This window comes from Haematobia irritans, chromosome 1, assembly GCF_050003625.1.
Source record: "Haematobia irritans isolate KBUSLIRL chromosome 1, ASM5000362v1, whole genome shotgun sequence".
NCBI lineage: Eukaryota > Metazoa > Arthropoda > Insecta > Diptera > Muscidae > Haematobia > Haematobia irritans.
The window spans coordinates 270,524,915-270,669,093 of NC_134397.1; the positions used below are offsets into that span (position 1 = coordinate 270,524,915).

At 33.7% G+C, this 144,179-nt stretch overlaps 1 protein-coding gene and 1 long non-coding RNA gene across 2 annotated transcripts; both read left to right on the forward strand.

Moving 5' to 3' along the window:
* Positions 1-22,540: 22,540 nt before the first annotated feature.
* Positions 22,541-24,105, forward strand: LOC142219749 (uncharacterized). The gene is made up of 2 exons (XR_012717741.1): positions 22,541-23,878; positions 23,959-24,105. It is a non-coding gene; the product is annotated as an uncharacterized LOC142219749 (long non-coding RNA).
* A 31,929-nt stretch (positions 24,106-56,034) lies between these two features.
* On the forward strand, positions 56,035-113,597 carry LOC142223949 (uncharacterized). The gene is made up of 6 exons (XM_075293757.1): positions 56,035-56,712; positions 63,757-63,922; positions 82,144-82,276; positions 87,221-87,419; positions 111,276-111,490; positions 111,907-113,597. The coding sequence occupies exons 1-6, from the start codon at positions 56,202-56,204 to the stop codon at positions 113,095-113,097; spliced, it is 2,415 nt and encodes an 804-aa protein (XP_075149872.1). The 5' UTR covers positions 56,035-56,201; the 3' UTR covers positions 113,098-113,597.
* The last annotated feature ends 30,582 nt before the right edge of the window (positions 113,598-144,179 follow it).

Below are 144,179 nucleotides of genomic sequence, written 5' to 3' on the forward strand. Positions count from 1 at the left end.
TAATGAAATTGTCTTTAAATTTGTTGTCTTTTTGCATCTTGACTACAAAGCAAAAAATCGTTCAAATATATGACATGTTTTTCAAAACTTTATTTTAAAGAAGTTTTTTACTTCAAACATAGCATAATTTCTACTGGAAGTCGAGTCCTAATTTGGAAAATAAAGTTGCCGTTAACTCGTTTATAAAGGACTTTTTTTATTAGCATATGAAGAAAAAAAGCTGAGAAAGCGAAAAATTAAAATTTGCTACCTAGAAGCAAGTACACAAAACCTAAATTTAAAATAGAATTGTGTCTTAAAAGTATCCTTACTTGTATTCTCCGCTTCTTTGGCTCGGAATCAATACCAAATTTTTTAAAGTAAAGACAAAATCTTTGGAACCGAGTATGCTTTTTTTCAGTGTACGGCCATTAAACCATATAAAAATTTTTGAGATATACTTAAAAAAAGGAAAATGTCATTAGAAATTTAAAAAAATAATAATAGAGATTAACTACAAACATATTTTTGTGGCAATAAAAATAAGTTCAATTTAGCATTAGTTTAAATAATGGTATAAACGGTTTGAAAAACATTTCTAATAGATAAAAAATATAACATATCAATAAAAATTTCTACATCTAATTTAGGACAATTTGCAATCGCGAAAATTAGTTCATTATAGTAACATTTTCTCTAATGATTTTAATTATTTTTCCATACTTTAATATATTGAATTCAAAATACCATTGAACTACATCATGTTACTAAATTTTCTTAAAAAATATTTCATTATTTTGTAAAATGATGATGATGATGAATGAATTAAATTTAAATTTAATTTAATTTAAAACATTTTAAATCAATTTTTTCCTTCGTTTTGTTTTGTTATTGTTGGTTTTGTTCTTTAATCATTGTTGTTGTCTTTTTGATTTCAGCTTAAAAACATGCATTGACTAAACTACAAGTGTAGCTTAACCAACAGAGGAAAATAATGTTTGTCAAATTTATTTGGGCAAAGCCCTGTAGACTGCAAGATGGTTGGATGGACGCACGTTTCGGAATTACCACATTCATCATAAGCATCCTCTACTTGCAGCAAAACTATCAACTAATTATCAGAATAAATTCAGGCAGTTCATTAAACCCAACAATGAACCACACTTGGACCTTCCGAAAAAAGGTTTTACATGATAGCCGGCTTATGCCGAAATAAATTTGTACAAACATATCTCTTTTCCTTTGCCACCGTCAAATCATGGGTAACTTCGCATAATATGACCCATATATACATTTATTCCTATCCTATGCAATCCATTCTATTTCTATAAAATTACATCGACAATATAATTGCAAATATGTTATTTTATTTTAATTTCAGTTACCTACATACACAATAAAAATGGATCCCTAAATAAAGATAGAAAGTAAGTAACATCATTTCATTTATTTTAAACAAGTGAAGAATTTCTATTTGTATCTTCTAAATGAGACACATGATACAGCTTTCATGCTGTGATGAAGAAGGCACGTTTGTGTGAATATATAATTATTTTTCAGATATTGATAGCTTACCATTTGGCAAATATTGTTATTATTTCTATACAAATTAACATAATATATGAAGAAATAAATTAGCAATGGCCTTTTGTATTTGTTTTGATTGTTGGTTGGATGTGAAAAACCGGAATTCAGAATTTGTCAACTGAACATTTTGAATATACCAGCACAAAAAAAATTGGTAAAATTAGTTGGTTGTATCATATGTAACATATGGAAATATTTGTATTAATATACAAAATATAAATGTATTGTTTATTTATTTAATAAATTTAATAAAGTAAATACTTTAAAAAATTTTAATATTCTATAATCACTAAATATGCAAAACAATTTTTTTTCTCCCATACTAAATCGTACTTATATATTTTCAAATTTTACCTTTCGGCTGGACGGAAAATAGAACCGGGGACCATTCAGTTTGTAAGCCAACACACTATCCATTGGACTGTAGCCATCAACGCACAAGCAACGCAAAGATTCAAACATTTATATTTATAAAGCATAGTTTTGGGCGCTCACAAGCCGGTTTAAAGGAACTTTACTTAACAGAAATATACATTTAGTTGGCGACCGTAGAGCAATGATTAGCATACCCGCTTTGAATACAAAGGTTAGTGGGTTCAATCCCTGTTTCAACCGAGCATCAAAAAGATTCTTTATGTTACATATATATTTACGTATATTCCATAAACATTCAGAAGATTCGGAAAATATGTTCGACTATATTAAATTTTTACTAACTTTAAAATGTGTCTTATTAAAGACTGAACTTAAGAAAACGAACAGTGCCTGCTATAAATGAAATAGACTGTGTTATTAGATCAAAAATTATTTTTTAATTGCAAAAATAAACATTTGTAAAAAAATTTGTTTGGTGATAAAAGTTTGAAATTTTTGAAGCAATTCAAAAAAGTCTAACAAAAGAAAAACGTTTTCGATGCAAACATTCCAAACATTCTTTTTTCTTTGCGTGCATGTACATGAATATATTTCTTGAAATATCGCAAAAAACTACAAAAATTCGATAAATGAAATCTATATCCTACTTTTAAAGATATAGAGCCTAGGTTTATACCCACACCCTCAAAAAAATCGCTTCTGTAACATATACCCCAAACTCATTTTGCTTCCAGCATATATATTTTCAGGATTGGTCCAAACAAAATATTTTTTGTATTGTTCAAACATATTATGTTTCACCTTAGGGCACACACTGGTAATAAAAAATTTTAATGAAATTTTCATTGTGTGTATATATTTTTAAGGCGCCAATTGGTTACTTCCATTATTTTACTTGCATCATACTCTCTAGGTCTCTATTTCTAAACACATATATGTTTAGAGCAGAGCTTCCCAAATGGGGGACGCGACCCCCCCCCCCTTGGGGGGCACCACGAGGTTCCACGGGGGGCGCCGCGTCATTTTTGGTTGAGCAGGTTTTGTATCATATATCAGAACCAGTACCCGCTTTTGTATTCACACATTTTAAAAATTTTGAAACCGTTTTCGTACCTTTTAGACATAAAGTCAAAATATCTGTCTTGCATTCATGGTGAAACTGATTTAAGGCGTACTTTATCAGTAATAGTACCAAATATTAAAAATCTAGCTAATGAAAGGAACAATAGCCAAATTTCCCACTAATTGATAAACTCCTTTATATTCCCAGCAAAAAAATTTGGAAGCTCTTCCAAAGGCACAACATTAAGAGCACTTCCAGAAAATGCACTCCCTATGATGTTCTTTATTTTAACTACCCAGGAAGTTCTTTTAATTAAATTTTTTATAACTTGTTTTTTTTTCATACTTTTAATGGGTAATTTTAACTTTTTTTCTTTCAAATAGGTTAAAAACAGAGTAAGAATTCATAAAATGTTACAAATCATTTAAATTTTGTCGAAAAAATGCTAAATCCAATCTGAAAAAAGTATGCATTTATGAAAATATTTGAGGTGAAACGTTTGCGTCAAGCGTTAGAATCCATTAAAAATTATAAAAAAATATAAAATTATTTATTTCACAAAATATCACAGAATTTTTTAATTTACATACAAAATATTGAATTCGGATCACACCTAAAGAAGTGATGAAAATTCAGTGCAACGGCTGTTGAAATGGAGGACTCCCATCCTATGACAAGCCCATGTTAAATTCATCGCTTCTGGGTCAACTTTGCACCACTTCCGGATCCAAAAAGAACATTTTCATTACTTTTTTGGCGATGCTTTTTTTACTGGGTTAATATTCATTAACATTTTTTTAATTATTTAATTAATTATTGTTAAACATATATTCAGCTTTTGTTAATATTTATTTCTGTTTGTTTGGGTAAACAAAATTTGTTTTAAGTTGAGGGGCTCAACGAAATTGATATATTTTTTGGGGGGCGCGAAGCAAATTAGGTTGGGAAGCTCTGGTTTAGAGGCTATTTCCAAATTAATATATGTTTGCATCTAAGCATACTATATTTACAAACATTTTATTTCCCAAACATAATATGTTCTAACATATTAACATCCCAGCAAAAAAAGGGTCGCCAAAAAAGTAATAAAAATGTACTTTTTGGATCCGGAAGGGGTGCAAAATTGACGCAGAAGCGATGAATTTAACATGGGCGTGTCATAGGACGGAAGTCCTCCATTTCAACAGCCGATGCACTGAATTTGCATCACTTCTTTAGGTGTGATTTTGTCAAATAAATAATTTATATAATTTTGTTATAATTTTTAATGGATTCTAACGCTTGTCGGAAACGTTTGACCTCAAATATTTTCAAAAATTCACAATTTTCTAAGATTGGATTTAGCATTTTTTTCGACAAAATTTGAATGATTTGTACTATTTTATGAATTCTTACTCTGTTTTTAACCTCTTTGAAACAAAAAAGTTAAAATTACCCATTAAAAGTATGAAAAAAAAACAAGTTATAAACAATTGAATTAAAAGAACTTCCTGGGTAGTTAAAATAAAGAACATCATTGGGAGTGCATCTTCTGGAAGTGCTTTTAAAGTTGTGCCTTTGGAAGAACTTCCAAATTTTTTTGGTGGGATATATGTCCCAAACATATTATGCTGTTTATGAACATTATATGGTTGCACTTAAAAATATTGTGTTAAAAAATTTGAGTTCCAAACATATAATTTTTACACCCAAACATATGAAAAACAGTCTTTTTTCGTCTGTGCAGATAGCTCCCTAAGAATTTTGGAATCAATACCAAAATTCTTAAAGGAATTTCAATATCTTTAAATTGAAGTATATTTTTTTGAGTGTAGAGCATGAATTAATCCTTAGTTTATTTTTAAGTGTTTATTACAATGAACTGCTAATTTGTTGTTGTTTTTTTATAAAATAAAAACATTTCACGATTTTTATTTTTTCCGCCATTTGACTGTTTTTAAATTTTTTCGTCTTTAACCAGTTAACCGATTTTTGGAAAAATAAAAAACCAAAAACCGATTCAGGGAAAAATAAAAAAACCGAATACCGGTTTATATAATAATTTAAATCTACGAATAACCCGATACCGTTTTTCCAAAAACCCGATTATATGGTCAACATATTTTTTTATCACTCGTATAAGGTATAACAAAGTTAACAATGCCCACTTAAATAAAACCTTGACTATTTTTAAACTCAATTTTAAAGTTATTTTTGTACAAAATATTTATGAATATTCTCATATTGCAATTTGTTTTATTCGAAAATATCGTACGATTATTCTACATTAAGATACAAGTGTCTGAGGAATTCCAATGCCTATAATCGCCGGTTATATAATTAATAAAAAAATATTTCTTATTGATTGGTAGTATTAATTGTTAGCTGTTTGAATGGTTTTGCTTTTTAATCTCATAAATTATGTGCATTTATGTTAATTTTATTAATTCCGGGCTATAGAATTCCTTGAAATCTACCAACCAAGTGCATTACGGAAAGAGTTAAATGCTGAAACATATGCAAAATGCACTCATGGCTGTCACGATTCAGTTTAGCTTTAATTCAATTTTTTTTCAGAGCGGATGATTTTGAAGTATTGACATTTGTAAGTAACGACGAATAAAAACAAAAAAAAAACAAAATGATGGCAATATGCAATAGTAATTGATAGGTAAAGTTTCATTGCCATTGACATTTTTTACAATTTATTGACAAAATTAATTCAAAGAGAATTGAGTTAACATAAAAAACATATCCCATCTTTGAGGCACAGTAGGGGACTTTTATTTTCATAAAATGCAAAAGAGCTGTATCGACAAGTGATTCGATTCTGATTTTTAAAAAGTAAATCTCGCAGCTAACTCTAAGACCGTTTTGAGTTACATCCAGTAACTGTGAAAAATATTCTGCCAGAAAACTCAAGTGAAGTGTGCACCCAGAGAAGGAATATGATCACCTCAAACATGTTTTAAGAGCAAAATGTTATTTTTTGGTGGTGACCATGTAATATGTTTTTTGCAACCATGTTATTTTCTCGGAAATCATGTATCTGATTTCGGCAAGTAGGTTATATTTGACGAGAAAATAACATTTTAGTAACAATCATGTTACATGGTCACCATACAAAAATAACATTTTGCTCTTGAAACATGTTTGAGGTGATCATATTCCTTCTCTGCGTGTGGGGTGTAAATTTAATAGTGGTGCGTGTCGAAAAATCGCTCTTACAGAAATTGTCTAAAGACATTTTCGTTTCCCAAAAAAAAAAATATCATTGTATTTTCGCCAAGATGGTACACCGAAAAAAAGTTTACTATTTTTTATGAAAAATGAAGTAACCCATGATTTGGCGCCAAAGATTTTTTTCATGATTTTCTTATAAATTAGTTCATGTATTGCATCGTATTTTAGTTCATTATTACTATGCTGTGGGAAAAATATAGTTAAACAAATTCAAAATATTCCTGCTATCCGGAAAAATTAACAATTTTTTGGGAAACCTGTATTAAGAAATTGGTTTGAAATAAACTGTTTGTCGGTATAATTTTCAAAAAAGTAGAGAAATTGAGGAATCAAATGTACAACAAGCCTGTATACAACTAAGAAATTTTTCGTACAAAACAAGTCAATTTTCTATAACCACCAGTATTTTATTCCAAAAAATTATTATTATATTACAAAAAACTATGGGTTATGATATACAATAAAGGAAATATTTTTATTAGTACGTTGGATGCAGTTACTTGTCGGTAGTTAGTAATTGCTTCTTCAAAAGAGTAATATTCCATGTTATTAGGACTAAACTAATTAATTTAAATTCCCATGTTTTCTAACCATATGAAAGATATACTCGTATGTTATGTGGCATAAGTTGCTATATTCATTGAATTGTTGTCTAACTTCATGGATTTGGGCAAACTTTTGTTGGGTTGGATTTGTCTTATAAGCATCTGAAATTGCAAAGTTAAAGAAAATTTAAGAAAATTTTTTTCAAATTCTATCGTTCATATTGATTTTTAACTTACGGTTTTCAAGAGTATTTCCTAGAGCCAATAAGGATATCAGCTAAGTTAGCATTAAACTGTAAGTATATTCAAAAAAATTACCATTGCAAGACCTGTCTACTTGAAATTGAAAATAATTATTTTTAATAAATTAAAATTTTGGTTTATTAAAAACGGACAAAATACCGTTTATAGAAAAACTTACCACATTAAAAAATCCATCCAGTAGGTACATTATTGGAATCATATCCATTGACTAATGGGACGTTTTTGAAATTATTCCCAGAATATATTTGAAATAAAAAATTAGACATAATTTCCACTTGTCAGTATAGCATCCCAGCAAAAAAAGCGTCGCCAAAAAAGTAATAAAAATGTTCTTTTTGGATCCGGAAGTGGTGCAAAATTGACGCAGAAGAGATGAATTTAACATGGGTTTGTCATAGGACGAAAGTCGTCCATTTCAACAGCCGTTGCACTGAATTTGCATCACTTCTTTAGGAGTGATCCGAATTCAATGTTTTAGATGTAAATTAAACAATTCTGTAATATTTTGTCAAATAAATAATTTTTATAATTTTTTACCTAGCGCTCGTCGGAAACGTTTGACCTCAAATATTTTAAAAAATGCTAAATTTGTTCAGATTGTTTTTAACCTATTTAAAACAAAAAAGTTAAAATTATCCATTAAAAGTATGAAAAAACCAAGTTCTAAAAAATTGAATAAAAAGAACTTCTTGTGTAGTTAAAATAAAGAACATCATTAGGAGTGCATCTTCTGGAAGTGCTTTTAAAGTTATGCCTTTGGACGAACTTCCAAATTTTTTTGCTGGGATTTAGTATGTCAGGTTGATATTAAGTTCGAGTTTAGAGGCTAAAATTGCAATTTTCATGATAAGTTTCCTTTAATAATCCATTATAAAACATATAAGGAAAGTCTGAAGTCGGCCGGGGCCAACTATATAATACCCTGCACCACTTTGTAGATCTAAATGTTCGATACCATATCATATCCGTCAAATGTGTTGGGGGCTATATAAAGGTTTGTACCAAATACATACATTTAAATATTACTCGATCTGGACAGAATTTGATAGACTTCTACAAAACTATAGACTCAAAATTTAAGTCAACTAATGCACTAGGGTAGAACACAATGTTAGTAAAAAAAATATGGGAAACATTTAAATCTGAAGCAATTTTAAGGAAACTTCGCAAAAGTTTATTTATGATTTATCGCTCGATATATATGTATTAGAAGTTTAGGAAAATTAGAGTCATTTTTACAACTTTTAGACTAAGCAGTGGCGATTTTACAAGGAAAATGTTGGTATTTTGACCATTTTTGTCGAAATCAGAAAAACATATATATGGGAGCTATATCTAAATCTAAACCGATTTCAACCAAATTTGGCACGCATAGCTACAATGCTAATTCTACTCCCTGGGCAAAATTTCAACTAAATAGGAGCAAAAAATTGGCCTCTGTGGTCATATGAAAGTAAATCGGGCGAAAGCTATATATGAGAGATATATCTAAATCTGAACCGATTTCAACCAAATTTGGCACGCATAGCTACAATGCAAATTCTACTCCCTGTGCATAATTTCAACTAAATAGGAGTAAAAAATTGGCCTCTGTAGTCATAAGAATGTAAATCGGGCGAAAGCTATATATGGGAGCTATATCTAAATCTGAACCGATGCTAATTCTACTCCCTGTACAAAATTTCAATTAAATCAGACGATATATATGGGGCGAACGATATATATGGGGCCAAATCTAAATCTGAACCGATTTCAATAAAATTTGGCACACTTGACTACACTACTAATTGTACTCCAAGTGCAAAATTTCAACCAAATTGGCTTCTGGGACCGTATTAGTCCATATCGGGCGAAATATATATATGGGAGCTATATCTAATTCTGAACCGATTTCAATAAAATTTGGCACACTTGACTATAGTACTAATTGTTCTTCTTGTGCAAAATTTTAAGCAAATTAGGGTAAAAACTCTGGCTTCTGGGGCCATATAAGTCCATATCGGGCGATATATATATATATATATATGTATATATATATATATATATATATATATATATATATATATATATATATATATATATATATATATATATATATATATATATATGTATATATATATATATATATATATATATATATATATATATATATATATATATATATATAATATATATATATATATATATATATATATATATATATATATATATATATATATATATATATATATATATATATATATATATATATATATATATATATATATATATATATATATATATATATATATATATATATATATATATATATATATATATATATATATATATATATGGGAGCTATATCTAAATCTAAAACCGATTTCTTCCAAAATCAATAGGGATCTATTCTGAGCCAAAACACATACTTGTGTCAAATTTAAAGTCGATTGGACTAAAACTGCGACCTAGACTTTGATTACAAAAATGTGTTCACGGACAGACGGATATCGCTATATCGACTCAGGAGCCCACCCTGAGCATTTTTGCCAAAGACACCACGTGTCTATCTCGTCTACTTCTGGGTGTTGCAAACATATGCACTAACTTATAATACCCTGTTCCACAATGTGGCGCAGGGTATAAAAAGGGAAATAATCTGTTGGTAGCCATCATACGAATCGGTAATGTCGTTAAGTTAATTTTTACTACAAAAATTTTTTTTTCAATAAAAATTTTTTTCTTAGTAAATTGTCCACATTTCGTAGTAAAATGTTTATATTGTCCATGTATATTTATAATAGAATCAACGATGCATTAACTACTGTGTTGGAAATTTATTTAAGGAAAAATCCTTCCCATTTCGTAGTTAGTGAACTAAAAAATATTTACTGAATTTTTATAAGTTTTCCTTTAGCTAAGTTAATTTTAGTTGTGGTTACGAAAAATGAACTATATTAAAGGGTGATACGGTCAAAATTTGGTCAAGGGAAAACGCGTGTAAATTGGTGAAATCGTTTATTTAAAAAATCAAATTAAATTTCTTTTTCAAGTGCAATTAGTATAAAATTCAGGAAAAATATTCAGTTAGGCTTTCGCTTTTCCAAATCCGAATTGCCGGGCCTCACGCTTGACACCTGCCATCAGATTTTGTACAGCCACCTTGTCCACTTTCTTCGCCGCAGAAAGCCAGTTTGCCTTGAACTGCTGCTCGTCCTTAGCAGTTTTTTTGGTCTTCTTTAGGTTCCGCTTGACAATAGCCCAGTATTTCTCAATTGGGCGGAGCTCTGGCGTGTTGGGAGGATTCTTGTCCTTGGGAACCACCTGCACGTTGTTGGCGGCGTACCACTCCATGGCCTTTTTACCGTAATGGCAAGATGCCAAATCCGGCAGGAAAGGCAGCAGACGTTTATTCAAACACTCTTTCACGTAAATTTCTTGGTTGACAGTCCCGGAAGCTATGAAATGCTGCTTTTCAAGCCACAGGTACAGATGGCTTGCCAAACCAGATATTTCTATGCGAACTTTGACAGTTTTATGTGCTTGAAAATATCTGCTACCTTTCCTCTTCCTTTTGCCGTATAAAACTCCTGTCCCGGAAGCTGCTTGTAGTCGGCTTTGGACGTAGGTTTCGTCGTCCATTACCACGCAGTCAAACTTCGTCAGCATCGTCGTGTACAGCCTCCGGGATCGCGCTTTGACCGTCGTATTTTGTTTATCATCGCGATTTGGAGTCACTACCTTCTTGTAAGTCGATAGTCCGGCTCGTTTTTTTGGCTCGATGCACGGTTGTAGACGATACACCCAGCTTATTTGCGGCATCTCGGAGAGAGAGGTTAGGGTTTCGCTTGTAACTACTGGCAACTCTCTTTGTCGTCTCAGCGGCTTCCGGTTTTCAATTTCCCCCCAATCCAGACTTCCTGGCTGTCGACAAACGTTCTCCAAACACTTTAATTACATTTGTAACGGTTGATTTGGCAACTTTTAGCGATTTTGCCAGCTTTGCGTGGGAGTAGCTCGGATTTTCGCGATGCGCGAGCAAAATTTTGATACGCTGCTCGTCTTGCTTGGACGGAATTTTGACAACTGAAGAGTGAATTCCAAAATCAAAATAGGAGCAACATTCTACACACACACCTTCAAAATGAGGGGTGTTCAGGTTTTTTAAATGCAAAATTGAAAGAAATACGTCAAGTTTGTATTGACAAAACTTTGACCGTATCACCCTTTACAGTAAATTTGTTTAACTATGTGAAAGTTAAAATGGTCCTCAAATTTACAAGACACTTTTTTCTGTGTAGTGTCATTACAAAGTCATTGTTAATTATGCGTAACGAGTTATAACAAATTCTAAACCTTGGTTATTAAGTGAGTTATACAAAAACTTAAATAATTAATAAAATACGAATAATATTTAAATCCCGCCAATCATGAGAAATAAAAACCCAATATAATTGCTAAATGTCAATAAATGTCAAATCTTTGAAAAAATCACCAAATGACAACTGCTAAACTTATTCCAAATCAATTATTACGTTAGCGTCGTTTTGTAACCTGCAACCGCTAACCTAAAAGTCGATGTGATGCAAGAAGATAATGGGTACAATTGTGTGCATTTAATTGCAACAATGATAAAATGCAAAATATTTACCCAACTCTTTATTCGTAAACGTTTTGTATTGCCCAATAAATTGAGAGCTTGGATAAATATAGAAGATCTACACTGAAAAAACAGTGAACCCACCAGGAAGAAAACATTGGGTTAATTTTAGAAAATTTTTAATATTTTTAGAAAATTTTAACTAATTAGTATTACAAAATGCTTTCACCCTGCCGATATCGCAAAAATAAGTAAATATTTTTCGAAAAATTTAAGAAAATTTATTAGACATAAATAAATTTTTTTCAATTGTGAAAGAAAATTTAGTACACTAACGGCCATTTTCATGTAGCTCCGTTAGGCTTTAACTGCCAGTTAACAGAAATTAAATTGCAAATATTTTCTCTCCGGTCAACTTTAACTGAAAAAATTTTCAGCAGTTAAGCTCCTAACTGGCATACGGAATATATACGGAAGATGACAGATATATTCATAATGCGATTCAAAAGTTCGTTAGCTAACGTAGCACTAACGGAGCTTCATGAAAATGGGGGTAAAAAAAAAAGCATGCCCGGTTCCAAAGAGTTTGCCTTTACTTTAAAAAAATTGGTATTGCTTCTCAGCCAAAGAAGCGGAGAATACAAGTAAGGCTGCTTTTAAGACACAATTCTCTTTTAAATTTGGGTTTTGTGTACTTGCTTCCAGGAAGCAAATCTTGCCTGGGAAAATATCTGTCACCAAACCCTACTGAAATTTTCATGGGAGACTATTATATTTGCTTCATGGTGGTGGGCATTTAAGATTCGGCCCGACCGAACTTACTGCTGTATATATATGTTTTTTATAATAAAGTATGTATATGCAATGTACTTTACAATATTAAGAAGTACGATAACATCTCACTACATTATTTTCGTGGTTTTGCAATCCCAATTCATGCTCAATGTAATTTATAACTAATACCTTTTAATTAACACTCAAATATAACATTAGCTTATAACAAGTAAGGAAAGTCTAAAGTCGGGCGGGGCCGACTATATTATACCCTGCACCACTTTGTAGATCTAAATATTGGATACCATATCACATCCGTCAAATGTGTTGGGGGCTATATAAAGGGTGATTCTTTTGAGGTTAGGATTTTCATGCATTAGTATTTGACAGATCACGTGGGATTTCAGACATGGTGTCAAAGAGAAAGATGCTCAGTATGCTTTGACATTTCATCATGAATAGACTTACTAACGAGCCACAACGTCGAATTTTCAGTGAATGGGCCCTAGAAAAGTTGGCAGAAAATCCGCTTTTTTATCGACAAATTTTGTTCAGCGATGAGGCTCATTTCTGGTTGAATGGCTACGTAAATAAGCAAAATTGCCGCATTTGGAGTGAAGAGCAACCAGAAGCCGTTCAAGAACTGCCCATGCATCCCGAAAAATGCACTGTTTGGTGTGGTTTGTACGCTGGTGGAATCATTGGACCGTATTTTTTCAAAGATGCTGTTGGACGCAACGTTACGGTGAATAGCGATCGCTATCGTTCGATGCTAACAAACTTTTTGTTGCCAAAAATGGAAGAACTGAACTTGGTTGACATGTGGTTTCAACAAGATGGCGCTACATGCCACACAGCTCGCGATTCTATGGCCATTTTGAGGGAAAACTTCGGAGAACAATTCATCTCAAGAAATGGACCGGTAAGTTGGCCACCAAGATCATGCGATTTGACGCCTTTAGACTATTTTTTGTGGGGCTACGTCAAGTCTAAAGTCTACAGAAATAAGCCAGCAACTATTCCAGCTTTGGAAGACAACATTTCCGAAGAAATTCGGGCTATTCCGGCCGAAATGCTCGAAAAAGTTGCCCAAAATTGGACTTTCCGAATGGACCACCTAAGACGCAGCCGCGGTCAACATTTAAATGAAATTATCATCAAAAAGTAAATGTCATGGACCAATCTAACGTTTCACATAAAGAACCGATGAGATTTTGCAAATTTTATGCGTTTTTTTTTAAAAAAAGTTATCAAGCTCTTAACAAATCACCCTTTACAAAGGTTTGTCCCAAATAAATATCACTCGATCTGGACAGAATTTGATAGACTTCTACAAAATCTATAGACTCAAAATTTAAGGAAACTTCGCAAAAGTTTATTTATGATTTATCGCTCGATATATATATATTAGAATTTTAGGAAAATTAGAGTCATTTTTACAACTTTTCGACTAAGCAGTGACGATTTTACAAGGAAAATGTTGGTATTTTGACCATTTTTGTCCAAATCAGAAAAACTATATCTATGGGAACTATATCTAAATCTGAACCGATTTCAACCAAATTTGGCACGCATAGCTACAATGCTAATTCTACTCCCTGTGCAAAATTTCAACTAAATCGGAGTTAAAAATTGGCCTCTGTGGTCATATGAGTGTAAATCGGGCGAAAGCTATATATGGGAGCTATATCTAAATCTGAACCGATTTCAATAAAATTTGGCACACTTGACTATAGTACTAATTGTTCTTCTTGTGCAAAATTTTAAGCAAATTAGGGTAAAACTCTGGCTTCTGGGGCCATTTAAGTCCATATCGGGCGAAATATATATGTATATGGGAGCTATATCTAAATCTGAACCGATTTCTTCCAAAATCAATAGGGATCTATTCTGAGCCAAAACACATACTTGTGCCAAATTTGAAGTCGATTGGACTAAAACTGCGACCTAGACTTTGATTACAAAAATGTGTTCACGGACAGACGGACATGGCTATATCGACTCAGGAGCCCACCCTGAGCATTTTTGCCAAAGACACCATGTGTCTATCTCGTCTCCTTCTGGGTGTTGCAAACATATGCACTAACTTATAATACCCTGTTCCACAGTGTGGAGCAGGGTATAAAAAGGATGTATGCATGAAATATATAATCGTTAGAAACCACAATACCATTACTCACAATACAAGTTACAACTGAAATCTCCATGTACTGATATCGAGGAAACAAAGCGAAAAAAAAACAGAGAAAAGGATTTTTAATTAAATCTCGAAATTGAACGTTCATTTATTAAAACTGGGTAGTCATTTGGCGAATTGATTTTGTGGTTGCCGAATTTACAAAATGCCACAGCTATGCAAACAATATTCATTTTATAAATATTATTATTATGATATTTACAAATTTAGCAGAGTCAATGAATATTAGATTTAAATAATGATACTACTTTTATTAAATTGTGGATAATATGGCTTTTGGGGGATAATACGATGAAAGCTAATAATTAGTCTGTTGTCATCTATAAATTGTATTTTTTTCATTTAAAGTAAATTAAATATTTCGTTGTAGGTAGGCAATTAAATGGTAACTAGAACACATTGTCACATTGGAATTTGCAAACAGGATATAATAAATAACTTCTATAACATAATGAATTTGCTAAAATATTTAATAGAGAAAACATAAATATTTACATTATAAAAAAAAAGTATTTATATATGGATTATTTAATAGAAATGTTCATTTCACTAAACAAATAAAGTAATTACCCATAATCCTTCCTCCATACTCAATATGAGGATTTAATTAAAAGTAAATCAAACTGTCTTATATACAACAATAAAAACAAAAACTCAACTTACCTTACTATGACAAAGGATTCCAATAAAAAAATTTAATCTTTAAAATAATGCAAATGAAAAAAAAGCACATACCTTAATACATTTAATTACATAGCCAAACGATGTCACATTATTGCGGTCTCGAGGATATAGAGTTGCAAGTATTAATTGACAACAACGGTGGATTAAATACCCACTGTTTCTTTTTCCCATTTTATGCTAATGAAAAACAATTACACTTTTTATTGGTTTGCAATAACACCAAGAAAAAGCCATTTAATAGAAAAAGTGTACATTGAAACAAAAATTAAAATTAAATGAGGTAATGAAACAGTAATGAGGCACAAATCACTTAATTGTTTTAAAACTTGGATAAATGAAATTAAATGGCTTCAACTTAAAATAAGTCCATGAAATTAAGATTTTTTAACAAAAAGTTTTTAAATTTTGCTGCCATTATTTTTCCAAGGGTATACTAAAAAAAATCCAAATTCAGTATTCTGACTGGAATGTAGGTGGATTTGAACAAGTCTTAACTGATATTATCCATGCAATTAATTTGTGGTAAATAAATGAAAATATATACAGTAATGAGAAGAAATACTCAAACAAAAACGTCATAAATAAAATAAAGATATTGACTATAACTTTGCAAGGCGTCTGGAGGAAGCCACCGTGGTGCAACGGTTAGCTTGTCCGTGGCTTCGAGTCCTGCTTCGATCGATATTATATTTATACCCACCACCATAAAATGGTGACGGGGGTATAATAAGTTTGTCATTCCGTTTGCAACACATCGAAATATCGATTTCCGACTATATAAAGTATATATATTCTTGATCAGGGAGACATTCTAAGACGATATAAGCATGTCCGTCTGTCCGTCTGTCTGTCTGTCTGTCTGTTGTAATCACGCTACAGCCTTCAATAATGGCGCTATCGTCCCGAAATTTGGCACAGATTGGTTTTTTATTTGCAGGCAGGTCAAGTTCGAAGATGGGCTATATCGGTCCAAGTTTTGATATAGTCCCCATATAAAGCGACCTCCCGATTTGGGGTCTTGGGCCTATAAAAACCGTAGTTTTTATCAGATTTGCCTGAAATTGGAAATCTAGAGGTATTTTGGGACCATAAAGAGGTGTGTCGAAAATGGTCCGTATCGGTCCATGTTTTGGTATAGCCCCCATATAGACCGATCTCCCGATTTTGCTTCTTATGCGTCTAGAAACAGTATTTTCTATCCGAATTGTCTGAAATTGAAAATCTAGAGGTATTTTAGGACCACACGGAGGTGTGTCGAAAATCGTTCGTATCGGTCCATGTTTTGGTATAGCCCCCATATAAACCGATCTCCCGATTTTGCTTCTTATGCGTCTAGAAACAGTATTTTCTATCCTATTTGTATGAAATTGAAAATCTAAAGGTATTTTGGGACCATAAAGAGGTGTGTCGAAAATGGTCCGCATCGGTCCATGTTTTGATATAGCCCCCATATAAACCAATCTCCCGATTTGGAGTCTTGGGCCTATAAAAACCGTAGTTTTTATCCAATTTGCCTGAAATTGGAAATATAGAGGTATTTGAGGACCATAAAAAGGTGTGCCGAAAATGGTGCTAATCGGTCCATGTTTTATTATAGCCCCCATATAGACCGATATCTCGAGTTTGCTTTTACGGCTTCTAGAAACTATATTTACCATCCGATTTGCCTGAAATTGGAAATCTAGAGGTATTTGAGAACCATAAAAAGGTGTGCCGAAAATGGTGCTCATCGGTCCATGTTTTGATAGAGACTGATTTCCCGATTTCGCTTCTTGGGCTTCTAGAAACTATATTTTCTATCCGATTTTCCTGAAATTGAAAATCTAGAGTTCTTTTGGGACCATAAAAAGGTGTGACGAAAATGGTGCCCATCGGTCCATTTTTTGGAATAGCCCCCATATAGACCGATCTCCCATTTTGCTTCTTGGGCTTCTAGAAACTATATTTACCAGCCGCTTTGCCTGAAATTCTTGAGCTACAATAAACTGTATTTATTACATGATTTGCCTGAAATTCGAAATCTAGAGGTATTTTTAGACCACGAATAAGAGTGCCGAAATTGAGTATATCGGTCCATTTTTTGGTATAAACCCCATATAGACTGATCTCTCGATTTTTACTTCTTGGGCGTCTAGGACTATATTTTTTGGCCGATTTGTTTGAAATTGAAAATCTGGAGGTATTTTAAGATCACAAATATGTGAGTAGCAAATTGTTCCTATCGGTCTATGTTTTGGTATAGCCCCCATATACACCGATCTCCCGGCTTTATTTCTTGGGCTTCTAGAATCCGTAGTTTTTATCCGATTTGCTGGAAATTAGTAATCTATAATAAAATTTTAGACAAATGAAATTTCTTTTTCTTATAAAGTGTTTTCGTTTATTCAACGATTGTCTCTAAAATTTGTGTCAAAAGAAAACTTTGCTTGTCCAAAATTACGTTTCTCAAAAAAGAAAAAAAAAATTGGTTCAAACTGAAAGTAAAAGTTCCAGATTTTTCTCATCGTATTTAAATAAACGCGGAAAAATCTACAGATTTAAGATTTTAAATTAAGGCGTAATTTCAACATATACACGATATGTTTATATTTTCTCTAAAACTCAAACAAAATTGGTTCTCATATATCCAGAATCGTATCTGGTCTTCATAGGTGGAATCTTTAAAGTTTGTCTTCGGGAGCTGGCTCGTTTGGGAAAAGATTTGTCATCAAACTCCCTACAATTCTATATATTATCAAGTAACCCACTACGAGGAAGAGTTTTCATAGTAAACTATTATACTTGATTCATGGTGGTGGGTATTTAAAATTCGGCCCGGCCGAATTTACTGCTGTATATACTTGTTGTTATTCCGTTTGTAACACATCGAAGTATTGCCCTAAGACCCCATAAATTATATACATTCTGGGTCGTGGTGAAATTCTGAGTCGATCTGGCAATGTATGTCCGTCTGTTGAAATCACGCCAACTTCCGAACGAAACAAGCTATCGAATTTAAGCCTCTTGGAACAGCAAATTTCATCTGATTCGGTTGAAATTTGGTACTTGATGTTAGCACACGGTCTTTAATATTTTTATCATTTTAATCATTTATTTGCAACCTATTTTCAACAAAACAATAAGCAAACATTTATGCACAAATTGGTTGTAACGTGACAAAAGTAATTTAGTTATTTTGCCGTACATTATCAATCCAACCCAACAGTCAACTGACCAACACACACTCATATGCGACCCACCACTAGGTATTATGATGAACAGCTTATTGGATGTGTTTTGCTGAATATGAATAATTTTTGGTGGCAAAAACTAATTAAATACTTCATGCAAGGAGCGATAATTCTCACTCACCTCACTTATATGGCGGACGTTTTTCCAATCAAAGGCAGACTCGGATAGGCGACTGAATGAGACTTTGGGCAAACACCTGCATCTACTGTATACGGTAAAGTGCTAATCGTGTTACGAGTGGCTCATTGCACATCGTTCCGCTCGGGAGCCACCGTGGTGCAATGGTTTGCATGTCCGCCTTGCATACACAAGGTCGTGAGTTCGATTCCTACTTCGACCAAACACCAAAAAAGTTTTTCAGCGGTGGATTATTTCTGAGGGTTTTTAAAGCTTTTCTAAGTGGTTTCACTGCAATGTGGAACGCCGTTCGGACTCGGCTATAATAAGGAGGTCCCTTGTCATTGAGCTTAACATGGAATCGGGCAGCCCTCAGTGATAAGAGAGCAGTTCACCAATGTGGTATCACACTGGACTGAATAGTCTAAGTGAGCCTGAAACATCGGGCTGCCACCTAACCTAACCTAACCTATCAATCCAACCTACTTTACCCAACAGTCAACCGACCAACACACACTCATATACAAACCACCACTAGGTATTATGATGAACAGCTTAGTGGATGTGTTCTGACGAAAATGAATGATTTTTGGTGACAATAATTAATTAAATACTTCATGCAAGGAATGATAATTCTCAGTCACCTCATTGCATGGATTACTTATATGGTGGACGTTTTGCCAACCAAAGGCAGACTCGGATAGGCGGCTGACTGAGACTTTGGGCAAATACGGGCTTCTACTGTACAGTTAGGTGTTAGGTTAGGTTAGGTTAGGTTATGTGGCAGCCCGATGTATCAGGCTCACTTAGACTATTCAGTCCATTGTGATACCACAGTGGTGAACTTCTCTCTTATCACTGAGTGCTGCCCGATTCCATGTTAAGCTCAATGACAAGGGACCTCCTTTTTATAGCCGAGTCCGAACGGCGTTCCACATTCCAGTGAAACCACTTAGAGAAGCTTTGAAACCCTCAGAAATGTCACCAGCATTACTGAGGTGGGATAATCCACCGCCGAAAAACTTTTTGGTGTTCGGTCGTAGCAGGAATCGAACCCACGACCTTGTGTATGCAAGGCGGGCATGCTAACCATTGCACCACGGTGCCGGTGGTTAGGTATTAATCGAGTGGCTCAAGCACATCGTTCCGCTCGAAGTTCGGTGATAGTTTCTTTGCGCCGTCTGAGGAATTTAATCCCAGACGCGAAATAAATATTACACAGAGACCTTCGGGCCTACTGTTCCCTCATAGAGACATTGGGGCCTACTACCGCGAAGATCTCAGCAGCAGCTCCCGATCATCTACAAATCGACAAACAAAGAAGTTCCCAATCAATTACAAATCGACAAATACAAAACTTCCTAATCGCCAACGAGCCGAACTACTCAGCAACGACCAAACATCCACGTTTCAACGAATTCAGTAGCCTCCGATTGTCAACATATCATCAACTACCCATCATAGACGAACCGATATTCTCCTCCATTACCGATGTTCTCATCATTCACGAACCCAATTTATCGCCGACAACGAATTATATGTCGTCCCCATACATTATCGTTTATCACCAAGCCGAATAATCAACAAGCACCGACCATCAACGAACCGAATCTCTCATCAAATCCCGATCAACTGAAGTATCGAAGTACTTACAATTATCTACGAATTGAATTCCTTCTTCATTTGACGTAGACATCCCGAATGTCTTCTCCCATCAGATCCTAATCATATTAGAGAGTGAATAAATTGGGATGAGAAGAGGATTGGGGAGCACCAAGAGGGACGACTGGTCAAGACTCCAAAGACTCTCTTTGTTGTTGTGGACTGTATGTAGGTATCACAGAGAAGACTATGTCCCACAAGTGTAACGTCAGCAGAACGAGCTGGTGGATACAGATGATAAACGAAACCGCTTTGTTATGATGGTTGGAAATGAGGTCTCAAGCAAGGAGATATCATAACCCATCACAATAAGTCAAACCCAGAAGAAAAAAGGAGCAACATACGTGGGTTAGAATTCAAGTGGATGGTTTTATTAACGATGTTAATTCTCATCAAGTGTTTGAGTATGCAGCTGCCGGAAAAGTGGCAGATTGATTGTTTCCTACGAGATAGGAAACCTAATATTTTTATTTTAGAACAATTTGAAGTTTGATTATGATTTGACGTTTCTTTTTATGCTTATTTTATAACATGGTTTATACTAAAATTCAAGTGATTTTCAAACTAATTTCAGTTAAAATTCAATAGATTTCAAATATTATAAAAATTCATAACATAATATTAAAATTTAATAATAAGTCTAAACAGTCATGTTTAGACAGAGAGATTGTCAAATATCACACAAGTAGATTGTATTTTCTTGTTGAGCTTTATCTGATCCTGCTAGAACTTGGTACTAATCGCGCAAAAATTGGTCCATTTCGGTTTATAATTGTAAGAGGCTCCCAATCCCCAAATTTTAGTTCTGGTTCTTTAATTACCGGCCAAAATATGGTTCATATCAGTTCGTGATTATTTATAGACTCCCCTAAATATATACCGGCCAAGACCTGAATTGTATAGGTATTTAATCTGTCTTTTTTGTTTTAATGATAAGAAGGTTTAAGATACCTTGCCATCGGCAAGTGTTACCACAATCCAAGTAATTCGATTGTGGATCACAACCTTTAGTACATTTTTTTACGCAATCCATAGTGGAGGGTACATAAGATTTTGCCTCGCCGAACTTACCGCCGTATATACTTGTTATAGATTGTATTTATCATCTTTCTACTCCTTGGGAGCCACCGTGGTGCAATGGTTAGCATGCCCGCCTTGCATACACAAGGTCGTGGGTTCGATTCCTGCTTCAACCGAACACCAAAAAGTTTTTCAGCGGTGGATTATCCCACCTCAGTAATGCTGGTGACATTTCTGAGGTTTTCAAAACTTCTCTAAGTGGTTTCACTGCAACGTGGTACGCCGTTCGGACTCGGCTAGAAAAAGGAGGTCGCTTGTCATTGAGCTTAACATGGAATCAGGCAGCACTCAGTGATAAGAGAGAAGTTCACCAATGTGGTATCACAATGGACTGAATAGTCTAAGTGAGCCTGATACATCGGGCTGCCACCTAACCTAACCTTCTACTCCTCCGAAATTAGGCCGTCTCGACTATTGGCGAAATCTGTTCATTGGATAGCAATGACATTTCATTGATTATTTGGTCCTTCTTTGAACGTTATTGGCATTCGATAAAAATATTTATAAAAAATTTCTAGTGCGAAAACTAGCAAAATAATGTGGACAAGCCGTAAACAATGCAGAGCCATAACATTGTAACGTTTAGATGAATCACAACATGGTCATAAAATGAATAGTGGGTCTTAGGATTGTTCACTTGCACCATGAAACTATAAGAAGACCAAAATTGAACTTTGCAAATAATTGTCTTTAGCCAGACCAGGCTACATACAAGTGGGGTCAAGATGTCCTTGTGTGTAACGTTGATGGGGGGAGGTTTTATGAATTTGTTCAACTTTCATTGAAAATGTGTACAAAGGTCATTCAATTCTTTTTCTCAACGAAAGATGATTTCATGTCAATCATAAGAAACTTGAAAACACACACATACAATCTATTGCTAGTCGTTGATCCTTTGACCATTGAATAAAGTTTTGTCTTACCGATGTTGAGAGTTTTTTTTATTCAAGGGCATATTTTAACCCCCAAATTGATTATGAATTCTTTGGATTGACAAAACTTCTAAGACTTATTATTGATTGCAGTGCTTTGCGGTAATCCATGTACGAGAATTAGTTTTAGTATTATCCTCAAGGATAATAAACACATTTCATTAAAAGATATATCTTCGAAGAATAAGAGACATTAATCACTTTTCAAATGTATGTATAAAATGATCAAAGAGGCATATAGACATATACATTAGGTAGGGTCACGGCCTAAGGCAAAAAAAAAAGTTGATGCAGTCACCCCCCAGTTTTGTACCATATTTGAAGACAATTTCAGAACACGAAAACTTTTGTTTTTCCGTGCACCCTACGACCCCCCGAAATACAATTTACTGTGCTGTGTCGTCATTTGAAGTCCGATCGAAAAGAAACGCATATCGTTGTTCATGGTTGATCAGGGGCTATATTTCGTGCATTGGTCATTTTTGACTCCGACGTCAAATTTGATTTTTAATTTTTTTATTTCGCTTCGTATACCCCTATTATGCCCATTTCTTATAACCATTATAAAGATCTTATCAAAATATGAAACTTTTGCTTTGGAAGTATTTAATTATATTCATAAACAAAAAAGTTACAGAGATTTTAAAAAGTCAATAGGTCACCCTACACCATCAAATAGCTTTTGCTGTGTTGTCATGATATCCGATCGAAAGCACATGCACATCGTTATTCATATCTACGAAATTAATTTGAAAGGTATTTAATACACACAAACTGTTTATCTGTAAATTTCTAACCGTATCATTGTATACATACTCGTTGTGTGCACTATGGCATTTTCAGCGTTATGCAAAGTGCATGTGTTTTTGCTAGAACAATTTGAGAACAGTAGGCTCTCAAATTGTTCTAGCAAAAAATCTAACAAACACTTTCGCTACATGATTTCTTAAGTCTGTCCATATTTTTGTGAGAGAAGGCTGTTGATAGTATTTGAAAAAAGTGAAAACAAAATGAAATTCGAAGCTCGGGTTATCGACAAAACTAAATTACCAACAAATCATCAAGTTATTGAATTCCTTTTATATTTAAAGAAAGCAGGTTAAAAATGAATCTACTAGTCATGTTACAGACGATAAACGATTGCGTTATATAATATCCAAAATTAAAAGTCGCCAACAACATAGTAAACTTGATTCTAGACAGGATTTGTTATAAATTAATTCTAAAAAGTTGTTAGCCGCATAATAAAATTGTACAATTAATAAACATGAAATGTACTCAAATCAAATACAAATCTAATCTAATATTTTCTTGTTTAAAGTATTTACTCATGTGACAACATTGCTCACCATTGTGAAGATGACAAGAAAACGCAAAAAAAAATACGGCGTAGTCAGATGTTGAAAGGCAGAAATTTAACCAATGTGTAAGCAGCATAACGATCTTCGTAATTTTCCACAATTCCGTTACCACTTACTTTTATTGTTAGATTGATTGTTAGATTTTAAAACAGTAGGCTCTCAAGTTGTTCAAGCAAAAACACAAGAACTTTGCATAACGCAGAAAATGTCGTAGTGCACACAACGAGTATGTATACAATGATACGGTTAGAAATTTACAGATAAACAGTTTGTGTATATTAAATACCTTTCAAATTAATTTCGTAGATGTGAATAACGATGTGCATGTGGTTTCGATCGGATATCATGACAACACAGCAAAAGCTATTTGATGGTGTAGGGTGACCTATTGACTTTTTAAAATCTCTGTAACATTTTTGTTTATGAATATAATTAAATACTTCCAAAGCAAAAGTTTCATATTTTGATAAGATCTTTATAATGGTTATAAGAAATGGGCATCATAGGGGTATACGAAGCGAAATAAAAAAATTAAAAATCAAATTTGACGTCGGAGTCAAAAATGACCAATGCACGAAATATAGCCCCTGATCAACCATGAACAACGATATGCGTTTCTTTTCGATCGGACTTCAAATGACGACACAGTACAGTAAATTGCATTTCGGGGGGTCGTAGGGTGCACGGAAAAAAAAAAGTTTTAGTGTTCTGAAATTGTCTTCAAATATGCTACAAAACTGGGGGGTGACTGCATGAACTTTTTTTCGCGACCCTATCTAATATACATATCACATTTTACACCAAACATATATTGTCGTGAGGCCAAAATATTGCTTGCCCTAAAAATGTTTGCTAGCACAGAAGACGAATTTCTCTGATATAAAATTTTTCTTTATCCAAAAGTCGGTAAACTCTTCAATGAAGTCGTTTTGTCCTCATGTTAAGATTTAAGTAATTTGACTTTGAAAATGGGTATCTTTATATGAAAGATATATTGTTTAACTAAGGTCATTTTGGATTTAATAATTCAGATTCAAAACTAATGAAATCGTCTTCAAGTTTGTTGACCTTTTGTATCTTGATTGAATAGCAAAACAGAGTTAAAAAATAGAAGATGTTTTTCAACACTTTATTTCACAGACGTTTTGACCAATTCTTAATTTTCTCATATACCAGCTGCTATTTAAGTCATGAAAATCCTGAAATAAAATTCAAGGCTAAACATAACTTCGTAAAGAATTTATGAATCCATTTTGCATAAGAGCCTTTATTAAATGTAATAAATTCCAGATTATATATGAAGTAAGTAAATAGCATGACCCAAATATGTCAATTTAACACCTGTCACTTTATTTGGGTTGTGTGGTTATTCAGTTTTCCCAAAGGAAATTGCCAACAAAAAAACAAAAAAAAAAAAACAAACAAAACCTTAACCCAGAAAAACAAACAAACTAACACATGACACAAAACAAATATGAATACATTTCCTCCACTTTATTTTATCTCCAAAAATCCCCAATTTAAAATTAAAATTCCCCACAAAAATTATATTTTTGTGGTCCATATCGGTCCATATAATTATGGACCGATATGGACCAATTCTTGCATGGTTGTTAGAGACCATATACTAATCACAATGGAGTGAATAGTCTAAGTGAGCCTGAATCTTAATCAGGCTGCCGCTTTAACCTAACCTAACACCACATACCAAATTTCAATCGGATCGGATGACTTTTGCTCCTCTAAGAGGCTCCAGAGGTCAAATCTGGGGATTTTTGCAAGGTTGTTAGATACGATATACTAATACCATGTACCAAATTTTAGCCGGATCGGATGAAATTTGCTTCTTTAGAGCAATCGCAAGCCAAATTTGGGGGTCCGTTTATATGAGGGCTATACGTAAAAGTGGACCGATATGGCCAATTTGCAATATCATCCTACCTACATAAATGACAACTACTTGTGCCAAGTTTCAAGTCGATAGCTGTTTCGTTCGGAAGTTAGCTCAGATCGACTCAGAATTTCACCACGACCCAGAATATATATACTTTATGGGGTCTTAGAGCAATAATTCGATGTGTTACAAACGGAATGACAAAGTTATTATATACCCCCATCCTATGGTGGAGGGTATAAAAAGAAATAATGCAAGGAGCTCGTAGTAGAAAATCAGTATTGAAAAAATTCTGATCGTATATCAAATGCTCGAGAGATAAAAAAGTGGGAGTTCAGACATCATGTGTTTCTGAACGAAAATATTACTTCTTATGTAGTAGAATTCTACCAAAAACGTTGATTTTTTTACTGTTTAGTAGATTTGTAGAATTCTTGATGTTTTTATAGAATTTTCAAAATATTCCTCCCCCACAAATTTGCTATGTTAATAAATGTTTGACAAAATTGTTTGTAGAAAAAAAATGTTGACCAAATTTCCTATAGAAATAAAATTTTGAAAAAATTTTTTACCTTTTTCTGTAATACAAAACAATGTAGAAGAAATTATTTGGTTTTATAATTTTTTTTTATATATTTTTCTTCCGCCTGGACAGAGAATCGAACAATGTTTTCTATACAAAACAATGTTTTCTATACAAGTTTTCCTAACCTTTTTTTATACCCACGACTATAGAACGGTGACGGGGGTATAATAAGTTTGTCATTCCGTTTGTAACACATCGAAATATCGATTTCGGACTATATAAAGTATATATATATATATATATATATATATATATATATATATATATATATATATATATATATATATATATATATATATATATATATATATATATATATATATATATATATATATATATATATATATATATATATATATATATATATATATATATATATATATATATATATATATATATATATATATATATATATATATATATATATATATATATATATATATATATATATATATATATATATATATATATATATATATATATATATATATATATATATATATATATATATATATATATATATATATATATATATATATATATATATATATATATATATATATATATATATATATATATATATATATATATATATATATATATATATATATATATTCTTGATCAGGGAGAAATTCTAAGCCGATATAAGCATGTCCGTCTGTCCGCCTGTCTGTCCTGAAATTTGGCACAGAATTGCCTTTTGTTTACACGCAGGTCAAGTTCGAAGATGGGCTATATCGGTCCAGATTTTGATATAGCTCCCATATAAACCTATCATCCGATTTGGGGTCTTTGGTTTCTAGAAACCGTAGTTTTTATTTGATTTGCCTGAAATTAGAAATTTAGAGGTATTTTAAGACCACAAATGGGTGTGCCGAAAATTTAATGAATCGGTCCACGTTTTGGAATAGCTCCCATATAGACCGATCTCCCGATTTTGTTTCTTGGGTGCCTAGAAAGTGTATTTTCTATCCGATTTGCCTGAAATTGGAAATCTAGAAGTATTTTAGGACCATAAAGAGGTGTGCCAAAAATGGGTGTATCGGTCCATGTTTTGATATAGCCTCCATATAGACCGATCTCCAGATTTAACTTCTTACTCCGTAGTTTTAATCCAATTGACCTAAAATTTGAAACCTAGAGGTACTCTAGGACCCTAAAGACGTGTGCCGAAAATGGTGAGTACCGGACCATGTTTTGATATAGCCACCATATAGACCGATCTCCCGAATTTATTTCTTGGTCTTCTAGAATCCGTAATTTTTACCCAATTTGCCTCAAATCAGAAATCTAGAGGTATTCTAGGACCCTAAAGACGTGTGCCGAAAATGGTAAGTATCGGTCAATGTTTTGATATAGCCCCCATATAGACCGATCTCCCGATTTTACTTCTTGTGCTTCTAGAATCCGTAGTTTTTACCCAATTTGCCTGAAATAGGAAATCTAGAGGTATTCTAGAAAAACAAAATGATGCGCCGAAAATGCTGATTACCGGACCATGTTTTGATATAGCCCCCATATAAACCGATCTCCCGATTTAACTTCTAGGGTTTCTAGAAATTGTAATTTTTATGCGATTTGCCACAAATTGAAAATATACTCGCATTTAAGACCCATAACAAAGTGTATATGATTTAGTTTTATCGGTCCATTTGGTAAAGCCTCCATATAGACCGATTTCACTTATTGAGGGTATAGAAGGTGCACTGATCATGAAAATTGCTTGAAACTGAATGCAAAATTTCCAGATTTTACTTTTCGTAGTCATTTAAATAATGATGTGGATGAAAATCCACAGATTATAGATTTCAAATCAAGGCGTTATTACATCATTTTCTTGCACACTTACAAGAGATGTTTATGATTCCTCTAAAGCTCAAACAAAAAATGGTTCTTATAAATTCAGAATCTGATCTAGTCGTCATAGGTAAAATCTTTACATTTATCTGTGGGAAGCGTACTGGTTGAACTGATCTGCTTGGGAAAATATCTGTCATCAAACCCCCCTGAAATTTCCAAAGGAAATTATTATATTTGATTCATGGTGGTGGGTATTTAAGATTCGGCCTGGCCGAACTTACTTATGTATATACTTGTTTGTTGTTCTTCCTGTGTATGTTTAGTTTACAGACAAACTTTTCATAAAATAGAATACCACTAAACATCTACTTATCACACAATATACTTTGTAAATAAAAAAACAACACTAAGTTACGTTTTTGTCACCAGACCAATGTACATGACCCCATGGGAAAAATTCCATCCGAACATGGATCCATGAACAAGGAAATCCCTAAACGAGTTACAATAAATTTTGCACAAAGAAAACAAAATTACGAATAGACTTTTGTTTAACAAATATTAGAGCAACAACTACAACAACACTAGCAAAGAATAGCTTACAGTGGGATTTGTATTAGGGCAAATGAAATGAAAATTTATCCATTTCTATCCTCTATGTATTCTTCGTATGGGGAGCAGTAAAACAAAACGGAATAAATACTCGTAAAACACACAAGAGTACAATGGTAAATATCGAATGATACATTATCTGCAGCTTACTTCCTGTAATTTGTCGTTTTATACGAGTCTTTTGCTTAAGGCGTACGCAAAGAAGGGGAACTTTGGAGGAGTCCATTGTACGGACACAGGTCAATGAATTATTTCGATATACACAAATTTCTTTTAGATGATAATATGGGATGTATTGAAATTTACAGAGTATGTGCAAGGGTAAAGGGTGATACGGTCAAAATTTGGTCAATATAAACTTGACGTATTTCTTTCAATTTTGCATTTAAAAAACCTGAACACCCCTCATTTTGAAGGTGTGTGTGTGTAGAATGTTGCTCCTATTTTGACTTTGGAATTCACTCTTCAGTTGTCAAAATGCCGTCCAAGCAAGAAGAGCAGCATATCAAAATTTTGCTCGCGCATCGCGAAAATCCGAGCTACTCGCACGCAAAGCTGGCAAAATCGCTAAAAGTTGCCAAATCAACCGTTACAAATGTAATTAAAGTGTTTGGGGAACGTTTGTCGACAGCCAGGAAGTCTGGATCGGGGGGAAATCGAAATCCGGAAGCCGCTGAGACGACAAAGAGAGTTGCCGGTAGTTTCAAGCGAAACCCTAACCTCTCTCTCCGAGATGCCGCAAATAAGCTGGGTGTATCGTCTACAACCGTGCATTGAGCCAAAAAACGAGCCGGACTATCGATTTACAAGATGGTAGTGACTCCAAATCGCGATGATAAGCAAAATACGGCGGCCAAAGCGCGATCCCGGAGGCTGTACACGACGATGCTGACGAAGTTTGACTGCGTGGTAATGGACGACGAAACCTACGTCAAAGCCGACTACAAGCAGTTTCCGGGACAGGAGTTTTATACGGCAAAAGGAAGGGGAGAGGTAGCAGATATTTTCAAGCACATAAAACTGTCAAAGTTCGCAAAGAAATATCTGGTTTGGCAAGCCATCTGTACCTGTGGCTTGAAAAGCAGCATTTTCATAGCTTCCGGGACTGTCAACCAAGAAATTTACGTGAAAGAGTGTTTGAATAAACGTCTGCTGCCTTTCATGAAGAAACGCGGTTGTTCCGTACTGTTTTGGCTGGATTTGGCATCTTGCCATTACGGTAAAAAGGCCATGGAGTGGTACGCCGCCAACAACGTGCAGGTGGTTCACAAGGACAAGAACCCTCCCAACACGCCAGAGCTCCGCCCAATTGAGAAATACTGGGCTATTGTCAAGCGGAACCTAAAGAAGACCAAAAAAACTGCTAAGGACGAGCAGCAGTTCAAGGCAAAGTGGCTTTCTGCGGCGAAGAAGGTGGACAAGGTGGCTGTACAAAATCTGATGGCAGGTGTCAAGCGTGAGGCCCGGCAATTCGGATTTGGAAAAGCGAAAGCCTAACTGAATATTTTTCCTGAATTTTAGTAATGCTGGTGACATTTCTGAGGGTTTCAAAGCTTCTCTAAGTGGTTTCACTGCAATGTGGAACGCCGTTCGGACTCGGCTATAAAAAGGAGGTCCCTTGTTATTGAGCTTAAAATGGAATCGGGCAGCACTCAGTGATAAGAGAGAAGTTCACCAATGTGGTATCACAATGGACTGAATACTCTAAGTGAGTCTGAGACATCGGGCTGCCACCTAACCTAACCTAACCATATGAAAATTGGTACATATCGATTCATAATTATTTTTACATTCCTCTATATAAACCGACCATGAACTGAGGTGGCTTATATAGGAATTTAATATGCCTTTTTTAATATAGACTCCATAAGGAATAAATTACAAATTAGAAGACAATTTTAAGAAGATTTAAGATACCTTGCCATCGATAAGTGCTACCACAACCCTAAGTAATTCGAGTGTGTATAACTGTCTTCAGTAGATATTTCTACGCAATCCATGGTCGAGTGTACATAAGATTCAGCCTAGCCCAACTTACGGCCGTTTATGCTTCTTTTCGCTTGCGATTGTTGTAGTAGATCCACTTTTCGTCTCCCGTAACGATACAGTGCAAAAATCGTTTAATTTGTTGCCTTTGAATCAGCTGTTCGCACATGCTGTTTTGTTGAAAGCCAAACAACTATGTTTCGGGCAAATGGCACAAACGCTGTGGAATGACGTTAGGGCATAAATATAGTTCCGTATTGTCTGATATATCCCAAACTATACCATATATTGTCAAAACCGCATTAGCTAACCAAATGTCGTGCATGAGCGTGAGTCACGAAAATAATATCTTCGTGAGTGTGCGTGAGTAACGAATTGCGAAAAAACACGCTCACGAAAATAATTCCGCCTACGAACGTAAAATACTTACGAGTTGAATTCATTTATCATTTAGTGACATCCTAGGTGCTAAGAGTTTTATAACGCTCATGTTTTCAGTCAGGTCCCATAGGTAATTTACTCATACAATTATTCATGAGTCACGAGGTTTTTCATGAGTCACAATATTTGTCATGAGTCACGACTTTTGAAAGATTTTCGTAAGTACAAATTTTCTTTTCGTGGGCGTGCGTGCGCGTGAGTCCTACCAAAAAATATTGTGAGTGAGTGTGCATGAATAAGATTGCTCCATCGTGAGTGTGCGTGAGCAAAATATTACTCACGTGCACACCTCTAATATAAACAACAAGTATATACAGCACTAAGTTCGGCCGGGCCGAATCTTAAATACCCACCACTATGAACCAAATATTAGGGTTTCCTTTGAAATTTCAGGAGGGCTTGAGGACTTGAGGATACTTCCCGAAGATAAATTTAAAGATTTCAACTATGAGGACTATATCAGATTCTGGATTTATAAGAACCATTTTTGTTTGAGTTTTAGAGGAATCATTAACATCTTAAATCTGTAGAAGTAAAATCTGGAAATTTTACATTGAGTTTCAAGCAATTTTCATGATCAGTGCGCCTTCTACACTCTCAAGAAGTGAAGTCGGTCTATATGGAGGCATTAACAAATGGACCGATAAAAACTTAATCTGATACACGTTTTTGTGAGCCTAAAATAGCAGAATATTTACAATTTCTGGCAAATCAGATAAAAACTACGGTTTCTAGAAACCCAAGGAGTTAAATCGGGAAATCGTTATTATGGGGGCTATACTAAAATATGGACCGATACTCACCGTTTTCGGCACACCTCTTTATGACCCGAAAATAGATTTCCAATTTCAGGCAAATTGGATAAAAACTACGGTTTCTATAAGCCCAAGAAGTAAAATCGGGAGATCGGTCTATATGGGGGCTATGCCAAAACATGGACCGAGACGCACAATTTTTGGCACACGTATTTGTGGTCCTACAATACCTCTAGATTTCCAATTTCAGGTAAATTGAATAAGAATTTCGATTTCTATAAGCCCAAGACCCCAAATCGGGAGGTCGGTTTATATGGGGACTATATTAAAACCTTGACCGATATAGCCCATCTGCGAACTTGACCTGCCTACAGACAAAAGACGAGTTTGTGCAAAATTTCCGAACAATTGCTTCATTATTGAAGAGTGTAGCATAATTACAACAGACAGACAGACGGACGGACAGACTGACAGTGTTGCCAATTTGGTGCTTTTAGCACCAAATTTAGTGCCAACTTGGTGCTTTCTGGCATGTTCATTTAGTGCTTTTGGTGCTTTTTTTATTTTGAACAGTATTAAGTTTAATTGATACAAAAATTTTGATTAGACTTTCAAGAGCCGAAGAAACTCAAATTTATTGCCAAATATAGAATTTGATTGTTATGAAGTTGGTATTGATTATTATACCCTCCATCATAGGATGGGGGTATATTAACTTTGTCATTCCGTTTGTAACACATCGAAATATTGCTCTAAGACCCCATAAAGTATATATATTCTGGGTCGTGGTGAAATTCTGAGTCGATCAAAGCATGTCCGTCCGTCCGTCCGTCCGTCCGTCTGTTGAAATCACGCTAACTTCCGAACGAAACAAGCTATCGAATTGAAACTTGGCACAAGTAGTTGTTATCGATGTAGGTAGGATGGTATTGAAAATGGGCCATATCGGTCCACTTTTACGTATAGCCCCCATATAAAGGGACCCTCAGATTTGGCTTGTGGAGCCTCTAACAGAAGCATATTTCATCCGATCCGGCTGAAATTTGGTACGTGGTGTTGGTATATGGTCTCTAATAATCATGTAAAAATTGGTCCACATCGGTCCATAATTATATATAGCCCCCATATAAACCGATCCCCAGATTTGGCTTGTGGAGCCTCTAAGAGAAGCATATTTCATCCGATCCGGCTGAAAATTGGTACGTGGTGTTGGTATATGGTCTCTAACAATCATGCAAAAATTGGTCCACATCGGTCCATAATTATATATAGCCCCCATATAAACCGATCCCCATATTTGGCTTGCGGAGCCCCAAAGAGAAGCAAATTTCATCCGATTCGGCTGAAATTTGGTACATGGTGTTGGTATATGGTCTCCAAAAACCATGCTAAAATTGGTCCATTTCGGTTCATAATTATATATAGCCCCCATATAAACCGATCCCCAGATTTGGCTTCTGGAGCCTCTAAGAGAAGCATATTTCATCCGATCCGGCTGAAATTTGCTACATGGTGTTGGTATATGGTCTCTAACAACCATGCAAAAATTGGTCCATATCGGTCCTTAATTATATATAGCCCCCATATAAACCGATCCCCAGATTTGGCTTGTGGGGCCTCTAAGAGAAGCATATGTCATCCGATCCGGCTGAAATTTGGTACATGGTGTTGGTATATGGTCTCTAACAATCATGCAAAAAGTGGTCCACATCGGTCCATATTTATATATAGCCCCTATATAAACCGATCTCCACATTTGGCTTGCGAAGCCTCAAAGAGAAGCAAATTGCATCCGATCCGCCTGAAATTTGGTACATGGTATTGGTATATGGTCTCTAGCAACCGTGCAAAAATTGGTCCACATCGGTCTATAATTATATATAGCGCACATATAAACCGATCCCCAGATTTGGGTTGCGGAGCCTCTAAGAGAAGCAAATTTCATTCGATCCGGCTGAAATTTGGTACATGGTATTGGTATATGGTCTCTAGAAACCGTGCAAAATTGGTCTATATCGGTCCATAATTATATATAGCCCCCATATAAAACGTTCTCAAGATTTGACCTCCGGAGCCTCTTGTAGGAGCACAATTCATCCGATCCGGTTCAAATTAGGAACGTGGTGTTAGTGTATGGTCGCTAACAAACATACCAAAATTGGTCCAATCACACAAAAAATGGTCCATATCGGTTCATAATCATGTTTGCCACTGAGCCAAAAATAATCTACCAAAATTTTATTTCTATAGAAAATTTTGTCAAAATTTTATTTCTAGAGAAAATTTTGTTAAAATTTTATTTCTATAGAAAATTTTGTTCAAATTTTATTCGGTTCATAATTATGGTTGCCACTCGAGCCAAAAATAATCTACCAAGATTTTATTTTTATAGAAAAATTTGTCAAAAGTTTATTTCTATAGAAAATTTTGTTAAAATTTTATTTCTGTAGACATTTTTGTCAAAATTTTCTTTCTATAGAAAAGTTTGTGAAAATTTTTATTTCTATAGAAAATTTTGTGAAAATTTTATTTCTATAGAAAATTTTGTTAAAATTTTATTTCTGTAGAAAATTTTGTCAAAATTTTATGTCTACTTTGTCAAACTGAATTATATACGTATTGGATCGATCTTTTTTTTTTGATTTAATATATACCACGAATGGACTTACATAAAATTTAGAAGACGGTGTTAGGAGGTTTTAAGATACCTTGCCATCGGCAAGCGTTACCGCAACTCAAGTAATTCGATTGTGGATGGCAGTGTTTAGAAGAAGTCTCTACGCAATCCATGATGGAGGGTACATAAGCTTCGGCCTGGCCGAACTTACGGCCGTACATACTTGTTTTTTAATTAATATTGTTATTTAGGGTATTCTGTAGGAAAGTCGAGCGATGAGTGTCGAATTTTCGAATTTGGTAAAGATGTCATTAAAAACGTTTGTATTAAATTCACAAAAGCACGCACAACTGAAATAAGACTCCTTCCATATATTAATATAGACTCTTTCCACATATTAATATTTTGAAAGTTGAAAAACATCACTGATCAAAATGAATTGGACCAAAGCATTAAAACTGATCAAAGTGTATACTTGAATAGCGGTTCATAATGGTGAGTACTAAGTTCGAGTTTTGCCGCTAAAGTGAAAACTATATCAGTAAAAAGGCATAAAATTATGCATATTTGCTGAAAATTTTATTATAACTTAATGGGGAATAGCCAAAAGCAAATTTTCACAAAGTTTGTATTCCTTAAAATGAATTATTAAAGAAATTGTAATTGTCAACAAATGACTATTTTAGCAGCTAAACTCGATCTTAATACCCACCTTAACTTCTTAAAATTCAATTCACAAAAGTTCTATAATAGGTACATCTTCGGAAGTTTTTTTTTTTTTTTTTCGTAGAGTATTTAATTTTCGATTTTGTGGCGGAAGGTGGTATGTTAGAATTTATAATATATTTTTGGTGCTTTTTGGCCTTGGGGAGTTGGCAACACTTCAGACTGACATCGTTATATCGTCTTAGAATTTCTCCCTGATCAAGAATATATATACTTTATATATTCGGAAATCGATATTTCGATGTGTTACAAACGGAATGATAAACTTATTATACCCCCGTCACCATTCTATGGTGGTGGGTACAAAAATGGCATTGTTTACTTATAGAGTACCATGGTGCGTATAACTATTTATGACGCATAGTGCGTATGAGTACTGGAGGTTATTAGCCGCAACAAGTATTCGTCACTAAGGACTACATTTGTTTATTTATCTAAATACAAACATATTTTTATTACCTGTGTACAATTAATTGTAATTGACAACAATTGCAGTGAGCTCCATTTGAAATCTCAAATCAAAAATCGTTCTTTTCTGGTTGAGTTCCAAATGAACACTAATTACTTTATTGAATAAAAACTTACATCTACAATAATGAAAATCTTAAATCTAGTCTAGAGGCAACACCTGGTTGCCATATGCTAACCCTACAATCTTATCGCTATCCTAAACAAACATATGCCGCTGCGTTTTATTAGTGTCTTCTTAGGAAAGAATATCATAAAACACAAAATCACTGATAAAAGTACTAGATAAAAATACTAGAAAAAAACTGAAATACCAATTTAATACCAATCATTACACATTTTTTATTGTCAAGTTGAATTTTAATTTAAATTTTAATATGAATTTATTTTTGAATTAATTATGAAAAGTAATTGATAATGAGATAGATATATGTTTTTGCCAACTAGTCTCGGTATAAGCCTACTCAAAATAATGCCAGATGTGCCTAACGTAGTGAATTACACTTTGGCGAGACCAATTTTCGACAAAAATTTTAAAACTCTAATTCCCAACAGTGAGACGTGGTGCACACAGGCCCCGGGGAATAAACGATATATAGATATCTACACTGATGGCTCCAAATTGGATGGACAAGTGGGTTTCGGAGTATATTCCAAAAGATCTGGAACTTCGAATAGTGAAAAGATTACCTACGCGGACAGTTCGCAAACTACTTAGCCTAGCACAAAAAGCACAGAAAAAAGTTAAGTGTTTTGGAAACTTCCATCTCTGTTATGAACACATGTTAAATTTTGTTTCAATCTGGCAACTCCTTCATATAGAATCAGGTGTTCAAAAAAGACACATCCGCAATATGTTTTACAATGGAAAAATTAGAAATGCGTGCTGTCATTAAATATTTACATAAAAAAAGGTTTATCGTGACAAGAAATTCATAATGATATGGTGAATGTGTTAGGCGAAAGTGCTCATTCATATGCAACAGTAAAAAATTGGGTTGCTGAATTTAAACGTGGTCGTACAAGTATTGAAGATGAACCACGTATTGGACGTCCAAAAACAGCAACAACAACAGAAATTGTAGCCAAAGTGCTTGACATGCTATTAAATGATCGACGAATAAAAGTGCGTGAAATTGCTAATATCATGGACATCTCAAATGATCGAGTCCATTTAATTTTGTATGAAGAACTATAGATGAAAAAGCTTTCTGCAAGTCTTAAAATAATCGTTAGACTTTGTTATGGCAACTCCGTCGTTGGTGCAATGTGCTAAGGCGACTGTTAACGCGTGTCGTGCAGGCAACGCAGGTTCGAGTCACGGTAGCGGAAATATTTTTTTAATTTTGTTTATAAATTCGTAACCATTACGTTTTCAGATCATGAACACTGGTTGTTATTTTCACATCGTATGATGTCATTTTTACGTTGTCAGATTGACTCCATCTGTTCTCAGTTTGACAACACATGTATGTTGATTCACTTTTAGAAATGACCACGCTGTTCATGATTTTTTCTATGGGTGTGTGTTCCTTAACTCGAAAATGGCCATCGACTGCCGCAAATCTCTCAATGAGATGACTGAGCAGCACAATATTCACCTAATATGGGTGCCTGGCCATAGCAACATACCGGGGAACTGCGAAGAGGATGAGTTGGCAAGGTTAAGGACTACCTTACATATTCCAGGGGAACTAGAATCTGTTGGTATGACCCTGGGTCCTGCAAGCTCATACTGCGTGAGAAAGCTGTTATGATGGCAAATGTTCGATGGGAGAATTGAAATGGTTGCAACGTCACCAAGCAAATATGGCCCCATTTAAACTTAAACCGCACACTAGATATGCTAGTGTTCTCGAGACGTCAGATATCGCTCCTGATATCTGCTATAACGGGTCATTGCCTGATAGGCGATTTTGCAAAAACTATTGGCGCGAAGTATAATGACTATTGTATGAGCTGCCATGATGCGGAGGAAAAGGAATCAATTAAACACCTCTTGTGTGAGTGTCCTGCATTAGGTGTAAGGCGTTAGCAAATCTTACGGAGCATATAGGTTTAGATTACTGGCGGACCTGGAAAACTTTAACTTAAGCAGTCTGCTGATGTTTTTGGAACAATTATTATTTTCTTCTATTGAACCAACCAGTTCAACAGAAAAAAATAATCGAGAAGGTTCAGCGATTAAAACTAGAAGTGCCCATATGTAATAGGTACACAGAAAAAATTCACGAACATTTTTCCAATTAAAATCTTAATTGAGTTTTAAAAAATATTCAATTAAAAATTTAATTGATTCAACAAATTTTTTTATTGAAACAAAAATCAATCACACAAATTAATAGTAACAATTAATTTTTTAATTGACTGTCAATTAATTTTTTAGTTGGATCAATTAATTTTTTAATTGATACTATCATTTCTGTGATTGAAGACATTTGAATTAAACAATTAATTGGATCAATTAATTTCGTGATTGAATCAGAAAAAAATTTTTTTGTGTACTTCTAGTTAATGTGGTATCACAATGACCTGAATAGTCTAAGTGAGCCTGAATTTTAATCGGGCTGCCACTTTAACCCAACCTAACCTACTTGGCACAGAGACTTGTATTATATTGTAAACATGGAATAAAATAAATAAAAAAAAATTAAGGAAAGTCTAAAGTAGGGCGGGCCGACTATATTATACCCTGCACCACTTGTAGATCTAAATTTTCGATACAATATCACATCCGTCAAATGTGTTGGGTGCTATATATAAAGGTTTGTCCCAAATACATACATTTGCATATCACTCGATTTGGACAGAATTTGATAGACTTTTACAAAATCTGTAGACTCAAAATTTAAGTTGGATAATGCACTAGGGTGGAACACAATTTTAGTAAAAACAAGTAAGGAAAGTCTAAAGTCGGGCGGGGCCGATTGACTATACTACTAATTGTACTCCTAGTGAAAAATTTCAACAAAATCGGCCAAAAATCTGGCTTCTGGGGCCATATAAGTCCATATCGGGCGAAAGATATATATGGGAGCTATATCTAAATCTGAACCGATTTCAATCGAATTTTGCACACTTGACTATACGACTAAGTGTTATGTTTGTACAAAATTTCAAGCAAATCGGTATAAAACTCTGGCTGCTGGGTCTATATTAGTGCATATCGGGCGAAGTATATATATATGGGAGCTATATCTAAATCTGAACCGATTTCTTCCAAAATCAATATGGTTCTATTCTGACCCAAATTAGGAACATGTGCCAAATTTGAAGGCGATTGGACTTAAACTGCGACCTAGACTTTGATCACAAAAATGTGTTCACAGACAGACGGACGGACGGACGGACAGACGGACATGGTTATATCGACTCAGGGACCAACCCTGAGCATTATTGCCAAAGACACCATGTGTCTATCTCGTCTCCTTCTGGGTGTTACAAACATATGCACTAACTTATAATACCCTGTTCCACAGTGTGGCGCAGGGTATAAATATGGGAAACATTTAAATCTGAAGCAATTTTAAGGAAACTTCGCAAAAGTTTATTTATGATTTATGGCTCGATATATATGTATTAGAAGTTTAGGAAAATTAGAGTCATTTTTACAACTTTTCGACTAAGCAGTGGCGATTTAACAAGGAAAATGTTGGTATTTTTACCATTTTTGTCGAAATCATAAACACACATATATGGGAGCAATATCTAAATCTGAACCGATTTCAATCAAATTTGGCACACATGACTATATTCCCACCAAAAAAAGCGTCGCCAAAAAAGTAATAAAAATGTTCTTTTTGGATCCGGAAGTGGTGCAAAATTGACACAGAAGCGATGAACTTAACATGGTCTTGTCATAGGACGGAAGTTCTCCATTTCTGCAGCCGTTGCACTGAATTTGCATCACTTCTTTAGGTGTGATCCAAATTCAATGTTTTGGATGTTTTTTTTTTCGACAAAATTTAAATAATTTCTACCATTTTATGAATTCTTACTCACTTTTTAACCTATTTGAAACAAAAAAAGTTAAAATTACCCTTTAAAAGTATGAAAAAACCAAGTTATAAAAAATTGAATTAAAAGAACTTCCTGGGTAGTTAAAGTAAAGAACATCATTGGGAGTACATCTTCTGGAAGTGCTTTTAAAGTTGTGCATTTGGAAGAACTTCCAAATTTTTTTGCTGGGTTACTAATTGTACTCCTAGCATAAGCGTAGGAAGGCCTCTGGGGAGGGGGCTTAGACCCCCCCCAGAAAAATTTTAGCCCCCCCAGAATTTGAAACTCTATTTATGATTTTCCATTTTTCAATAAATGTCAATAGTTTTTTTAATTTTTATAAAAATTAAACAAGTATAATCGCACAAAGTTCCGCTAAAGACTTTCATGAACAATCGAATTACTTGGGTTGTGCTAGCAGTTGCCGATGGCAATGTTTGAAGTCAGATATTTATGAAATAAAGCTGTGGTTGAACTTTTGATTGATTTAGTTTAGTCAATTTAATTTAAAAAATAGTAATTGATATTAAAACTATTCTTTCATAAATTAATATCTTAATAATGCTGTGAAAAAGCGTTGCCAAAAAAGTAGTGAAAATGTTCTTTTTGGATCTAGAAGTGGTGCAAAATTGGCGGAGAAGAAATGAATGTAATATGAGCTTGTCATAGGACAAATGTCCACCGTTTCAACAGCCGTTGCAATGAATTTGCATCACTTCTTAAGGTGAGATCCGAATACAGTCTTTTGAATGTGAATTAAAAAATTTTGTGATATTTTCCCAAATAAATAATTTTTATATTGTTTTTATGATTTTTAGGGCATTCTTACGCTTGTTTGAAACGTTTTTCCTCGCATAATTTCCAAAATTATCGATTATCCTATAATGGATTTAGCAGTTTTGTGGCAAAATTTGAATAATTTGTACCAATTTATTTATTCTTACTCTTTTTTAAACTATTTGAAAAAAAAAGAAAACAAAAAATTACACATTAAAATATGAAAAAAATGAAGTAAAAAAAATTCCTGTGTAGTTAAAATAATTGAGGAAATTTTTGGAAGTACTTTTAAAGTTTTGCTGGGAAAAGTGTGGAACTACTTTTAGTTCCTTTATTATAAATTAATTGTCGAGTTATTTTGATGTCTAATTTTTTATTCAATTTTATGAAATAAAACATTAATTGAACCTATAAGTTCAGTCTATAAATTTTTAGCTGGGGGCTATAGCCCCCCCTAGGAAAATTGTCTAGCTACGCTAATGACTCCTAGTGCAAAATTTCAACCAAATTGGGCCAAAACTCTGGCTTCTGGGGCCATATAAGTCCATATCGACGAAAAATATATATGGAAGCTATATCTAAATCTGAACCGATTTCAATCAAATTTGGCACACATGACTATACTACCAATTGTACTCCTTGTGCAAAATTTCAAGCTAATCGGGATAAAACTCTGGCTTCTGGGTCCATATTAGTCCATATCGGGCGAAAGATATATATGGGAGCTATATCTAAATCTGAACTGATTTCAATCAAATTTTGCACACTTGACTATACGACTAAGTGTTATGTTTGTACAAAATTTCAAGCAAATCGGTATAAAACTCTGCCTGCTGGGTCCATATTAGTGCATATCGGGCGAAAGATATATATGGGAGCTACATCTAAATCTGAACCGATTTCTTCCAAAATCTATTCTGACCCAAATTAGGTACATGTGCCAAATTTGAAGGCGATTGGACTTAAATTGCGACCTAGACTTTGATCACAAAAATGTGTTCACAGACAGACGGACGGACGAACGGACGGACGGACAGACAGACGGACAGACGGTCAGACGGAGATGGTTATATCGACTCAGGGACCCACCCTGAGAATTATTGCCAAAGACACCATGTGTCTATCTCGTCTCCTTCTGGGTGTTACAAACATATGCACTAACTTATAATGCCCTGTTCCACAGTGTGGCGCAGGGTATAAAAAAAATCAAAGAATATTTTAGTTCTAATTCAAATATCTGATACTATTTCCCAAACATAAAACTGTCATTGCTACAATTTAGGTTCATAGCTTTATTATTTATGGTCAAGTGTGCTTGTGTGTATGTGTGTGTTTGTTAGCCATAAAATCAATGGTGGCTTATTGCTGGTTATTCGGTTTTTATTTATTATTGTCTTAGCCTAGGGCCAACCAACATTGATTTCGTACAATAGCAGATAAAGAAATATATCCCTTCCCAAATGACCAAACTGCCTTAAACACACAAATCGTTGTACGATGTAAGATTGAATACGCGATAGCATTTGAGTGTATTAAAGTGTTTACGTGTAAATGTCAATGAGAATTTATTATAGCTATGGACATTTGGCCTGGTTGGTGGTACAAATCCTGGGTGAGCGCAAAAGCAATTAACAACGAGACGTCACCATTACAAATGCTCTAAAGATATGTTAGTTTTCAATTAAAGCGAGATACTTATGTGTGTTTTATATTTATTATTTTTTTTTTGTAGGATACTTCTGCGTCCTACTCTGAGTAGGAGCAGTCATGAGCCAAATATTTCCCATTGAGCCAAAATTTTTATGGTTAACATGAATTCCTGCTATACGAGAATTGATTTATTTCGTTGTAAAATAAAATGTTTTAATAAAAAAAAATTATTGTAGCTGTGGATTTCCGTGGTCAGTTCAGCATGACATTTAACAATCCCTATGACCGTATGCTATAGTACATGAGGCAACAAAAGTACTATTGTTGTTTTTTTTTCTTTTTTTTTTTTGCAACAATAAATAACATAAAATATTGCCATCAATAATAGCATCATGTAACGTGTAAATTTACATCAACAAAATAACGGATTTCCTTCATCCCATTGAATCAATAAAAGTTTTTGCGTATCGGCTTACTTCCATGTGACAGCTTGCCATTAGTAAGGAGTTAAGGTCTAAAGCAGTTAACGTTATATGCATTATGCTACAGGCATATACGATTTAAAATTTACTGAGACAGATGACGTTCTAAAGTTAGTAACACATCGGAGATGGCACATTGTGTTACCAACTCAAAGGCCAGACACTTGTCGTGAGTTGTTGGCTATATTAATACATTACAATTAACCTCTTATAAGTGGACACCTCAAAAATGTGGAATAGTCAAGTTACCACGGTTATCACGGTTGCCAAATTTGTTGAATTCTAGCAAAAATGGTAGATTTTTTTACTGTTTGGTAGATTGGCAGAATTCTTGATGTTTTGTAGATTTTGCAAAATTTTCTATAAAAATAAAATTTTGACAAAATTTTCTATAGAAATAAAATTTTGACAAAATTTTCTATAGAAATAAAATTTTTACAAAATTTTCTATAGAAATAAAATTTTCTATAGAAATAAAAGTTTGCTAAATCTTCTGCAGAAAAAAATTTACAAAATTTTCTAAATTTTCTGAAGAAATAAAAAATTGACTAACTTTTCTAAAGAAATAAAATTTTGACAAAATTTTCTAAAGAAATAAAATTTTGACAAAATTTGGTATAGAAATAAAAAAATTGCCAAAATTTTCTAAAGAAATGACATTTTAACAAAATTTTCTATAGAAATAAAATTTTGACAAAATTTTCTATAGAAATAAAATTTTGACAAAATTTTCTATAAAAATAAAATTTTGACAAAATTTTCTATAGAAATAAAAAATTTACAACATTTTCTAAAGAAATAAAAAATTTACAACATTTTCTAAAGAAATAACATTTTGAAAAATCTTCTAAAGAAATAAAAAACTGACAACATTTTCTAAAGAAAAAAAATTGGAAAAATGTTCTAAAGAAATAAAATTTTGACAAAATTTTTTAAAGTAATACAATTTTTACAATATTTGCTATAGAAATAAAAACTTGCCAAAATTGTTCATAGAAATAAAATTTTAACAAAAATTTCTATAGAAAACAAATTGACAAAATTTCCTTAAGACATAAAATTTTCTAGCAAAAATGGTAGATTTTTTACTGTTTGGTAGATTGGCAGAATTCTTGATGTTTTGTAGATTTTGCAAAATTTTCTATAAAAATATAATTTTGACAAAATTTTCTATAGAAATAAAATTTTGACAAAATTTTCTATAGAAATAAAATTTTGACAAAATTTTCTATAGAAATAAAATTTTGACAAAATTTTCTATAGAAATAAAATTTTGACAAAATTTTCTATAGAAATAAAAGTTTGCTAAAACTTCTGCAGAAAAAAATTGACAAAATTTTCTAAACAAATTTTCTAAACAAATGGACAAAATTTTCTATAAAAATAAAATTTTGACAAAATTTTCTATAGAAAAAAAAAATTGACACAATTTAGTAAAGAAAAAAAATTGTACAAAATTGTCTAAAGAAATAAAAATTTGACAAAATCTTCTAAAGAAATAAAAAATTTACAACATTTTGTAAAGAAATAAAAAATTGACAACATTTTCTAAAGAAATAAAATTTTGATAAAATCTTCTAAAGAAATAAAAAATTGACAACATTTTTTAAAGAAAAAAAATTTAAAAAATGTTCTAAAGAAATGAAATTTTGACAAAAATTTTTAAAGTAATACAATTTTTACAAAATTTGCTATAGAAATAAAAATTGTTCATAGAAATAAAATTTTAACAAAAATTTCTAAAGAAAACAAATTGACAAAATTTCCTTAAGACATAAAATTTTGACAAAATTGTCTAAAGAAATAACATTTTGACAAATTTTTCTAAAGAAATACAATTGTGACAAAATTTGCTATAGAAATACAATTTTGACAAAATTTTCTAAAGAATTAAAAAATTTAAAACATTTTCTAATGAAAAAAAATTGAAAAATGTTCTACATTAACAAAATTTTGAAAACAAATTTTAAAGTAATACAATTTTGACAAAATTTGCTATAGAAATAAAAATTAGCCAAAACTTTCCATAGAAATAAAATTTTAACAAAATTTCCTAAAGAAATAGAATTTTGACAAAATTGAAATGAAAGAAATAAAATTTGACAAAGTTTTCTACAGAAATGCAATTGTAACAAAATTTGCTATAGAAATACAATTTTGACAAAATTTTCTAAAGAAAAAAAATTGAAAAAATGTTCTACAGAAATAAAATTTTGACAAATTTTTTTAAGGTAATACAATTTTGATAAAATTTGCCATAGAAATAAAAATTTGCCAAAAATTTTCCATAGAAATAAAATTTGTTGTTTTTTTTTTGATTCATTGTTGGGTTTAATGAACTGCCTGAATTTATTCTGATAACTGGTTGATAGTTTTGCTGCAAGTAGAGGATGCTGATGAGGAATGTGGCAATTCCGAAACGTGCGTCCATCCAACCATCTTGCAGTCTATAGGGCTTTGTCCAAATAAATTTGACAAACATTCTTTTCCGCTGTTGGTTAAGCTACACTTGTAGTTTAGTCAATGCATGGTTTTAAGCTGAAATCAAAAAAACAACAACAATGATTAAATAACAAAACAAAAAGAAATAAAATTTTTACAAAATTTTCTAAAGAAATAAAAGATTTACAAAATTTTCAATAGAAAAAAATTACAAAATTTCTAAAGAAATAAAAAAATGAAATTTTGACAAAATTTTCTATAGGAATAAAATTTTGACAAAATTTTCTATTGGAATAAAATTTTGACAAAATTTTCTTTAGAAATAAAATTTTCACAAAATTTTCTTTAGAAATAAAATTTTGATAAAATTTTCTTTAAAAATTCTTTCTAGCCTTTTTTTACCGTATGTAGTTATTTCAATATAAATGCGAGTCTTCTTAGAAGGAATAATATTTTTGTGCCACTTTTTAAAACGTATCAATAGTACCGGTGGGCAGCACTTCATCCCAAGACCTCAAACGAGAATATTTATGTCACTTTTTCAAAAAACCTATGACACATTATGATTGTAGGTATTGTTTAACTATCTTAGCCATCCGAATCTACACAAAAACCCATACAAAAATTTTACACAATTTATTGCCGTTGACTGATAGAAAATATTTTTCACATATAAAATTACTTTTCCCCCTTTTACTGGCCATTTACAAATAGCCCATAGTGAATTTAATACAATGAAAATATGCCGTATCCACATCACTCTGTTGAGATGGTGAATGCAATAAATTACAAAACAAAATCCTCTTCCTTAATTGAAAATTGTGAATGTTTAACTTACTTTGTTGGTAAACATCAACAGCAAAAACAGAATGAAGGAGTGCTTTGTGTGCACGGTGATCATAATTTATATAGAGAAAAGCCAATTTAACATTTTGCGAAAATAGTCCTTATCATGGTAAGCATACGGCCATTGCTGAAATTAAAGGAAGTACCAAAGCTCATGAATTGTTCAACATTTAATTATGCCTTGACGGTATAAGCTGTTAAAATGCTTAATGAACTTCGTGGTCTTTATTTAATATTTAATCAGTCACAAGACGAAAACAGCGACTAGTGATAGCATAATGTGTCTGTCTTCCATAAAAGGAGAAAGGAGAATTTTGTAAATTAATTTTTTTTAAACGACATAATTATAACAGCCAATTCTTGATGATAAGCAGGCTTAAAATAAAAAGCAAAAGTTTGTGTATATACCCAGCCGACTTGATTAAAAGGAGCTCACATGGCTTGTAGGCCACACACACGAATTGCATAATGATGATTTCCAACACTCCCGGAAAAAAGAATGTGGCGTGAGAAAAAGTTTAAAGATTCCCGCTCATGCATAGAAGAAAGGTCTATTGTTAAACTGAAGCTAAATTGAAAAATCCATTATGTAAAATTAGACACTGTTATAAGAACTCTTTCATATAATCCAAAAAACACTTTTGTTGTATTAAAGTCATTGTTAGGCGGTTTCTACCAAAAGCTTCCCATTTAATTGAATGCTGCCTTAAGGTGGGTTTGGGCTTTAGAGGGTTAAATACAGACCACCTCGTAGTTTACTTGATACTTGCCCATATATGTACATACATACTACCAGGTGAATGTGAATTAATTCTACACTCCACATTCACCAGAAACTTTCATTCATTAGCGTAAGCCATGGTGAGAGTTGTATTGTGTCCGCGGTACATGTATATCCGGTGAAAAAACGTACTGACTTTAAAATTTTGAAAGCCTTTTTTTTATAATTGAGATTTATTAAAACAAAAATATTATATTTACTTAAAACAAGTATATACGGCCGTAAGTTTTGTCCAGGCTGAATATTATGTACGCTCCAGCATGGATTGTGTAGAAAGTTTTACTAAAGACAATAATCCACACTCGAATCACTTGGATTGTGGTAGCACTTGCCGATGGTAAGATATCTTAAATCTTTATAACTTTGTCTTTTAAATTGTAATTCACTCCACATGGAGTCTATGTTAAATAAAAAGGCAGATTCAATTCCAATAGAAGCCAATTCAGTTCTTGATTTCAACAGACGGACGGTCATCGCTAGATCTATTCAGAATTTCACCACGATTCAGAATATATATACTTTATGGGCTCTGAGACCAATATAAAATAGAAATAAAATTTTCTATAGAACTAATATTTTGGCAAAATTTGCTATAAAATAAATTTTTAGCAAAATTTTCTAGAAAAATAAAATTTTAGCAGTATTTTCTATAAAAATAAAACTTTATTAAAATTTTCTATAGAAATTAAATTTTGGCAAAATTTTCTATATAAATAAAATTTTTTGCAAAATATTCAATAGAAATAAAATTTTGGTAAAATTTTCTATAGAAATAAAAAAAAACTGCACAATTTTTTATTGGAATAAAGTTTTGGTACAATTTTAGATATAAAATTTTGACAAAATTTTCTATAACAATAAAGTTTTTGCAAAATTTTCTATGGAAATAAAATGTTGGCAAAATTTCCTATAGAAATAAAAATTTGACGAAATTTTCCGAATAAATAAAATTTGGACAAAATTTTTGGAAATTTTCTATAAAAATAAAATTTTGGCAAAATATTCTATAGAAATAAAATTTTGACAAATTTTTTTATAGAAATAAAAAAAGCAAAATATTTTATTGAAATAAAGTTTTGGCACAATTTTTAGAAATAAAATTTTGGCAAAAATTTCTATGGAAATAAAATGTTTGCAAAATTTTCTATAGAACTAAAATGTTGGCAAAATTTAGTATAGAAATAAAAATTTGACGAAATGTCCCCAAGAAATAAAATTTTGGCAAATTTCCTATAGTAATAAAAGTTTGACAAAAATAAAATAAAATTTATTGAACTAAAATTTTGTCAAAACTTTCTATAGAAATAAAAAATTGCAAAATTTTTATTGAAATAAAGTTTTGACACAATTTTTAGAAATGCAATTTTATGCAAAATGTTCTATAGAAATAAATTGTTTGCAAAAATATTTAAGGAAATAAAATGTTGGCAAAATTTTCTATAGAAATAAAAATTTCACGCAATTTTCCGAAGAAATAAAATTTGGACAAAATTTTCTAAACAAATAAAATTTTGGCAAAATTTTCTATAGAAACAAAATTTTGGCAAAATTTTCTATAGAAACAAAATTTTGACAAAATTTTCTATAGAAATAAAATTTTGGCAAAATATTCTATAGACATAAAATTTTGTCAAAATTTTCTATAGAAATAAAAATTTGACGCAATTTTCCGAAGAGCTAAAATTTGGACAAAATTTTCTAAACAAATAATATTTTGGCAAAATTTTCTATAGAAATAAATTTTTGACAAAATTTTCTATAGAAATAAAATTTTGACAATATATTCTATAGAAATAAAATTTTGACAAAATTGTCTATAGAAATAAAATTTTGGTTATACTTTCTATAGAAATACAATTTTGGTTATACTTTCTATAGGAATAAAATGTTGACAAAGTTTTCTACAGAAATAAAATGTTAACAAAATTTCCTATACAAATAAACTGTTGACAAAATTTTCTATAGAAACAAAATTTTGACAAAATTTTCTATAGAAATGAAATTTTGACAAATTTTTGACTTTCTGAAGAAATAAGTTTTTGCAAAATAATATTTTTTTTTTGTTTCGTAGTTTTTTGTAAAATTTTCTCCAAATTTTGGTAGATTATTTTTTTCAAATGGCAACCATTGTTACAAACGGAGTGACAAAGCAAATATGCCCCCTCCTATGGTGGAGGGGGCAAATCATTGCACTCATTTTGATTTACACTCTTGGTAATTTTTTGGTGATTTGTGCAAGCCAGCTGTTTACATAATAGTAAAAAAAGACCGCGGGGCCAAAATTTCCATGTTCGTAGATTCATTGTGAACGAATAATAATATAGAATTCCTGCTGGATGTGATGAGACATACTTTCTTCAAAATATCGCTTATAATGGATGTTAATTGTATATATTCTACATATACACACAAAAATATTTCACGAAAATTTTTCCAATTAAAATTTTAATTGAGTTTTAAAAAATATTCAATTAAAAATTTAATTGATTCAACAAATTTTTGTAATGGAAACAAAAATAATAGTATCAATTAATTTTTTAATTGGATCAATTAACTTTTTAATTGACTTTCAATTAATTTTTTAATTGATACTATCATTTCTGTGATTGAAGACATTTCAATTAAAAATTAATTGGATCAATTAATTTCGTGATTGAATCAAAAAAAAAATTTTTTGTGTGTAGAGACTATATCAAATTCTTGGTTAACATGAACTTGTTTATTTGAAATTTAAAGAATTTATTAACTGTCAAAAAGTCCGACCTCTTTAATATGATTTGAAATAAAAATTGTGTAGATTTTTACCCTCATTGCTCGAATGGCACCAGAAGTAAAATCGGAATCGTTTACTTCAAGATTCTGGCATCTTGTATTCCCTCAAGAAGTACAACCGGTTTATATCAAAAACTTGCGAAATATAAACTTAATATATCTCTTTAAGGACCTAAAATACATTAAAGTTTCCAAATTCAAACAAATCGAACAAAAATTGCGCTGGCAAACTTATAATATCACCTTCACCCTCTTACGGTGTGTGTCGATTTTTTAAATTGACCAAATCTGTGTTTTATTGTGTTTTTATTTGCAGTGTATCCCTTGTCCAATCTGCATCTGCAAATAATGTCAGTTTGTTGTGAAATAAACACTCAGCGATTTTTCACTTTTATGACTTTGGTCGTAAAAATTCTTTCTTTATCTCCCGTTCCGACATTCCATCTCCACTAGCCTTACCTTATGTCACATATTTTCACTGTGAAACAGGATTTCAGCAATCTTCACTGTCAACTTATACAATGCACACTCGAGGTTATATGGACGACCAAATGATATGTTAACTGGTCTTGGAAAATCTGGTCTTGTACAAAAACCAAAAAAAAAAAAAAAATAAATAAAACGTGAAACATTCTACGGACAAGTTGATGACGAGATGAGTGAAAAGTGATTTACATTCGTTGATAGTGAAAATTTGAGTTCTCCAAAAAATAAAAACAGTTTAATGCAGACCATAAAGAAAGAACTTGACCTGAATTGAATTCATGAAATCTTGGTCTTCTTAGAAAAATGCAAAAAAAAAAAACACATAAAATAAAATTCATTTTGCACTATCACAAATCCCACAGTATTTTTCATTTTCAATATATTTTTAAAGTCAAAGCTCACAAGAAAACTGATAGTCTCTGGAATGTCCAGACAAGACCACTCATATGGATATAAACAAGAACTGAATGGGGCTTAACACACCACTTGGATCAGTCCAAAATGTCGATGGTATAAAAAATACACCGTGGTGCAAGGGTAACACCTGTATTCCGTTGCAATGGTCCAACATCCATTAATGTGAGATAAGTATCAAAATTTATTTAGATGCTTAAGAAATCTATTCTGGGGGTTGGTTTATATGGGGCTATATCAAAAAGAATTTGACCTGCTTGCGGACAAAAAAAAAAACGAAATACCAATTTTCCATTATTGAAGGCTGTAGCGTGATTGCAACAAACGGACTTTGATACCTGCAGAAACGGAGCATAATGATCCCCAGACTGTTTCAAAAGCATAATGTTCCTTTTTTAACCTGAAACATGTAACATGGTTGTAACATTTTATATTATGTAAACAAACGTGGCAACGGGAACCATAAACAAAGATTTATGTGCCTTTAAAAATACAACTTTATCAACAACACAAATCTTAGGTTAGGTTAGCTATAGTGACATCCCGGTATTTCAGGCTCACTTAGACTATTCAGTCCATTGTGATACCACAGTTGTGAACTTCTCTCTTATCACTGAGTGATGTCCGATTCTATGTTAAGCTCAATGACAAGGGACCTCCTTTTTATAGCCGAGTCTGAACGGCGTTCCACATTGCAGTAAAACCACTTAGAGAAGCTTTGAAACACTCAGAAATGTCACCAGCATTAATGAGGTGGGATAATCCAAGGCTGAAAAACTTTTTGGTGTTTGGTCGAAGCAGGAATCGAACCCACGACCTTGTTTATACAAGGCGGGCATGCTAACCATTGCACCATGGTGGCACTTAGAAATCTTAGATAGTCCAAAATTTCATTTTGGAGGAAAACAATTTTTACTTTCTTCTAAACAAACTTTGTTTGGCCTGAAAGAAACACCATTGACAATAAATTAAAACATCGTTCGTCTAAAATTTCATTTACCTTAAATGAAATTAATGTTTTGCATGTGCAACATGTATTTTTCATATAATCAAAAATATATATTTTAATCAGATAATGGATTATTTCAAAAATTTAATTTTTCATGCTAAAATAAATATTATCCCATTTTCACATATAAAACGATTCATTTTCTTTGTTGGTTGGTTCGTTGGTTTTTTTTTGTTTTTCTTTTTTTACACAACAACATTTTCCTAAAGATTAAAAAACTTTTCTTCATAGCGTATAATATATAGCCCTTTGAGTTTTCTCTCTTACCAAAGGATACAGATTTTTAATGACGCCATTAAATCTCCATTTTTCTTACTTGTTTCCACTTGAAGTTAAGTCATAACTGTTTATGGATTATTTAAATTTTTCTTAACAACATGAGAAAATGTGTAAGTCTATACATTTTGTTGTGGTTAAAGTTATTCTAATTCTAATCGGGGGATGTATTTTGATGCCTTGAATATCCCTAGAAAACCGCTGAATACTGTCAGAAGAAACGCATTAAAAGATGTCAGTTATTTGGAACCATTAGCTAATGGCCAAAATGATAAATGAATGTGTGACTCTTAAATTTGTTATAAAAATCAAATCTAAAAACTGATGCGAATCAAAGGGAAAATGATAAATGCTTAAAGTTCATATCATTGACCAGATTTCAACTCTCATCCATCCTATACATAATGGCAACGGGAATAAAATTTTTCGAAAATAAGCAACCGTTTCAGACATTTTGGATACTTGATAACAAAGTGGACCAATTGGATTGTATCAATTTATTATACCCTCCACCATAGGATGGGGGTCATTCCGTTTATAACACATCGAAATATTGCTCTAAGACCCCATAAAGAATATATATATTCTGGGTCGTGGTGAAATTCTGAGTCGATCTGAGCATGTCCGTCCGTCCGTATGTTGAAATCACGCTAACTTCCGAACGAAACAAGCTATCGACTTGAAACTCGGCACAAGTAGTTGTTATTGATGTAGGTCGGATGGTATTGCAAATGGGCCATGTCGGTTCACTTTTACGTATAGCCCCCATATAAACGGACCCCAAAATTTGGCTTGCAGGCCCTCTAAGAGAAGCAAATTTCATCATATGGTCTCTAACAACCATGCAAAAATTGGTCCACATCGGTCCATAATTATATATAGCCCCCATATAAACCGATTCCACGATTTGGCTTTCGGAGCCTCCGTACGCCGTTCGGACTCGGCTATAAAAAGGAGGTCCCTTGTCATTGAGCTTAACATAGAATCGGGCAGCACTCAGTGATAAGAGAGAAGTTCACCAATGTGGTGTCACAATGGACTGAATAGTCTAAGTGAGCCTGATACATCGGGCTGCCACCTAACCTAACCTAACCTAACCTAGTATATGGTATCCAACAACCATGCATGAATTGGTTCATACCAGTCCATAATTATATATAGCCCCCATATAAACCGATCCCCAGATTTGACCTCCGGTGCCTTTTGGAAAAGCAAAATTCATCCGATCTGATTGAAATTTGGTACGTGGTTTTACTATATGATGTTTAACAACCATTCCAAAAGCGGTCCATATCAGTCAATAATCATATATAGCCCCCATATAAACCCCTAGATTTGGTTTTCGAACCTCTTGGAGTAGCAAATTTCATCCGAGTCAGTTGAAATTTGGTACATTTTGCTAGTATATGGCCGTTAACAACCATGCCTAACTAGGTCCATATCGGTCTATAGTTATATATAGCCCTCAGATAAATCGATCCCCAATCACACAAAAATTGGTCCATATCAAATTCATAATTGTATATAGCCCCCATATAAGCGACCCCCATATTTCAATTCTGGCTCCCTACGTACCGTGTAAAAGTCCATATCGATTTGTAATTATTTGTAGACTTACCTATACATACCTTTTTTGTCTAATATATACCACGTATGGACTAACTCACAATTTAGAAAACGATGTTAAGAAGTTTTAAGATACCACAACCCAATTAATTCGATTGTGGATGACAGTCTTCAGAAGAAGTTTCTACGCAATTCATAGTGGAGGGTATATAAGATTCGGCCTGGCCGAACTTACGGCCGTATATACTTGTTTTTGAAATATTTTGGTGATATTTTTTTCAAGAATTTTTTCCTTTTCAAATAAAACAAGTATATACGGCCGTAAGTTCGGCTAGGCCGAAGCTTATGTACCCTCCACCATGGATTGCGTAGAAACTTCTACTGAAGACTGTCATCCACAATCGAATTACTTGGGTTGCGGTAACACTTGCCGATGGCAAGGTTTCTTAAAACTTCCTAACACCGTAATATATAGCACATAGTCCATACGTGGTATATATAGGGTGATTTGTTAAGAGCTTGATAACTTTTTTTAAAAAAAAAAACGCATAAAATTTGCAAAATCTCATCGGTTCTTTATTTGAAACGTTAGATTGGTCCATGACATTTACTTTTTGAAGATAATTTCATTTAAATGTTGACCGCGGCTGCGTCTTAGGTGGTCCATTCGGAAAGTCCAATTTTGGGCAACTTTTTCGAGCATTTCGGCCGGAATAGCCCGAATTTCTTCGGAAATGTTGTCTTCCAAAGCTGGAATAGTTGCTGGCTTATTTCTGTAGACTTTAGACTTGACGTAGCCCCACAAAAAATAGTCTAAAGGCGTCAAATCGCATGATCTTGGTGGCCAACTTACCGGTCCATTTCTTGAGATGAATTGTTCTCCGAAGTTTTCCCTCAAAATGGCCATAGAATCGCGAGCTGTGTGGCATGTAGCGCCATCTTGTTGAAACCACATGTCAACTAAGTTCAGTTCTTCCATTTTTGGCAACAAAAAGTTTGTTAGCATCGAACGATAGCGATCGCCATTCACCGTAACGTTGCGTCCAACAGCATCTTTGTAAAAATACGGTCCAATGATTCCACCAGCGTACAAACCACACCAAACAGTGCATTTTTCGGGATGCATGGGCAGTTCTTGAACGGCTTCTGGTTGCTCTTCACTCCAAATGCGGCAATTTTGCTTATTTACGTAGCCATTCAACCAGAAATGAGCCTCATCGCTGAACAAAATTTGTCGATAAAAAAGCGGATTTTCTGCCAACTTTTCTAGGGCCCATTCACTGAAAATTCGACGTTGTGGCAGATCGTAAGTCTATTCATGATGAAATGTCAAAGCATACTGAGCATCTTTCTCTTTGACACCATGTCTGAAATCCCACGTGATCTGTCAAATACTAATGCATGAAAATCCTAACCTCAAAAGAATCACCCTTTATTACACTAAAAACGCCGATTAAATACGTATATAATTAAGTTTAAAGTTTCTATAGAAATAAAATTTTGACAACATTTTCTATAGAAATAACATTTTTGCAATATTTTCTATAGAAATAACATTTTGACAAAATATTATATAAAAATAAAATTTTGGTAGATTATTTTTGGCTCGAGTGGCAACCATGATTATGAACCGATATGGACCAATTTTTGTGTGTTTGGGGATCGGCTATATATAACTATAGACCCATATGAACCAATTTTGCCAGGGTTATTAGCGGGCTTATACTAGCACCACATTGCAAATTTCAACCGGATCGGATGAATTTTGCTCCTGCAAGAGGCTCCGGAGGTCAAATCTGGGGATCGGTTTATATGGGGGCTATATATAATTATGGACCGATATGGACCAATTTTTGCATGGTTATTAGAGACCATGTACTTACATCATGTACCAAATTTCAGCCGGATCGGATGAAATATAGTCTCCGCAAGCCAAATCTGGGGGTCCGTTTATATGCACGCACAGAAAAAAAGGTTGTCGCATCCATTTAATGCTTATCTAGAGTACGTAATTGTCGCGAAAACCATGTATTTTGTCTTTGTAAAAATAAATTTCGAGCGGAGAAAAATATATGTTGGCAATAAGCATTTAAATGGTTCTCAAATGCCGCAAACATGTTCTATTATTTAAATGATAGAATTTGAGATCATTACATGGTCGGAAAAATCATGTACCTGACCATCCAATTTTTTTACTTTTTTGCAGGGAAAAAAGTATTTTTATGGATTACGTATAGACATGTCTAGAACCATTACATGACCATAAAGACCATGTACATTTTTTTCGTGACCATTTAATTTTTTAACTTTTTTGCAGCGAACGTAAAAGTGGACCGATATGGCCCATTTGCAATACCATCCGACCTACATCAATAAAAACTACTTGTGCCAAGTTTCAAGTCGCCAAGTTTTGAACAAGAAAAAAAAAACTCAAAGAAATAAGTCGTATATGCTAAGCAAATCTCGCATTTTAAGGACAAGAAGTTGTTGGTCTCACTACAGTATTTTGCCAGTGTATGTTGTAAACGAAATGTCAAATTAATTTACCCTCCTGGCCGTATGGAGGGTAAATTATGCTTTTCTTTTAACGTCGAACATTAAAATATTATTAAAATAAATATTTTAAATATTATTAAATAAATTATTCATTATATAATTGTTGAGCAAGGAAGATTAAGCAACCTTTAATTGAGTCATTGAAGACAAAATGCCAGGTACAAATAATGACGTGGGAGGCCTTAATATCCTCGGTCCAAGAGATTCCGCATAATAATTATAATATACACAAATATTTAATATATAAAACGTATATCACTTTTTCCATATCAGGCTAGTAATTATTTTAATTTGGTGAATTTTATGAAAAAATATAATTATTTTACTATGCAACGCATATAGTCATGATAATTAAATGGGAATTTCTCTTTGCTCTAATTTCAGCACGTGCATCTATGAAATAACCAAAATATACGGACAATGAATTCTCTAAAAATATGTCATTGTGGTTTGACAATGCTTCGTTGTTCAATGCATTAAAAACAAGGGGTTGAATCTGAACCTAGTCTTCCTTACAAAACCCCTAACTCCCGCCCCACCCCCAAAACCAATATTGGAGGCGGTGTTTGTGACCATCCTATATAATTTTCCAAGAATCGCAAAAAATCATGGAAAGTCTCCTACTCACCAACAATGACAGTAATCAGAACTATTCCATTTTGTATAGCAACAATGAATTTTCGAATGTGGCAGCTGCTGCCTTACCATCTGCCTCGTCCACCCCATCCGATGCATCATCGTCGGTGGCCTCAACAATATTCCTGCCAACACTTGGTGACATATCCTCCACCCACTGGCAATGGGATGCTTTGCCATCGCCAAAGGCTTTACTCTTGAATAGTGAATGGCTTCAGCAGAATATGAGTCAAATGCTGAATATATCCGCTGACAATTTATCGCACATATTGACAACGATACAGCGTGAACATATTGTGCCGGAACGAGCTCCCATGCCTCTATTGGCCACATTGACAGTGTGCTATACGTTGATCTTTATCGCTGGCGTCCTTGGTAATCTAATAACGTGCATTGTGATATCGCGCAATAAAATTATGCATACGGCAACGAATTTTTACCTTTTCAATTTGGCTGTGTCGGATTTAATTCTATTATTATCAGGTAAGTGAACAATGATTGGTAACGTATTTAAGGCCGGAGTTGGGGGTGGTAAAATAAACTAAATAAACATGTGAATATGAAATATGGAGGAGTCTTGTAGCTCCTACTCTGCCTACTATGGATTTTAATTATTTCACTAGTGTTAATGATTAATAATGATATTTAACAACTATATACGATCGAAAGTTCGGCAGCCCGAATCTAGGGTACCCTTTACTATGGATTGTGTATTGATTTCTAAATTGAAATATAGTCACTATTGAGTCTACACTCACTTAATCGGGTTGCCACTTTAACCTATCCCATCTTCGAACTTGGCCTGCGTGCAGACAATTCTGTGCCAAATTTCAGGACGATAGATCCATTATTGTAGACTGTAGTGTGATTACAACAGATAGACGGACATGCTTATATCGTCTTAGAATTTCTCCCTGATCAAGAATATATATACTTTATATAGTCGCAAATCGATATTTCGATGTGTTACAAACGGAATGACAAACTTATTATACCCCCGTCAACATTCTATGGTGGTGGATATAACAAGTATATACAGCAGTAAGTTCTGCAGGGCCGAATCCCACCACTTTGAATCAAATATAATACTCGTAATTTCCTCGGACAGTTTATCGTCGTAGCGTCTTACTTCTGGGTTTATAAGGATAATTTTTGTTTGAAGTTTTGGAGGAATGTAAGCGTGCAAAAATAACGAATAACGATTTTGAAATCTAAATTCGGCCGAATTTTTTTTCTTTTTTACTGTTTAATAGATTTTCTATGCTTTTCTAAACTTAATTATTCAAAACTTACATTTTTAGCTAAAACGACCACAAAGTGCATTTTCTAGGACTCATGTTAATTGGAAAATTTTTCTTCTAAAATGTGCTTAAAAAGTCTTTCTTACTTTTACACATTCATTTTGTGATTATATGGAGGCCTTCAATCACACCTTTACCACTATTTGTCTAATCTCTTTGTGTGGCACGTTAGTCAGGACATAATTCCAAATACAATAGTGGTCATATTTTTCCACATAAGCAATATATCATTATTAGATTAGATCACTATCAAACAATTCTAACACAAAACCAATATCCAGCTCCAGCCACCAATCAATTTCAAACACCGATGTCCTTGTATGGCAATCGCTGTCCATTATCCATTAAAACCATGACATATTTGGACATCACAAAAATTGACTTGCCACTTCCACTAATCATTATTAACGGGTAAATGTTTGGACCAGTGTAGTCACCTAACATTTTTAGGCTGGAGGGACGGGTTCTATATTTGTTCGTCTCTCTCTCTCTATTTAACGGTTAAATCATTCGCGGCTGGTTTCAATTATTTCGTTTTGTGCTGACATTAGGTTTTGTTATCATGTTGGTATCATGCCATAGGAAAAGCCTACCATGAAGGCATTGTAGTTGACCCAAAACTAATACAGCAAGAAATTTGCCTAGTCATGACCATAGAACTTTATTCAACCTAAATTTCAAACAAAAATCATTGTTTTGTTTTGTTTTTTTTTTTCTTGGACTGTTGACTTTCTATTTAATTTCCTTAATGGTTGCGTGTATAGTACGCCTAGCATTTTGTATAAATTAATGGGACTTGTTGAATTCAACTTGGCCATATAGTGCTCACCATTATGTTTAGGACGTAACAAGCTTAAAAAATAAATGTATATAAACTACCAATTTTTATAGGTAATGATTATATTCTTAGAATTGTGTTGTTAAAAAAGACAAAAAAGAATTTCGTCATAAAAAAATAAGGACGAAATATAAATAATAGTTGATGGAGATTACATAGCATTTTTATTAACTGCTTTGAGGCAGGTAAAATTAATTTAGCGGAAAACTTGCACTTAATACCAAAAAATATATATTAATATCCCAAGGCAACAAAAACAAACTGCTAATAGCAGCTCAGTGATAGGTACCTTCAATTTATAGTCATGCTTCTCTATGTGGTGTGAATCCACTTTCAAACACTTAGATATGTCACCAGCATTACTGCGAGAAGATAAACCATCGCTGAAAGAAATCTTTGGTGTTTGGTCGCCAACCGAAACAATGGAATTATTGAGAGGCGAGTTCGGTGTACATTTTATTTCACATTCGGGACCAGTCAATTAGTCACTAGACTTTTTTTGTGGGCCTATGTTAAAGTCATGTCTATACAGACAAGCATCACTTGAAGCATGGGTGCCGCTCGTGCCCTAAATAATCGATCAAATTTTTAAGAAAATTTTACCAAAAATCTACACAATTTAAAAACTTTTTTTTAAGTTTTTGATCAAATTTTTGTGGTCAATGTAAAAAATGTTTTTCTTTGAATGAAATGTTTTATTATTTTATTACATATTATGATATTATTAGCAATTTAAGATTTCACTAACACGAAAAGGGTGAACTTCTTCATAATGGACTTTGTTAGTATCTAAATTAAATTAGTGAGTTTAGTTTAAAATTTTATTTGTGTAGAATTTTTTTTTCAAAATTTAAATTCTATAGAAAATTTTGTCAAAATTTTATTTCTATGGAAAATTTTGTCAAAATTTTGTTTCCGTAGAAAATTTGGTAAAAATTTTATTTCTGTAGAAAATTTTGTCAAAATTTTGTTTCTATAGAAAACTTTGTAAAATTTTATTTCTATAGAAAATTTTGTCAACGTTTTATTTCTGTAGAAAACTTTGTCAACATTTTATTTCTATAGAAAGTTTTGCCAAATTTTATTTCTATAGAATATATTGTCAAAAGTTAATTTCTATAGAAAATTTTGTCAAAATTTTATTACTGTAGAAAATTTTGTCAAAATTTTATTTCTATAGAAAATTTTTTCAAAATTTTACTTCTATAGACAATTTTGTCAAAATTTTATTTCTATAGAAAATTTTGTCAAAATTTTATTTCTATAGAAAATTTTGTCAAAATTTTATTTCTATAGAAAATTTTGTTAAAATTTTATTTATATAGAAAATTTTGTTTCTATAGTCAAATTGTCAAAATTTTATTTCTATAGACAATTTTGTCAAAATTTTATTTCTATAGAAAATGTTGTCAAAATTTTATTTCTGTAGATAATTTTGTCAAAATTTTATTTCTATAGAAAATTTTGTCAAAATTTTACTTCTATAGACAATTTTGTCAAAATTTTATTTCTATAGAAAATTTTGTCAAAATTTTATTTCTATAGAAAATTTTGTCAAAATTTTATTTCTATAGAAAATTTTGTTAAAATTTTTTTTATAGAGAAAATTTTGTTTCTATAGTCAAATTGTCAAAATTTTATTTCTATAGACAATTTTGTCAAAATTTTGTTTCTATAGAAAACTTTGTCAAAATTCTATTTCTATAGAAAATTTTGTCAACATTTTATCAAAATTTTATTTCCATAGAAAATATTTGTCAAAATTTTATTTCTATGGACAATTTTGTCAAAAATTTTATTTCTATAGAAAATTTTGCAAAATTTTATTTCTATAGAACATTTTTTTAAATTTTATTTCTATAGAATATTTTGTCAAAATTTTATTTCTATAGAAATTTTGTCAAAATTTTATTTCCATAGAAAATTTTGTCAAAATTTTATTTCTATGGAAAATTTTTTCAAAATTTTATTTCCATAGAAAATTTTGTCAAAATTTTATTTCTATAGAAAATTTTGTTAAAATTTTATTTCTATAGAAAATTTTGTTAAAATTTTATTTCTATAGAATATTTTGTCAAAATTTTATTTCTATAGAATATTTGTCAAAATGTTATTTCTATAGAAAATTTTGTCAAAATTGTTTCTATAGAAAACTTTGTCAACATTTTATTTCTATAGAAAATTTTGTCAAAATTGTTTCTATAGAAAACTTTGTCAAAATTTTATTTCTATGGAAAATTTTGTCAACGTTTTATTATACCCTCCACTATAGGATGGGGGTATATTAACTTTGTCATTCCGTTTGTAACACATCGAAATATTGCTCTAAGACCCCATAAAGTATATATATTCTGGGTCGTGGTGAGATTCTGAGTCGATCTAAGCATGTCCGTCCGTCCGTCCGTCTGTCCGTCCGTCCGTCTGTCCGTCCGTCCGTCCGTCCGTCCGTCCGTCTGTCCGTCTGTCCGTCTGTCCGGCTGTCCGTCCGTCTGTGGAAATCACGCTAACTTCCGAACGAAACAAGCTATCGACTTGAAACTTGGCACAAGTAGTTGTTATTGATGTAGGTCGGATGGTATTGAAAATGGGCCATATCGGACCACGTTTACGTATAGCCCCCATATAAACCGATCCCCAAATTTGGCTTGGGGAGCCTCCCGGAGCAGCAAAATTCATCCGATCCGGTTGAAATTTGGTACGTGGTCTTAGTATACGGTCTCTAACAACCATGCAAAAATTGGTCCATATCGGTCCATAATTATATATAGCCCCCATATAAACCGATCCCCAGATTTGACCTCCGGAGCCTCTTGGAGAGGAAAATTCATCCGATCCGATTGAAATTTGGTACCTGATGTTACTTTACGGCCTCTAATAACCATGCAAAAATTGGTCCATATCGGTCCATAATTATATATAGCCCCCATATAAACCGATCCTCAGATTTGACCTCCGGAGCCTCTTGGAAGAGCAAAATTCATCCGATCCAGTTGAAATTTGGTACATGGTGTTGGTCTCTAAAACATGCAAAAATTGGTCCATATCGGTCCATTATTATATATAGTTCCCATATAAACCGTCCCCAGATTTGACGTCCGGAACCTCTTGGAGGAGCAAAAGTCATCCGATACGGTTGAAATTTGGTACATTTTGTCAATATATGGCCTCTGACAGCCATGTAAAAATTTGTCCATATCGGTCTTTAGTTATATATAGCCGATGACTTATTACACAAAAATTGGTCCATATCGCCAAAAATAATCTACCAAAACTTTATTTCCATAGAAAATTTTGTCAAATTTTATTACTATAGAAAGTTTTGTCAAAATTTCATTTCTATAGAAAGTTTTGTCAAAAGTTTATTTCTATACAAATGTTTGTCAAAATTTTATTTCCATAGAAAATTTTGTCAAAATTTTATTTCTATAGAAAATTTTGTAATCTACCAAAACTTTATTTCCATAGAAAATTTTGTCAAATTTTATTACTATAGAAAGTTTTGTTAAAATTTCATCTCTATAGAAAGTTTTGTCAAAAGTTTATTTCTATAGAAATGTTTGTCAAAATTTTATTTCTATAGAAAATTTTGTAAAAAATTTATTTCTGTAGAAAATTTTGTCAACATTTTATTTCTATACAAAATTTTGTCAAAATTTCATTTCTATACAAAATTTTGTCAACATTTTATTTCAATAGACATTTTTGTCCAAATTGTATTGCTATAGAAAATTTTGTCAACATTTTACTTCCATAGAAAATTTTGTCAACATTTTATTTCTATGGACAATTTTGTCAAAAATTTTATTTCTATAGAAAATTTTGTCAAAATTTTATTTCTATAGAACATTTTTTCAAAATTTTATTTCTACAGAATATTTTGTCAAAATTTTATTTCTATAGAAAATTTTGTTAAAATTTTATTTATATAGAAAATTTTGTCAAAATTTTATTTCTATAGAATATATTGTCAAAATTTTATTTATATAGAAAATTTTGTAAACATTTTATTTCTATGGAAAATTTTGTCAAAATTTAATTTCTATAGAATATTTGTCAAAATTTAATTTCTATAGAAAATTTTGTCAAAATTTTATTTCTATAGAAAATTTTGTCAAAATTTTATTTCTATAGAAAATTTTTTCAAAATTGTATCTCTATAGAAAATTTTGTTAAAATTTTATTTCTATAGAAAATTTTGTCAAAATTTTACTTCTATAGAATATTTTGTCAAAATTTTATTTCCATAGAAAATTTTGTCAAAAATTTTTTCTATAGAATATTTTGTAAAAGTTTTATTTCTATAGAAAATTTTTTTAGAATTGTATTTCTATGGAAAATGTTGTCAAAATTGTATTACCATAGGCATTGGAGTGCATTAAACATTATAAAAAAATTCTAAATAATATTTTGGTGGGCAAAATATTACATTTTTTTAATTCACATCCAAAACACTGAATACAGTTCAAACCTTAAACAACGATGCAAATTCAGTGAAACGGCTGTTGAAATGCTGTACATCCGTCCTATGAAAAACCTGTGTTAAATTAATCGCTTCTGCGCCAATTTTGCACCACTTCCAGATACAAAAAGTATATTTTCATTAGTTTTTTGCCGACGCTTTTTTCTGGGTGGTGTAAAGTTTTTTTTTCATACCCTTCAAATACTGGTATAAGACCCAAAAAATTATATATTCTGGGTCGTGGTGAAATTCTGTGTCGATCTAGCGAAGTTCGTCCGTCTGTTGAAATCACTAACTTCTGAACGACTAAAGCTATTAACTTTAAGTTTTATATTGATATAGGTCGGATGGTATTGCAAATGGGCCATATCGGGCCATTTTTAGGTATAGCTCCTATATAAACCAACTTCCGTGGAGGTGCAAATTCCATCCAATCATCCAAAACTTTGACACAAAGCCTTACGATACGGTCACACTGGGCAAATATTTGATAGAAACAAATCAAGAATTCGTCACGGCAACCAAACCCGCATTGGGTATATATCCCACATTGAATGGATATCCCATATTGGATATTTATAATCACGGTGAGTGTGTTTTCCAAAAACGGCATCAAGATATTTCGAAAATTCTCCTTGAAAAAAGTTTCATACTAATTTCGATCAAATATTTGGATAGTTTGACCATACCCTTAGAATCACTTTGAAGTATCATATATACCGCTCTTCCTCAACTTTAGATTTTTCTTGATTGTCATAATAAAAATTAAATCCTTTGGTATGCAGTTTCTGTAATTTAATCCAAGGATCTTTAAATTTTTCACGGAAATGATTAAAAAATAAAGTTTACAAAATTTCCCTTAAAACCATAAGTATGAAATCATTTGTTGCTTAAAGTAATCTATTTTAATTACTCTTTTCCACTTTCAGGAATGCCACAGGATTTATATAATCTTTGGTATCCTTACTCCTACCCGTTCGGTGATGTGTTGTGCATTATGGAGGGTGTGCTGTCGGAGACAGCTGCCAATGCTACGGTGTTGACCATAACAGCGTTTACAGTTGAACGCTATATAGCCATCTGTCATCCGTTTCGGTAAGTAGCCCAATTGTGAGATATGAAAAGAGCTTACCAAGCAGAAGATTAAGTTACCGAGTGTCACAATCATCATTTAAACATTAATGATGAAAAATGGAAGAAATAGGGAAGAACATTTTGTAAAAATTTAAGAAGACTGACAAAATCTTAACTCAAAGAAAAACTCTAGATTTTCCCACACCCTGGTTTTAAAGATCACATATTTTATTATGTTTTCCCAAAAAGGAAAAAATCGACAAAAAGAAAATTCTTAAACAAAATGGGGTTAAATAAATATCAAATATTTTCAGACACTAACAACTGAATGACAGTTTGCTTATTTTGTTTGGATTTTTTTTCAGCAATCTCATCTCAAGTCATCGTCACTTGCAAACAAATATAATGGAATCGAAAGAGCTTTGCTTCTTATCTCTTACAGCCATTGAAAACATGAAAACGACGAAGAAAGTCATTCTACCATGTTTATATGAAAATTCATTGAAATGTAAAATCAATACGAAATTCTATGGGTTATGGCCAATGGCAATGATTGTTTGCATTCCAAATTGAGATTCAAGCTTCATTCTCGAAAACATGTTTCAATTCAATATATCAGAGTGTTAAAATGTATTTGGATTTTTTTTTTCGTTTCTTCAAAGCCCTCTTAGCATTTTATTATTTATTTGAATGGGTAGTGTCATAAAGGACTAATAATGTTTTTCCATAACAGCTTTGATATGTGATGCCATTTACATGGAAATGAAGTGAAAATCAAAACAAGTATGAACAATCATATTAACCACATTTAACACATTCTGTATGAAACTAAAATACCTCTGCTTATCGCATAAAAATTGCGATGTCTAGAAGCCCAGGAAGTCAAATTGAAGCATCGGTTTATTTGGGGCTATATGGAAGTTGGCCTACTTGCGAACAAAAAAACAAGTATATTCTAGGATAATTTAAAGACCGAAGCGTGATCACATCATATAGATTTAATTTAATTTCACCCTGATCAATAATATATGCAGTGAGAAAGTTCCATTGGTACTAAGAGTTCCATGATTTTTGCTACTCACCGTATACATTATAAGGGGGGAAAATAAGATATATTACAAACGCAATGGCGATGGGTTTTAGAAATGCAACATGTGGTATTTTTTTGTCATTGATACGACGTCTAGACTCTAAGTTTAATCGGAAGACAATGCTCGTGTCAAATATATACCACATATTAGTCACACCAAATGCTTGTTAATGGGACCGATAACACATTTTTCGACATTTTACTTGCCTCCGATAATTCTCAGCTTAGTTTATTCGGACGGAATGTCGGTGTTTGTAAAGAATCTGACAGTGTGGCCGAACACTGTTAGATTCTTTACAAACACAGACATTCCGTCCGAATAAACTTATAGTCTGGAGGGCACATGAAGCGATTACTCGAAATATTGTGACTAAATTTCGCAACAAATTTACATTGGTGGGCATTAGACCCACGGTTGCTACAGTTTGTAGAATTCTACCAAAAATGGTATATTTTTTACTGTTTGATAGATTGATGGAAGAGGTACATCACAAATTTTCTATAGAAATATAATTTTGACAAAATTTTCTGTAGAAATAAAGTTTTGAAAAATTTTCTATAGAAATACAATTTTGACAAAATTTTCTATAGAAATAAAATTTTGACAAAATATTGTATAGAACTAAAATGTTGGCAAAATTTTCTATAGAAATAAAACTTTGGCAAAATTTTCTATAGAAATAAAATTTTGAAAAAATTTCCTACAGAAATAAAATGTTGACAAAATTTTCTACAGAAATAAAATTTTAAAAATGCATTGATCAGTTATGATACGCGCATTCGAGACTGCGCGTTTTAAAACAAAAAGACTGAAAAAAAAACAAAACAAAAACAATGCAATAAAATTTTGACAAAATATTCTGTAGAAATAAAATTTTGACAACATTCTCTATAGAAATAAAATTTAATAAGTGAGTAAAGTAGAAAGTCAAGCGAGGCCGACTATATCATACCCTAAACCACCCCTACTGAATTAGTAAACATTGTTTGTGGGATATCAATGGTATAGGTTTGGGGAAAAACCGAATTTCCATATTTAAGAACATTAAAGGGTACATGGGAGTTTTATCACAATCTGAACAGAAATGTCTGATATTAGAAGCTATAGTTGATTCTGAACCTACATAGTTAGTATGCCACTAATATTGAGTCCATTATTAAAACAAGATGAAATCGCTCAATTAGTGTGGGTAATAAAGCCAAATTTCTGAAAATATGATAATAGATTTATATAAGAGATACATAAAATCTAAATACGATCGGCTAATACATCGTATCGATGGACATATATGGGAACTATATCTAAATCTGAACCGATTTCGATGATATTTCCCAGATTTGGTTGATACCACAGAAGGTTACCTTGTGCTAAATTAGAGTAAGATCGGGTACTAAATAAGGCTATTATGGTCAGAAATAAATTTGTAAGGGACAATTTTTCAAAAATGGGCGATATATCTAAATCTAAACCGATTTGGATTAAATTTTGCAGGTTTTGTTGATATTACAGGAGATTACCTTGTGCTGGAAGCGGTACTCGTACAGCGTAATGCGGACGTCTGTCTTGTAACAAGCGGTTCGCGGTATAAATGTGAACAATTGAGGTGGGATGGCATCTCTAAACTGGCAGCCCCAGTACCATCATAGGACACAGTGGTCCGATCAATCACTTGTCTGAAATTCCAAAAAGATTACCGAAACATTTACAAGAAATGCAAAAACAATAACCCCGACAACGATGACAACCTTTGGAATACGAAACAGGATAAGAATAGGACAATGGAACGTAAGGACGCTTAGAGAAACATCAAAACTCGCCCAAGTGGAAAAGCAGATGGTGGATCTACAAATCGAAATCCTAGGCATTAGCGAAAAGCGGTGGCGCGGTTCGGGTGAATTTATATCGGCCAATGGTAATACCGTTCTATATAGTGGAAAGATTGATAAGAGCGAAAGCGGTGTGGGTTTCATTTTATCGAAAGGTATGAAAAACTCATTGCACTCTTACGACGCAGTCTCAGACAGAATAATTACAGCCCGATTCTATAATAAAATCCGAAAATTTATCACGATTGTCCAGTGCTATGCACCCACGGAAGATTCCGACGATAATGTTAAGTATACTTTCTACGATCAACTAACATCAATTATAAACTCAATCCACAACAGAGATGTGTTAATTTTAACTGGAGACTTTAATGCGAAAATTGGAAATGCAAATCATAGCTTAGAACATATAATGGGAAAACATGGAATGGGCACGAGGAACAACAACGGCGACCGCTTGATAGAACTTTGCCAGCAAGCGCAAATGGTAATAGGCGGTTCTATATTCCCACACAAATTTATACATAAATACACTTGGGCATCTCCAGACGGAAACACACGGAACCAGATGGACCGTTTCTGCAAACGTAGAAAATGGAGAAGCTCATTGGTTGATGTGCGCACAAAGCGCAGTGCATATATCGATAGCGATCATGAATTAGTCGTGGCCACACTAAAAATAAAACTCAAAAGAGCACACAAAAGCAATGGACAACGAATACAAAGGAGATTTGATATCCAAAAATTAAAGAACAGTGAAAAGAGTATGGAGGTAGCAAACCAACTAAGATCCCAATCTGAGTCTGATAACACAAGGTCCTGGGAGGACACATGCAAGAAATTGAAAGACATCGCAAGGAACCACATAGGATACACAGATAAAAAAAAGCGAAAAGAGTGGATCTCAGACAAAACTTGGAAGCTTATTCAAGACAGAAATGTCTTGAAACAAAAATCTACACAAAATTCACAATATATGAAAAAGTACAAAAATGTCGCAACTCTCATAAAGCGGTCAGCTCGCGCTGACAGGAGAAAATACATTGAGACAATGGCCAAAGAAGCAGAAGCAGCGGCTGGTGCCAATAATATGAAAGAGTTATACAGAATAATTAGTCGTCTGACAAACCAGTCACTAAACCATACACAACCGGTAAAAGATAGCGACGGAAAACTATTAACTAATGTAGAACAACAAATGAAGCGATGGAAAGAACATTTTGAGGAAATAAGTAATATAACAGATGGAAATGACGACGCAAATTGTCAATACACGGAAGAAATTCATCACGAAGATGAATCTATCGACACCGAACCACCCACTATAGAAGAAATTACTCTGGCGATAAAGAAACTGAAAAAGAATAAAGCCCCAGGAGAAGACGGTATACCACCAGAATTACTACAAGTGGATGCAGTAATATCAGCAACAATAATACAACCACACGTACAAGATGCCTGGATGAATGAACTCCTCCCGGTTGATTGGACGAAAGGAACAATAATAAAGTTACCAAAAAAAGATGACTTAAAACTCTGCGACAACTGGCGGGGAATAATACTCCTTAATACAATCTATAAAATAATAGCAATAATAATAAACGATAGACTACAAGTCATTGAAAAATCACTACGCGATGAACAAGCTGGTTTTCGCCCACATCGAAGCTGCGTAGACCAGAAGAATACATTGAGAGTCATCATAGAGCAGTCAATAGAATGGAGATCCTCCCTATATGTAGTATTTGTTGACTTTCGCAAAACTTTCGACTCCATCAAAAGACACGCAATTTGGGCGGCATTGTAGGGAAAACAGGTACCTCAGAAAATAATAAACATCATAAAAGCAATGTACAGCAATACAACATTGCAAGTCAAACATAGCGGAATGTTGAGCGAACCTTTCACGACAAACGCAGGGGTAAAACAAGGATGTCCTCTATCTCCACTCTTATTTGCAATAGTGCTCGACGACGTAATGGACAAGATCTGCACGAAAAAGAGAGGAATAGTATGGAACTTCCAACGCCATTTGGAAGACCTAGAATTTGCTGACGACATTTGTCTCATGTCACACAAGTTCTCCGACATGCAAGACAAATTAAACGACCTCGTACTCCGAGCAAAAGAAGTAGGACTTGAAATAAATATAAAAAAGACGCAAGCCATGCGAATAAATATTACATTTGACAACCAATTAAAGATTGGCGACGAACCCCTAAAATATCTAAAATCTTTCTGCTATCTGGGATGTTTCATGAGTGCAGATGGAGGAATCGAAGAGGATGTTAAGAATAGACTAAACAAAGCCAGGTCCGCATTTGGCCGTATGAATAAAACATGGAAATCGCCGCATTTATCTCTCAGAACGAAACTAAATATATTCAACGCGTGTGTCAAATCTATATTGCTATACGGAAGTGAAACTTGGTTGTTATCAATATCAATCATTCAGACACTCCAAGTCTTCATAAATAAATGTCTGCGTATAATTTGCCGCATATTTTAGCCGAACAAAATATCAAATGTAGAATTGTGGAATAAAACGAACGAAGAACCCATTGAGCGCCAAATTACAAAGAGAAAATGGAAATGGATAGGCCACACACTTAGAAAAGGTCCTAAGAGCATAGCCAAATCCGCCCTGGATTGGAATCCCCAAGGCTCCAGACGATCTGGCCATCCTAGAAATACGTGGCGCAGAACTGTTGCACTAGAGTTAAGAAAACTCAATAAGTCATGGGAGGAAATTAAACAAATCAGTGGAAATAGAATACAATGGAATTTTCTTGTAAATGCCCTATGTTCCCAAGTGGAATGAATAAAGGAAAAAAAACCTTGTGCTAAATTTGAGTAAAATCGGTTTATAAATGAGGCCACTACGGTCAAAAATAAGGTATTAAGGGCAAATTTTTGAAAATTGGGCGCTACATATATATGGGAGCTATATCTAAATCAAAACCGATTTGGATGATGTTCTGCACATATAGTCAGTACTATGGAACATTATAGTAAGCCAAATTTGAGTAAGATCGGTTGATAAATAAGATTTTATGGCCAAATTTCTGAAAATCGTGTGATACATATATATATATATATATATATATATATATATATATATATATATATATATATATATATATATATATATATATATATATATATATATATATATATATATATATATATATATATATATATATATATATATATATATATATATATATACAAGTTCTCCGACATGCAAGACAAATTAAACGACCTCGTACTCCGAGCAAAAGAAGTAGGACTTGAAATAAATTTATATATATATATATATATATATATATATATATATATATATATATATATATATATATATATATATATATATATATATATATATATATATATATATATATATATATATATATATATATATATATATATATATATATATATATATATATATATATATATATATATATATATATATATATATATATATATATATATATATATATATATATATATATATATATATATATATATATATATATATATATATATATATATATATATATATATATATATATATATATATATATATATATATATATATATATATATATATATATATATATGGGAGCTTTAGCTAAATTTGAGCCGATTTCGATGATTTTTTGCACATATAGTAAGTACTATAGAAAATTAGATTTGGCCAACTTTGAGTCAGACCGGTTGATAAATAAGGGACTTGTGGCCAAATTTGGGAAAATCGGGCGATACATATATATAGGAGCTATATCTAATTCTGAACCGATTTCGATGAAATTTGGCACACTTACAGAGTGGCCTATTGGATTACTTTGTGGCAAATTTGACGCCGATCGGTTTGTAAATGAACGCAATCTGACCCCATTTATCGAAATCGGGCGATACATATATATGGGAGCTATATCTAAATTTGATCCGATCTCAAATTCAATAGCGTTCGTCCTCATACCAAAAAAACGCCACATACCAGATTTTATCAAAATCGGTTAATAATTGCGACCGGAATCCTGCGAACAACAAATACATGGACGGACACCAAGCGCTAGATCGACTCAGGAGGTGATGCTGAGTCGATCTATACCCTGACCACTATGTGGTTTAGGGTATAAAAATAAAATGTCCATATTGGGCGAGATTCTCCATAATCACAAATAATGAATTAATTGTAGAAGCTACAATCAACTAGAAAGCATTTCCTTGAAAAAAAAACGTCATACCAACAACCAAAATCTGCTAAATAAAAAACTCCAAATGAGATTTTGTTTCTGATTCGGTAGAATATTCGTGGGAATTCCATCGAAATTATGTTAGATTTTTCTCTTCTCGAGTGGCAGCCGTGTGCTATGAAGCGCCAAAACTACTTTTGTCTCAATAATGTTATTGCCGGTTCATGTGGAAAACAACCCTCTCTCGGATCAATGTATGTGAACTCACATGCTCACAATAAGTCAACGAACTGCTTATTGTTCCCAACTCCGAAATAGCATCAGACATTCTGAGTATAATTAAAGTTGTGCCAAATTTCGTGAAATTGAACCTTAACACAAATTTGTAAAAAATAAGTTTTCCCTTTTCTCGATTAGCGTATTCATAAATTTCATTCTTCAAACTTTTTCTCCAAAATTTTCATTCTGTGAAAAACAAGTTTTACCTTCACTGAAAGAAATAATTTTCTACAGAAATAAAATTTTATTTAAATAATATTTTGACATTTTCTATAGAACTAAAATTTTGACAAAATTTACTGTAGAAATAAAATGTTATTTATTTTTTTGGTAGGTAGTTTTTTTGGTAAAATTGTCTCAAAATGTTGGTAGATTATTTATGATTCGAGTGACAACCGTTATTAGACCACCAACACACTTACGTAGAATGCGAACTGAAGAAACCATCGCAGCTCATCGGCCAGTGATAAGTTGACCGAAGATCCACTTTTGTATTTAACAAGTATATACAGCAGTAAGTTCGGCCGGGCCGAATCTTAAATACCCACCACCATGAATCAAATATTAGGGTTTCCTCAAGCAGAGCAGTTCAACCGAAGATAAAAACATATAATGTTGTATCTCTATATTTAAATGAAAACTTTGAGTAATTACAAAATGTTTATGAATTGTAATTAGAAAATTTTCAACTAGTCTCTACTAAAGCCTTTATAACGCAGAGACAAACATTTCTTTGTAAATATTGAATTATTGAATAAAATAAATAAAAAAAGTCTGGAGATCGTTCTTATGGGGACTATACTAAAATATGGACCGATACTCACCGTTTTCGCCACACCTCTTTATGGCCCGAAAATAACCCTAGATTTCCAATTTCAGGCAAATTGGATAAAAACTTCGGATTCTAGAAGCCCAAGAAGTCAAATCGGGAAATCGGTCTATATGGGGGCTATACCAAAACATGGGCCGATACTCAACATTTTTGGCACACCTCTTTATGGTCCGAAAATACCTCTAGATTTCCAATTTCAGGTAAATTGAATAGAAACTTCGGATTCTAGAAGACCAAGTAGTAAAATCGGGAAATCGGTCTATATGGGGGCTATACCAAAACATGGACCGATACTCACCATTTTCGGCTCGCCTTTTTATGGTCCTAAAATACCTCTAGATTTCCAATTTCAGGCAAATTGGATAAAAACTACGGTTTCTATAAGCCCAAGACCCCAAATCGGGAAATCGGTCTATATGGGGACTATACCAAAACATGGACCGATACCCACCAATTTCGGCACACCTCTTTATGATCCTAAAATACCTCTAAATTTCCAATTTCAGGTAAATTGAATAAAAACTGCGGGGCCCAAAAAAACTAGAAGCCCTAGAAGTAAAATCGGGAGATCGGGCTATACCAAAACATGGGCCGATACTCAAAATTTTTGGCACACCTCTTTATGCTCCGAAAATACCACTAGATTTGCAATTTCAGGCAAATTGGAAAAAAACTACGATTTCTATAAGCCCAAGACCCCAAATCGGGAGGTCGGTTAATATGGGGACTATATTAAAACCTGGACCGATATAGCCCATCTTCGAACTTGACCTGCCTGTAGACAAAAGACGAGTTTGTGCAAAATTTCAGCACGATTGCTTCATTATTGTAGACTGTAGCGTGATTACAACAGACAGACAGACAGACAGACAGACAGACGGACAGACGGACATTGTTATATCGTCTTAGAATTTCTCCCTGATCAAGAATATATATACTTTATATAGTCGGAAATCGATATTTCGATGTGTTACAAACAGAATGACAAACTTATTATACCCCCGTCACCATTCTATGGTGGTGGGCATAAAAATCGGGAGATCGTTCTTATGGTGACTATACTAAAATGTGGACCGATACTCACCGTTTTTGGCACACCTCTTTATGGCCCGAAAATAACCCTAGATTTCCAATTTCAGGCAAATTGGATAAAAACTTCGGATTCTAGAAGCCCAAGAAGTCAAATCGGGAAATCGGTCTATATGGGGGCTATACCAAAACATGGGCCGATACTCAACATTTTTGGCACTCCTCTTTATGGTCCGAAAATACCTCCAGATTTCCAATTTCAGCTAAATTGAATAGAAACTTCGAATACTAGAAGCCCAAGAAATAAAATCGGGATATGGGTCTATATGGGGGCTATACCAAAACATGGACCGATACTCACCATTTTCGGCTCGCCTTTATATGGTACTAAAATACCTCTAGGTTTCCAATTTCAGGCAAATTGACAGATATATATCGTCTTAGAATTTCTCCCTGATCAAGAATATATATATAAGTTATTTAATATCCTATTTACTGAATATTAATAAAAAGAGTTTGTTTTTTATTTCGGTACCTGATTACCAGACGTACCATTTATTTTCAGTTCCGTAAGTAAACTAAACTTTAAACAATTACCAAGAACTTAAAGCTACCTATCGTTAGTGTTTGTTGCCTGTGCCCATAAGTTGGTATTCGCTGACACTGCGCCTCGTGCGTGGTGTTAAGTTTCCCGGTATCTTCGCTTAGGCTGGGAAACGTTTGTTTGCTGACACTACTGTCTGGCAAGAAATGCTGTGGTTGATCATTCGCTGAGGTGTTAATTCATTTTGGTAACACAATGATATTATTAGGGTGGATCGTTATTTTACAAAAGTGACTAAGCACTCGAAACTGTGTTAACTCCTCCCTTACTTAAGTTAGGGCCGTCCTCGGACGTTTTGTAGCTATCGATAACTGCTTCAATATCCTGACGTCTTACTACCCGTTTTTGACGTAATTTAGAAATTACAAAGTAGATGAGGATTAGAGAAATTGTTGCAATGCCTGAAAGTGCTGGTCCTGTGATTGTTTTATCTCTGATTTCGTTGATGTGTCTTAAATTTTCCAGGCTTAGCCTCTGGAGGTATGGGAGGCTCAATATTTCTTGGTGCTTCGTGACATTGACGATTGTTGTCGCTGCTGAGGTAGGATTTCTTTTTAGTATTCCTTTCGGGTTCTTAAAAACGGATCCATTGATGCTGACTTCATTGTCGAACGTTACCAAGTGGGTACCAGTAACTGTTGCAACAGAGCCTTCTGCATTTTTTATAGTAGCAGTGTTATCGTTAATGATGATCACACCGTCATCGATTACCTGCAATGGGTCGAGGTGACTCGGCCTTGTGCTGCAGTGTGCCACATCACCTGCATGAAGTTGTAGAGCGCACGTTGGTTCTGGAGATTGCCTACAGAACGAAGCAGTTAGTGCAGCTTTGCATTTTTCAATTGGAATTATACGACTTCCACAATTAGCGACATTGTTATCGTCGCCCAAGTTTAATACCGTTCCATTATGTTGCACAGGGTAGAGGCAAATTTTCTTACATTCTAATGTAGGTTTTGGGTATTTGATTACAAAGTGTAAAAGCTTATCATCTAAAAATACCTTAATAAATGATACCTCTAATAGGTCTGAGATAGTTACATTGACGAAATTTGATTGTAGTATTTGCTGTGTCTCCGTGGAGTCTAAGAGAACAGGATTTATTATACCGGCTTTTGCGAGGGCGACTGAAATCAAAAGTGTTTCTATTTCCGCGATTATGATTCTATTTCTGGCCAGAAGTGTTTCGTATAAATGACCAGTATCAATCCGCGCCTTTGTGTTTCCGAGGATTTTGTTTACGGTATCAGTCAATTGGTTTATTTGTTTTTGGGTCTTCGTGTTTATCAGTATTTGTCTGTTTACGGAGTCAATTAGTTCCTGTTGTCGAAATTTTTGATTTTCGAAGTCATCAAAATCCGGGGTTCCAGCAATTACTTTAAGTGCTGTTCCCAGGATGTTAATACTTCTGGCCTGTCTATGGTGGACTTCTAGAGATTTTAGCAGGGTTTCTATGCGCATTGTGTCGGAGTTAAGTATTTCTACCATGTGCGATGAGGGGAAATGTTTCGTTAGTTGTTTTGTTTCGTCCGCAATGTACGAGTAGGTGGTCAAATTTGATGTGCGTCCTACGAAATCAAAGTCGCTCCAAACAACCACGTCACCATCCTCGATTGGTATATAGTCATTGCCAGTAAAGTCAATCAGTTTCGAAGCCATTGGTCTAATGAGTACTAGTATCCAGATCCTAAAAGAAGTGTATGACAGAAAATAACATTGAGGTAGCTTGAATTTTGAAGTTTATCTCAAATTGTCCTTGTGGACCACCCTCCCCTTTATAAGAACTGTTGTTCCCAGGTCTGCTTCTACTATCTCCTCCGAATACAGAGGAGTAAGTTTGTTTCCCAATCTTTTATTATTTTTGACCAGTACCGATTCGCCCACTTCGAATATTCTATTCTGCCTAGAAGCATTATTTCTATCTAGCGACGACTGTTGTGCTTTTGTAATTTGTTCCCTCACTTCCTCCCTGACATCGGGTGAAGCGGAGTGAATGACGTCTATTGGTCTTCTGTTCGTCACAGAGTGGATCGTCCTGTTATATTTTATAGTCGCCAGTAAGATAAGGTCGGTAGTGTCACTTGTCTTTCCTTCTAACTTCAAACATCTCGCAATTTCAGACAGAGTGCTATGGAAGCGCTCAACCTGTCCGTTAGAGGTGCTATGGAGGGGAGGAGCATTCGCAATTTCAACACCAAATTGGTCTCGGGTTCATTATCATAGTAGATATTCTTTGTGTCCGGAAAAAAATTCATTAATTGCATAATTGGATCTTTTAAATCTAAAATAGTGCGTGATGGTATTGGTTGAACTACGGCAAACTTAGAAAATTTATCGACACAGGTCAAGAAGTACTTCTTGTCTGTAGAAAAAATATCAATATGTAGCATCTCGCCCACATGATGTGGCAACGGTGTTGCTCCCATTTCTTGTCTTATAGGGTGCCTATTGTATTTGGCTCTTGTGCAGATTTTGCAATTGGCAACTATTTCATTCGTTAATTTAACCATCTTCGGGAAATAGTAATCGGCGAGAATTTGCTTTACGTTCTCCTGAGCCGCTCTGTGGGCTCGGTTGTGTTCAATGACGACTATCTCCCTTTGTTCGTCTTTATTGAAAATGTCTTGAACCATGTTCTTACAGTGCCAAAATTTAGTGGAAGGGAAATAACTTACTAATTGATGTTGGATACAGGCTAGCGTCGGCAAATCGCAATGTATTGCATTTACAGCGCTTGGGTTTACCGCAAGTTTAACTTCATCGATCAGAGTGTTACGATCAGTAAAGTCGATGATATGACGAGTCTTTTCTGAGAAAATGATGAAATTACGACGTGAAGGGTGGATTGACTCATGTAAAACTATTTGGTTTCTAAAACAATTGACTGGTTTCTCGGTGGATTCAATTGTCTGAGTTAAGGATATTTCGCTATGTATCGTAGCAATATCCGAGAAGGGTGCCTCTTCGGTGACGTGGCAGCGTTGGGAACAAGGAACATTAATGGCACATGCCGGTTTTGCCATCAGAGTATGAATATTATGACGTGAGAGCGCATCTGCCACATAATTTTCCTTACCTGGTTTGTGGAAGATTTTCGCATTGTGTTCGTCTACAAATGCCATCCAACGTTTAATCTTAGCGTTTGGGTTTCTGTCAGAAACGGAAAACGTAAGAGGTTGGTGGTCGGTATAAATGTTAAGCTTTCTCACGCCGTACAAATAATTTCTTAGCTTCTGAAGAGCCCAAACAATAGCCAACAACTCACGCTCGTTCGTTGCGTAGTTTAGTTCTCTGTCTTTCAATGTCCTTGATATCATCGTTATTGGCTTACCGCCTTGGGAAAGAACCGCACCTAAACCCATTGCGGACGCGTCCGTTGTTAGGTCGAATGGCTTCTTAAAGTCTGGATAAAGTAACATGACCTCTTCAGAGGCCAAAATCTCCTTCAGTTTCTCGAAGGTCTGAAGCTGTTTCTCATTGAAGATTACCTTTATTTTCTTGGATTGGGATGCGCTAACCTTTCCGTTTTCTCCCTTAAGGATATCGGTTAGTGGTTTTGCTATTGATGCGAAATCCTTAATGAAGCACCTATAGTAGCTTGCCAATCCTAAAAATGACCTAACATTAAAAAGTGTTGTGGGTTGGTCGTAGTTACGGATAGCTTCAACTTTTTCCGGACTTGTTTTTATTCCTCCTCTGGTTACAACGAACCCAAGGTATTCTACACTTTCTTTGAAAAAGTGTGATTTTTCTCGAGAAATTCTCATGTTAGCTTCATACAGTCTTTCTAACACCCATGCGATGTGCTTGACGTGGTCTTCTTCGTTCTCAGAGAAAATAATAACGTCGTCCACATAAACATAGCACATTTTTCCAATCTGCTCTCTCAACACGTCGTCTATGGCCCTCTGAAAGATGCTGGGGGCATTTTTCAGCCCAAAAGGGAGCCGACAAAATTCATATTTCCCGTTTCCAACTGAGAAAGCCGTTTTTTCCCTGTCTCGCTCAGCAAGTGTGATCTGGTGGAAGCCTGACTTGAGGTCGAGTGTTGAGAAAAATCTTGCTTTACCAAGATTTGAAAGAATTGCCGTAATTTCTGGGATGGGGTATTTGTCGTCGATAGTTATATTGTTTAATTTTCTGAAATCTATCACGAGACGTTTTTTCGCATTTCCATGCTCGTCCTTCCCTTTTTTGTCAACAACCCAAATGGGGTTATTGTATGGGGATCTAGATGGTCTTATCACGCCATTTTTTTGCAGGTCTTTTATTTCTTTATTGACAAAGTCCGCTACGCCCATGGGGTAAGGGTATAGCTTAGAGTACACTGGTTCGTCGGTATTGGTGCGTATGGTGGCAATAATGTTAGTATTGTAGGGCAGTGATTCATTGGGGTTTGCAAAAACTCCCGATAATTTCCTAATCACTTCCCTAAATTTCGCAGATACTACTGGAGGCACTTCAATGTCCTCAATTTTTGTGAAGTTTACATTTGCGCATGCAAGGAATAGAAGCTTTTCTACTCCAGTTTTTGTTCTTATTTCTTTATTCTTAAAATCTAATGTTGCACTTGTTTGTGTTAACAAATCAAGGCCGATTATACCATCGAACGTTGAGAGCGATGGGAGAATAAAAAAGTAGCTATTAGTGTCGAAAACATTAGCGACACACTTTTCTTTAATGGTAGTGAAACCATGAATGGATTTCACTACAAAAGCACGATCTACTGGGACGACGTTTTTTAAACCTTTTATAGGTTTTATGTAATTTTTCGAAGCCCCAGTGTCTATTAATAATTTGATTGTCCTCCCTGCTATACTTCTTTCTATGTATGGTAGCAGGGAGCCATTCCTAAAAAATTTATATGGTCATAATCATCTGTAGTATCGGCATCAACGTCATTTACTTCCGTTTCTGCCAATTCGTCATACTCCTGCTCCGTCTGAGGAGCTTCCTGTGAAATCATATTGATTCTCTGTTGTTTGGGTCCGGTAAATCTAGTCGTACCGCTATGTGGCCTTTTAAATGCCGGTGTATTTGATTGATCATAATGTTGGCTCTGTGAAGTGCCGGTATTATTTAGTTGGTACCTTGTTGTTTGCCTAAAGCGTGACGAATCGTCCACTTCCATTGGTTCGATTGTATCACGTCTTTGGTCATTTTTATTACCAGATTCTTGTCTTCTAGTAAAATGGGGATTTTTATTCCGCGCCCCAGTTGCTGGTTGAGGATCACTTCGCTGTCTTTCTTTGTCCTCACGGGACTTGGCGAAATTTATCGCAAATAGATATCTTTCACGATTTGCTTCGACCTCCTGGGCCAATGCAAGGGCTGATGGCAGGTCGCTTGGCTGAGCTGCGAAGAGTACGTTACTCAATTCTTTTTTTGTGCCCGAAATAAATACGCGTAGAGCATCTAACCTGTATTTGGCATTGAACTCTGATGCGGTTCTCGCATCGTACGTCATTATGGTCTTATTTGTAAGCAGAGTCAGTTTTTTCTCTACCTCGTCATAGAATTGCAGGAGTGTCATGCTCCCTTGGCGAAGTGTAGAGAGTTCTTGTTCGATGAGGTAAATGGGACGTTTGTCCGCATAAGTGAAGTCAAGTCGGGCAATTATTGCCTTGAAATTAAGGACTGTGTTGAAGGAGGACAATACCATGTCTGCCGGACCTTTTATTTTATTACGAATAATTGCCACTGCCTGATAATGTTTAGAGCTTCCCTCAAATTTCTCGAATATTTTATAGGCCGTATGCGCCGCTTGGCGCCACGAAACGTATGATTCGTGTTTACCTTCAAAATCAGGTAGTGATTTTACTATGTCAAGGGATTCGTCACACTGACGTCCTGGAAGGATTTCTATTTCCCTATACGATTCGACCTCAGGGGCTTTGGTTGAAAGACTATTGAACTTTTTATTAATTTCGTCTAACTGTTTTTCAAATGTCTCCTTTTGAACACTTAAAGCTGCTGTGATAGCAGTATCGATGAGCACACGTAAATGTTCTGCAGTCGCTGTCATTGTTTTATTTTCGTCTGTTTTTCTGTCCACTGGAATTCTATTGAAATGGTCAATCAAATTGTCGAGTTCTTGATTTATATTTGGTTCATTCATTTGCTATATGAGTTCAAGCTTTGTTCGTTTCAGTCACCCTTTACAATTATAATTACGATTTTTTATTTATATTTAGAAACGTTTTAATAATAAAATAAAAAAAATCTTTTGTTTTTTTTTTTTTTAAGAAAATAAATAATATTAAACTAAGCTTACAGTTTATTAATCATGGTTTCTGTTGCTGGTGTTGATGAATTGTTTCTGTTGCTGATGTTACTTTTGCCTTCCTTCCTTCCTTTGTTAAACCTTCTCACTGCTGATGTTGCTGACGTTACTTTTGCCTTCCTTCCTTCTCGCTGCCCAGGCTATTTCGAAGCCTGGTGACTTTAAATTTTTCTTCACACACTAGCTTTGTTGTTTGTCTAGTTCTTCTTCACCCACTAGCTTTGTTGTTTGTCTATAATTTGGATTGCTTGTTTCTTTTCTTTTTTTTAATATTTTTTGTGAATAATTCTTTTTTATTTTATTTCACGTTGAGCACCAAATGTTTGTCTATAATTTGGATTAATTGTTTTTTCTCTTTTTTTTTTTTAAATTTTTTGTGAATAATTCTTTTCTATTTTATTTCACTTTGAGCACCAGTTGTTTGTCTATAATTTGGATTGTTTTTTCTTTTTTTTTTATTATTTTTTGTAAATAATTCTTTTCTATTTTATTTCACGTTGAGCGCCAGTTATTTAATATCCTATTTACTGAATATTAATAAAAAGAGTTTGTTTTTTATTTCGGTACCTGATTACCAGACGTACCATTTATTTTCAGTTCCGTAAGTAAACTAAACTTTAAACAATTACCAAGAACTTAAAGCTACCTATCGTTAGTGTTTGTTGCCTGTGCCCATAAGTTGGTATTCGCTGACACTGCGCCTCGTGCGTGGTGTTAAGTTTCCCGGTATCTTCGCTTAGGCTGGGAAACGTTTGTTTGCTGACACTACTGTCTGGCAAGAAATGCTGTGGTTGATCATTCGCTGAGGTGTTAATTCATTTTGGTAACACAATGATATTATTAGGGTGGATCGTTATTTTACAAAAGTGACTAAGCACTCGAAACTGTGTTAACTTATATATATATACTTTATATTATGTTAGAGGTGTGCACGTGAGTAATATTTTGCTCACGCACACTTACGACGGAGAAATCTTATTCACGTACACTCACGCACGATATTTTTTGGTAGGACACACACTCACGCACGCTCACGAAAAGAAAATTTGTAATCACGCACGAAAATCTTTTAAAAGGTAGTGACTATCGTGACTCACGAAAACCCTCGTGACTCACGAATAATTTTATGAGTAATTTACCTATAGAACCTGACTGAAAACATGAGTATGGTTAAAATCGAGTGCGTTATAAAACCCTTACCCCCTAGGATGTCACTAAAATTATAAATGAATTCAACTCGTAAGCATTTTATGATCGTAAGCGGGATTATTTCGTGAGCGTGTTTTTCCGAAATTCGTTAATCAAGCACACTCACGAAAATATTATTTTCGTGACTCACGCTCACGCACGACATTTGATTGGTTAATCACGCTCACGCACACTCACGCCGTTGCCGTCAGCGTGACTCACTACTCACGCGTGAGTATTGTATTTCACATTTAGAACCAGTCGATTAACCACCTAGATGGTGCGATTTAACGCTTTTAGAAAATTGTTATGGGACTATGTTAAAGTTCATGTATATGCAAACAAGCCCGCTTCAATTGATGCATAAGAAGGATGGATGGACTAAGCTGTACATTGAATTATATGAACCATTCTCTCGATTCTGAATTTTTTTAATTTACATTCCACATTTTGTACGATTTCATTTTTACAAGTATTTGTTACTTTGAAAATTTGTATATATAGATAAATATTTCTGTACAAAAATTCCATACTAAAGTGGCAGCCCGATTTATTGCCATGGTTACCTTAGACTATTCAGTCCTAACTACTTTATATAAGCATTTAACTCCTGGGACTTCACTTGATACATAAAACTATAAATAAAGACTAGCGATAGATAGAAGACTCTATAGGAAAATAGAGAGAGATATTTATTCAAAAATAAATAAAACTACAAATGGCTAAATGCATTTTTACTTTCTATTACTTTTTTCCATTTTAATGTCAATTTCGTTGTAAATGCGATTCGTTGTTGGTTGTTTAGAACTCCTAACCAACCATTTTTCCATTTATTTGGTTAAAACTTTTGTTTATTCTTATTTGTTTTTGTTTTTTCTTCTCTCTTCTTCAATTCTTACTCGTTACAGACAACATACCATGTCGAAATTATCACGGGCTGTTAAATTTATATTTGCCATCTGGTTGACTGCTTTTATCCTGGCAATGCCCCAAGCGATGCAATTTTCCGTTGTCGATTCTTATGGCGGCCATGAGTGCTCGGTAAGTAAAACAAAACATCCAGTGATGACACAATAAAAAAAACTAATAACTAGAAAAAAAATATATAAGGGTGGAGATTAAGCAATGGGAATACAATTTTTTTGGGTAGCATAGAAAAATATAAAATTTGTACTTTGACCAAAAATTCGTTAATCGTTTCATTGAAGACGTTTATCCTTAGAGTTATTCGATACGTCTTTAAAATGGGAATCATATATTCAGTCGAACCGCGGTCTTGGCTTTTACTTGAATAAAGCAGAAAACCCTCAAACATCTAATTTACGCCAAGTATGCGAAATCCAATATTAAAACTGAGTCTTGTATATATCCTTTATAGCCAAGGCTATAGGTTTGGTGGCAGACCGATATTTCATGCAGACTTACGACGGTTTCGATTGGGAACACACAACAATTCAATTAGGAAATTAATTGATCCAATTAATTTTTTAATTGAAATGTCTTCATTTACAGAAATGATAGTATCAATTAAAAAGTTAATTGAAAGTTCATTAAAAAATTAATTGATCCTATTAAAAAAATAATTGATACTATTAATTTTTGTGATTCATTTTTGTTTCAATTAGTTGAATCAATTAAAAATTTAATTGAATATTTTTTTAAACTCAATTAAGATTTTAATTGGAAAAATGTTCGTGAAATTTTTTTTCTACGGAAAAAGGTGCAACATTCTCTTGATTGCAAAATATGAAGGAAACTACTATAGATTTGGAATAACACTATTGTTTGCGCGAAAATACAATGGGGGGAAAAGTAGTTTAACGCCAAGGCAACATTTTTTTTTTTTTTTTGGAAAAGAAAACGGCCTTAAATTATTCATTCCACATTACGCTGAAATAACTTCTAGAAGCTTTGAAACACCCATAATGCACAGTTGAAAATTATTTTGGTTGAATTTGCAATTGAACCCATGAACCTTTGTATGCACTGAAAAAAAATCATACTCGGTTCCAAAAATGTTGTCTTTACTTTAAAAAATTTGGTATTGATTCCGAGCCAAAGAAGCGGAGAATACAAGTAAGGATACTTTTAAGACACAATTCTCTTTTAAATTTAGGTTTTGTATACTTGCTTCTAGGAAGCAAATTTTAATTTTTCGCTTTCTCAGCTTTTTTTTCATATGCTATCAAAGTCCTTTAAAAACGAGTTAACTGCAACTTTATTTTCCAAATTAGGACTCGACTTCCAGTAGAAATTATGATATGTTTGAAGTAAAAAACTTCTTTAAAATAAAGTTTCGAAAAACATGTCCTATATTTGAACGATTTTTTGCTTTGTATTCAAGATGCAAAAAGACAACAAATTTAAAGACCGCCAGGCGAAATTCAATGTGCTAGTACTAAAAAAAAAACTTCTAAAGGTGCTAAAAGCACCAAATTGCCATTACTGGACGTGATTGTGTGTGGCAAGAATAGACAGCACATGTTGGTACTAAAAACCTACAAAAATAAAAACTTGTAAAACGTGTATCGTTAAGTACAGAAACAAATAAGACAACTAAAATATTTCGTGAGGGCAAGTCACAACAAGAGACTTGCAAATACAATTAGGCTGACTTTGTTCAAATACAATTCCTATGTTAAGAACAACCAAGTAAGAAAAGTCTAAAGTCGGGCGGGCCGACTATTTTATACCCTGCACCACTATGTAGCTCTAAATTTTCGATACCATATCACATCCGTCAAATGTGTTGGGTGCTGTATATAAAGATTTGCCCCAAAAACATACATTTAAATATCACTCGGTCTGGACAGAATTTGATAGACTTCTACAAAATGTATAGACTCAAAATTTAAGTCGGCTAATGCACTAGGGTGGAACACAATGTTAGTAAAAAACAAGTATATACAGCACTAAGTTCGGCCGGGCCTAATCTTAAATACCCACCACCATGAACCAAATATTAGGGTTTCCTTTGAAATTTCAGGAGGGCTTGAGGACTTGACACTTCCCGAAGATAAATCTAAAGATTTCACCTATGAGGACTATATCAGATTCTCGATTTATAAGAACTATTTTTGTTTGAGTTTTAGAGGAATCATTAACATCTCTTGTAAGTGAAATTTAAAATAACGTCTTGATTTGAAATCTTAAATCTATAGAAGTAAAATCAGGAAATTTTACATTGAGTTTCAAGCAATTTTCATGATCAGTGCGCCTTCTACACCCTCAAGAAGTGAAGTCGGTCTATATGGAGGCATTACCAAATGGACCGATAAAAACTTAATCCGATACACGTTTTGTGAGCCTAAAATACCAGAATATTTACAATTTCAGGCAAATCAGATGAAAACTACAGTTTCTAGAAACCCAAGGAGTTAAATCGGGAGATCGTTCTTATGGGAGCTATACTAAAATATGTACCGATACTCACCGTTTTCGGCACACCTCTTTATGACCCGAAAATACCTCTAGATTTCCAATTTCAGACAAATTGGGTAAAAACTACGGTTTCTATAAGCCCAAGACCCCAAATCGGGAGGTCGTTTTATATGGGGATCATACCAAAACATGGACCGATACTCACAATTTTTGGCACACGTATTTGTGGTCCTACAATACCTCTAGATTTCCAATTTCAGACAAATTGGCTAAAAACTACGGTTTCTATAAGCCCAAGACCCCAAATCGGGAGGTCGTTTTATATGGGGACCATACCAAAACATGGACCGATACTCACAATTTTTGGCACACGTATTTGTGGTCCTACAATACCTCTAGATTTCCAATTTCAGGTAAATTGAATAAAAACTGCGGTTTCTATAAGCCCAAGAAATAAAATCGGGAGATCGGTCTATATGGGGGCTATACCAAAATATGAACCGATACTCACAACTTCTGGCACACGTATTTGTGGTACTACAATACCTCTAGATTTCCAATTTCAGGTAAATTGAATAAAAACTGCAGTTTCTATAAACCCAAGAAGTAAAATCGGGAGATCGGTCTATATCGGAGCTATACCAAAACATGGACCGATACTCACCATTTTTGGCACACCTCTTTATGGTCATAAAATACCTCTAGATTTCAAATTTCAGGCAAATTAAATAAAAACCACGATTTCTATAAGTCCAAGACCCCAAATCGGGAGGTCGGTTTATATGGGGACTATATCAAAACCTGGACCGATATAGCCCATCTTCGAACTTGACCTGCCTGCAGACAAAAGACGAGTTTGTGCAAAATTTCAGCACGATTGCTTCATTATTGAAGACTGTAGCGTGATTACAACAGACAGACAGACAGACAGACGGACATCGTTATATCGTCTTAGAATTTCTCCCTGATCAAGAATATATATATTTTATATAGTCGGAAATCTATATTTCGATGTGTTACAAACGGAATGACAAACTTATTATACCCCCGTCACCATTCTATGGAGGTGGGTATAACAAGTAAGGAAAGTCTAAAGTCGGGCGGGCCGACTATATTATACCCTGCACCACTATGTAGATCTAAATTTTCGATACCATATCACATCCGTCAAATGTGTTGGGTGTTGTATATAAATGTTTGCCCCAAAAACATACATTTAAATGTCACTCGATCTGGACAGAATTTGATAGACTTCTACAAATGTATAGACTCAAAATGTAAGTCGGCTAATGCACTAGGGTGGAACACAATGTTAGTAAAAAATATGGGAAACATCTGAAGCAATTTTAAGGAAACTTCGCAAAAGTTTATTTATGATTTATCGCTCGATATATATATGTATTAGAAGTTTAGGAAAATTAGAGTAATTTTTACAACTTTTCGACTAAGCAGTGGCGATTTTACAAGGAAAATGTTGGTATTTTGACCATTTTTGTCGACATCAGAAAAACATATATATGGGATCTATATCTAAATCGGAACCGATTTCAACCAAATTTGGCATACATAGCTACAATGCTAGTTCTACTCCATGTGCAAAGTTTCAACAAAATCGTAGTAAAAAATTAGCCTCTGTGGTAATATGAGTGTAAATCGGGCGAAAGCTATATATGGGAGCTATATCTAAATCTGAACCGATTTCAACCAAATTTGGGACAGAAAGTTGGAATGTTAATTTTACTCCCTGTGCAAAAAGTCAATTAAATCGGAGTAAAAGATTGGCCACTGTGGTCATATGAGTGTAAATCGGGCGAACGATATATATGGGATCTATATCTAAATCTGAACCGATTTCTATAAAATTTGGCACACTTGACTACACTACTAATTGTACTCCTAATGCAAAATTTCAATCAAATTGGGGTAAAACTCTGGTTTCTGGGACCATATTAGTCCATATCGGGCGAAAGATATATATGGGAGCTATATGTAAATCTGAACCGATTTCAATAAAATTTGGCAAACTTGACTATAGTACCAATTGTTCTTCTTGTGCAACATTTTAAGCAAATTAGGGTAAAACTCTGGCTTCTGAGCCCATATAAGTCCATATCGGGCGAAATATATATATGGGAGCTATATCTAAATCTGAACCGATTTCTTCCAAAATCAATAGGGTTCTAGTTCTGAGCCAAAACACATACTTGTGCCAAATGTGAAGTCGATTGGACTAAAACTGCGACCTAGACTTTGATTAAAAAATGTGTTCACAGGCAGACGGACATGGCTATATCGACTCAGGAGCCCACCCCGAGCATTTTTGCCAAAGACTATCTCGTACCATTCAGTACCTTGATATATAGAGACTTGAAGGATTTCATAAAGGACTGTTTCCTTTAGGTATTAGGTACTATAACGTACAAAAAAAGACCTACAAAATACCAATAATAATTTTATTGATCTACAATTCTCTCTTATATTCTATACTTGCAATGTCGTCCTTTTTTTCAATACAATTGTTTGTTGCTAGCATTTATTATGTAGTACTTTAGTTTCAATTTGCTTTGTTTTTCTTCCCCTTTTTCTCTTTGTTTTTCGTTTCAGATAGACGATGTTTTTTTCGCCCATGTCTTTGCCGTATCGGGTTTTATATTTTTTGGTGGACCCATGACTGCCATTTGTGTGCTGTACGTTCTAATAGGAATTAAACTGAAACGTAGTCGTTTGCTGCAAACTGCACCTCAGCGCTACTATGTTGTGAACCGTGGCATCAGTGCTCAAACACGGGTTATACGAATGCTCAGTAAGTATCTTAACTCCTGGAAAGATTGTGGTGCAACAGCTGTTAGCCTTCAGCTATAGAAAAAATGTCTTTAGATTTAAGCTCTATGAGAAATACTCTGTAAGTAGGAGGGATTTTGGGGGAGAGTTGCTGCCACTGACTGAAAGTGGTATAATGTCACAAATTTACACGTGTGGCCTGAAGGCCATTTTGTATACACTTACCACATTGTTCTACTGGATTGATGGCATTTCAAGCGTGCAAGTTTACTTTTTTTCCTCTTGTTTTTGTTGTTTTTCTGCCTCATTTCTAATGGTAAACCATTAGTGATGTATGGTAGTGAACATCTACTTTTTTTAATGGATCAAGTACACTGCCAAACACAAGCGTGTGATATAGATGATATCCTAGACTTATGGGGAGTCCACAGTTCTTTTTTATTTTTTTTTTTGACTCGAAAAAAAAAGAACAAAAAAAGCGTCGCCAAAAAATTAATGAAAATATTCTTTTTGGATCCGGTAGTGGTGCAAAGTTGACGCAGAAGCGATGCATTTTACATGGGCTTGTCATAGGATGGAAGTCCTCCATTTCAACAGCCGTTGCACTGAATTTGCATCACTTCTTTAGGTGTGAGCCGAATTCAATGTTTTGGATGTAAATTTAAAAATTCTGTGATATTTTGTCAAATAAATAATTTTTATAATTTTTTATAATTTTTACTGGATTCTAACGCTTGTCGGAAACGTTTCACCTCAAATATTTTCAAAAATTCACAATTTTTTCAGATTGGATTTAGCATTTTTGTCAACAAAATGTAAATGATTTGTACCACTTTATGAATTCTTACTCTGTTTTTAATCTATTTGAAACAAAACAAGTATATACGGCCGTAAGTTCGGCCAGGCTGAAGCTTATGTACCCTCCACCATGGATTGCGTAGAAACTTCTTCTAAACGTACCAAGATGCTCCAAATCCAAATCTCGGGATCGGTTTATATGGGGGCTATATATGATTATGGACTGATATGGACCACTTTTGGCATGATTGTTAAATATCATATACTACCAATTTTTGCATGGTTGTTAGAGACCATATACTAACACCATGTACCAAATTTCAGCCGGATCGGATGAAATTTGCTTCTCTTAGAGGCTCCGCAAGCCAAATCTGGGGATCCGTTTATATGGGGGCTATATATAATTATGCACCGATGTGGACCAATTTTTGCATGGTCATTAGAGACCATATACTAACACCATGTACCAAATTTCAGCCGGATCGGATGAAATTTGCTTCTCTTAGAGGCTCCGCAAGCCAAATCTGGGGATCGGTTTATATGGGGGCTATATATAATTATGGACCTATGTGGACCAATTTTTGCATGGTTGTTAAAGACCATATACTAACACCATGTACCAAATTTCAACCGAATCGGATGAAATTTGCTTCTCTTAGAGGCTCCGCAAGCCAAATCTGGGGATCCGTTTATATGGGGGCTATATATAATTGTGCACCGATGTGGACCAATTTTTGCATGGTCATTAGAGACCATATACTAACCCCATGTACCAAATTTCAGCCGGATCGGAAGAAATTTGCTTCTCTTAGAGGCTCCGCAAGCCAAATTTGGGGATCGGTTTATATGGGGGCAATATATAATTATGGACCGGTGTGGACCAATTTTTGCATGGTTGTTAAAGACCATATACTAACACCATGTACCAAATTTCAGCCGGATCGGATGAAATTTGCTTCTCTTAGAGGGCTCGCAAGCCAAATTTGGGGGTCCGTTTATATGGGGGCTATACGTAAATATATATGGCCCATTTGCAATAGCATCTGACCTACATCAATAACAACTACTTGTGCCAAGTTTCAAGTCGATATCTTGTTTCGTTCGGAAGTTAGCGTGATTTCAACATACGGACGGACGGACGGAGAGATCGACTCAGAATTTCACCACGACCCAGAATATATATACTTTATGGGGTCTTAGAATGAAAAGAACTTCCTGTATAGTTAAAATAAAGAACATCTTTGGGAGTGCATCTTATGGAAGTGCTTTTAATTTTGTGCCTTTGGAAGAACTTCCAAATTTTTTTGCTGGGATGTATATTTACATAGGAAAAATTCTATTAAACTTGGTCCAACTTTTCCAATAAAAATCTGTACCAAATTTTCAATATTATTGAAATCGTCGATAATTTTTTGTAACTTGGCTATAAAGCCAAAATAGGTTTCAACCATTTATTCTAATGACGCTTTTAAACTGAAGTATGGCATAATTTTTTTTTTTTGAGCCACCGTGGTGCAATGATTACACTGAAAAAAAGTTAACCCACCAGGAAGAAAAATGTCGGTTAATTTTAGAAAATTTTGAATATTTTTAGAAAATTTTAACTAAACAGTATAAAAAACGCTGACATCACGCCGATGTCATAAAAATAAGTACATATTTTTCGACAAATTCGAGAAAATTTATTAGACATATTTTTCTTTTTCACTTGTTAAAGAAAATTTTGTAGTTTGTTCATGATGAACGCATTTGTAGTAAAATTTACAAATTCAAAGAAATATTGAACTTTTTTATGGAAGACACGAATTTAGTTAATCTTTATCCTTCATTTGTGTATAATTTTTTCCCGTAGTTTTGTTCATTTAACTAACGTACACAAACAATTATTAGAGTAGAGGAAACGTTCTCCAAACCTTATAATTCCATGAACTAAAATTAAGTTAAATTGGGTTTAGTGAAATAGAGAGTTCACTTTTTTTTTGAGTGTAGCATGCCCGCCTTGCATACACAAGGTCGTGGGTTCGATTCCTGCTTCGACCGAACACTAAAAAGTTTTTCAGCGGTGGATTATCCCACCTGGTGACATATCTGAGGGTATTAAAAGCTTCAATACCCAAATCAGTAGCCCGGTTTCAAAAATGTTTTCTTTACAAGCTTCTTTCCAATGCCGTAATATAATTCACTTTATGATTTAAAACCACTTATTAAGTTTTGTTGAGTGTACGATAAAGAACTATAGTGTTTTTTTACGTTCTCCTGCATAAAAAGTTTGCTGAAATTTCCATTTGAGTGATTTCGTATTGAATGAAAAAATCTACAAGCAATGGATCATCCAATTGAAAAATATTGTTCTGCTGAGAAGTGAGCATTTCGGGAACGCTTTGTTTGGAATATGACCATAGATTAAAATGGTCCTATGCACCATGATGGTTGGAAGGATAAAAATAACAAAAGAAGGACAATGGACACAAACAAGCTGTGTGGTAAAGGAGATTTTCCATTTTTTGTTTTTTTGGTGATGACGAATTTTTAAATCGATTTCTGCGAAACAGACAACGGAATTGATTAATATACCGGGGGAAATTTAAAATTTTTTATACGCTGAAAATATACTGCACATAGATTATTTGGCAAATCAATTAATAAATTAATTGATTTAATTAACGTTTTAATCAAGGTGGAATCATTAAATTAGTCAATGACTGAAATTTTTTACATTTTTAATTTAAAACGTATGTTAATTGATACAAAATTGTTTTAATCAAACTCGGAAGACTAAGTATCTTAAAAAAGTGATGGATTTTTTTTTTAATTTTTAAATAAAATTAATTTTTAATCAAACCAAAAACACAAAGTCAGACTAGAAAGTCATTGAAAATAGACACGTTTTTAATTCAAGAAATTAATTGAGTTTTCCAATCAACATTAATTAAATTTTTAATCGAATCAATTAAAAACTTAAATGAAAATTTCAAATCAAATATTTGTTTTAAGCCCAATTAAAAATGTGATTGATACTATCATTTTCGTGATTGAAGACATTTCAACTAAAAAACTAATTGGATTAATTAATTGCGTGATTGAATCAAAAAAAAGACGCGGCGTCGGTTTATATGGGGGATACATATAATTATGGACCAATATGAACCAATTTTTGCATGGTTGTTAGAGACCACCTACTAACACCATGTACCAAATTTCAACCAAATCGGATGAATTTTACTCTTTAACGAGGCTCCGGAGATCAAATCTGGGGTCGGTTTATATGGGGGCTATATATAATTATTGACTGACATGGAGCAATTTTTGCATGGCTGTTAGAGACCCTATACTAACACCACCAAACGTACCAAATTTCAACTAACGTACCAAATTTCAACCGAATCGAATGCATTTTGCTTCTCTTAGAGGCTCCGCAAGCCAAATCGGGGGATCGGTTTATATGGGGGCTACATATAATTATGGACCGATATAGACCAATTCCTGCATGGTGGTTAGAGACCCTATACTAACACCACGTACCAAATTTCAACCGGATCGGATGAATTTTGCTTCTCTTAGAGGCTCCGCAAGCCAAATCGGGGGATCGGTTTATATGGGGGCTATATATAATTATGGACCGATATAGACCAATTCCTGCATGGTGGTTAGAGACCCTATACTAACACCACGTACCAAATTTCAACCGGATCGGATGAATTTTGCTTCTCTTAGAGGCTCCGCAAGCCAAATCGGGGGATCGGTTTATATTGGGGCTACATATAATTATGGACCGATATAGACCAATTCCTGCATGGTGGTTAGAGACCCTATACTAACACCACGTACCAATTTCCAACCGAATCGGATGAATTTTACTCTTCCAAGGGGCTCCAGAGGTCAAATCTGGGGATCGCTTTATAAGGGGGCTACACATAATTATGGACCGATATAGACCAAATTTTGCATGGTGGTTAGAAACCATATACTAACACCACGTACCAAATTTCAAGCGAATCGGATGAATTTTACTCTTCCACGAGGCTCCGGAGGTCAAATCTGGGAATCGGTTTATATGGGGGCTATATATAATTATGGACCGATATGGATCAATTTTTGCATGGTTGTTAGAGACCATATACTAGCACTACGTACCAAATTTCAAGCGAATCGGATGAATTTTACTCTTCCACGAGGTTCGGAGGTCAAATCTGGGGATAGGTTTATATGGGGGCTATATATAATTATGGACCGATATGGCCCATTTGCAATACCATCTGACCTACATCAATAACAACTACTTGTGCCAAGTTTCAAATCGATAGCTTGTTTCATTCGGAAGTTAGCGTGATTTCAACAGATGAACGGACGGACGGACATGCTTAGATCAACTCAGAATTTCACCACGATCCAGAATACATATATACTTTATGGGGTCTTAGAGCAATATTTCGATGTATTACAGACGGAATGACAAAGTTCATATACCCCCTGTCCTATGTTGGTGGTTATAAACATCAGGGAATTATCAACTGCATTGTACCCACAATTTATTTTCTATGCTTATTTTCTCAGAATTTCTTATGAGGCATATCGAGTTGTTTTTTTTTTTTTTTTTTATCATGCTTCTATGCCATTTCCTAGGCAATAAATAAGGGAAAAGCATGGCATAACTACAGGGCCAAAAACACATACCCTTGTAGAACACATAGGCTAAGATATTGCTACATATGTACTCGTAGTGTACACTAATGGTTTGCATCAGGGATCCGGAGCGGTCCATTTTTTTCGCTCCGCTCCGCTCCCGCTCCGGAGAAAAAAAAACCGCTCCGCTCCTCGCTCCGCTCCGAGAAAAAAAAATTCGCTCCGCTCCGCTCCACGCTCCGCTCCGCTCCTCTTCGAGAAAATTATAGTACAAACATTGTATTATTTGTTCAATTGAGTTTTATTTTATTTAGAAAAATCGGGCGGTACATATATGGGAGCTATAGCTAAATCTGAACCGATTTCGATGATGTTTTGCACATATAGTTAGTGCTATAGAAGATTACATTTCGCCAACTTTGAGTAAGATCGGTTGATAAATAAGGATTTTATGACCTAATTTGACAAAATCGGGCGATACATATATATGGGACCTATATCTAAATCTGAACCGATTTCGATGAAATTTTCAGACTTAAAGGGTGATACAGAAGATTATTTTGTGCTAAATTTGACGACGATCGGTTAGTAAAAAAAGTGCAACGTGACCCCATTCGTCGAAATCGGGCAATACATATATATGGGAGCTATATCTAAATTTGATCCGATTTCTTCCAAATTCAATAACGTTCGTCCTTGTGCCCATAAAAACTCCCTGTACCAAATTTCATCAAAATTGGTTAATAATTGCGACCGAAATCCTGTGAACAACAAATACATGGACAGACGGACGGACGGACGCCAAGCGCTAGATCGACTCAGGAGGTGGTTCTGAGTCGATCGGTATATATTTTATGGGGTCTAAAATCAATATTTCTTGTAGGCACATTTTTTGGCAGATCAAACTTATTATACCCTATGTGGTTTAGGGTATAATGACTTTAAAACAATGTGTTGAAATATTTTATTAATTTTGAAGATTTTTTCAGAAATATTAAATCCATTTTGACTTCATTAAAATGAAATTTGCATTCATGTTAGGATACACATTTTTATGTCGAATCACTTAGCTATAAGGACAAACAGACTTCATTGAAAAGTTTAGAGACTTTTAGACAAGGAAAAACTTTTTTCAGAGAAATACGTCTTCTATTCTAAGCAAAATTCGTATTCGTATTTTAAGCATGTGAAATATTTGGCCTCCCGACAATATTCTTTGCGGTGCACCATCTACTATTTAATATGTGATAGAAACCAAAATTATGAAAATGGACCAAATTCTGTTTGGTCTGAACATCGGACCCAATTAAAAAATTAGAAATCTTTTGGACCAATTTTGGTCCGATCGGACCAAAACGGCAACGCTGATTGGAATTGAAAGTCTATACACAGAGTAGAAGTAACTACTCTCCGAAAGTTTTTTTATACCCTCCATCATAGGATGGGGGTATATTAACTTTGTCATTCCGTTTGTAACACATCGAAATATTGCTCTAAGACCCTATAAAGTATATATATTCTGGGTCGTGGTGAAATTCTGAGTCGATCTAAGCATGTCCGTCCGTCCGTCTGTTGAAATCACGCTAACTTCCGAACGAAACAAGCTATCGACTTGAAACTTGGCACAAGTAGTTGTTATCGATGTAGGTCGGATGGTATTGAAAATGGGCAATATCGGTCCACTTTTACGTATAGCCCCCATATAAAGGGACCCTCAGATTTGGCTTGTGGAGCCTCTAACAGAAGCATATTTCATCCGATCCTGCTGAAATTTGGTACATGGTGTTGGTATATGGTCTCTAACAACCATGCAAAAATGGGTCCACATCGGTCCATAATTATATATAGCCCCCATATAAACCGATCCCCAGATTTGGCTTGCGGAGCCTCAAAGAGAAGCAAATTTCATCCGATCCGGCTGAAATTCGGTACATGATGTTGGTATATGGTCTCTAACAACCATGCAAAAATTGGTCCACATCAGTCCATAATTATATATAGACCCCATATAAACCGATCTCCAGATTTGGCTTGCGAAGCCTCAAAGAGAAGCAAATTGTATCCGATCCGGCTGAAATTTGGTACATGGTGTTAGTATATGGTCTTTAACTACCGTGCAAAAATTGGTCCACATCGGTCCATAATTATATATAGCGCCCATATAAACCGATCCACAGATTTGGGTTCCGGAGCCTCAAAGAGAAGCAAATTTCATCCGATCCGCCTGAAATTTGGTACATGATATTGGTATATGGTCTCTAACAACCATGCAAAAATTGGTCCACATCGGTTCATAATTATATATAGCCCCCATATAAACCGATCCCCAGATTTGGCTTGCGAAGTCTCCAAGAGAAGCAAATTTCATCCAATCCGGTTGTAATTTGGAACATGGTGTTAGTATATGATCTTTAACAAGCGTGCCAGAATTGGTCAATATCGGTCCATAATTATATATAGCCCCCATATAAAACGTTCTCCAGATTTGACCTCCGGAGCCTCTTGGAGGAGCAAAATTCATCCGATCCGGTTCAAATTAGGAACGTGGTATATGGTATATGGTCGCTAACAACCATACCAAAATTGGTCCAATCACACAATCGGTTCATAATCATGGTTGCCACTAGAGCCAAAAATAATCCTCCTAAATTTTATTTCTATAGAAAATTTTGTCAAAATTTTATTTCTATAGACAATTTTGTCAAAATTTTATTTGTAGAGAAAATTTTGTTAACATTTTATTCGGTTCATAATCAAATTTTCATCATTTTCAAAACTTTATTTCTATAGAAAATTTTGTCAAAAGTTTATTTATATAGAAAATTTTGTTAAAATTTTATTTCTGTAGAAATTTTTGTCAAAATTTTCTTTCTACAGAATATTTTGTCAAAATTTTTATTTCTATAGAAAATTTTGTGAAAATTTTATTTCTATAGAAAATTTTGTTAAAATTTTATTTCTGTAGAAAATTTTGTCAAAATTGTATGTCTACTATGTCAAACTAAATTATATACGTATTGGATCGCTCTTTTTTGATTTAATATATACCACGTATGGACTTACATACAATTTAGAAGATGGTGTTAGGAGGTTTTAAGATACCTTGCCATCGGCAAGCGTTACCGCAACTTAAGTAATTCGATTGTGGATGGCAGTGTTTAGAAGAAGTTTCTACGCAGTCCATGATGGAGGGTACATAAGCTTCGGCCTGGCCGAACTTACGGCCGTATATACTTGTTTGGTTTTGCAACAGACGTAGAGAAGAGGTTTTGTTATATTTGTAATGTGTGTGTGTATGTTTATGTTTGCAACAACCTCCATCGACATCAGTCCGTGGTAATTTCGCTTTTTTCCCCTTCATTGTATAATAAATGTATATGCGCACATTTTTCAACTAAAATTGAAACTATCCATAATTTTAATTAAATTTTCGAGAACTAATATCAGAAATAAGAGAATGCTAGGATATAGTACAATAGTAAAGCAAATGTGAATGAAAAAAAGCATGCCCGGTTCCAAAGATTTTGTCTTTACTTTAACAGTTTGGGTATTAATTCCGAGCCAAAGAAGCGGAGAATACAAGTAAGGATACTTTACAGACGTAATTCTCTTTTAAATTTGGGGGTTATGTACTTTCTTCTAGGAAGCAAATGTTAATTTTTCATTTTTTTAGATTTTTTTCGTCAGATGTTATCAAAATCCTTTAAAAACGAGTTAACGAGTTATTTTTTTCCCATATTAAGACTCGACTTCCAGTAGAAATTATGCTATGTTTTAAGTAAAAGGCGTCTTTAAAATAAAGTGTTGAAAAACATGTCTTATTTTTTAACGATTTGTTGCTTTGTAGGCAAGATGCAAAAAGGAAACAAATTTAAAGACAATTTTATTAATTTTAAAGAATGTTTCTTATTTATTAAAGTCACGTTGACATTACCTCAAAAATTTTATCTTTCATGTTATGATACACATTTTTAAGTAAAATCACTTAATTATAAGGACATTACAACTTCATTCAAAAGTTTATTGCCTTTTGGACAAGAAAAAAAAAACTTTATTTTAGAGAAATGCGTCTTCCATGTTAAGCAAATTTGCATTCTTATTCTAAGGACATGGAATCTTTGACTTCACGACAATATTTTTTTCAGTGTAGAAAACTAAAAAATTAAGTATAAATAAGATCGTTTAATTGCATTTATTTGACGTTCATTACAAACATCTTTGTAGTAATACGGGATGAAATTGATCGAAAGTACTGTTGTTACTTTTACAACACATACTAGATATATATTTTGACATTTGCCGTTTTTGAAAACAATTACTAAAAAACACGTTGTGTTTTCCCCAATGTACGTACGTACAAAAATACATATCGTACATTTTAAACGTTTACTCACACTACGCTAAGTACTAGCTAAATTTGAAATTACCTACACAGTGTAATTTCAAAGTTACACATTTCATTCAAGTAATATTTTATTCGGAGCGGAGCGGTTTTTCATTTGGAAACCGCTCCGCTCCCGCTCCGCTCCGGATTTTAGAAATGCCGCTCCCGCTCCGCTCCCGCTCCGGCAAAAAAAGGGCTTGCTCCGCTCCGCTCCACGCTCCGCTCCGCTCCGCTCCGGATCCCTGGTTTGCATAGCTAAAATCTATCAGGAATTTTTGGTAAACATAAAAATACTGCTAATTGTACCGAAAATGTTTTCTTGGTCAGATAATGCCATGGCAACGAATCTATGTTGTTCAAAGACGACACCATTATTTACTCCTACAAATGGTTAAGTCTGTAGAGCAAAAATACCAATCCCCTCCAGCCCTCTCCATCACTAAGACCACAAAATGACTGGAAAAAAACCATAACATGGAGTTTTGTTTTTCTACATCAATTCGAACGAAATATCTCACTTGTATTCCTTAGTTCGAAAAAATGACGTTCCTTACATTATGGCTGAGAGTATACGATGACCACAATGTTTTGAGGTTTCCAAGCAGTAACTGGATTTTTTGGGGTTTTGTAATTTAGGATTGCATGATCTAAACTGCAACATAGTTTGAATTTTTTCACCTCCCATCCGTGGGCAGATGTTCATATTGTATGAGAACAATACACCTATGTGCTCCAAAAGCCTAAGGGAATTAAGTGGTTTTGAACTTGTTAAAAGATGTGGACTTATAGGAAAGTCTAAATTAGGCGGAACAATAGCCATGCCAAATTGTATACATGGGTTACCCGATTTTAACAAGAAGGCTGTATCGCCCCGTATGCCACCAATTCTGTGGGGTTGGTTTTGTATACCATATATATAGCGTATATTGTGTAAATGTCCCAGAAAATCTCAAGTAAATTATAAGCCCAATTTTTAAACAGCAGTGCAAGGGGAGGCCCCTCCTCCCTTCCGAATATCACAAAATCAGATATCCATTATAATAATCGGAAAAGTTTAATTGTTTGATTGACCAGAACCTGTGCCCTTTTATTTTTCCCCGACCAAATATTGAAAAATCATATACCTCAAGTAAATAACATAATCTCCCCCGAGTTCTCCGTAAAATTTAAGTAAGTCGACAAATTTTAATTTTTATAAAAGTCGGACCAATTATCGAAAAATAAAGTAGCTGTTCTTTGCCTAGACGCAACCTTCCCTGAAAATTTCAAGCAAATCGAATAATTTTGTTCCATTTTTCAAAAAGTCGGTCAAGCTCTTCTTGAATTTTATTTGCTATAAACCTCACAAGGACCGAGACCTTTCCAACGAATACAATACCATGGAAATCGGTTCGTGCGTTCTGGAGTTGCATCAGAGAGGGCGCTGTATAAAAAGATTTTCCCGCTTTTCAGTTGAAACTTTTCTTGAATTTTCTTTGCTACAAACCTTACGGAGCCCGAGACCTTTCCAACGAATGCAAAATCGGAAATCAAAATTGGAAATCGGTTCGTTTGTTCTGAAGTTATTGCGTCAGGAAGGAAAACCCGACTTATTTTTATATAGTAGAATATCAAATCCCTAAATGTAAAGGCAACCTTCGAAATGAATTTCAGACCGAACCCCCATTGTTTACACTTCATCTCTATAATTATATTTTAGAGGTAGAATCCCCAGGGTTGCCTCAGATATTGAGATGCATGTCGAAAGCTCAGTGATTGACTTTTCAGTGATTAAACTTAAATTCTAGATCGAAACCTCATTGGTTTGAGTTGTAGACCCGTACCTGGATTGTAGGTATAAGTGATTGGGGCTGCAGACTCAAACCTCAATGCTTGATCTGCAGATCAATAAATCGATCTTCTTGAGCAGCGAAAACTCTGTATTAGGTTGAACTATGGGTCTTCCTTATAACCACAACATATTTGGTTTACATGATTACATTTTTATGATTTTCAGCGCGGTTGAACTCGTTCCTTTTATATTCTGTAAGTTTTCCAAATTTACCCAATGTTAGTCAAATTTTGGAATTAAAAAACAAACTCTTTCGTTCAGACTCCCCAAACAAAAACCTGCATACACAGAAAAAAATATCACCAAAATATTTCCAATTAAAAAGTTAATTGAAGTTGAATTTTTTTTCAATTAATAAATTAATTGATACAATTAACTTTTTAATCATGATAGAAACATTAAGTTAATTAAGTCAATGATTGAAATTTTTAAAATGTTTAATTAAAAAATTAATTGATACAATTAACTTTTTAATCAAATTCGGAAGACTAATTCAGTTAAAAAAAGTGCTGATTTTTTTTTACTTTTTTAATTGAAAATGTATTTCAAACAATCATTTTTTAATCCAAATAAAAACTCTAAGCCAATCTAACTAAGTAATTAAAAATAGTTACCTTTTTTAATTAATAAATTAATTGCGTTTTGCAATCAACATCAATTAAATTTTTAATTGAATCAATTAAAAAATTAATTGAATTTTGCTGAAAAAATCAATTAATTTTTTAATCAAGAATTTTTTCTATGCCCAATTAAAACTGTGATTGATACTATCATTTTCGTGATTGAAGACATTTCAATTAAAAAATTAATTGGATCAATTAATTTGGTGATTGAATCAGAGAAAAATTTTTTTGTGTGTATGTTCCTATTCGTTAACACGCCCTAATGTCTTGTACCAATGTATGTTTTAGGGTATTTTTTTTTAAACAAAATCCAACATATTTCATAATCAAATCATTTTTCTCTCATCATATTAAACTTTTCTATACTTCCATGCCATTCAGTAGCTTTTTTATTTTTAAGCTCTATTGTCATGTTATTAAAACTTTTGGATCTGCTTGTCCCAGAGTACATATGTACACGCAATTTATGGGACAATGTGCTACTGCTTTGTCCTCCAGTTAACAGTACAAAGTTTGAAAACAATCTGTCATCCGACAAAATTTTAAAATAAATATTTTATTTTTAGTGAAGAAGCAAAAAAAGTTAAAAGTCTTACTCTGCAAACAACGACAACGAACAAAACACCAACCAATTTTATTCGTTTGACATATATCAAACTCTTTGCCATAATATTTTTTTTGGTCGATTATTTCATTGACAATTTTTGTGTTGTGTTGAAAGTCGTCTTGAAACAGTCATGGACTTTAACATCACAAAAGTAAGAATTTTTGGATGGCCTTAAAATTTAATTTTGAATTGTTTTTTAGGGTAAAGAAAAAAAGTTTTCCGATTTCTGTTTACTTGGATTCAAAGATTTTGACCTTCCCTTAAGAATTTTGGTATGGATTCCGAGCGAGGCTCTATAAAAATAAATTTAAGAAAAAGTTATGTACAAATAACTTTTGGTTTAAAAACCCCAAACAAAGTTCATTATTAAATTGTTGCTAAAATTAACTTATATATTGCAACAACAACAAATATTTTGTTTTATTTTTTTTTTTTTTTAATGTGTAAGAAATTTTTCTTTATTCCAAATATATCTCAAAAATTTCTTGAAAAATTTAAATGACCATATTCTCAAAAACAGTAAGAATGAACTGCAGTGTGGTTAAAATGGTGATGATCTAACATTTTCGAGATAGTTCATTTTTCCCATAACAAAGTTTAGTTTTTTTCTGTTTATATACACTGAACAAAATATGGTCGTGAGGCCAAAGATTTCATGCCCTTAAAATACGAATGCAGATTTGCTTAGCATAGAAGACGCATTTCTATAATATAAAGTTTATTCCCTTGTCCAAAAGTCGATAAACTTTGACTTAAAAATGGGTATCATAACACGAAAGAAAAATGTTTTGGTGTAAGGTCGACTTGACTTTAGTAATTCCGAGAAATTCTTTAAAATTAATGAAATTGTCTTTAAATTTGACGTCTTTTAGCATCTCGACTGCAAAGCAAAAAATCATTCAAAATAGGACATGTTTTTCAACACTTTATTTTAAAGACTTTTTTACTTGAAACCAGGGCTGTGGAGTCGAAATTTGCCTCTCTTAGAGCGATCGCAAGCCAAATTTGGGGGTCCGCTTATATTTGGGCTATACGTAAAAGTGGACCGATATGGACCAGTTTTTGCATGGTTATTAGAGACCGTATACTAACACCATATACCAAATTTCAGCCGAATCGGATGAAATTTGCTTCTCTTAGAGCGATCGCAAGCCAAATTTGGGGGTCCGCTTATATGGGGGCTATACGTAAAAGTGGACCGATATGGACCAGTTTTTGCATGGTTATTAGAGACCATATACTAACACCATGTACCAAATTTCAGCCGGATCGGATGAAATTTGCTTCTCTTAGAGGGTCTATAAGCCAAAATTGGGGGTCCGTTTATATGGGAGCTATACGTAAAAGTGGACCGATATGGCCCATTTGCAATACCATCCGACCTACATCAATAACAACTACTTGTGCCAAGTTTCAAGTCGATAGCTTGTTTCGTTCGGAAGTTAGTGTGATTTCAACAGACCTACGGACATGCTCAGATCGACTCAGAATTTCACCACGACCCAGAATATATATGTACTTTATGGGGTCTCAGAGCACTATTTCGATGTGTTACAAACGGAATGACAAAGTTAATATACCCCCATCCTATGGTGGAGGGTATAACAAATAAAGAAAGCCTGAAGTTGGACGGCCGACTATAATATACTCTGCACAACTTAGTATTTAGATCTACATTTCAATAAAATCTCAAATACTTCAAATTTTGAGAAAATTTTCTGTAGAAATAAAATGTTGACCAAAATATCTATAGAAATAAAATTTTGACAAATTTTTTAATAGAAATAAAATTTTGACAAAATTTTCCATAGACATAAAATTTTAACAACATTTTCTATAGAAATAAAATTTTGCAAAATTTTCTATAGAAATACAATTTTGCAAAATTTTCTACAGAAATAAAATTTTGCAATATTCTATATAGAAATTAAATTTTGCAATATTCTATATAGAAATAAATTTTTGCAAAATTTTCTATAGAAATAAGATTTTGCAATATTCTATATAGAAATAAAATTTTGAGAAAATTATCAATAGAAATAAAATTTTTCAAAATTTTCTATAGAAATAAAATTTTGCAATATTCTATATAGAAAATTATCAATAGAAATAAAATTTTGACAAATTTTTTGATAGTAATAAAACTTTTACAAAATTTTCTATAGAAATCAAACTTTGTAAACTTTTCGATAGAAATAAAATTTTGACAAAATTTTCTACAGAAATAATTTTTTTAAAAAATTATCAATAGAAATGAAATTTTGCAAATTTTTCTATAGAAATACAATTTTTACAAAATTTTGTATGGAAATACATTTTTGTCCAAATTTTTTATAGAAAAAAAATTTTGAAAGAACTTTCCATAGAAATAAAATTTTGACAAAATTGTCCATAGAAATAAAATTTTGAAAAAACTTTCTATAGAAATAAAATTTTGAGAAAATTTTCTGTAGAAATAAAATGTTGATCAAAATATCTATAGAAATAAAATTTTGACAAAATTTTCCATAGACATACAATTTTAACAAAAATTTCTATAGAAATAAAACTTTGCAATATTCTATATAGAAATAAAATTTTGCAATATTCTATATAGAAATAAAATTTTGCAAAATTTTCTATAGAAATAAAATGTTGAGAAAATTATCAATAGAAATAAAATTTTTCAAAATTTTCTATAGAAATAAAAGTTTGCAAAATAAAATTTTGAGAAAATTATCAATAGAAATAAAAGTTTGCAAAATTTTCCATAGAAATAAAATTTTGATAAATTTTTTTTTATAGAAATAAAACTTTGACAAAATTTTCTAAAGAAATCAAACTTTGCAAACTTTTCTGTTTTTGAAAAAAATTTTTCTTTCAATATTCGACATATTGATGATCTTAAAATAAAATAAAAAAAAATATTTTTTCAATAAAAAAGTTATTTTTGAAACAACAACACAGTCCATTTCGTTTATGTCAAACATTGTTCTTTTCTGACTTTAGGTCTTAAATAAGACACATTTTATAGTTCAAAATTTAATATACTACAATGTAATGTTGAACATTTTTTCGGAATCTTCCGAACATATCTGGAATATATGTAAAAAACAAAAAACAAAAAAAAAACTTTGGCCGAAGCAGGGATCGAACCCACGACCCTTGGCATGCAAGTCGAACGTAGCAACCACTGCTCCACGGTGCCAAACTAAATGTTTTTTTCTGTTAAATAAACTTTGTTTATTCGGTTCGTGGGCGCCGCAAGCTATGCTATATAAATATAACTTATATGGATAATTATCTATTGATGACCATAACAGGTACATAGCTCAGTGGTTAGTGTGTTGTAGTGTGGTTCGATTCTCCGTCGAGGCGAAAGGTAAAAAAATTTTAAAAATTTATAAAATCGTATAATTTCTTCTACATTGTTGGTATTACAGGAAAAGGTGTTAAGAACTGAAAAACCTCGTGGATGTGAGAAAGATGTGAGGGAAAATACAATTAGCAAGAAAACAATGTTTTTTTTTTTGAGTTTGTCTTTATGAAATTGTTTTTACATCCTGGAAAAGAATAAACGTTTATCACAAAAAGTATATACTTTTCTTTCAAAAAGGGAAAAGCAATGAGAAACGAACTTTGTTTGTCTAAAATTTCGTATGGGAGGAAAGAATTATTTTTTTGCGTGTAGTTTATCCGGAGTCGGAGTCGAGCTAAATTTTTACGACTCCGTCTCCGACTCCAGCTAAATCTTCAGACTCCGACTCCATAGCCCTGCTTGGAAAATAGCATAAATTCTACCGGAAGTCGACTCTGAATTTGGAAAATAAAGTTACTCGATTTTAAGGGACTTTGATGGCATATGAAGAAAAAAAAAGCTGAAAAACGAAAAATTAAAATTTGTTTCCTTAAAGCAAGTAGACAAAACCCAAATTTAAAAGAGAATTGTGTCTTAAAAGTATCCTTACATGTATTCTCCGCTTCTTTGGCTCGAAATTAATACCAAAATTGTTAAAGTAAAGAGAAAATCTTTGGAACGGGGCATGCTTTTTTTCAGTGTACACATATACATACATGTGTCTGTCAGTTCTCAATTCTTAAATTTGCATAACAGTTGGACCATCCTTTATATAAATATTGATAAGGAACAAAATTTGTCTTTAATATCAAATTGTTTTTTTTTTTATCCAAAATCATCAGTGCTTACATAAAATTCAATACCTTTCGATGACCGGGGGACATAGCCCAGAAAATCCAATTGTTCGAAATTATCTCAGAAGTTCATTTGCTCAAAACAATTGTATGCATTTAGAGCATAAAACAAAAGTCAATAACTAAATATTTCTATTTTACTTTTTGTTTTGTTTTTCAATTGACAATAAGACTTATTTACCAAAGACAAAAGAAAATGAACATAGAAAATTTGCAATTCAATTTCAATGGCACGTGTCAAAGTTGTGATTGTGTTGTCGGTACAGTAGCTACTACCAACTTACATCACTACTGCAATGGAATATATCTAACACCAGAGTTTGAGAATGTAAAGCCAGCATTGATGATACTGACTGGGCTTATTAGCAAAGCCAAGTTAAACTCAATTTCAAAATAATACAAAATTCTTTCAGTTACTTTTGTTGAAACTCCCTTAGGATCTGATGCCCTTAGGTGGCCACAGAACATGGGGTGTTCGGTGCTCTGATAAAGACAAAAGAGCAATTTGAACTTTTCTTCTTACCGATAATTGAAGTGAACCCAAAGGCATTCTTATCTGAGGAAAACAACGCTGAACATGGATATTCAATTAGGCAGCATTTTTATTACTAAGCAAAAAATCTAAATGTTAAAGATTTCAACAATATTTATGTGTGATGACAAAAATATATATTAGGCGATATAAAATGGTACAAATTTTTGTGAAGGGGGCAAATTAAAATGCATTTGATGATATTCAATAACAATGTAGAAATATTTGAATTGAACACAATTTTTTTATAGTAAGTTACAGTGCTGGTGAATGATAGAATTTGCATTGGTAAATTTGTCTGTGATGCCAAAATGGAGCCATAGAAGATCCACTGTGAATTCTATTAATCTTCTCACAATAAAATTTATTTTATTTCAATTAATTCGAGCTCGAATAATGATTGTAAAATTAAAATATCATGCATTTGGACGTTAATTGCATGTTTCGGTATCAGGCTAACATGAAAAATAATTTAGTTTAATTATTAGATTTATTTATTATATGATCTGAAAACATTTCACATATGTGTTTCTTGGTGTATAATTGCGACAAGTAATTTTCACAGACTCCTCTTGAAGCAAATTGCTCTGCGTTGACCGAACAAATGGTAATCTGGTGGTGGTCAGGGCTAACGTAAGATTCATTAAAACGCCCCATCCATTCTCGACGGCGTGGGTGGTCTAGCGTTTTCTTGATAGAAGACAAAGACGCAGGGATGAAAGATCGATTACCACGATTGTACCAAAAAACAAGTATATACGGCCGTAAGTTCTTATGTACCCTCCATCATGGATTGCATAGAAACTTGTACTAAAGACTGTCATCCACAATCGAATTACTTGGGTTGCTGTAACACTTGCCGATGGCAAGGTATCTTAAAACTTCTTTGCACCGTCTTCTCAATTGTAAGTTATTCCATTCGGGGTATATATTAAACAAAAAAGGCCGATTAAATACGTGTATAATTCAGTTTGACAAATTTTCTATAGAAATAAAATTTTGACAAAATTTTTTATACAAATAAAATTTTGAGAAACTTTTCTATAGAAATAAAATCTTGACAAATTTTTGTATAGTAATAAAATGTTGACAAAATTTTCTATAGTAATAAAATTTTGACAAAATTTTCTATAGAAATAAAATGTTGGTAGATTATTTTTGGGGACCGGCTATATATAGCTATAGACCGATATAGACCAATTTTGGCATGGTTGTTAGAGGCCATATACTAGCGCAATGTACCAAATTTCACCACGTACCAAATTTCAACTGGATCGGATGAATTTTGCTCCTCCAAGAGCTCCGGATGTCAAATCTGGGGATCGGTTTAAACACCCAGAGAAGGAATATGATCACCTCAACCATGTTTCAAGAGCAAAAGGTTATTTTTGAATGGTGACCATGTAAACATTTTATTTTCCCGGAGATTATGTGTCTGATTTCGACAAGCATATTATTTTTGGCGAGAAAAGAACATTTTTCCCATAAACATGTTCCATGGTCACCATCCAAAAATAACATTTTGCTCTTGAAACATGGTTGAGATGATCATATTCCTTCTCTGCGTGAATGGGGGTAATGTATAAGTAAGCCGGTATGGATCAATTTTTGCATGGTTGTTAGAGACCATATACTAACACCACGTACCAAATTTCAACCGGATCGGGTAAACTTTGCTCTTCCAAAGGCCTCCGGAAGTCAAATCTTGGGATCGGTTTATATGGGGGCTACATATAATTATGGACCGATATGGACCATTTCCTGTGTGCTTGTTAGAGACCATATACTAACACCATGTACCAAATGAATGGGATGAAATTTGCTTCTCTTAGAGGCTCCGCAAGCCAAATCGGGGGATTGGTTTATATGGGGGCTACATATAATTATGGACCGATGTGAACCAATTTTTGCATGGTTGTTAGAGACCATATACTAACACCATGTACCAAATTTCAGTTTTGCTTCTCTTAGAGGCTCCGCAAGCCAGTGATGTGTGAGCTATCCAACCCACAATTCTCCCCTGTTGTGGCCACATTTGTTTTAAGTACAGATAGCACCATGTGTTCGCCTGCGATAAACGATGTTTGAGAAATTCAAACAGTAGTTATTATTGATGTGTGTTACAATTGGGACGTATCGAATCACTGTTAGGTATAGCCCCTATATAAACCGATGCCCAGATTTGTCTTGCGGACGCTTGTTGAAGAGCAAATTTCATCCTATCTGGTTGAAATTTGGTACATGATGTTACTTTATCTCTTATAACATATTTGACAACCATCATCAGATCCGGATGAAATTTGATACGTGCCGTTACTATAGGCCCTCTAATAACCATGCAAAAATTGGTTCATATCGGACCAAAATTCTATATAACCCCCATATAAATCCGATCGGGTTGAAATTGGTCCTTGTCGATCCATAATTAAGTATATATAGACCCGTATAAACCGACCCGAAAATTTGACCAACGGAGCCTCCACGATCAAGAACTAAAGAGGCATACATAGATATTTATTCTGCCTTTTTTACACTTATTCCATAGATGCTTTGGGTCATTCCCTCAAGGTTATGTTAAGTTTCGAAAATGAAAGCCGATATGAATCGACGATTTGACTTAGGCAAATGAAAAGTGAATTAGCGGTTTCGCAACAAGAATTTTGATGAGAAGGAAGCGTTCTATCATTTCAACAAGTAAGGAAAGTCTAAAGTCGGGCGGGGCCGACTATATTATACCCTGCGCCACTTTGTAGATCTAAATTTTCGATACCATATCACATCTGTCAAATGTGTTGGGGGCTATATATAAAGGTTTGTCCCAAATATTTACATTTAAATATCACTCGATCTGGACAGAATTTGATAGACTTCTACAAAATCTATATCTGAAGCAATTTTAAGGAAACTTCGCAAAAGATTATTTATGATTTATCGCTCGATATATATGTATTAGGAGTTTAGGAAAATTAGAGTAATTTTTACAACTTTTCGACTAAGCACCGCGATTTGACAAGGAAAATGTTGGTATTTTGACCATTTTTGTCGAAATCAAAAAAACATATATATATATATATGGGAGCTATATCTAAATCTGAACCGATTTCAACCAAATTTGGCACGCATAGCTACAATGCCAATTCTACTCCTTGTGCAAAATTTCAATTAAATCGGAGTAAAAGATTGGCCACTGTGGTCATATGAGTGTAAATCGGGCGAACGATATATATGGGAGCTATATCTAAATCTGACCCGATTTCAACCAAATTTGGCACGCATAGCTACAATGCCAATTTACTCCTTGTGCAAAATTTCAACTAAATCGGAGCAAAAAATTGGCCTCTGTGGCCATATGAGTGTAAATCGGGCGAAAGCTATATATGGGAGCTATATCTAAATCTCAACCGATTTCAACCAAATTTGGCACACATAGCTACAATGCCAATTCTACTCCCTGTGCAAAATTTCAATTAAATTGGAGTAAAAGATTGGCCACTGTGGTCATATGAGTGTAAATCGGGCGAACGATATATATGGGAGATATATCTAAATCTGAACCGATTTCAACCAAATTTGGCACGCATTGTAACAATGCTAATTATACTCCCTGTGCAAAATTTCAACCAAATCGGAGTTAAAAATTGGCCTCTGTGGTCATATGAGTGTAAATCGGGCGAAAGCTATATATGGGAGATATATCCAAATCTGAACCGATTTCAACCAAATTTGGCACGCATTGTAACAATGCTAATTATACTCCCTGTGCAAAATTTCAACTAAATCGGAGTTAAAAATTGGCCTCTGTGGTCATATGAGTGTAAATCGGGCGAAAGCTATATATGGGAGCTATATCTAAATCTGAACCGATTTCAACCAAATTTGGCACACTTGACTACACTACTAATTGTACCCCCTGTGCAACCAAATTGGGATAAAACTCTGACTTCTGGGACCGCATTAGTCCATATCGGGCGACAGATATATATGGGAGCTATATCTAATCTGAACTGATTTCAATAAAATTTGGCACACTTGACTATAGTACTAATTGTTCTTCTTGTGCAAAATTTTAAGCAAATTAGGGTAAAACTCTGGCTTCTGGGGCAATACAAGTCCATATCGGGCGAATTATATATATGGGACCTATATCTAAATCTGAACCGATTTCTTCCAAAATCAATAGGGATCTATTCTGAGCCAAAACACAGACTTGTGTCAAATTTGAAGTCGACCTGCGACCTAGACTTTGATTACAAAAATGTGTTCACGGTCAGACGGACATCGCTATATCGACTCAAGAGCCCACCCTGTGTAAATCGGGCGAAAGCTATATATGGGAGATATATCTAAATCTGAACCGATTTCAACCAAATTTGGCACGCATAGCTACAATGCTTATTCTACTCCCTGTGCAAAATTTCAACTAAATCGGAGCTAAAAATTGGTCTCTGTGGTCATATGAGTGTAAATCGGGCGAAAGCTATATATGGGAGCTATATCTAAATCTGAACCGATTTCAACCAAATTTGGCACGCATATCTACAATGCTAATTCTACTCCCTGTGCAAAATTTCAACCAAATTGGGATAAAACTCTGACTTCTGGGACCGCATTAGTCCATATCGGGCGATAGATATATATGGGAGCTATATCTAAATCTGAACTGATTTCAATAAAATTTGGCACACTTGACTATAGTACTAATTGTTCTTCTTGTGCAAAATTTTAAGCAAATTAGGGTAAAACTCTGGCTTCTGGGGCAATACAAGTCCATATCGGGCGAATTATATATATGGGACCTATATCTAAATCTGAACCGATTTCTTCCAAAATCAATAGGGATCTATTCTGAGCCAAAACACAGACTTGTGCTAAATTTGAAGTCGATTGGACTAAAACTGCGACCTAGACTTTGATTACAAAAATGTGTTCACGGTCAGACGGACATCGCTATATCGACTCAAGAGCCCACCCTGTGTAAATCGGGCGAAAGCTATATATGGGAGATATATCTAAATCTGAACCGATTTCAACCAAATTTGGCACGCATAGCGACAATGCTTATTCTACTCCCTGTGCAAAATTTCAACTTAATCGGAGCTAAAAATTGGTCTATGTGGTCATATGAGTGTAAATCGGGCGAAAGCTATATATGGGAGATATATCTAAATCTGAACCGATTTCAACACAGACTTGTGCCAAATTTGAAGTCGATTGGACTAAAACTGCGACCTAGACTTTGATTACAAAAATGTGTTTACGGTCAGACGGACATCGCTATATCGACTCAAGAGCCCACCCTGAGCATTTTTGCCAAAGACACCATGTGTCTATTTCGTCTCCTTCTGGGTGTTGCAAACATATGAACTAACTTATAATACCCTGTTCCACAGTGTGGCGCAGGGTATAATAATGCTCTTCTTCACACAAAAAAAAATTTTTTTGATTCAATCACGAAATTAATTGATCCAATTAATTTTTTAATTGAAATGTCTTCAATCACGAAAATGATAGTATCAATCACAGTTTTAATTGGGCATAGAAAAAATTCTTGATTAAAAAATTAATTGATTTCATTGCCAAATTTCAATTAATTTTTTAATTGATTCAATTAAAATTTTAATTGATGTTGATTGCAAAACTCAATTAATTTATCAATTAAAAAAGGTAACTATTTTCAATTACATTCTGAATTGGCTTAGAATTTTTATTTGGATTAACAATTGATTGTTTGAAAAAAATTGTAATCAAAAATTTAAAAAAAATGTTCATCATCATCATAAACTGACTTAGTCTTCCGAATTTGATTAAAAGTTTATTGTATCAATTAACTTTTTAATTAAAAATTTAAAAATTTTCAATCATTGAATTAATTAACTTAATGTTTCTATCTTGATTAAAAAGTTAATTGTACCAATTAATTTATTAATTGAAAAAAATTCAACTTCAATTAACTTTTTAATTGGAAATATTTTGGTGTTATTTTTTTCTGTGTTAGGAAAAGACCTAGAGGTTTTTAAATTTAATCAATTTATTAGACAGCGCAAAAAATATTTCTATGAAAATTTATTTTTTACTTAGATATCATGGAAATAATATAGCGGGTTTGTTAGGGATATCACGTAGCAACATTCAAATAAATTATGTCAATGTTGTATTTGTATCAATTCTCTATATACATTTGGTGACCTGTTCGAAAAATCAATAATAACACAATATCTCCATATTAAAAAAATAATAATAAGTCCACAGAATTTAAATAAATGTTTCTCTTACCCTTCTCTCTTTACAGTTGCAGTGGCGGTGGCCTTCTTCTTGTGCTGGGCTCCATTTCATGCACAACGTTTGATGGCTGTGTATGGCTCAACATCGGGCATACAATCGGATATCTTTAATAACATCTTTCATGTTCTGGATTACACATCAGCCGTGTTGTATTTTCTATCGACCTGTATAAATCCATTGCTATACAATTTGATGAGTCACAAATTCCGGGAAGCATTCAAGGTATGGCTAAGCGAGAAAACAACGCTCACTGAACATGCAAATCTCTAACATTCTACACTTGTTTCTTTTCCTTTCTTTCTTTCGACTCTTTATCTTTTTGCTCATCCCAAAAACTAATCTTTCACCATGCATTATGGAATTGGATACTAACATAACTAACTTGGAATAAAATTCAAAATTTTTCAACCTATTATCGCCATCATCATTATCCTACACCATTGATGCCATTAATGCCTCCAACTTTTATCATCTAATGTTTGCCTACTTCCGTTTCCTCTAACCACCACACATCGTCCACACTTCCTTTGCTGAACAATTTTTTTTATACGATTGTATGTCCGTGTGTGTTTTTCTCCCACTCTCTCTCTGGTTTGGTTTCTCTTCTCTCGCCCGTGTGTATATGTGTATCATTGCAGGTTACCTTGGCTCGTCAATTCTTCTCGGGTGGCAAAAATCAAACACAAAATCACAATTACTCTGCTCTAATGAGACATGGCAATGGATCGCTACGTCTACATCATACCACGGTGAATAATAATGCCCTTGAGCACTATAGCTCTTATCGTGTTGTCCAATTGCAATTTCGTGACCCAAGCCATCATCTTTCTCTACAGGATAGCATAAGGACGACAACCACAACGACAACCATTAACAGTGCAAGTGGAGGAAGTGGAAGCTGCAGCGTTGGTGGAGGCGGTGCAGCCAGCTATAGTGTTACTGGCAATGGAGGTGTGGGTGGACGCGGAGGAGGCGGTAGTGACAGTGCTAATTCAACTCTTCGTAGTGCACATAATCATGGACCTAATAGTGTACGAAATTCCCAGTATAGAGGACGTTGTGTATCCATGGGCTCCCAATCTACTTTGGGTCCCAACACCCCAGCCCACCATCGAATGTTACAGACACAAATCTCTCAACTGTCATCGTTGGGCGATGCTAACTCTCTGCTGGAATGTGATATAGCCACAGGTGGATCGAGTAATTGCCGTTTGAAGAGTATGCGGCGCCAGCGATCAAGGGGGAATGAAGATTGCTTATCAATCGATTCCTCGCATGTCCCTTTGTGGCGGGACAGCAATCCACGTAGCGTGTCAATGCATGAAACAGAGTTGTACGCAAAACCCGTGGGTCCCAATATAATGGCTGCCACTTTGGTGGCCACACAACCTATACAGCCTATGAATTCCATAGCGGAGCTGAGTATAGACCGACCCACACGTTCCAGACTAAAACTATCACGTATTATTACCCGTCGTCCAGATGATGCCTTCGTGGTACAATCCATACCCCGTGTGGGGCTCATGAAGCCCCAATATAAAATGGACCGATCATCGAGAACTCTCAACTCCCTGGCGGATAAATTTAAATGGCGTACAAAACGAAAACTATCCCATAAGCGACCAGCTTCCAGTCCCACCAAAGACAGTTACAATACCATCGAATCTCTAGGTCCTATGAATAAAACAACGCCAACAACTGCTCTCATGAAGGTGGTCTATACAACATCGACGGCACCAATTACGGAATTGGATACGAGTCCTGGTGACCTTACTTGTCATCATCATTCGGATACATCATTGGCTTATAGGTCACCGCATGCCTTATGATGACATGCTAATGATTTCTCTTTACTAAGAGTGGTCGAGTGTCATGGTGATGGTGAAATTGCAGGAACCCAAAGAGCAGCTAATGCAACTGCAGGTATTGGTGGAGTAATGGTATCCACTGCCTTCTCTAATGACATGGAGATGAACAAAGAGAAAGTCGTTGTCGTCGAAGAAGTAGCGGACGAGGAAGAAGAAGAACTGGAAATGAATCAATTTAGATAAGACTGCATAAAGAACACATAAAGTAAGGAAACAAAAAAACGAAACACAAATAAACACAATATCTCCTCCACACACTCAAACACACACACACACACACACACAAAAGTTAATACCAATACACCATTGTTGATTCATATAAAACAGTAGGAGATATACAGACAAATATAAATGAGAAAACATTAAAATGATTGCACAGTGATTATGAAAGTGAAGTGAATACTCTTAGCGATTCTTTTTCTACAAAAATTGATTTTCTCCACTAAGATAAGTTGAAGGAATCTTTAAAAGGGGTCATTAGCATAGTAGCAAAGCAAAAAAGCAAACATTATTCCTTTTTTGTTCAAATAGTTATTCTCTTGTCGAACCTATAATACAAGATTTATAAATTGAAATAAACCAATGAAAATATAAAATTTAATAAAGCCTGCAACGAACAGCTTAAACTTATGACAGAGGGTTTAATTAGGCCAAAGCAAAAAATAAGAATAAATCGAAATTAGTATCCACCCCAAAAATTCCAAATTTTAATAGAAGAAAATTAATTTAACATATGTATTCTAAATCCTAAAATCTATATGCACTCTCGAGCAATTACATTTTGTTTCTAGAAGATTTTCCGTAATATGTAATTTTGGTGTCCTAATATAATTTTTCAGTTTAAAGAGGAACTTTTGGCGCAGAAATGATCGTTATAATTTAAAAATAAGTATATACGGCATTAAGTTCAGCCGGGCCGATTAAATACAATCAATCAAGATCAGTGTTGCCAGTATTAGGGATTTTTTCCTAAATTGGGGATATTTTATCGTGGATGAGGCCTAAAATTTTGAGTTGGGGACTTAGGGATTTGGTGGCGAAATTCCATAATTTTGGGGATTTTTCGAAATCCGTTTATTATAATAAATCAGGTTTGCAATAATGATTTTCATTTTAAACTTAGTTTATTACTACCAAAGACAATAAACTTTAGGAAGATAGGAAATTGGCTTGCGTCATACACTAAAAAAAATATTGTCGTGAGGTCAAAGATTTCATGTCTTTAAAATACGAATGCAAATTTTGCTTAGCATAGAAGACGCATTTCTCTAGTATAAAGTTTTTTACCTTGACCAAAGGTCGATAAACTTTTCAACGAAGTCGTATTGTCCTTATAATTAAGTGATTTGATTTAAAAATGGATATCATAACATGAAAGAAAATTTTTTTGGGGTAAGGTCAACTTGACTTTAATAATTTTGAAAAAATCTTTAAATTTAATGAAATTATCTTTCAATTTTTTGTCTTTTTGCATCTTGACTACAAAGCAAAAAATCGTTCAAATATAGGACATGTTTTTCAATACTTTATTTTAAAGACTTTTTTACTTGAAACGCAGCATAATTTCTACTAGAAGTCGAGTCTTAATTTGGAAAATAAAGTCGTCGTTAACTTGTTTTTAAAGGACTTTGATAGCATATGACGAAAAAAACTGAAAAACCGAAAAATTAAAATTTGTTTCCTAGAAGCAAGTACTGTTATGTAACGTACAAAGTAATCTGTCGATACTTTAAATTTTTCGATATATCCAAAACTCATTTGGACTCCTTAAAGAAAGTCAAGCACTTGAAGACGATGGGAGCCATAAATTGCTAGCGATCAGTCGAAAAAGGCGGGGTTCTTGTCCTCAAATGCTTGCCTCGGATACATACACACATTTTTTATATAGACTCCTTAATTAAATCTTACCACAAATTTGAAATGGACCTGCACAACCAAAAAAAAAAAACAAAAACAACAAAACCCCGGTATGGTTGTAAAATTATGAGATCAGAGAAAACAAAGTATCGATCAGAATCCATTTAGATATTTAAATGAATCTCTTGATGGAAGGAGATTCTCGCCTCATAACCCGCGCCAGCCTATTCCTACGGGCGAATCAAAAAAAAAATATTTTAGGAACCCACGATAAGTTCATCTTAACCCATCAATCCATAAGGGAAACAAAAGGGATTTTTCTTAGAAATTCATGATAAACAAATTTATGGTTTATTTCAAATCATAATAATATTTTCTTATAAGGATAGATAGAAACAAAAATAAAAAAAAGGTAAATTACTGCTTAGATAAATTAATTCTATTATTTCTATGATAGAGAATTTTATTTACTTTTAGATCAATTTTCGTGACACAAAAATATGGAAAGAATAGATTAGGATCTAGTCTAATGTTTCAACGATTTCAATTAAGTTTATTATTATTAGTTTTCCGGATACTAGTTTATAGCCCTTAAGAAAAACAAATAATCTATAATTCACTAATACCAAAAATTATGAGAAAAAAGTTAAGGGCTGAGCTAATGTCGTCTCTAGGTATTCGTAGTATTACGACGTCTATTTGAATTCAATTTATATTAATCACAAACCATTTTGCAGATCTTCGAAAAAAAATTAATTCGCGTGAATTTAAAAACAACATTCTAAGGTCCAATCTAATGTCGCTTCTACACAACGTTTACTCAAATATTTTCTTTTTTTTTTTTTCTTGGATATTCATTCATACGATTTTTACTTTACTCATTGACTTTTTCTTGGACTAAGGAGGGCAAATGATATTAAAGATATGTAGCAAAACAAAAAATTTAAATAGAATCCACAACTTTAAAAGTAATAAAACATAAAGATGGGCGAAAGCAAAATCAATGGGAATAAGAAAAAAAACAACAACTACAAAAACGTAGTATTCTTTTTTTTTCTTATAGTTTTATAGTACTCATCTCCCATTCATAAATCACTTGCTCCCCTTTTCCTCTTCTCCACCATGAATGAGTATAGACATGTGATCAAAATTATCAATGATTCTTTTTGTACTCACCAATCATATATCCAACGAAGAGGCCTCAGCGTTGATGACGATTGTGGCTGTGATTTTGATTATTAGTAAAAATTGAGTATGAATGAAATTGTAGGCAAAGCTGTCACATTCGTGGTAATTTGAATAAGTACACTTTCGCGCGATTAGACATTAGATATAAACCTGGCCAAAGTTAATAAAGAAATGACTTTGTTTTTCTCAAATGATTTTTTTCTTTTCCCATGCTCTAAATTCCATGTGGTTCTTAGTTAAATTTGCAAATTTCTGGCAATATTGTTGTTGTAGTTGATTTGGTATATCAGCTTTTCTTTCATCTTAAAAAAAATCTATGTAGAGTTTTGCGCCAAATATCACGCGTCGGAAAATTTCGAAGTGGTACATCGACAAATTTTAGCTTGAATTATCCGAAATCGCTAATTCAAAGGTAGTGGCAGTGTGATATGTCTCCAAGCAAGTTATTTGATGGTTGAAGTCGTCATTGGTCTGGGGCAGTAGGAAAAACGCAGCCCTGGCCCGCAGACCTTCGAAGGTTGGTGTCTTCCTGATTCTTTCGCAAACCTTTCTCCAACACGTGATGCGATACGATCAAAAGGGAGTCTAATGAAATGGATGTATTTAACACCAAAATTATAAAATTATTTTTGGGCTAAATTCTTACCCCGGAGGATTCCAATAATGATTTTGGGTGAATGGAATTTTTCCACCAATTTAATGAAAAAAATTGTAGTCTCTCAATGCAATAATATTTCTTGGATAGAATTTAATTTTTTTTTATAATTTTTTACTTTGCCGGAATGTCGGAATTTTTTGTACGCAGAATTTATTATTAAACTGTAGAACTTGCAATTTAATAAAAATTTGGAAAAAAATTGGAATTTTATTTTAAGACTTCAAGACAGAATTTCTGGGCTAAACCACGAGTTATGCGGTTACTGTCTAGTTATAAATGTTACTCTCGATGTGTTCTCTTTGAAGTGTGGCACAAAAAGGAAGTTTAAACTTCGCTCTTCTCCCGACAAAGCTAGGCAAGTCAGAAAAAAATGAATCGATGTTCAAAAGACAATTGAGCCCGATAACACTGTAGGCAGCTATCATATAACTAGAAATAAATTCCGATAAAAAAAATGCCTAAATAAGAAGAGCAAAAGTACCTAAATGAAAAGCAATTTTTAGTTGCTATTTTGGTAGAAAGTTGAAGGTATGAGAATATTGTTTTGGGGAAATATTATTGATTTTTCTCTTTTTCTGACTACAAAAAAAAATCGTTCATTACAAACTGGATAATATTACACCTTGGTGTCAAATATTAGACTGAAAACAACGATTTTTATAAATATATCAGAATATATACTAGAGCCTCATGTCTTTGGCATGATACGTACCTAAAAGTTTGCCATTCAAATCCTCCAAAATATAATAGTGGGATCCTACTTTCTCCCTAACTTTCGCCTTGACAAAAAGAGGTGCTAATTTACTATTGAATCGTTTTTCAAAGTTACTTTGGACGAAGTTTCGCCTAAGTACTTCTTGTCCAACTTTAAAGCACTGAGGTCTCGCTCTTAAATTATATTGTTTTTGGCTTTGTTCAAAAGACTCTTTGATATGTTTTTGTAAATCCTTTCTTATTAACTGTAGTTTATCATCGCGTGATAATTGACAACTTGGCTCCTCTAAAAGTTTTAAATTTCGCAAAAACTGGTATGATGACCCGTGCGTTATCATATCGAAACCAAATACTGCATGGTAAGGATTGTTTTGGATTGAAGTATGCCAAGAATTTCTTAGAGCGCAATTTATCGCACTGAGTTTTTCATCCCAACCTGTATGTGAACCTTTCAGAAATGCCCTTATGCCTGCGATTATTGACCTGTTTACACGCTCTGAGGCGTTGGATTGGGGTGAATAAAGGGCTGTATATATATGATTTATTCCCAATTTAGTGAAGAATGCATTTAAATCATTCGATTTAAATTGTGACCCATTGTCACTCACTATTATTTCGGGGACACCATAGCAATGAAATATCTGACGTTCCAAGTAGTCTTTGATTGCATTGGATGGAAATTTCCGAAGTGGATGTACCCAATGAAACTTCGTGAGATGGTCAAGAACAATGAGTAAGCCAATATTGCCTGAGCGACTGCGAGGATAAGGACCGAGGATATCGATATATAACCTCTGAAAAGGCCGCTCGGACATTGCAGGTTTTCCCATCTCAGGCTTCATTATAAAATTTGGGGCCTTAGTAGATTTGCAAATTTCACAATCTCGGACAAAATTTCTGACGTCATGGACAATCCCTGGCCAGAAAAAGTGACGCCTGATGAGGTTCAAAGTTTTATGCATACCGCCATGGGCAGCAATATAAGAATTGTGAAATCTCGAAATCAAATCGTTGCGTAAATCGACAGGCACCCAAAGCTTCCAACAAAGCTTTTCATCATCCTCAGTACCATTAAAATGCTCAGTTCTTATATATACAAAACGGTCTATTATTTTAATATCGGGGTATTTTTCTGGACTAGAAAGTAATTTACTTTTCAATCTTTCATATTCCGGGGAATTAAAAGAATCTGAATTGAGATCAATCTCTGGGCCAGAAAACTCAATTGCCGATATTTCATCGTGGTCGATCCTAGATAGGGCATCTGGGACTATATTATCCCTACCTTTGCGAGGACTCACGTTAAATTTAAAGGCCTGAAGCTTCAGGGCCCATCGAGCTAACCGTCCACTCAAGTTAGGTTGCCTCATTAGCCAAACCAAACTTGAGTGGTCGGTTATGACCTCGAATTCCTGCAACTCTAGATAACATCTGAACTTTTGAATGGCTTCTACAGCGGCGAGGCATTCCCTCTCTGTAACGCTGTAGTTTCTCTGAGCCGAATTTAGTTTCTTGCTCATAAAAGCTACAGGTCGTTCGATGTTATCTGAGTCCAGCTGAACCAATACGGCGCCGATTCCGTAATCGCTCGCATCACAATGTACGAAAAATTTTTTACTGAAATCGGGGTTAATTAAAATTGGCGAAGAGCTAAGAAGAGATTTAATTTTTTCAAATGCGATCTGGGCCCCTGATGTCCAAGAGAATTTCTTTTTCGTCGACAACAATTCGGTTATCGGAAAAACTACTGTTGAGAAATTTTCAATAAATCTCCGATACCAGCCGGCAAGGCCTAAAAATCCTCGCACCTGCTTGAGATTTTTCGGAGTGGGCCAATCTCGGATTGCACTGACTTTATCTGGGTCCGTAGTGATGCCCCCATTGCCTATCACGTATCCGAGATATTTCACTTTCGTGACACAAAATTGGCTCTTATTGATATTTAAGGTTAAATTTGCCTTTTTAAATTGTTCTGCAATTCGAACCAGAACTGCCAAATGCTGAGAAAAATCTTCCGAGACAATGATCAAATCATCGAGATACCCAAAGACGCACATTTTCAGATCGGGAGGGATTATTTGGTCCATTAATCGGCACATTGTCTGAGGGGCATTGCACAGTCCGAATGGCATGACCACAAACTGATAGAGTGGTCTACCAGGGACTGTGAATGCCGTCAGTGCTTTGGCCTCCTCAGACAAACCGATCTGCCAATATGCGTCTTTGAGATCTAATTTCGAAATTAAATTAGCCCTCGGAAGGCGCGCAAAAATCCCTTCAATGGAAGGTAAAGGGTATGCGTCTTTAATTGTAACCGCATTTACCTTCCTAGCATCTAAACAAAGGCGTATCTTATTTGGCTTTACCACCATCCGCATCGGGGAACTCCAGGGGGAGTTTGATGGTTCGATTACCCCTAAAGATAACATCCTGTCTATCTCTGTGAAAATAAGTTTCTCCACAGCGGGAGAAACGGGATAATATCTTTGTTTAATGGGTTTTGTTTGGCCGACATCAATATCATGCTTTATCAGGGTAGTGCGACCTAAACCCTGTTTATCAAAATTAGGAAATAATTCTATGACTGCATTAAGCTGACATTTTTGGGTAGGAGTGAGAGGACAGAAATTTGCATCATCTTTTTGAAACGGAGTAGACTTATCTTCGGACAATTTTTCAATTGGTTCTTGAAATATTGAATCTTCGGACGGACAGACAGAAAAAACAGATTTGTCGACAATATCACTTGTTGCTAAAATATTTGGTATTAATTTAAAGCATTTCCAAAAATCAATACCCAAGATTAAACGTTGGGATATTGAAGGAATTATAAATATATTCAATGGACTGGTAACAGCTTTGAAAGTAACATTGACTGAAAGCCATCCTATTACTTTTTGTTCCTTGCCATCCGCCGTGTTGACATATGATTTACATTTCGTAAAACAAGGAAAGCGAGTGAAGTTTTCTAGGGCCAAATCTGCCCCTATACAACTTACACTAGCCCCTGTGTCCAAAAGGCCATATTCCGAAAATTCTAAAAATTTTACCTTTGCGTAGTAACGCTGATCTTTTGGATTGCTAACAATAGCTGATATCAAAAGCTTTGAACAAAGCCGAAGATTTTTATAGAATTTTCTCATACGAACAGTATTTCGTTTAGGCTTACGTAAAGTTATACTCTCAACAGAGTCATCCAGAAAAATTTCATCCCTCCTTGCCTTATAAATTTCCCATCTCTTATGATATGGTAGAAGTGGGTAAATTATCTTGGAACAATCCGTTTCTAAGTTTTTGGAAAAATGATTTACATCACGTTTTAAAATAGTCATTCTGGGAGTAATTATTTTATTTGAAATGGGATTTTCCTTTTTACTAAATACATTTTCTGCTGTCAAATTATGGCTATTGTTGTCTATGTCGGTAGTGCTATTATCATTATCAGAAAATATTACGTCTGTTCTTTTGATGGAAGTTGTCGCTGGAAGTTTTTTGACTTTCGTGATTGACACTTGGGACACTGTTATAGCATATTATAACAATATATTCAGATTCCTACATATAATGTTAAAATCACCATTAAAATGATCCTCGGTCAGAGAAGTAACTCGGTATAAAAATTCTTCGACATTTAATGTCGTCGGAGAACCATCAAATTTAAGACCCCAATTTTGAATAATTGAAGTAATTTTATCCACGTTAAAATTAGAAATATTTGAAGAGCTTCTGCTATGAAGAGAATTAGCTTGAGAGTTCAATGGAATCTGATGGGACGGATTAGTATTACCATTAAAATTTAAATTATCGATTCTATTTGGAATTACAGAATTATTATGTGGTGAAACCAATGGTGGTGGTCTATTCACCGAATTGTTTAAATTCAAATTAGACAAAGCCCTAGTTACACTAGCTTCTACTAACATGGCTATCTCGTCTGGGCTCATAATTTGTCCATTAGAATTCGCCTGACGACCCACGTTATTCATGTTGGACACGTCAGTGCCTACATTACGTCTATCTGGGGTGGCCTGACCTTGATCGATACCTGACGTATAACCCTGTTCGGAAAAAAGGTTTCTTGTCAAACTTCTTGTTTGATAGTGCCTCGTCATTGCACCTCTAGGTTTTCCCTTACCTCTTAAATTTTTAGTCTGATTCGAAATTTTACGCAAGTCAGACAATTCACAAGGTTTCTGACAAATCGGACATAATTTGGACATGGATAAAGAATTCTCAATGCATTCGCGATGAAATATGTGGTTACAAACTCCTATAGCCAAACATTCAAATTTGTTTGCCATGGGTTCGTTACAAACTAGACAATCAACTAACTCATTCGTATTAAAATTGATATTTGGTGCAGGTGAATTTGCTATAGCCAAATCCTGATCTTGCCCAAGCAAATCACCCTGATCTGAAACTACAGGCTGTGTCGGATTCAATGTTGAAGGACCTGACCTTGAAGGAGGAGGTGTATGTGCTAACGACATTTTGAAATATTAATACCAAAAAATATAATTTCTCTAAGTTTAAGTTTGTTCATTCATTATGAATTGTTTCCCTAACAGAGATTTTGGGTTAAGATTACAATCTGATCAATACGTGGAACTAAAACTGGTCTATGGAGGATTTACTCAGCCGTGTTTTCTTTTGCTATTATGCAAACCAGACAAAGCCACAATCTTTTCTATTGGCTCTACCAAATTTATGGGATATCATTTAGTAAGCAACCAAATAATATACTCCAACATAAAATTGGTTCTGATGACTAAGCCTCTAATAGCAACTGAAAACATGGTCTACACAAACCCACAATAATGTGTCTAGAATCCTGAAATCTTTTCATTTAAACATGGAGAAGGAACTTGTAGTGAAAATTCGGTTAGAATACTCGATCGTTGTACCCAAGTATCTAAAATCCTGAAAAGTATACAAATTTATCTAAATGCAAAGAGAAAGACCCCAGAACCACTACACATTATGTTTAAAAATGAAATTTAGTATACTACATCGGAAGTTCAGAACCGAAAAAGTACCAAAATTTGGACAATTTCGGCCCCACGTTGGGCGCCATTCTATGTTATGTAACGTACAAAGTAATCTGTCGATACTTTAAATTTTTCGATATATCCAAAACTCATTTGGACTCCTTAAAGAAAGTCAAGCACTTGAAGACGATGGGAGCCATAAATTGCTAGCGATCAGTCGAAAAAGGCGGGGTTCTTGTCCTCAAATGCTTGCCTCGGATACATACACACATTTTTTATATAGACTCCTTAATTAAATCTTACCACAAATTTGAAATGGACCTGCACAACCAAAAAAAAAAAACAAAAACAACAAAACCCCGGTATGGTTGTAAAATTATGAGATCAGAGAAAACAAAGTATCGATCAGAATCCATTTAGATATTTAAATGAATCTCTTGATGGAAGGAGATTCTCGCCTCATAACCCGCGCCAGCCTATTCCTACGGGCGAATCAAAAAAAAAATATTTTAGGAACCCACGATAAGTTCATCTTAACCCATCAATCCATAAGGGAAACAAAAGGGATTTTTCTTAGAAATTCATGATAAACAAATTTATGGTTTATTTCAAATCATAATAATATTTTCTTATAAGGATAGATAGAAACAAAAATAAAAAAAAGGTAAATTACTGCTTAGATAAATTAATTCTATTATTTCTATGATAGAGAATTTTATTTACTTTTAGATCAATTTTCGTGACACAAAAATATGGAAAGAATAGATTAGGATCTAGTCTAATGTTTCAACGATTTCAATTAAGTTTATTATTATTAGTTTTCCGGATACTAGTTTATAGCCCTTAAGAAAAACAAATAATCTATAATTCACTAATACCAAAAATTATGAGAAAAAAGTTAAGGGCTGAGCTAATGTCGTCTCTAGGTATTCGTAGTATTACGACGTCTATTTGAATTCAATTTATATTAATCACAAACCATTTTGCAGATCTTCGAAAAAAAATTAATTCGCGTGAATTTAAAAACAACATTCTAAGGTCCAATCTAATGTCGCTTCTACACAACGTTTACTCAAATATTTTCTTTTTTTTTTTTTCTTGGATATTCATTCATACGATTTTTACTTTACTCATTGACTTTTTCTTGGACTAAGGAGGGCAAATGATATTAAAGATATGTAGCAAAACAAAAAATTTAAATAGAATCCACAACTTTAAAAGTAATAAAACACAAAGATGGGCGAAAGCAAAATCAATGGGAATAAGAAAAAAAACAACAACTACAAAAACGTAGTATTCTTTTTTTTTCTTATAGTTTTATAGTACTCATCTCCCATTCATAAATCACTTGCTCCCCTTTTCCTCTTCTCCACCATGAATGAGTATAGACATGTGATCAAAATTATCAATGATTCTTTTTGTACTCACCAATCATATATCCAACGAAGAGGCCTCAGCGTTGATGACGATTGTGGCTGTGATTTTGATTATTAGTAAAAATTGAGTATGAATGAAATTGTAGGCAAAGCTGTCACATTCGTGGTAATTTGAATAAGTACACTTTCGCGCGATTAGACATTAGATATAAACCTGGCCAAAGTTAATAAAGAAATGACTTTGTTTTTCTCAAATGATTTTTTTCTTTTCCCATGCTCTAAATTCCATGTGGTTCTTAGTTAAATTTGCAAATTTCTGGCAATATTGTTGTTGTAGTTGATTTGGTATATCAGCTTTTCTTTCATCTTAAAAAAAATCTATGTAGAGTTTTGCGCCAAATATCACGCGTCGGAAAATTTCGAAGTGGTACATCGACAAATTTTAGCTTGAATTATCCGAAATCGCTAATTCAAAGGTAGTGGCAGTGTGATATGTCTCCAAGCAAGTTATTTGATGGTTGAAGTCGTCATTGGTCTGGGGCAGTAGGAAAAACGCAGCCCTGGCCCGCAGACCTTCGAAGGTTGGTGTCTTCCTGATTCTTTCGCAAACCTTTCTCCAACACGTGATGCGATACGATCAAAAGGGAGTCTAATGAAATGGATGTATTTAACACCAAAATTATAAAATTATTTTTGGGCTAAATTCTTACCCCGGAGGATTCCAATAATGATTTTGGGTGAATGGAATTTTTCCACCAATTTAATGAAAAAAATTGTAGTCTCTCAATGCAATAATATTTCTTGGATAGAATTTAATTTTTTTTTATAATTTTTTACTTTGCCGGAATGTCGGAATTTTTTGTACGCAGAATTTATTATTAAACTGTAGAACTTGCAATTTAATAAAAATTTGGAAAAAAATTGGAATTTTATTTTAAGACTTCAAGACAGAATTTCTGGGCTAAACCACGAGTTATGCGGTTACTGTCTAGTTATAAATGTTACTCTCGATGTGTTCTCTTTGAAGTGTGGCACAAAAAGGAAGTTTAAACTTCGCTCTTCTCCCGACAAAGCTAGGCAAGTCAGAAAAAAATGAATCGATGTTCAAAAGACAATTGAGCCCGATAACACTGTAGGCAGCTATCATATAACTAGAAATAAATTCCGATAAAAAAAATGCCTAAATAAGAAGAGCAAAAGTACCTAAATGAAAAGCAATTTTTAGTTGCTATTTTGGTAGAAAGTTGAAGGTATGAGAATATTGTTTTGGGGAAATATTATTGATTTTTCTCTTTTTCTGACTACAAAAAAAAATCGTTCATTACAGTACATAAAACCCATATTTAAAAGAGAATTATGTCTTAAAAGTATCCTTACTTGTATTCTCCGCTTCTTTGGCTCAGAATCAATACCAATTTTTTTTAAGTAAAGACAAAATCTTTGGAACCGGGTATGCTGTTTTTTTCAGTGTACCAAATGTTGCATTTACCATGTTAGTTCCATACATGTTTATAATTTTTGTATTTGTTTTTCGTCTTTATTTTTTTTTATGAAAAACTTAATTTTCTTAATGAAACAATGTTAAATTTTAGGCAACAACAAAAAAATTAAATTTTTCCCTTTATGGGAATTTATTTTGTGCACTTAATTTCTTCTTATTTACATTTTAATTCTATGTCAATACTTGTCGTATACGCGTTTGGTTCGATAAACGAAAAGTATGAAACTAACACCGTAAATGGTTTGTTCTCCTCCGTAGCCAATTTCCTATCTTCCTAAAGTTTATTGTCTTTGATTTCTACATTATTGAATTGTACTTTGGTACACTGAAAAAACAGTGAAGCCACCGCGAAGAAAATTTTTGGTTAAATTTAGAAAATTTAGATTTTTTTTTAACTAAACCATTATCTAAAAAATAAGTAAATATTTGTCGACAAGGTCGTGGGTTCGATTCCTGCTTCGACCGAACACCAAAAAGTTTTTCAGCGGTTGATTATCTCACCCCAGTAATGCTGGTGACATTTTTGAGGGTTTAAAAACTTCTCTAAGTGGTTTCACTGCAATGTGGAACGCCGTTCGGACTCGGCTATAAAAATGAGGTCCCTTGTCATTGAGCTTAACATGGAATCGGGCAGCACTCAGTGATAATAGAGAAGTTCACCCATGTGGTATCACAATGTACTGAATAGTCTAAGTGAGCCTGATACATCGGGCTGCCACCTAAAACTAACCTAACCATTGCGATTTTACTTTTTTGGGTCCAAGACACCATGATTTTTAACGGATTTGCCTGTAAGTGAAAATCTAGAGGTATTACTGGTCCATAAAAGAGTGTACGGAATATGGTGTGTGCAGGCATACCCTCCATATAGAACTTTTTCCTGATTTGACTTCTAGGCACCGCATTTTTTATCCAATTTGCTTTAAATTCAAAATGTAGAGGAAGTGTAAATCCGAAAATAGGTGTGCCAAATAGACTTTGTATCGGTCCCTATTTCGGTAGAATCCCCATGTGTTAAATCGCCCGATTTCAATGTTGGTATATATAGTTGCTTGACAGAGTATCAAATCATCGACTTCACCTGAAATTCTATATATTTTCAAGTAACCCAACAAAGAGTTTTTAAAGGAAACAATTGTCTAAACTTATCATTATACCCTGCTCCACACTGTGGAACAGGGTATTATAAGTTAGTGCATATGTTTGCAACACCCAGAAGGAGACGAGATAGACACATGGTGTCTTTGGCAAAAATGGTCAGGGTGGGCTCCTGAGTCGATATAGCCATGTCCGTCTGTCCGTGAACACATTTTGTAATCAAAGTCTAGGTCGCAGTTTTAGTCCAATCGACTTCAAATTTGGCACAAGTATGTATTTTGGCTCAGAATAGATCCCTATTGATTTTGGAAGAAATCGGTTCAGATTTAGATATAGCTCCCATATATATATTTCGCCTGATATGGACTTATATGGCCCCAGAAGCCAGAGTTTTACCCTAATTGGCTTAAAATTTTGTACAAGAAGAACAATTAGTACTATAGGCAAGTGTGCCAAATTTCATTGAAATCGGTTCAAATTTAGATATAGCTCCCGTATATATCTTTCGCCCGATATGCACTAATACGGTCCCAGAAGCCAGAGTTTTACCCCAATTAGGTTGAAATTTTGCACAGGGAGTAGAATTAGCAGTGTAGTCATGTGTGCAAAATTTTATTGAAATCGGTTCAGATTTAGATATAGCTCCCATATATATCGTTCGCCCGATTTACACTCATATGACCACAGAGACCAATCTTTAGCTCCGATTTAATTGAAATTTTGCACTGGGAGTAGAATTAGCATTGTAGCTATGCGTGCCAAATTTGGTTGAAATCGGTTCAGATTTAGATATATCTCCCATATATAGCTTTCACCCGATTTACACTCATATGACCACAGAGGCCATTTTTTGCTCCGATTTAGTTGAAATTTTGCACAGGGAGTAGAATTAGCATTGTGGCTATGCGTGCCATATTTGGTTGAAATCGGTTCAGATTTAGATATATCTCCCATATATAGCTTTCGCCCGATTTACACTCATATGACCACAGAGGCAAATTTTTAACTCCGATTTAGTTTAAATTTTGCACAGGGAGTAGAATTAGCATTGTAGCTATGCGTGCCAAATTTGGTTGAAATCGGTTCAGATTTAGATATAGCTCCCATATATAGCTTTCGCCCGATTTACACTCATATGACCACAGAGGCCAATTTTTTGCTCCGATTTAGTTAAAATTTTGCACAGAGAGTAGAATTAGTATTGAAATTTTGCACAGGGAGTAGAATTAGCATTGTGGCTATGCGTGCCAAATTTGGTTGAAATCGGTTCAGATTTAGATATATCTCCCATATATAGCTTTCGCCCGATTTACACTCATATGACCACAGAGGCAAATTTTTAACCCCGATTTAGTTTAAATTTTGCACAGGGAGTAGAATTAGCATTGTAGCTATGCGTGCCAAATTTGGTTGAAATCGGTTCAGATTTAGATATAGCTCCAATATATAGCTTTCGCCCGATTTACACTCATATGACCACAGAGGCCAATTTTTTGCTCCGATTTAGTTAAAATTTTGCACAGGGAGTAGAATTAGTATTGTAGCTATGCGTGACAAATTTGGTTGAAATCGGTTCAGATTTAGATATAGCTCCCATATATATGTTTTTCTGATTTCGACAAAAATGGTCAAAATACCAACATTTTCCTTGTAAAATCGCCACTGTTTAGTCGAAAAGTTGTAAAAATGACTCTAATTTTCCTAAACTTCTAATACATGTATATCGAGCGATAAATCATAAATAAACTTTTTCGAAGTTTCCTTAAAATTGCTTCAGATTTAAATGTTTCCCATATTTTTTTACTAACATTGTGTTCCACCCTAGTGCATTAGCCGACTTAAATTTTGAGTCTGTAGATTTTGTAGAAGTCTATCAAATTATGTCCAGATCGAGTGATATTTAAATGTATGTATTTGGAACAAACCTTTATATATAGCCCCCAACACATTTGACGGATGTGATATGGTATCGAAAATTTGGATCTACAAAGTGGTGCAGGGTATAATATAGTCGGCCCCGCCCGACTTTAGACTTTCCTTACTTGTTTTAAACTTATACCCTCATATGCAAAAAAGTTAAAGAAAACTTCTAGCCTACTTTTACCATATAAATTCCTTCGATAAACTGTCAATAAATTATTTTGCATATGGCCAATATTATTTAGTTCAAAGACAAATTTGTACGATACTGTTTGAATAATTACCAATTTCTTGAATTACTATTTTTAAGTATCAAGATTTAAGAAAACATTTTCTTGGCAAGTTGAATTAAAACCCTTGTATCATATCTCTAGAACGATGAGCATAACACACTCTCAAACAAACCAACTGAAACTCAACCAACTCTTTCCTTTTTTACTTCTTGTCCATAATATGTCTTGTGAGAGATATTTTGTAGGGCACAGTGTCCCACCTCTGAATTTCTCCTCTTTGTTGAAGATCCCTCGCACCAACGGAGTAAACACCAGTCCGTTATATACAGTCCATTATTTGTTCGGACATCGGCACAAAGTATCCGTCTCTGGCATGTCAAAGCTTTCGTCCCGATTCCCCCTCTTACACACTCCAACAACAATTATATTTGTTGATTCATGGTGTTGGGTATTTAAGATTCGGACCGATTGAACTGATGTCCGTATTTTCTTCGTGATATTGATTCTTTGGAAAAAACTTCAAATATAGGGTGAGTCTCAGTGATGGAATGACGGAAACTACACGTATTTGTCATATGCCGTAAACATAGTTTTTTTATAAAAGGAACAGTAAGAAAATTGTCTAATATAATTATACCCTGCGCCACACTGTGGAACAGGGTATTATATGTTTGTGCATATGTTTTTTAACACCCAGAAGGAGACGAGATAGACACATGGTGTCTTTGGCAATAATGCTCAGGGTGGGTCCCTGAGTCGATATAACCATGTCCGTCTGTCCGTCCGTCCGTCCGTCTGTCTGTGAACACATTTTTGTGATCAAAGTCTAGGTCGCAATTTAAGTCCAATCGCCTCCCAATTTGGCACATGTTCCTAATTTGGGTCAGAATAGAACCCTATTGATTTTGGAAGAAATCGGTTTAGATTTAGATATAGCTCCCATATATATCTTTCGCCCGATATGCACTAATATGGACCCAGCAGCCGGAGTTTTATACCGATTTGCTTGAAATTTTGTACAAACATAACACTTAGTCGTGTAGTCAAGTGTGCAAAATTTGATTGAAATCGATTCAGATTTAGATATAGCTCCCATATATATCTTTCGCCCGATATGGACTTATATGGCCCCAGAAGCCAGAGTTTTGACCGAATTTGGTTAAAATTTTGCACTAGGAGTACAATTAGTAGTGTAGTAAAGTGTGCCAAATTTTATTGAAATCGGTTCAGATTTAGATATAGCTCCCATATATATCTTTCGCCCGATATGCACTTATATGAACCCAGAAGCCAGAGTTTTATCCCGATTAGCTTGACATTTTGCACAAGGAGTACAATTGGTAGTATAGTCATGTGTGCCAAATTTGATTGAAATCGGTTCAGATTTAGATATAGCTTCCATATATATTTTTCGACCGATATGGACTTATTTGGCCCCGGAAGCCAGAGTTTTGGCCCAATTTGGTTGAAATTTTGCACTAGGTGTACAATTACTTATGTGTGCTAAATTTGATTGTAATCGGTTCAGATTTAGATATAGCTCCCATATATATGTTTTTCTGATTTCTACAAAAATGGTCAAAATACCAACATTTTCCTTGTTAAATCGCTACTGCATAGTCGAAAAGTTCTAAAAATGACTCTAATTTTCCTAAACTTCTAATATATATATGTCGAGCGATAAATCATAAATAAACTTTTGCGAAGTTTCCTTAAAATTGCTTCAGATTCAAATGTTTCCCATATTTTTTTTTACTAAAATTGTGTTCCAACCTAGTGCTTTAGCCAACTTAAATTTTGAGTCTATAGATTTTGTAAAAATCTATCAAATTCTGTCCAAATCGAGTGATATTTAAATGTATGTATTGGGGACAAACCTTTATATATAGCACCCAATACATTTGACGGATGTGATATGGTATCGAAAATTTAGATCTACAAAGTGGTGCAGGGTATAATATAGTCGGCCCCGACCGACTTTAGACTTTCCTTACTTGTTTTTTATTAGATCTAACTATATGACCTTAATATAGCCATATTGATGTGATGGTAACGGATTCACATTGTTATATGTTTTTGTTTAGTTTCACTTCTATAACCACTGTGCATAATTTCCAATAGTAAACATTCTATAGAATAACTACAATAAGATTGATGGGTAAAATATCCCATTCACACTTTCTTTTCTCTCATCTAATTCAATAGAAATATTTATGAATTATGTAAATGTATGTGTGTATGTATGCATGGAATCGTCTATGTGGCGCAATACAGATATCGTTCACTCACTCTATATACGTATTTCAAAAGCATGTGCGTATGCAATTGTGGGTGCAGGCATGTATGTTCACAAGCTATTCATCCTTGACATTGAATTCCATGAGAAAGGATAATAAATTGGCCTAATTCATAGGAAAAATAAATGCAGGCGATATTAACAATTTGTGAATTATTGAAGAATGTTCATTACTTCCGACATTGTTTAAGGATGTTCATAGATTTGTTGACGATATAAGCATGTGGTAGATTTTACAGTACATTTGATGAGATTTTCCAATACAAAACCGTTCAACATTTAAATTTCATTTAAAGTTTTCGAGCGCCAGTCAAGTTTTCACATAACTAAGACTTTTTATATACCACAGAGGAACAAGATATCAAATTAAATGCTAATTCAAATCCAATATAAATTTCCTACATTAGTTGAGAATCCAACACACATGTGTCCTACCCATCCACACAACCCTTATTCAGTGAACTATTGTGAAAAGAATAAACGAAGAAATGCATACAACGTAAAAGTGATATTGTAAAATAGAAAATTTTGTATTTGAATAAGTTATCTATTAAATCTATATGTATAAAAAAATAATACAAATACTAAACAAATAAACCGATAAAAATAAATAAATATTTTTTTCACCAGCACTTTTCATTGAAAATGAATTCTAGTCATAGTGATTTTTTGTAATGTTATACATTAAGGCCCATATTCATAATAATGTACTGACAGCTTATCGAAGGAATTTGTATGGGAATAGTAGGTTTAAAGTTTACGTTAACTTTTATGAATATGGGGGTAAGGATTTAGTTGACCCGAAAGCAAATTGTTGAAAAAAATTCTTGAATGATATTAACATGATATGTCCATAGTAAAGTTTAGTTCATTAAAGAAGTTTCGTGAAAATGGGGGTTGTTCTAATAAAAAAAATTATCACAATGGACTGAATAGTCTAAGTGAGCCTGAATCTTAATCGGGCTGCCACTTTAACCTAACCTAATAAAAAAATAATGTCAGTTTAGAAAAGGTTTGAAAAATTTTACGTCGTTTATGAAAATATCAATAATCTAAATAATCATTTAATAAAATAAAAAAAAACATTTCAAATTAAAAATATAAATGACAATTTTGTTTGGAAACAATTAGTTCACTTTTTCATTATATTTTGACTCAATTCCAAAGAAAGTGCGATTTTATATAATTATAAGCAAACTTTATTATCTAAAGATAAAACAACTATAAATAATAATACATATAAAATCAATAATTTATTGACTCAATTAAAACATGAATTGAGTTTTGTGAGCAAAATCGATTAATTTCTTTTGTTTTTTTGGAACACTCGAAATGCCAATTAATTTTTTAATAAAGTATATTTTTGTACTTCTAATTAATTTTGTGATTGATGCATCATTTTCGTAAATCTTGATCCTTTTGCAGACATAGTGCCGGTCCATATTTTGACATGGGCCTCATATAAACATATATGGGTTATATATCGAGACAGGGAGCCACCGTGGTGCAATGGTTAGCATGCCCGCCTTGCATACACAAGGTCGTGGGTTCGATTCCTGCTTCGACCGAACACCAAAAAGTTGTTCAGCGGTGGATTATCCCACCTCAGTAATGCTGGTGATATTTCTGAGGATTTCAAAGCTTCTCTAAGTGGTTTCACAATGTGGAACGCCGTTCGGACTCGGCTATAAAAATGAGGTCCCTTGTCATTGAGCTTAACATGGAATCGGGCAGCACTCAGTGATAAGAGATAAGTTCACCAATGTGGTATCACAATGGACTGAATAGTCTAAGTGAGCCTGCCACCTAACCTAACCTAACCATATGCAGCTCTATGCTGCAAATCAGGAGTTCGATCTGCATACCAAATTGTTCTGAAATTTTTATTTCTATATAAAATTTGGCCAACATTTTATTCCTATACAAAATTTAGCCAAATTTTATTGCCATAGAAATTTTGGTCAAAATTTTATTTCTATATAAAATTTAAAATTATAAAAATTTTGGTCAAAATTTTATTTCTATAGAAATTCTGATCAAAACTTTTTTTCTATAGACAATTCTATAAAAATCGTTTTTCATATTTGGAGAGGAATGTTTAGCAAAATTTACTACAACATCAATTGTTTATTGCTATAGAAACTCCAATAAAAACTGTTTTTCAAAATTTTATTTCTATAGAAAATTTTCTCAAAATTTATTTTCTTAAAAAAAAATCCTCAAAATTTTATTTCTATATAAAATTTGGCCAACATTTTATTCCTATACAAAATTTGGTCAAAATTTTTTTGCTATCGAAATTTTGGTCAAAATTTTTTTGCTATCGAAATTTTGGTCAAAATTTTTTTGCTATCGAAATTTTGGTCAAAATTGTATTTCTATAGAAATTTTGGTCAAAATTTTATTTCTATAGAAATTTTGGTCAAACTTTTATTTCTATAGAAATTTTGGTCAAAATTTTATTTCTATAGAAAATTTTCTAAAAATCATTTTTGTTAGTTTGGCAAAATTTACTAAAACATCAAAAATTTATTTTTTTTTATTTCTATAGAAACTCCAATAAAAACATTTTTTCAAAATTTTATTTCTATAGAAAATTGCCTCAACATATTATTCCTATAGAAATTTTTCTCAAAATTTATTTTCTATAAAAATCTTCTGAAAATTTTATTTCTATATAAAATTTGGCCAACATTTTATTTCAATAGAAAATTTGTCCAAATTTTTATTTCTATATAAATTCTGGTCAAAACTTTATTTCATAGAAAATTTTATAAAAATCGTTTTTCTTAGTTGGAGAGGAATGTTTGCCAAAATTAACCACAACATCAATTTTTTATTTCTATAGAAACTCCAATAAAAATTTTTTTCAAAATTTTATTTCTATAGAAAATTTTCTCAAAATTTATTTTCTAAAAAAAATGTTCTGAAAATTTTATTTCTATATAAAATTTCGCCAACATTTTATTCCTATAGAAAATTTGGCCAAAATTTTATTGCTATAGAAATTTTGGTCAAAATTTTATTTCTATTGAAAATTTTCTAAAAATCGTTTTTCTTAGTTGGAGAGGAATGTTTGCCAAAATTCACCACAACATCAATTTCTTATTTCTATATAAACTCCAATAAAAACTTTTTTCAAAATTTTATATCTATAGAAAATTTTCTCAAAATTTATTTTCTAAAAAAATGTTCTGAAAATATTATTTCTATATAAAATTTCGCCAACATTTTATTCCTATAGAAAATTTGGTCAAAATTTTATTGCTATAGAAATTTTGGTCAAAATTTTATTTCTATTTTATAAAATTTTCTAAAAATCGTTTTTCTTATTTGGAGAGGAACGTTTGCCAAAATTCACCACAACATCAATTTCTTATTTCTGTATATAATGGTGGAATAAAATACTTTTTTCAAAATTTTATTTCTATAGAAAATTTTCTCAAAATTTATTTTCTAAAAAACATTTTCTCAAGATTTATTTTCTAAAAAAAATATTCTGAAAATTTTATTTCTATATAAAATTTCGCCAACATTTTATTCCTATAGAAAATTTGGCCAAAACTTTATTTTTATAGAAATTTTGGTCAAAATTTTATTTCTATAGAAAATGTTCTAAAAATCGTTTTTCTTAGTTGAAGAGGAATGTTTGGCAAACATCAATTCTTTATTTCTATAAAAACTCAAAAAAAAAAACTTTTTTTTTTCAAAAATTTATTTCTATAGAAAATTGTCTCAACATTTTATTTCTATAGAAAATTTTCTCAAAATTTATTTTCTATAAAAACTGTTCTTAAAATTTTATTTCTATATAAAATTTGGCCAACATTTTATTCCTACATAAAATTTGGCCAACATTTTATTGCTATAGAAATTTTGGTCAAAATTTTATTTCTATAGAAATTTTGGTCAAAATTTTATTTCTATAGAAATTTTGGTCAAAATTTTATTTCTATAGAAAATTTTCTAAAAATCGTTTTTGTTAGTTTGGCAAAATTTACAAAAACATCAATAATCCGTGGCATTCGTGTTCCACAGTCCTGGTCAGAAATCGATGTTTCGTTACACACGAAATTTCTTATACACCCATCACCATTCTATGGTGGTGTATAAAAATATTGTCTGCCACTAAGACCTAACCTAATCTTACCCAGATGAAAATTTCTATTTTCTCTTTAGTAGAAGAAAATAAATATATCAAATGGACCTGCATAAAACTAAAACTATTCCTTAAAGAGAACATAGAAACAAGAGAAATAATGATACTTGCTAAATGGGTTTCTTGAATTTTTCAACAATTTGCCTTTACATTTTATTATGCATAGACAAATTTACTGCAACCAACTATAAAAGAATAGCAGAGAAAAATCCCTCAACAAAATAGAGGGAGACTAATGAATTAAACAAATCATGTTGGTTTGTTTGTAGGTAAATGACCTGGTCTATGCCAATCTCTGTTAATCTTTTTGCCAACGTTATTCCACCATTATTCTGACATCCATCCCATATTGAGAAAATTCCTAGCCTGTGGTTGTTTTTAGCAATTATTTTAACGAATTACTTTAGTATTAGATAGACCTGTATATATGTATGTATCTATGTATTTGTTTATATACCGACAAAATCACTTACAACACACACACACACTCAGACGTAATGTTGGTGTTAAAGTTTATTGTAAATTTAAATCCTAATTACGACAATGATCCATTTTATTTACAACGATAGGGCGGCTAGTCGCCTGGGTCATTTGGCAAATTTAACCGTCTCGACTTGACCACTAATGATGAATTTGGACTCAACTCGATTTGTATAGAAATGTAGATAATATTTAGATTTTAAAGTTAAATTTATTTCGTTCTCTTTTTTCTTTCTCTTTCGGTTCATTTAATGAACATCTGTAAGATACGAAAATAGTTGTACATTTTAAATTATACAAAAAATGATCTATATAAATAAGTAAATATATACAAAAGTACTTATACATATAAATGTAAATATATATATATATTGAGATTTACACATAACACAAGAAAAAGAGATTGCTGTACATTTTAAACTAATTAGTATTTAAGAGATTGTTAAGATTTTAAAAGTTGCCTAATTTAAGTTTGTATTAAGTTAGAGAACAATTCCTTTAATGTTTTCTGATTCAGATTTCCATGTTAGATTATAAATCAAAGTAAATGTATATTCAATTATTTTCCAAATATTTCCAGTTTCCATTTTTTGTGGATTTACGATAATGATTTTGTTTATTTAAGCCCACGCAACAAAAAAAAAAAACAACAAATGCAATAATGATAAACTAAATGAAGGAGATTTCCTTGAAAAAAATATATACCTATTTAAAGAAAAATACCATGTGGTTATAAGTTTTATTTTACGGTTTGCAAACAAGTATAATTCTTAGGTATTTTGCAGGTATTTACATGTGGTGAGTATTCCATGGTAGATATGTACTGCAGTCATATGGATTTAAGAGAGTAAGAGAGACTCAGGTCGGAGAGCAGACCTTATCCTCTATGCCTTTCTGAACTGAAGAAAATGTAATGATTTTGTTTTTTGCTATTTTTACGAAACTACACCTTTTTTATAAAAGCAACAAGTATAGAATGCCGCAAGTTTGGCCAGACCAAATCTTAAATGCCCACCACTATAAATCAAATAAAATAGTTTCCTTTGAAAACGCCTCTTCGATGTACGAGTATGTGGTATTATTCATTAAGTTGTAAATTTCTGAATTTTTTAACCATTAACGATCATTTTTGTATCTAAAACTTATAGTCTAATGAATCAAGACAATCGGATGAAAGCCGTTCCATATAAGAATATAGGCAATATAAACAAATACCCGTTTATACAACCGCTCAAAGTTCCGCTAAAGACTTTCATGCACAATCGAATTACTTGGGTTGTGGTAGCAGTTGCCGATGGCAATGTTTGAAATCTGATATTTATGAAATAAAGCTGTGGTTGAACTTATGATTTAGCTTAATAACTAAAGCTCCTTTATTATTTTATTTAGTCTAGTTTAGTCAATTTAATTTTAAAACAAGTATATACGGCCGTAAGTTCGGCCAGGCCGAAGCTTATATACCCTCCATCATGGATTGCGTAGAAACTTCTTCTAAACACTGCCATCCAGAATCGAATTACTTAAGTTGCGGTAACGCTTGCCGATGGCAAGGTATCTTAAAACCTCGTAACACCATCTTCTAAATTGTATGTAAGTCCATACGTGGTATATAATAAATCAAAAAAGATCGATCCAATACGTATATAATTCAGTTTGACAAAGTAGACATAAAATTTTTACAAAATTTTCTACAGAAATAAAATTTTAAAAAAAATTTTCTATAGAAATACAATTTTCACAAAATTTTCTATAGAAATAAAAATTTTGACAAAATTTTCTATAGAAAGAAAATTTTGACAAAAATTTCTACAGAAATAAAATTTTAACAAAATTTTCTATAGAAATAAAATTTTGGTAGATTATTTTTGGCTCTAGTGGCAACCATGATTATGAACCGATATGGACCAATTTTGGTATGGTTGTTAGCTACCATATACTAACACCACGTTCCTAATTTGAACCGGATCGGATGAATTTTGCTCCTCCAAGAGGCTCCGGAGGTCAAATCTGGAGAACGTTTTATATGGGGGCTATATATCATTATGGACCGATATGGACCAATTCTGCCACGGTTGTTAAAGATCATATACTAACACCATGTTCCAAATTACAACCGGATTGGATGAAATTTGCCTCTCTTGGAGACTTCGCAAGCCAAATCTGGGGTTCGTTTTATATGGGGGCTATATATAATTATGAACCGATGTGGACCAATTTTTGCATGGTTGTTGGAGACCATATACCAATATCATGTACCAAATTTCAGGCGGATCGGATGAAATTTGCTTCTCTTTGAGGCTCCGCAACCCAAATCTGGGGATCGGTTTATATGGGCGCTATATATAATTATGGACCGATGTGGACCAATTTTTGCACGGTTGTTAGAGACCATATACCAATACCATGTACCAAATTCCAGCCGGATCGGATGCAATTTGCTTCTCTTTGAGGCTTCGCAAGCCAAATCTGGAGATCGGTTTATATGGGGTCTATATATAATTATGGACCGAGTGGACCAATTTTCGCATGGTTGTTAGAGACCATATAACAACATCATGTACCAAATTTCAGCCGGATCGGATGAAATTTGCTTCTCTTTGAGGCTCCGCAAGCCAAATCTGGGGATCGGTTTATATGGGGGCTATATATAATTATGGACCGATGTGGACCAATTTTTGCATGGTTGTTAGAGACCATATACCAACACCATACACCAAATTTCAGCCGGATCGGATGAAATATGCTTCTGTTAGAGGCTCCACAAGCCAAATCTGAGGGTCCCTTTATATGGGGGCTATACGTAAAAGTGGACCGATATGGCCCATTTTCAATACTATCCGACCTACATCGACAACAACTACTTGTGCCAAGTTTCAAGTCGATAGCTTGTTTTGTTCGGAAGTTAGCGTCTGAAATTTTGTACATGGTGTTGGTATATGGTCTCTAACAACCGTGCAAAAATTGGTTCACATTGGTCCATAATTATATATAGCCCCCATATAAACCGATCCCCAGATTTGGCTTGCCGAGCCTCAAAGAGAAGAAAATTCCATCCGATCCGGCTGAAATTTGGTATATGATGTTGGTATATGGTCTCTAACAACCATGCAAAAATTGGTCCATATCGGTCCTTACTTATAAAGGGTGATTTGTTAAGAGCTTGATAACTTTTTTTTTTAAAAAAAACGCATAAAATTTGCAAAATCTCATCGGTTCTTTATTTGAAACGTTAGATTGGTCCATGACATTTACTTTTTGAAGATAATTTCATTTAAATGTTGACCGCGGCTGCGTCTTAGGTGGTCCATTCGGAAAGTCCAATTTTGGGCAATTTTTTCGAGCATTTCGGCCGGAATAGCCCGAATTTCTTCGGAAATGTTGTCTTCCAAAGCTGGAATAGTTGCTGGCTTATTTCTGTAGACTTTAGACTTGACGTAGCCCCACAAAAAATAGTCTAAAGGCGTCAAATCGCATGATCTTGGTGGCCAACTTACCGGTCCATTTCTTGAGATGAATTGTTCTCCGAAGTTTTCCCTCAAAATGGCCATAGAATCGCGAGCTGTGTGGCATGTAGCGCCATCTTGTTGAAACCACATGTCAACCAAGTTCAGTTCTTCCATTTTTGGCAACAAAAAGTTTGTTAGCATCGAACGATAGCGATCGCCATTCACCGTAACGTTGCGTCCAACAGCATCTTTGAAAAAATACGGTCCAATGATTCCACCAGCGTACAAACCACACCAAACAGTGCATTTTTCGGGATGCATGGGCAGTTCTTGAACGGCTTCTGGTTGCTCTTCACTCCAAATGCGGCAATTTTGCTTATTTACGTAGCCATTCAACCAGAAATGAGCCTCATCGCTGAACAAAATTTGTCGATAAAAAAGCGGATTTTCTGCCAACTTTTCTAGGGCCCATTCACTGAAAATTCGACGTTGTGGCAGATCGTTCGGCTATTCATGATGAAATGTCAAAGCATACTGAGCATCTTTCTCTTTGACACCATGTCTGAAATCCCACGTGATCTGTCAAATACTAATGCATGAAAATCCTAACCTCAAAAGAATCACCCTTTATATAGCCCCCATATAAACCGATCCCCCGATTTGGCTTGCGGAGCCTCTAAGAGAAGTAAATTTCATCCGATCCGGCTGAAATTTGGTACATGGTGTTAGTATATGGTCTCTAACAACCATGCAAAAATTGGTCCATATCGGTCCATAATTATATATAGCCCCCATATAAACCGATCACCAGATTTGAACTCCGGAGCCTCTTGGAAGACCAAAATTCATCTGATTCAGTTGAAATTTGGTACGTGATGTTAATATATGGCCTCAAACTCCCATGCTAAAATTGGTCGATATCGGTCCATAATTATATATAGGCCCCATATAAGCCGATCCCCAGATTTGACCTCTGGTGCCTTTTGGAGAAGCAAAATTCATCCGATCTGGTTGAAATTTGGTAAGTGGTGGTAGTATATGATATTTAACAACCATCTGAGTTGAAATTTGTGGATGAAAGTCTTTCGTAGAAGTTTCGACGCAATCCATGGTGGAGGGTACATAAGATTCGGCCTGGCCGAACTTACGGCCGTATATACTTGTTATATAATGGATTTATCATTTTTGTGACAAAATTTGAACAATTTGTACCATTTTATTTATTCTTACTCTTTTTTTTAACTATTTGAAAAAAAGAAAACAAAAAATTACACATTAAAATATGAAAAAAATGAAGTAAAAAAACTTCCTGTGTAGTTAAAATAATTAACTTCTTTGTGAGGACATTTTTGGAAGTGCTTTTAAAGTTGTGCCTCTAGAAGAACTTCCAATTTTTTTCTGGGAAAAGTGTGGAACTATTTTTGGCAAAAAGTATATTTTTCTTACATTAGACAAATTTGCCCACCGTATCCCGTATCCCAAAATGAAGACTACGCAGTATTTAGAGTAAGTGCAGCAAATGTGGTACAGGCTGGTAATACGGTATAGTAGCTTTTTTCTCTATCTAACAACATAGGGATAACTAAACCAAGCTGAATAGATTGTGGCTGTCAGAGAATGAAGCAATCAAAGATCAGTTTAATTTTTGCAACTCTTTATTTGTGCCAGTTGAAATCACAATTATGTTACCTGTGCTCGAATATTTTTTTGGGTGGTTCTTAATCATTTCGTTTTTATACCCACCACCATAGAATGGTGACGGGGGTATAATAAGTTTGTCATTCCGTTTGTAACACATCGAAATATCGATTTCCGACTATATAAAGTATATTTATTCTTGATCAGGGAGAAATTCTAAGACGATATAACGATGTCCGTCTGTCTGGCTGTCTGTCTGTCTGTTGTAATCACGCTACAGTCTCCAATAATGACGCAATCGTGCTGAAATTTGCACAAACTCGTCTTTTGTCTGCAGGCAGGTCAAGTTCGAAGATGGGCTATATCGGTCCAGGTTTTTTATATAATCCCCATATAAACCGACCTCCCGATTTGGGGTCTTGGGCTTATAGAAATCGTAGTTTTTATTTGGCTGAAATTTGAAATCTAGAGGTATTTTATGACCATAAAGAGGTGTGCCAAAAATGGTGAGTATCGGTCCATATTTTGGTATAGGCTCCATATAGACCGATCTCCCGATTTTACTTCTTAGGCTTATAGAAACCGCAGTTTTTATTCAATTTACCTGAAATTGGAAATCTAGAGGTATTGTAGGACCACAAATACGTGTGCCGAAAATTGTGAGTATCGGTCCATGTTTTCGTATGGTCCCCATATAAAACGACCTCCCGATTGCGGGTCTTGGGCTTATATAAACCGTAGTTTTTATCCATTTTGTCTGAAATTGGAAATCTAGAGGTATTTTAGGACCATACAGATGTGTGCCGAAAATGGTGAGTATCGGTCCATATTTTGGTATAGCCCCCATATAGACCGATTTCCCGATTTTACTTCTTGGGCTTCTAGAATCCGAAGTTTTTATCCTATTTGCCTGAAATTGGAAATCTAGAGGTATTTTCGGGTCATAAAGATGTGTGCCGAAAACGGTGAGTATCGGTTCATATTGTAGTATAGCCCCCATAAGAACGATCTCCCGATTTCACTCCTTAGGAAACCGTAGTTTTTATCTGATTTGCCTGAAATTGTAAATATACTGGTATTTTAGGCTCACAAAAACGTGTATCGGATTAAGTATTATCGTTCCATATAGACCGACTTCACTTCTTGAGGGTGTAGAAGGCGCACTGATCATGAAAATTGCTTGAAACTCAATGTAAAATTTCCAGATTTTACTTCGACAGATTTAAGATTTCAAATCAAGACGTTATTTTGTAATTTTCTTGCACACATACAAGAGATGTTAATGATGCCTAAAACTCAAACAAAAATGGTTCTTATAAATCCAGAATCTGATATAGTCCTCATAGGTGAAATCTTTAAATTTATCTTCGGGAAGTGTCCTCAAGTCCTCAAGCCCTCCTGAAATTTCAAAGGAAACCCTAATATTTGGTTCATGGTGGTGGGTATTTAAGATTCGGCCCGGCCGAACTTACTGCTGTATATACTTGTTTGTAAAGCTATATTTTCAATGTATTAATTTTCGGATATAAATAACTGACGAGTACTAAATAAGCATAAAATGCTTAGCCAAAATATTTGGATATCGAAGAACAAAAGGGTATACCACATTTGCTGCACTTACCCTACTATAAAGTCAATATTTTTGCTAAGCATATAGTTACTATAAATTCATAATTAATATTATTGTAATAAATATAAATTCAAATAGCTGCCAAATTCATTGAAAAATAATTTGGATTCTTTGTTTGCCAACACTGCCTAGTTATTACACAGACAACATGATTTATATACCCTCACATTCTCTTCAATAGGTTTATGACACTTCGGTACATTTATTTCATGCAAATTACTCTCGGTTTGCAAATTACAAAAATCATTAACATTTGGAGTCATTAAATTTAAGTAGATGGTTATTGTGGTCAACAGATGTTGTGGACAATCGAATCGTCGCAGATAAAAAAAACAAATTCTGATGTTCCTTTTGTTTATCATAACAGACAAAGATTTTTACAGCGTGCCAACAAATGTTAATAGAAATGGCTTATGGCTCATATTATTTTCTATTTAACGACATAAAAGAAAATATTTGCTGATCAGGGCGGATTAAATATTAACAATAGTGTATGAGGGTTTAATGTCTCTTATTTTGTCTTGAGAAACAGTCACAACATGAAAGTGATGTGGGAGATATTGAAAAGCCAGATTGTCTAAATACTGCTGGCATATTGTAAAGAAATTTGGTTTTGCTTTTCAATTCGATTTAGAGAAGAGACGTCATTTCAAATAACTTAATCATCGCCGAAATTCCATATGTGGATATATATATTTTTTTTTTCATTTCATTTTTTAAATAAGTAGAATATACCAAAACCCAGTTTCACCCCATGAAAAAATATTTCTTGGATACATCTCTTTTCAGTTTTGCGAAACCTTTCTTTAAGGTGTATAAGAAACTTAAATATAGAGACCGATCGGCTTCAAGTTTGACACAATATAGTAATATTAATCTTTTTCACCACTCTTAAAATCTGCAAAATATCTTCGAAATTGGTTCAGATATAGATATAGCTCCCCTATATATGTGTCACTTTTTTCCATATATTATGTATTAACCAAACTTTTCCACATCTATATGTGGAAAATTTTGCAACACATCTTTGATATCAAATATCAGTTTTATATAAAATTCCCATAAATATGTACTCCTTTAATTTCATAAATACGGACATAGAAAAGACGCACAAAAATATATTGTCGTGAGGCCAAAGATTTAATGTCTTTAAAATACGAATGCTAATTTTGTTTGTCATAGAAGACTCTTATATAAAGTTTTCCTTTTCAAAAAGTCGATAAACTTTTCAATGAAGCCCTTTTGTCCTTTTTTTCCACTTCCGATGCAGTCCTTTTGGACAAGTTTTAGAAAGTACGTTTGAATTTTTCACTTCCATGGAAGTTCTTTTGATAAGGTTTTGCAACTTGCGAAATCTAGAGGTATTTTATGACCATAAAGAGGTGTGCCAAAAATGGTGAGTATCGGTCCATATTTTGGTATAGGCTCCATATAGACCGATCTCCCGATTTTACTTCTTAGGCTTATAGAAACCGCAGTTTTTATTCAATTTACCTGAAATTGGAAATCTAGAGGTATTGTAGGACCACAAATACGTGTGCCGAAAATTGTGAGTATCGGTCCATGTTTTCGTATGGTCCCCATATAAAACGACCTCCCGATTGCGGGTCTTGGGCTTATATAAACCGTAGTTTTTATCCATTTTGTCTGAAATTGGAAATCTAGAGGTATTTTAGGACCATACAGATGTGTGCCGAAAATGGTGAGTATCGGTCCATATTTTGGTATAGCCCCCATATAGACCGATTTCCCGATTTTACTTCTTGGGCTTCTAGAATCCGAAGTTTTTATCCTATTTGCCTGAAATTGGAAATCTAGAGGTATTTTCGGGTCATAAAGATGTGTGCCGAAAACGGTGAGT

What these genes read in the sequence shown, in the direction of transcription:
- LOC142223949 (XM_075293757.1), top strand. Translation starts at nt 56,202, where the DNA reads ATGGAAAGTCTCCTACTCACCAACAATGACAGTAATCAGAACTATTCC. An exon ending in TTTAATTCTATTATTATCAG is followed by an intron (nt 56,713 to 63,756) that starts GTAAGTGAACAA and finishes TTCCACTTTCAG; the next exon opens with GAATGCCACAGGATTTATAT. An exon ending in ACGGGTTATACGAATGCTCA is followed by an intron (nt 87,420 to 111,275) that starts GTAAGTATCTTA and finishes CTCTCTTTACAG; the next exon opens with TTGCAGTGGCGGTGGCCTTC.